At 33.2% G+C, this 144,179-nt stretch overlaps 1 pseudogene; it reads left to right on the plus strand.

Annotated features, from left to right (window-relative positions):
• Positions 1 to 46,990: 46,990 nt before the first annotated feature.
• Positions 46,991 to 116,243, plus strand: LOC149542544 (regulator of nonsense transcripts 1 homolog; annotated as a pseudogene).
• The last annotated feature ends 27,936 nt before the right edge of the window (positions 116,244 to 144,179 follow it).

The following is a 144,179-nucleotide window of genomic DNA, read 5'->3' on the forward strand; positions in this document are numbered from 1 at the left end:
GGCATCTTCTTCCCTTTTATTTGGCATCTTTTCCATCTATCACTTGGGGCATCTTGTTCCTTTTTATTTGGAATCTTTGCTATCTATCCTATCTTTTCATCAACTAATCAATCTTATAATAACTCTTCTCAGAGTTCGATGGACAGGCATTGGGATAGTCTAAACCCTAACTCCTGAGGATCAAGCCTTGTTCTGGGGATGATTTTATGACTTATGATTGGACCTTGTTATCTTTTATCAATCTCAGGTATCTAGGTGTTCTACCTAGATCCTTGAAGGTTAAGCTTCATGCTTGAGATAATCTTCTAAATGCTTTCAATTCTATGTATCTAGGTGTTTTATCTGGATCCTTGAAGATTAAGCTCTGTTGTGGAGATAATCTTCTAAATGCTTTATCACTCTCGTGTATCCAGGTGTTCTATCTGGATCCTTAAAGGTTAAACTTTTTTCTAAAGAAACCTTTTAAATGCTTATCAATTTTAGGTATGTAGACATTCTGTCTAGATCCTTAAAGATTATGTTTTGTTCTGGAGGTGGTCTTTTAAATGCTATCGATCTTAGGTATCTAAGTGCTCTGCTTGGACTCCTTAGGATTAAGATCTTTTCTAGAGATGGTCCTTAAAAAGCTTATGAATTGGTCTCTGTGTCATCACCTTCAAAACCAATCTCATGTTCGCATCATGCTTTCTAATTATCTTTGAATTGAATGTGTTGCTCGCACATTCATTCAAAGAGGGGCAAAATGTAATACCCCAAAATTGGCTCATTGCCATTATACCAATTCTGGTCTATTTTTGATAATTTCTAAGTCCTATTCTAATAGGCAATTCTTATTTTGCTATTCGCTACTTGACTTAATTGTCAGATGCAAAAAACCCTAATTTGCATTTATCATATTTCTTATTTAATTCCTATAATACGTACTTATATTAGTTACATTAAACCTACTTGATTTAATTATAATTTAATTATTAAGTATTTATACTTTAATTAAATTAAATTTTATCCTAAGGCTGATGTATTATGGAATTAAATTTATTTAATTTAATAAATACGCCTATCTTGATTAATTAAATTTAATTATTTAATTAAATGGGAAAGGTATTTGTAACTAATTAAACAAAATTAATTAATTAAATGGAGTACTTACTTCTAATTAATTAAACATTTAATTAAATAGGAAGCCATTCCTAATTAATTAAATGAAGTTATTTATTTAAATAAGAAAAGTGTCTCTAATTAATTAAATATTATTTAATTAAATAGAAAATGTAATTATGAGAGCATATGTCATTTTATTAAATTAAATATCTCAACAAAATCTCTCTTTAGTTCAAAAAGGGAAATTTCTAGTTCACTATTGATAAAAAATGAGTTAAATCAGTTAACTCCTTTTTCTACTCAAATTAAAATAGTTAACTCCTTATTTTACTCAAATTAAATCTATTAACTCCCTTTAATTTGGGAATCTCCCTTTATGACTGAACCTCATCTTCAATCCTAACCGTTGATCCAAATCGATCTCAACCGTTGATGGATTCCAGGAAAGTCTATTTAAGAGACCCTCATCTCTTCATTTTGGAGAGGATGAATTGATTTTCTATCGAATTGCTATTGAAATTCATGCTCACATTTACGTATATTTCTTGCATACATTCTCATTCTTAGTTTAATCTCATTTTAGTTTAATCATGCATATGCTTAATCTAGTTTGCTTTATTTGTTCTTAGATTACATTGCATCTTTCATTCTAGATTAATCTGCATACTCATTCTTAGATTAATTACATTGCCAAATCCTTCGTTCTTAGAGGGTCTGGTTGCTTAAACACCTCGAATCTGAGGATATCTAACAACCAATTCCCTTTAGATAGAAGGCAACAGGTCACTTTGTAGGCTGATTTTTGGACGAACAAACCAATGTTCATTCCGAGATGAATCTGCATACAATGACTGTGTTGAAGTGTGTGTATTAGCAGAGGCCACATATTCACGCATACAAATTGTAGGATGTTTTTAGACTTTAATAGGTTTGTTCTAGCCTATCTAACATGTTCCAAACATCATCTTCAAGTTTCAAAACCTCTGCAGGTATATTCAAAAAGTGTGCATGTGAAGCCATTAGGTGCCTTGAAGAAGCCTAGAAAACCTTGTGAAACTATTCAACTTTTTGAAGTTATTTTTGTTACCTCCTTGGCTCTGCATCAGACTCCTTGACCATGAATGATGCAAAGATAGCACAATGGAAGAAACGATCAAGCCAACTCCTACAAAACCTTCAAGGAGATAGGAGAACTAGATACCAAACTAGGGTACACACACACACCACACACAAAAGAAAAAAAGATACACACAAGAATATACACAAACCAAGAAATGCCATTTTCATTCCCAAGCCTCACAATGACCTACAATTGTCAATAATGGACTGATTCAACAAAACAACAATAAACACCATTTTATCAAGCTTGCACAATAGACCACTCTAAGGGCCCAATAAATAGAGTGAAGGTGTGCCAAACCCAAATGGAGAAGCCAAAAATCACCAAGTATCATGCCTTCACAAGGCTTCAAATTCCAAAAAAACAATGCCATGCCTTCACAAGGCTTCAAGATGCACATATAATTCTTTTCACAAATTCTCCCCTTATCACCCCAAGTGTAAAATAAGTTGTGGCACATGGAGACCATACTTTGTTCTTTTTCCCTCTTCCCTCCAAGGGAAGAGACTCTACACTTATGGGATGGCCTAGCTAGCCCCTTCATTCATAAGGCCACTACTTCCCTCCCAAGGGTGAGTGATTCCTTGAACACCCATAACAATCAGCAAGGAAAAAAAAAACCACAACAACACATAAGGAAAAATAATGACAAACAAATGTCATCCAAACTACCCATTATAGGAAAGCAACAACATTTACAATACCAATTTTGCAGTAAGAACATTAGTTACACAACATGAGAAGAGAAACAACCTTGGTCCAAGTTATGGAAAGATGGTTGATGAAGAGCTCCCTTGTAATTCTCCAAGATTATTTAACTCCTAAGCTTTTCTCCCAAAGTTGGAGAGTGGGCAATGATTTTTCCAACCATGGAGAAAACCCCTAAAAGAGATCCACACATTTCCTATAATCCTCTTGGTGAAAGTGTGTGATCTCATTGGTTACTCTTCCCAAACCCTTACAACTTCTAAGTTTAGAAACAATACAAATGGCTTTATAAAGGAAAGAAGTCTTTGCACAAAAATGAAATGTTGTCTAACCATGGTCATGCTTCCAAAAGTTTATTTTTTTCCATCTTGGAAAAACAACTTTATGGAGGCCTCTCAAGTCAACTAAGGGTTGTCTTGTTGTTAAAATTGACCCTTACCTTGCTCATACAAAAATGGGAGAGTCATGTGAATAAATAGATGACAATTTTAAGAACTCAAGGAGAGGATTTAGGGAGTGTGTGTAGCATGTAAAAAATTTCAAGGTTTCCCTATTTATGAAGGACATGAATATGGTTTTTGGGTGAGAATTTTGATAAGTTTTTTCTAGTAGGAGTGAAAATTTTGGTCACTCTTTCATCTGGGTTTTCTCTCCTTTTCTTTTTCTCCATCTAAATACCCTACTTTATTATTTCAAGATTGTTTATTCCTTTGAATTTTAGTATAGAATATGATATGCCTCTTTTTCGGTGCTAATCATGAGCCCAATGGATTTTAGTATCTAGTAACTATTTAGGTTGGATACAAAGTAAGGTGAGCATAAACTTGTAAAAGTCAATTATCTAGTAAAATCCTCATATCCTTTGCTATGCATCTCTGTCAAGATAGTCAAATTCATAAAATAGTAAAAAAATTTAATTTAACAATCAACAACTAATTTTATCATATCACGGCTAACATAATGGTTCGCTTGAAAAATTAGAAATCATACATAATTTCAACCATGGAACCACTTCTTGACTGAATACAATTTGCATCTACTATTTTATTAATGCTTCTTTCATGTACTAGAAACCATATGCATATAGCATGTATATATATGATGGTAAACATCAACTAGTAGACCTTAGCATTTTCTCACCACCTCTATTTTATCAATTCATAACTCATCCAATAGAACAAATTAACACCTTTCTAAGGAACTCCCACCTGAACTTACATGTACATGTAAGTGACTATTGAGTATCAATGTCTAATAACATTTTAGCATAAACATTTGGATTAAATACATTCACAAACTTTCATGTTTCATCAACACATGACCCATAGTTCATTTTCACAAAATAAATTCCACATAATTTACCTATAAGATGAGTATATAACACCCATCATAACATAATTTCCAATTTAAGATAGAGTCAAAGCTCAAATTGCATTCTCATAGGACCCAAAATAGTACAAAAGGTTTCTAGACTTACCTTCCACAAGTACGACCCAAAACCACATGCACCCAACTCAATGCAAATATGACAACCTCCCTCAAAATGGGCATAATGAGGAATTTTCTGTTAGGAGTTACAATTTTTATTGCAATTTTTTTTGTAAATGGATTCCACAAACACCTAGGGACCCTACTATTGTTATAAACACCTAGACTGCCTAAAAAATAGGCTTATAGTTGCACCATGGGGTCTTGTATCCATTACAAAAGTAAAAAGAATAAGTAAAATATACAATGGAAACCTCACACCATAAAAAATAATGAAATGCATTGATAAGACTTGTAGTAAAAGGCTTACATGTACTTGTAATCATAAAATCACTTTTTCTTTAAATGCCTCATTATGAATGAGTATTCAAACTTATTGACACATTCACCAAATTATTTTTTAAGAAATCAAGTATTCTAATTGTTCATCCATTTCCTAGATTTTTCTTATTTGATTAGTTTGATAAAAATAGTTTTAATAATCATAATGTCAGCTCTATGTCAAATAAGAAAAAAGACAAACTTGTAATAAGATATCCGCAAGAAATTATCTTTCATATAGTTATAAATGCTCTTAAAATTGTCCTTATAGACTTGTATCACATGCAAATATGATTTGCAAGAACTTGTTCAATATCTTCCTCTTATAATTCCTTACAAAGAACCTACCAAAATACAAATTACAATGTGCAACTAATTTAACCTAATATTTCCTATTGGAAAATATAGTAAGCTAAATATGTAGAAGTTTGGACCTTGTAATATTTTAAGGAAGTTTGATAGTTGTAATGCATATAAAATTGAGTTACTTGATGACATGGAAATATCTCTTATATTCAACTTTTCTAATTTGTATAAGTATCATGAGGTAGATGATGAATTTATTGTACTAGATGTTATCCTAAGAGGAAGATTTAATAGGTCAAATAGAGATATTAGATTAGAGAGTTGGTAAGAGGGCAAGGGGAGAAGATTAGTATGAATATTTGGCAATGTGGAAGAATAGACTAGTTGAAGAGGCTATATGGATTTCTCAATCTAAGTTGGATTCAACTCAATTTGTGGCATCTCAATGATTTAGGAGAATCATTTCTTTCAACCCTAGTTGTTTAATGCAAAAGCATCCTAGGTTGCCTTGTAATCGTATTCAATTTTGTCCATTTTGTCAATTGTTGCTGAGTTGTCTAGTGTTGGTTGAGTGTTCCTTCATGTGTCAAGTGAACTTGATATTTACTAATCACTACTTTAAATCCATAATATCCCTATTAGGCCTTATGTTATTCCTTGTATAATGATTGTTTATGTTCATACAATCTACTACTTGATATATCTCAAAATATTAATTTAGTTCCACTACTTTACTTATATATAATATGATGAGAAGAGACACGTCTTTACAATTAATTATATTATTAATATTAGTATAGGTTATTATTTATTAATATAATCTTCTTAATATTAATTAATTTGTATATTATTAATATCACTTCAACTATTTCATATTAAATAGAATATAATAACTCCTAACTTAAATGCCTATATATACATTCATTACTATTTATTATTGTCTAGCACAACATAATAATATATTTTTATATATATTTAGTATTATTATTTCAATATGTATATGACTATAGTCATATGAAAATATTATGACACATATAAAATGTATTATAATTTATATTTAAAATTAATATTATTGTATTATTTATTTTTTGGAAATATTATTTATTATAAAATTTATATAAAATAGCTATTTATTATTAAAGCCTTATCTCAAGGTGGAGATATCACAGAAGATGCACCTGACACATTATTCAAGTTAAAATAGAGAGATACCAAGTAACAACCTATTTTATCAAAGAAACATATAGTACAACCCAAGAAGGAAATTGAACCCTAGCTGAGTGACAATAATTTTGGGAATCAAAGACCTAAATCTATGTTAGACAAATATATGAGAAAGAATCACTAACCTAAACAATTCATTAGAGACAATAGTGTTGAGGTAGTGACAAGAAGTAAGTTGAAAGATAATACATGTTTAATTTCTAATTTTGATCCTAGCACAATTAAGGCTACACTTGATAATGCTGATTAAATTAATAGTATGATTAAAGAAATTGACTAGATAGAGAAAAAAATAGATGAAAATTAGTACCAAGACCTTAAAAAAAGAATGTGCTAGGAACAAAGCGGATTTTCAGAAATGAGATGAAAGAAAATGGAGAAGTGGTGAGAAATAGAGAAATACTACTTTGAAAAGGTTATACCCAAGAAGAAGGAATAGACTATGGTGAGACTTTTGTACCTATAGAAAGATAGGAGTAAGAATATTTTTCTCTTATACTACCTATAATAAATTTAGAGTTTATCAAATGGATTTCAAATCAATATTTTTGAATGAAATACTTGGAAAAGAAGTCTACATAAAACAACCAAAAGGACTTGTTGAACCTAATCAGAAGAACCTAGTTTTCACATTGAATTGGGCACTATATGGGCTGAAGAAAGAACCAAGAACATGGTATGAATGGTTACATTCTTATTTGATTAAAATTGGATTTTATAGAACAACTGAGAAGAATAATAAATATTTGAAAAGTGAATATGAGAATATGGTGTTGATTGCTATTTTTTTTTGTGGATGATTGGTGCAAGGGGTGAATGGAGAGTACCAAAGGCACACCTAATTGTCCAAATACCTTGCTGAGTAAACATAAAGGATGAAAAAAATAGAAAACATTGCCACAAAGAGGGAGAAATAAAAAATTTCCTATTGATTCATCAAATTATCAACAAACATGCCCAGTTGTGAGGCCTTTTGGGTTGCTATCAACAAGTTTTATGTAATGTCCCCATCTCTTTAGCCTCTGAATAGATTTCTTAGCCTTTCATCCTTTGAAGGCTAAGTGGAAATAATTGAATTGATTTCTTATAAATTCATTAAATAATTTAAAAATTAAAAGAGATGACTTTATATTTAATTTAATATTAGGGAATCGTTGAGTAGCATAGCTCATCTATTGTTGGAAAGGAGGAAGCTTCCAAAATAGTGTGATAAGATAACACTTATGATTCTTCTAGGTGGGGGGGCACAACAGGAATAATATAAATAGAGGAGAGAGCCTCATGGGAAGGCATTCAGATTTGTTATTGACATTTGCCTATGTATTTGTGGAGCCAAGGGCCTACAGATAATCAATTTCTCTTTTGGAATGAAAACTCCTAATGATAGCAATTTTGAGGGTTTGAAACATCACATGAATTATTATCGATTGGAGGTGGTATTATAGTCACTTCATTGTGCTAAATTGGTGGCCATGGGCCACATGTGAAGAGAAATAATAAGTAGCGCATTTGCTATAGGACTTTGTTGTAGGAATAGTGTATTATCTTGTCATTATGGCATAATACCATAATACCTAGAGATATTGATTGCATTGTCAATAGAGACTCAAAGTGACTTCAAAAACTAGGTTTCTCTTGTTTATTCATGCATATTATATGCTACTACTATAGGTGTCAATCTTTATTAGAATTAAGCATTTATTTTTATATATATGATACTAGAGTTTGGATTTGATATTAGTTTGTATTCAAATCTTGTAAAGATGTCTTGGTTGTAGATGCATCAATTTCTCTTTGTGCATTAACAGGTGAAAGGAAGGATTATATTCATTGTGTATCTTGTAACCATTTACTACCAGTAGAAAATTAGGGTAATTTGTGATCAATTTGAGCAAGGCTCATTATAGTGGTATCAGAGCCTTTCATCCTGCCATCTTGTGAATACTCAAACAGTTGATGAGTGAGAGAGAAATCAAATGTTATAATAGGGAACAATAGAAACAACAATATCATAATCCATAGGTTGAAGAGGATACATCCTCAAAATCTTTAAGAGAAAGAGATACTAGAAAAATAGTTCAAAATATGGAAGAAGAAGAAAATAGGGATGCAAGAGCTAAAAAGAAATTTGATACCATGCTTGATAAGTTGCCATGATTATTATCAAAAATTGATCAGCAAGTCACTCAAAAATCAGAAAACAACCACTCAAAATCAAAACACATCTCAACATAGTGGAAATAATGAGGGAAGGTCTATACATCATGCTAAAGAAACTACAGGACCAGCCTCTAGGCCTCTTTTTCCCACCTTTATACCAAGAGAAGAACAACCACATGCTACTTCACCTATTTCTTTTGGATATGAAGCTAGACAGGCTTACTTGGAGTATAGAAATCTCCCTCTTGATATGAGAGAAATATGGACATTTGATCAATTCATGAATCAAAGGAATAGGAGAGGAGGAAGGAATGATCACTATGGTCCAAGAAATGACTATCAACAAACACTTGGTAAGGTTTCCATGCATTACTATGATGGAAGTAACAAATGCACAGCTAGGTCTTGAGTTCAAAAGCTTGATAATTATCTTTCTTTGAGACCAATGCCTGAAGAGGATGCCATAAGATTTTCCAGACTACATCTTGAAGGAGCTACTCACGAGTGCTGGTATCATGGGTTAGTCACTCTTGGACATAACCTTATTACTACATATGAGGAGTTTACTAACAGGTTGATTGAAAGGTTTGATGTCAAAGATCCTGAGGTAACTTTCCATGAACTAGCAAAACTAAAACAACATTGTTCCCTTGATGCTTATGTGAATGACTTCCAATAGTTATCGGTCATGGTTCCTAACATCATTGAAAGAAGATTGGTGGTTTTATTCATGAAAGGATTGATGGAGCCATTGAAGGGTTGGTTGAAAGCTTTCGATCCTCCCTCACTATATGAAGCAATGAAGAAGGCACAAGGCATGGAGTTTTCTACCCCTACCAGAAAGTTTACATCAAAAGGAATATTTTCTAGTCATGACAACAAGAAGTTTCCTAAGAAGGAGGAAAAAGCTAAAGATAAGTCTACTTTTCTACTTGACCATGAGACTCTTAATGATTTGAGGAAGAAGAAACTATGCTTCTATTGTAAGGGACCATATGATATTAAGCATGACTACCTTATGAAACCTAAGGGGAAGTCAAATTGTGCAATGTGGGCACTAATTGAAGATTTTGATTCAGACCAGCAATCTGAAATTAATGATTTAGAATAAAAAAATTAGAACATGATGAAGAATTAGAGGAAGAAGTAAAGATTAAAAAGGCTCATCTCACAAGTATTCAGTAAGAAGGGTCTTTTATGATGCAAGGGGTTCTTGCTAGTCAAAAGATTATTACTCTTCTTGATACAGGTGTGACACACAATTTCATTGATATGAGGCTTGTTGAGAGACCTGGTATATAGATTGAGAAGTTTGAGGGGATTCAAGTTAAGGCTGTTGATGGTTTCAATGTTAGGTGTGAGAAAATTATTTCAAAATTTCCCATGCACTTGAATAACTATGAGTTCAAGGTAGACTTTTATGTGGTGAACATGGGAGACACAGATACGGTTTTTGAAATGACATGGTCACATAACATAGGAATATCCACCCTCAACTTCTGTGAGATGGAAATGAGATTTGAGATGGATGGAAAAACTCATGTGTTGAAAGCACTTAGAGACACCAGTTGCAAGACTATTTCTCTTAGGAAAATGAAACATCTCTTGCATCATGACATGATTGAGTGGGCAACAGGTTGTGTTTTGAAGCCAACATAGGAAGAGCAGCAAAAACCTATTTATCATCCTAATATACAAGAGTTGAGGATCAATCATGACAAGGTCTTTAGTGAGATTCCACCTAGTAGACCTCCAGATAGACGGATAGAACACATCATCAAATTGGAGGAGGGTGTTAAGCCTATTATAGTCACTCCTTACAAGCACCCTAAGTGGCTTAAAGATGAGATAGAGAAAACTATCAAGGAATTGCTAGCTATGGGGCATATTAGACTGAGTAAGTCACTATTTGCTTCATCAATAGTATTGGTTAAAAAGAAGGATGGTAATCTAAGGATGTGTATTGATTATAGAATGCTTAACAAGAGAAAAATCAACAACTGCTACCCCATTCCAAGGATTGATGAATTGGTTGATGAATTGCATGGTGCCAAGTACTTCTCCAAAATTGATCAGAGATTAGGTTATCACCAAATTCATGTGAGAGAAGAAGATATTGAGAAGATAGCTTTTCATTGCCATTGTGGACATTTTGAGTTTTTGGTTATGTTGTTTGTGCTAACCAATGCCCCTACTGCATTTTGGTCTACTATGAATAGGGTATTTCATTCATAGTTGAGGTGATTTGTGTTAGTCTTCTTTGATGATATCTTGGTTTATAGCCGAACATGGGAAGAGTATCTTGTACATCTTGACATAGTTTTGGCTATTCTTGGTAAGGAATCTCTATATGAAAAGGAATCTAAATGTGACTTGGGCATGATAGAATTATTGTATTTGGGTCACATCATTAGTGCATAAGGAGTTTGGATAGATCCAGATAAGGTCAAGGCAATTATTGAGTGGCCTACTCTGATGAATCTGACATAACTTAAAGGATTTTTGGGTTTATGTGGACTCTATCATTGATTTGTCAATCGATATTCTCACCATGTCACACCACTTACAGATTTGACTAAGAAAGGGGCTTTTTTTTAGACTCATGAGGCACATGAATGCTTTGAGATGTTCAAACAACTTACGACTACTTGCCTAGTTCTTACATTGCCTAATTTTACTAAACCCTTTGATTTGTAGTGTGACGATTCAGATGAGGGGATTGGAGCTATCCTTATGCAAGAAAAACATCCAATTGCATATGAAAGTAGGAAGTAGAGGAGCCCTGAGAGGAGCTATAGTATATATGACAAGGAAATGTTGGCCATTATGAACGCATTGGCCAAGTTTAGGCAATACTTAGTGGGCAGTAAGTTCATTGTTAAAATAGACCATAATAGCTTGAGACATTTTGTTTGACAGCAGGATCTTAATGACCATTAAAAAAAGTGGGTAAGCAAGTTGCAATCTTATTATTTTGACATTTCTTTTGTCAAAGTTTCATAGAATATAGTTGTTGATGCCCTATCTCACTAACCAAATTTGAGCTCTATGGATGAGGTTTCAGAGGATTGGAGCCATTTGATTGGGGTAGAATATGCTAAGGATTCTTGGGCTTCAAGTATTATTGATGGGTCACTACATGATAGTAGGTACACGATGGTGAATGATGTTATCATTTACAAGGGGAGGAATTTTTTGACTCCAAGATTGAAAGTGAGGAACATAGTATTGAGGTCCTTTCATGATTCACCATTGGCAGGCCATCCTGGGCATTTCAAAACCTATTGATAGATTCGGGAGAGGTTCACTTGGAAGGGTCTAAAATCTGATGTTCTACGATATGTTAGAGAATGTGTTGTTTGTTAGTAGAAAAAATAAAACCATACATATCCTATTGGTTTAATACAACCACTTCCAATTCCAAATAAGAAGTGGGAATGTATATCTATGGACTTCATCACAGGGTTGCCAAAACTGTAAGGCAAGGATTGTATTTATGTTGTGTTTGATCTCTTGACCAAGTTTGTACATTTTTTCCCAATCACTATTTCATTTTTAGCCACAAATGTTGCTGAACTATTTTTTTATGAGGTGTTTAGATTGCATGGATTACCATGAAACTTTGTTAGTGACCAAGACAGTTAGTTTATGATCAATTTATGGAAGGATGTTTTTAGATTGTGTGAGATTGAGCTTTCTCCGAGTACTAGTTACCACCCTCAAACAAATGGACAGATGGAGATAGTCAACAAATGGGTGGAAGGGTACCTCAAAAATTATATTACTAGGTAGAAAAAAGGATGGGTTAAGTGGATATACCTTTGTGAGTACTACTACAACACCACTTACCATATTTCAATTTAGATCACATGATTCATGGCCTTGTATGGTTATGAGGCTCCTAGCTTTCTTGATTTGTTGATAAATGATAGTAGAGTGCCTAGTGTTAGAGACATGTTATAGGAAAATTAGTATATCATGAGGGCTCTTTGTGGAAACATCCAGAAGGCACAAAACCAACAAAAATAATGTATAGATTAGAAAAGAGTGGAACACTCTTTTGAGGTTTGATACATGGTGTATTTGATGTTGTAGCCCTACATACAGTCTACTTTCAAGAAGGGTGGTGCAGAGAAGCTCAAGCCATGATACTATGGACCCTTCCAGGTCATTAGGCATGTGGTTGAAGTGGTTTACGAGCTAGAGTTGCTGACAGATAGAAAAGTGCCAATATTTTCCATGTATCATGCCTCAAGAAGGAATTAGGACATCATGTGGCCCCTTCTATAGTTCTACCACCCTTAGATGATGAGGGTAAGTTGATTTTGATACCAGGGGCTATACTAGAATTTAGAGAGAAGAGATTAAGAAGTCATGTCATTAGGGAATATTTTATTAAAAGGAAGAACCTACCCATTGAGGATGCTACATTGGAGAGTGAAGAGATTCTTCAACATATAGAGTTGAGATTTCTTGTGGACAAGCAATTTCCAGAGGGGCCGATTGTAATGTCCCCATCTCTTTAGCCTCTCAATAGATTTCTTAGCCTTTTGTCCTTTTAAGGCTAAGTGGAAATAATTAAATTGATTTCTTATAAAGTCATCAAATAATTTAAAAATTAAAAGAGATGACTTTATATTTAATTTAATATCAGGGAATCCTCGAGAAGCAGAGCTCATCTATTGTTGGAAATGAGGAAGCTTCTAGAATAGTGCGATAAGATAACAATTATGATTCTTCTAAAGGGGGGGTGTAAGTATAATATACATAGAGGAGAGAGGAGAGAGCCTCATGGGAAGGCATCTAGATTTGTTACTGACATTTGCCTATATATTTTTAGAGCTAAGGGCTTGCAAATAATCAAGTTGTCTTTGGGAATGAAAACTCTCAATGATAGCAATTTTGAGGGTGTGAAACATCACCTTAATTATTGTTGATTGGAGATGGTATTACGGTCACTTCATTGTGTTGAACTTGTGGCCATGGGCCAGGTGTGAAGAGAAAAAATAAATAGGGCATTTGCTACAGGAGCTTTTTGTAGGAACACTATATTATCTTATCATTAGGGCATAATACCATAATACCTAGAGATTTTGATTGCATTGTCAATAGAGACTCATAGTGACTTCAAAAACTAGATTTCTCTTGTTTATTCATGCATATTATATGCTACTACTATAGGTGTCAGTCTTTATCAGAACTAAGAAAGTATTTATATATATGATACTAGAGTTTGAATTTGATATTAGTTTATATTTAGATCTTGTAAAGATGTCTTGGTTGTAGATGCATCCTTTTCTCTTAGTGCATTAATAGGTGAAAGGAAGTATTATATTCTTTTTGCATCTTGTAACCATTTATTACCAGTAGAAAATTAGGGTAATTTGTGATCAATTTGAGCAAAGCTCATTACATTTTACAAATCATAGACTCAAAATTCAATCCTTAGATCCTTGATTCTTCCTTTTGAATTCCTAATAAATCCTCACAACTAAACCTAAACCTAGACACCTCTACTTATACTTGCCAAAATGAGTTATAGAAGATTCTAGATCTTTACAATAGAGAAGGATGATCTTTACATTATCGTTATAGATTGTAATAAGATTAACATAATATATTATTATATATTACTAGATTATATCTTATATCTTTACATTACGTTATTATATATATATATATAATATTAAAATATGTCTTTACATAGTAATATAAGTGAAATAATTTATAAATCATAAGTTATAATGTTTAAAGTTAATTTTTCCTCCAAAATGGGTTGGGATTTAAAATTTCCCATCCATAGCATATCAAATATTCGATTAGGCTTGGTATTTACCAAGCCTGCTTGGTCAACCAAAAAGACGTGTTTAAAGAGGGTTTTAGTGATACTTACACTTCGGGTAACCATCTTACAATGTTATTTTGATCGAAATTGAATGAAATGAAAAGGGTTTTTTAATATCATTCTCTAGATTCCATCAATATAATTTTTGTCAAATTATGAGTTCGATAAGTATTTATTAGTTGATTATCAATGAAGATTATTATAAAGTGCTGATTGACATACTAATTGAAAAATAGTTATAACTTTCAAATGGTATAACAATTTTTAAATCTAGAAGTTGTGTCACATTCTATACTTCGCCCAGTATAAGAAAAAAAAATTAAATTAAATTTGGTAAAATTTTCTATTAGTTAGGGTGGTCAGACACGAGACTCTTTTTTTTCGAAAAAGTTTTGGTGGAAAATTCATATTTAATTACTTATTTGGAATAAAAATACCAAAAAATATGCGTCACATCCGAGCACGAGTCTACTTTTCATATCTATAATTATATTAAAAAAATATTATGATTTGATTTTGATTAAGCTAGTCAGACGTACACCTACTTTTTATTTTTTCCCTGAAATTTTTTTAGTACTGCATTAAAATTCAAACTTTTGACTAATTAATTATTTTTTTCTCCTGATAAGGCCTAGTAGTTTAGAAACTACACTCAATTTCTTAGAGATTATTTTCTTACAACTTTTTGATATAAAATCTATAACCACTTCAAAATTATGTGTCAAGTTGACATAAACCTGATTTGCTGATTTTTTACTACCACTTAAGGCCATAGTTTAGTACACCATGATCCTACACATACCCTATGTTAGCCTCCAACTATGCTCCTTCTACATAGGCTCCAATCGGGCTTGTGTCAAACTCTCTTAAGCCAAATTAGTTGGGATTTAATTACTCTCCCTAGTCTGATGTGATGAACAACTACTTTTCCATTAAAAGCAATCTCTCTGCTATCATTAATGGTGTTTCTCTTTCTGCCTCTATTTTTTCTAAAGTGATTGTCATGCAAAAGACATTTTCAACTATCGTGGCTTCTCCTTTGAGACCCATTGTAGCTAGAGTGAGATTCAACATCCAAGATCAACATGGGGATAGCAAATTTGATAAGGATATTGACATGACTTTGATGCCTTTCTCCATTTCCCCTAATAGTGAAATCTCTAAGGGACAATTTAGATTGAAGGAAATCAATATTTTCTTTGTTGTTGTTGAGGTTGAAAAATGTTCGAATCAAAAATTTATGGATGACTAGTTTTATGATGTTTGGAATCTTAAAATGGGTTATCATATTTCATTCTGTTGACAAATATAAAGGGGTTTGTTTGTTTTATTCTTTATGAATCCTAACACACATGATAAATTCCTCAAAAGGAAATACTAGTCTATGGGTGCCACCTCTTTCCAAGCCCTAGCTTGGTCTCTAGAAGCCATTCATGAAGAAGTTTTGGCACTCTCTTATCCTTAATGGTTGTTAATTAAATGAGTTCCTCCCTTCTTATAGCATTTCCTCCCACAACTCTTAGAACCCCTAGGGAAGGTTGTTAGAATGGATGAATTGTCAAGGCTCATCCTGTACGTGGATGCTAGAGCTTTGATATCTTTAAAACCTAGAATAGACATTCCAACCTCTCTCAATCTACATATTGAAAATGAAAATTTATCATGTCCTTTAGAATTCCTTGGTGGCCTTAACATGTGCTTTCTATGTAAGTGGGAATGCCACTTAAAAAATAATTGTCCCATCTTAGCTAAAAAACAAGCTGCTATAAAAAAAAGTTGAACAATCGATTGAAACTATGAATAAGGGAGAAACCCAAGAGTTGAAAAAATCATAGCTAGTTAACCCTATTTCCTCACCCACCCAATCTGTTATTCCTAGCCAGAACCCTTAAATTACCCCCTCAACCACAAACAATTATGCTATTAATATTGATAATGAGGGATTTCATTCAATGATAATAAAAAATTACCAAGAGGAGGCGTAAGAATGCTTAGCAACCTATCATTGGTAGCTCCTCCATTTCTCCCACCAATGTGGATACCATGACCCTAGTCACTTGTGATATTCTGAGCAACTCTAACATTTCCATTAACATGCAAACACCCTTATCTAAAAACTTGGATCTAGATAGTGATAATACCTTTTCCATGATGAAAATGCAACACCCCACAAAAATGTTTAAGGAAATTGATGATGAATATATTTTGAAAATATCCTTGCAACGGGTGATATTGTTGCTAAAAGTGAACCTTTGAAAAAACCAACCAAGGTTTCCCCTGATGACTCTATTTTTTTTTAATATGGAGGTGGTAAGATCACTCCAGTCGAAGGATACAAAAACCAAGGGACTAAAAATATTAGAGAGAATTAGGATACTTTTTTGACACCATCTAACGGTGACCATACTTGTTCCCCTCTCAAATTATTTTCCCCATGAATTGTACTTCATGGAGTATAAGGGGTCTTCAGTCCCCTAATATAAAGTTAATGGTTAAATATTTTCATGATGCAAGAGCTTAAAGCTATTGGATTCATGTTAGATATAAATCTCAATTATATATGGAAGGATGCTATTAAATTTCACATGAATCACCCAAGAGGTAGGGGTGGTGTTGGTATTCTCATTAGCCCTAAATGGGCAAACCAAATTTCTGATTATAGGATATCTCTGTGCAACAGGGCAGTTTGGGTTAGTATTAGGTACCAGGATTTTATGATAGGCATTTTTTCTATATATGCTTCTAATGAATACAAAGAAATAATTGAGCTTTGGGATTGGATCTCAACTCTTCCTGACATTCTATGGGTCTTAGGAGGGGAATCTAACATGATTGAATCTCAAACTGATAAAAGCAGTTGTAATCCTTTCTCTTGGAAAGACCAAGAAAACTTAAGTGGAATAGATTTCTTCAAAAAAAAGTTATTTTTGACCCACTTAATCATGGGACACCCTCCAATAAGGGCCTTTGGTATACTTGGTGCAATTCACAAACTATTTTTTCTAGAATATATTCCAGGCTTGACAGATTTTATGCTAACAAAAACTATTTCTCTTTTGCCCTGAATTGTCAAGGTAACTTTGTCATGGTTTCCCCTACTACTTTATCTAACCATAGTCCCATCTCTGTTAGCATTATAATTAATAACATGACTCATAATAAACCTATGAATGCAAAATTCATCCTTAATACTAGTCTTTTGCAGGATGAAGACATCCTCTTGGGAGTCAACTTGATTGGTATCATTAATAAAAATAACCCTAGTTATTGCTACCATATTGATAGATGGAACAAAAATATTTATGCTTGGCACAATCTACTCCAAACTATTGGGTAGAAAAATGCTAAGGATTACATATTTCTAGAAAAAAAACTTATTGTTGATCTTCTCTTGGCAGAAAAGCATATATAGTCTAACCCCTTTGACACCAACTTAGCTATCTATGTCTCTAAAGCTAGAGATAGACTTTGAAAACATCAACATTTCAAAACCAAAGGTGACATCATCACATTGCGGGCCAATTGGTTCCAACATGGGCATAGAGGATCAAAAAAATTATTCAACCTTGTTAAACATAAGTAGATGAATGAGTCCATTGAAAGATTCATGGATAATGACACTTAGATCACTAGGCCTAAGGATATTATGAGGGCCTTCTCTACTTATTATCAAAATCTTCTTACATCTAAAAATTCCTCTGAGGCCAAAAATCTAAGGGCTAAGTGCAAGAACATTATTCCCAAAAAGAGCTCCAACTATAATTATGAGCTTCTTAGCAAAGAAATCTCTCATGAAGAAATCCATAACGGTATGTGCAAGATCATGGTCAACCAAACTATGGCCTTAAGTGGTAGTGAAAAACAAACAAATGAGGGTTATGTTAACTTGACACATAATTTTAAAGTGATTCTGCACTTTATATCAAAATTTTTTAAGAAAATAATCTGTAGGAAATTGAATGTAGTTTCTAAACCACTAGGCCTTATCTAAAGAAACAATTAATTGATTGGTCAAAGTTTTGATTTTAATGTAGTACTACCAAAATTTTAGGGCAAAAATAAAAATTAGGTGTAGGTTTGACCACCCTGATCAAAATTAAATGATAATATTTTTTAATGCAATTATAGATATAAAAAGTAGACTCATGCCCAGATGTGACGTATATTTTTTGAGTATTTTTATTACAAATAAATAATTAAATATGATTTTTCTACTATAACTTTTCCAGAATAAGAAAATCCTATGTATGACTACCTTAACTAATTGGAAACTTTACCAAATTAATTATTTTTTCCTTATACTAGGTGAAGCTTAGAATGTGACGCAACTTTTGGATTTGAAAAATATTATACCATTTGAAAGTTATAGCTATTTTTCAATCAGTATGTCAATCAACACTTTACAGTCATCTTCATTAAAAATTAACTAATAAATACTTGTCAAACTTAGAATTTGATAGCAATTATATCAATGGAATCTTGAGAGTGTTATAAAAAAAACCCTTTTCATTTCATTGAATTTTGATGAAAATAATATTGTCAAATGACTACTCGAAGTTTGAATGTTAGTGAAACCTTTCTCAAATTTTTTTTTTGAGTTGAGTAAATAGGTTTGGTAAATATCAAGCCTAATTAGGTACACTATTTCAAATCGAGTACATGATACTAGATTGGATAACCCGATATGAAATCGGGTACCCGAAAAGTGGTAGCCCAAATTTTTGAAAATTTGAAACTTTGGAGGCAAACCACCCAAATCTTGGAGGGAAACCAAAATTTAACAAATGTTGGCTTTATTATTATTACATATGATTATGATTATTATCATTAACTATTATTATTATATATGATTATGATTATGATTATTATTATTATGATATATAGTAATAATATATTATTATAATTATTATATATAGTAATATATATGATTATTATTATTATATATACTAATATATATGGTTATTATTGTTATTATTAAATATAATATTTTCATGAAATGTGTCAAAAGTGGTCATAGTTAACCAATGACCCCTTTTGATGCATTCTAACTAACCAAATGGGTCCCTAGGGCCCTAGGGACATATCTTGTGATGAAATGCATCGAAAGGGGAGTATAAGAGGAGTAATGACTAAAATGTTGGAAATATAAGAGGAGTAACTGAGAGGGGAGGGGTGAATCAGTTACCACTAAAATAAATCCTAGATCCCTTAGATGTCAATACAAAAATAAACTCTAAAAGCTGAATACTGCTAATTACAGATCTCTTTTTTGGCTTGTACTTCATCCTTCCTAATTGAATATATCTTTTTAGCTCCACAAGCATATTTTTCTTATCCTTCTCTCCACTACTCATTATCAAATCTTTAATTTATTCATAGACTCATTCATATTTTACATTCACAACTTAACCTTATATCATTCACATTGTCAAGTTGGCTCAAATACAACTTAGAATAACTTAAATTCATCTTCTCAATCAGCTATAACCAATAGATAAATCAATTAATCTTAATATGCCAAAACAAGAAAATCCTTTGTTAGCCGATCTAGCTCAGTAGATACTAACTCAAAAACAATTTCTTATGTTAACCAAATGAAACTTAGTTAACACTGCATGCTCACACAAATTCTTTGGTAACTGAGTGAGCTCGGTTAATATTGGTTCCATCCAACTTTTCTTTCATTAATTGAGTGAGCCCAATTAACACTCATCTTTAGCAGACTTTCCTTTGATGCCCAAGTGAACTCAATAGACACTGCCTTTTGAAGTAGCCAAACACATGAACACTCGGTAGACATAGAAAATTGTCTTCATTGCCCAATTGAGCTTAGCATGCACTGATTGAAATTGATATGAAATTTGTGTAATATCAAAGATAACACACAATTAATCAATTGTATCCAATAATCTCCCTCTTTGGCATTGATGGCAACACAACATTTCATAGCACAATGAATTTTTTAGAGCAAGAATAAAGTTAAGGAACATATCCTTAGTTTCATTCTAATTCTCATCCATGAGAACTCCCTCTATCAAGGTGAACTCTTTCCTACCTTCAAATTTCTCCCTCTATCAAAAAACTTCTCAAACTTCTCCTTCTTACTATAAAAATTCTCCTTCTTAGAGAAATTTTATATGAGCTAAGAAATTTTATATGAGCTATGACAACTACAAATTTCTCCCTCTTGGAAAAAACATGTCAAAGATAGTAAGACTATTAATATCAATGTACCTCAAGTACTGATTCAGTTGCAATGAGCCCTTGTCAATTTTGCATCAACTAATTGATCTTCAACATGCTCTAGTTAATGCATCGCTAAACTTTATTTAGTGAGCTTCAGATAGGGGAATGACCCCTAGCTTACATCTTAGATACAAAAATGCATCCTTAGGTAATGGCTTGGTGAATATGTCTATAATCTGTTCCTTTATGTTCACATATTCCAATCTAAATTATTTGTCTTGCACCAGTTCTCTTAAGTGATATTTTATAGCAATGTGCTTTGTTTTGGAATGCATCACTGGGTTCTTTGATATATTGATTGCACTCTTATCATAGTATATAAAAAATAGATCCTTGATCTCTATAACCATACCTACCAACAATTGTTTGAACCAAAAAATGTTTGAAAAATTAACTCTTGCTGCCACATATTCTACCTCTATTGTGGATTGAGATGTACAATTTTTCTTCTTACTTGTCCAAGACACTAGTCTTTTATCAAGAAAGAATGCTCCACCACTAGTGCTCTTTCTATCATCAATACTTCCTGCCCAATCAGCATCAATAAACACCTTTAAGTCCAAATTGCCTCCAAGTTTTTACCATAAGCCATACTCTATAGCACCTTTTAGATATCTCATGATTCTCTTGATTACCATAATGCGACTTTCTCTAGGATTTTTTGAGAATCTTGCCACCATACAAACTGCTAATGCAATATCAGCTTTTGTATGCATTATATACTACAACTTTCCAATCATTGATTTGTATGTGGTTTTATCTACTACCTTGGAATCATCATTTTTTGAATCATACCAAGCTCTAGGAGTTTTGTGAGACCATATAAGGCTTTATGTAGTTTGAAAACCATGTCTCTCCTGCTAGGATCTAGAAAACCTTCTGGTTGCTCAATGTAGACTTCTTCATCAAGAATGCAAATTTAATATCCATTTGATATACTTTAAATCTTCTATATGTTTCATATGCTAGTAAAGTTCTAACACCTTCTAATCTTGCAACATGAGAAAATGTTTCACCATAATCAATACCTTCTTCTTGAGAATAGTCTTTACATTCTAATCTTGCTTTGTTTCTTGAAACTTCTTCATCTCCATTCAACTTATTTCTAAACACCCATTTTGTGTCAATTACATTTTTATCCTTGGGTTTAGGAACAAAGGTCCAAGTTTTGTTCTTCTCAATTTATTCATTTCCTCAACTAAAGTTTCATTGTCTAATGCATCTTTAACATTTCTAGGTTCAAATTTAGTATGTAAACATGTACCTTTCAATTTGCTTCATGTCATTGTTCCATCAGATTTGTCTCCAATAATTTGATTAGGTGCATGATGCCTTTTGACATATCTTGCTAACATAGGCAGTTTGGATAACGAATGACTTTCATTGATTTCATCATGAACTTCAATGTCAGGCTCAAGTCCCACTATTTATGACTCAGATCCATTAGACTCGGTATGAACTAGCTCAGGAGCCTATGACTGTGACTCGGGTCCAATAAACTATGACTCAAGTTACACTGTATGCAACTCGGTAAATGTTGGGGATTTTGGGGACTCGAGAGGTGAAGCCTCATTTCCTTCAGATGTGATTGGCAAAGTATCAGGTTCATAATAAATGAATCTTCTATAATCCTTTGGTTCTTTGTTTCTTTATTCTTCACTCCTTTCTACATACTCATCAATTCTCAAATGTGCACTTTCTATGATTTTATGAGTAGATAGATTTAGTCATTTGTATGCTTTACTTCTGTAGGAGTATCCTAAAAATATGCCTTCATCACCTTTTACATCAAATTTTCCTTTTCTAGATTCTTTCAAGATATAACATTTGCTATAAAATACTTTAAAAGAAACTTACATTGGGTTTGTAGCCATACCATAGTTCATAAGGACTTTGTTTTGATTCTTTCTTCAACTATGCTCTATTCAAGGTATGTACTGTAGTGTTGATAGCTTCCTTCCAGTATTTGATAACAACATTCTTTTCAATCATCAATGTCTTTGCACAATCCATGATGGATCTATTCCTTCTTTTAGCTATACTATTCTACTGAGATGTACTGGGGGCTAATACCTATCTTTTGATTCCTTTCTCAATGCAGAAATTATGGAATTCATTGGAGATGAATTCACCATCTCTCTCTAATCTCAAAGATTTTAATTTCATTCCAATTTTTTTTTCTACTCTTACTAGATACCACTTGAATTTTTGAAAAGCTTCAAATTTTTCTTTTAAGTACATTATAGTCATCATTCTAGAATAATCATCAACAAAGAGAATCAAAAACTTTTCTCCATTATAACTCTCTATTCCAATAGGATCACATCAGTCAATATGCACAATCTCTAGGACTTCTTCAGATTGATAGTTTTTTCTTTTGAAACTAGTCTTTCCCATCTTACCAATTTGGAAATTCTTGCATGGACCTATGTTAGGTTTCTTCAAACTAGGAAAACCTCTTACTCTCTTATGTTTGCTAATCTTAACCAAATTATCAAATTTTACATGACATAGTCTTTTGTGCCATAACTACCTTTCTTCCACTTGAGTAATAAAACATGAACACTCACTGAGATCAAGATAAAATAGATTACCTTTTGTTTGCTTGCCAGATCCAACTAGATTTCCTTTTCCATCTAGTAGTTTGGCCTTGCCATTCATGAATTCTACCTTGAATCTAATGTTTTTCAACTGTAACACACTTAGTAGATTATGCTTTAATCCTTTAACCCAATAAGCATTATTACATACAAGTTCCTTGGTCAATGAGATATGCCTTTCTCCTTTTATGCAACAAGGTTCATTTTTTCCAAATCTCACACTACCTCCATCATAAGGTTCCATATCCTCAAATTTTGTTTTATCTCTAGTCATATGATTTGAGAAACCACTATTAATAATCCATGTATCATTTTTGCTAACATGAGAGATAAGTGTCATCTTATCTTCTTCATCATTAGATTCATCCTTTATAGCAATATATACCATTTCATCTTCACTATTATTAGAACCTTTAGCCATAAAACAATATTTCTTACCTTTTTCCTTCTGGTTCTTGTAGTTCTTGAAATTCTTCTTGCCTTTTAACTTATTACTTTTCTTTTCATCTTTGTTTTCTTTGTTTGGACAACTTGCAACAATGTGACCAATTTCTTCACAAGAAAAGTAGATAAGAGGAACTTTACCTTTGTACTTTCCTCTGCCTTTAGAATATTTTCTTGCAAGTAGGGCTTTAACAACTTCAAGATCACCATATGAACTTTCTTCTAATTCTTCTTGTTCACTTCCCGATTGGCTGGATTTTGTTTTCTTACCCTTTTTCCTAAGTGAGAGCTTCAAATGCAGACTCAATAACTTTTGAACTAGGAACATAGTTATCAAAATTATCTAACTCAAATTCTGTCAATCTTCCAACTAGAGCATCCAAAGACATTTTACAATTTGGATCACATTTCATCTCTTGAATAGCATATACTCTAATTGCATAAATAGGAAGAAGAGTTCTGAGTACCTTTCTTACAACTATTTTCTCTTCAATGTCTCCTCTAGATGCCTTAATAGCACTCACACTTGCTTCGATTCTTTCCACATATTTTGCAATGTTCTCATCTTCTATCATTCTCATATGATCAAAATGACCTCTAAGACTTTCACCCTTAGCTCTTCTTACATTTTCATCTCCTCCATAGATATCTTTCAGTTTGGTCCACATTTCATGAGCTATTTTGCAATCCTTTACTTCATCAAATTCAGCATAATGGAGAGTAGAAGCAATATCAATCATCATGGTTTTATGGTTCTTCTTTTCACCAATATCTTCAACTAATAATTTTCCAGTGGGAGTCTTGTATTTAGCATGAAGATATTTGCAACATGAATCACTGATACTACCTATATGTAGTCTCATTAGTCCTTGCCATGATGCACAATTGTCTCTGTTTAGCTTGGGAATCTCTCTTTTGTAAGACATCCTAATAGTTAGCTTAGGTCCTTGAAACCTTCTCTACAAGCACCGAAAGCTTTGATACCAATTGTTGGAAATATAAGAGGAGTAACTGAGAGGGGAGGGATGAATCAGTTAGCACTAAAATAAATCCTAAATTTCTTAGATGTTTGTACAAAAATAAACTCTAAAAACTGAATAATGTTGATTATAGATCTCTATTCTAGCTTGTACTTGATCCTTCTTGATTGAATATATCTTTTCATCTCCACAAGGGTATTCTACTTATCCTTCTCTGCCTCTACTCATTATCAAATCTTCAATATATTCACACACTCATTCATGTTTTACATTCATAACTTCACCTTATACTTATATCGTTCACATTGTCAGGTCAGCTCAAATACAACTTAGAATATCTTAAATTCATCTTCCCAATCAGCTAGAACCAATAGATAAATAAATTAAGCAAGAGATCCCTAAATTAACATGCACTAAGCTAGTGATTAGTATAATTTACCTATTATTATAAACTCACTATCTAACTTATTTCTCAACTATTCCTTGCAAAATAATTGTCTATATTATACTTTAACTTCATTCCTATGTCTTGTCAACTAGACCAATCACTATCAAACCTTGTAGAACAAGTCACAAACCTTAAATCTCACAATAAAACCTCAGCAATGAAGTTTTCTTCAACTTCACTCTACTCTGCTTGTCTTCACATTCCACTCTTCATGCCTAATATCACTAAGGTAGTGATTAGTATAATTTTCCTTCATGTGTCAAGTGAACTTGATATTTGTATTTTCATTGTGTCATGGCTAAACTGATATGATAGATCCCTATGGATCTAAATACATAGTTACCCAAACCTTACTACAAGCATCCAAATTTGCAGATCCAAATCTTAACCTATTTCTTCCATGAGACCACAATCACCTCAGGAATATCATTTGAACTATCCACGATGAAATTGGGAGGGAATTCAAAGGTACTCTTTGCTCTACTCGAATTCTCATAATTAAGGATGTAGAATTCTAGGGCATTAAGGTCATCAAGAACCACACCTGGTTTAACATAAGAATTGAACATTTGAAGGTAATTGACAATCCATTCCTTACTCTCATCCACTATGATCTTCCACCAACAGAGAAGGAAGTTGATACTTGCTTCCATATGAGGCCATTCCATGTAAAAGGCCAGACTTTCCCTAATGATGATAGATTACTGATGTGGTGCAATTTCTAGATCAACAACACCTAGAGGAAGGCTCATTTATTTCTCAGGAAGGGGAATCTAGAACTTCTTGTCGATATTATATACAGCCTTTTTTATCCTTTTACGCCATACTAGGCTGAATATATTATTATAGAGCTTAACAATGTCCTCTTTTCCAATCTTAGCCATTATTGCAATGCCTATGAACAAACCAATAATGGTACTATTTGCTCACCAAGTAGCCCTGTAATCAAAAGCACCTTCTCCTATGACTCTACTCACAGCAAAGCGGGTCATGTCATCTACCAGGTTAAGAAGGTGGCTCCATCTCTCAGGCTTAACTTTTCCCAAAAAGGCCATTGTTTGATTCTCAGTTATATGGAAGACATGAATGTTAGTCTCCATCAATAGTGAAGGAAAATGACACAATTTTGGGGAAGATCTGTAGAGTGCTATCTAGAAACCCTGTAAGAAATCTAGAAATGAACTGCCAGTTGTCTACATCATACTCTGACCCTGGTATGGGCTGAAATAAATATAAATGAATGCCATTAATTTGGAATTATCTAAATCAATCATGATAATTGATGGTAGCACAGTACGAGCTTATAAAAACCTACTTAAGATATAATATCTACAAAATTTGTATTAGATAATTATTATAATTAAAATAGTTATTTTATATCACTTAATAAATATATTAATAATTATTTGATATTACACAATAAATATATTATATTTTTCAAAAGTTTGAATTTGGTTTAATTAGGATTCACTTTAGATTCAAGGTTAGCCTAACATAGGAATTCAAATTTAAAATTGGGAATGGGAATGGGAATGAAAATTGGGACTAGGAATTGAAAATTACAATTCCAAACCCATTTGGTTCACCACAAATTTGAATAAGAATATATTGATCCCATGTTTGGTTGTAGAAAAGTAGAATTGGAATATGTTAGTTCAAATCAATCTCATTGTAGCCTTGAGAAAATAAATTTTCTAAGAAGTATCCACTTACCATGCATGCCCTTGTTCTATTGAAAGAAAGCACAGTTAGCAGATCTAAACTATCCTACATTAGAAAGAAATCGATGTAAAAAACTTCAAAAATCTACACAAATGTGAATGTTTTGATTCAATTTTTTTGAAAAAGACAAGTGTTGAACAAGATGACCCATGCATCAGTAAGAGGCATACATGCCTAGGCAATTCATATGATATCTCTATCATAACAGTGATTTTAATCTTTGCTACTCGAACACCAACTCTCAAAATAGAATAATCATGATAGTAAGAAAGAGACCTTACTTTTTGAAACAAAATGGGCATCTAAAAACCCTATCACAAGTAAGCATGGAGAAAAATAATAGGTACAATTAATTTTTGTAGAGATAACCCATTTGCAACCAAAACAAACTTATTATGCTGAAAAAAATGCAAAGATTTAGGGAGCAATATTGACTAAACAATTTGTCTACTAATCTTGTTAGTTCCTTCCTTATTTGATTCTACGTATCTCAAAAAAAAATGACTTTTGCACCATTAATAAATTATCTCCCTCTTGTTGGAGTCATTTTCTCCACTTCCCTCTTGATATCCTCCTTCAAATTGGCCATCAACGCATTTTGATTTTCTAGAGTGATGTTTTGAATACTCTGCCTCGACATATTGCCTCTATAATTATACAAAACATAAATAAATTCTTTAGATTTGACAAATTCATCACTAGTTACAAAAATGCTAGATTCAAGGATTCTTTCATCCTTTTTAGCATCTACTCTATAAAATATCTAAACATCATATTCCAATGCTTGATGTGTCGGCTTGTCTAAAGTTCTAGTCAATGGAACAGGGAATCTATAAAATTCTATATGTCATTTTTTAATTGCTCCAATTCTTGATGTCTCTTCTCTTCAAGCTCTCTATTCCATTCCTACAACTTCTATTAAACTTCCAACCATTCCATATTCTTCAAATTCTCTTCATCTTCAATGCTCTGATGGACATAGTCTTAAAAAAAAATTATCTATCTACAAGTATGGATATATCCTTTAGGATCATAATGGGTCCATGGATCCATAGTGTACATATGATATTCATTTTGTAGTTTTCCCCCAATTTTATCATATGACTTGGTGACACAAATTATAAAATCTCCAAAGAACAAATTTGTAGGGAGAAATTTTTGCTTCCTTTGCTTCCCTCCAAAATGTTGTTTGTTTGATTATGATATTTGCCTTACAATCTTCAAATAAAAATTCTATTAGGTACTAATACTAGTAGCCTGTATGGTTTACGCTCAAATCCAAAAACTCTAAAATACGTGAGATAATCTTATGCATACCAATCACCCCAATTATTCTTAATCTTTTCTCCTAAACCATTATCCTTAGATCTCAGAAACCTTTTTATGTCAGGGCTGATGGAAGGGAAAGCTTGATGTGCAAATAGAGTATACAGGGGCTGGAAAAAATGATCTTCAAAAGTAACATATCAAGATGCGTTGTATCTATAATCCCATATTGAAGTCCACATTTGAACTGGCCTCTCCTCACCTTTTGTTTTCCACACATTTAATTCCAAATTTTCATCCCTTAAACCTCTCAATTGACCATAATTCAAAACCAGATGCATGAGCAGAGAATAACATCTAAAAGTAGGGCATCCAACATCATTAACACTATAAAAAAAAGAATGAATATTATTGACAACATACTCAACATAATCATAGGGCCTAGGCTCTAGCATTTGAATATTAGATGCCAACACAATTGGGTCACTCTCTATTAGGTCTGGAACTCCCATTTCTGCTACCTACCTACATGATTGATATGTCATGATGAGGTATGTCTTGAACATGTTAATACTAAATGGAGGTCCATCTATTGTAGTCAACGGTTCCCTAACAACCTTTTGCAACATTAGCTTCCACTACATGCAAGATATATCTAACCTCTCATATTCATTTTTCAACTTAGTAAATGAAAATTTCTTTGTGAAACCATCTGTTAATCTAAAAACCTCATTTAAGGATTCAATTGAAATCTCCACAAATTTCAGCCATGTATTGTTATAGATACACTTATCATCAACATTATACTTACTGATAATAACCTTCAGCAATTAAACATTTACAAATACATTGGACACAATTAGTTTCCCTCAACTCATCTCCCATGGATGACAAATAGGTGCTTTGTGATTTCTCCTCACATAGCGGTATAGGAAGGCTTCATAACCCCTTTTTCTAGTCTCGACACTTCCTACCTCATTGTATTTCTCTTATAATTTGTCTAGAGAAGAAAACTTACTCCTTTTGGATTTGGTCCTGACAAAATTCATTTATTTTATCAAGTCCTAATTTAGCTTTCTTGGTAGAATTTCTTCTTCCATTCTCTATTTCTTCTCAGCTTTACCCTTCTTCACCTTCTCAAACTTCCTTTTCCATGCCAAACTAGAACTCTCTATATTTTTCTAATATTTTTTTTTGAATTAGATCACTACAAACTTAGTGTACCAATAGAAAACCTTATAGCTCTGTGAAATTCTTTGAATTCAAAATATGAAATGATTATTATTTTTGCATAATGTGTCTTATATGTTTGTGCATTTATTTCTTGACATGAATCAATGCCATAAATATTTTTATCATTGCAATACATCATAGAGTGTCAGTAGTCATTTCTTGTCATTACTTCTCTACTTTATAAAATATATTCAAATATCTGGTTGCTGGTTGAAGCCGAATGCTCCCAGATTTTGTAATGGTTTGATTAAGTTGAATAGTAAAGAATTCAGGCATACTTGAATCCATTACTCTACCCTTGAATGTTGCATTTGACAAGTTTGTTTTTTTGAAGCGTAAAGTTTTGGTTCTCTGGTTTAATGGTGAAAGCATTCACATTGAAATATTCTTTAATTTATATTTATTTAGTTTGAAATAGAACACTCAGCATCCTCTTTCTCAGTTGGAGTCGAGCCCACTCAACATCTATTGTTGCCAAGCTTTTACTTTAAGTGTTGAGCTTCTTGTCAGTCAGCACCTATTGCCTATCACTCGACACCTTCAAGTGTTGAGCAAATTGCCAATCCACACCATCATGTGCTGAGAAAAATTGGCACTCGGCAATAGTTTTCTCTAAACAAAATTTTAGGTTTAGGGTTGTGAGTTTTAAAGTTATTTTATATTTCTCACATGGTATCAGAGCTTTGAGGCCCCACATCCATAGTGAGTTAGGGCATTTGTTTCTTGGGATATTTGACATGGAAGGAGATGTAGGAAAGATATGGTAGTAGCCACCACCATTCAATGGAAAAAACTATGATACATGGGCAAAGAAGATGAAAACCATTATGGTTGCAAATAATTTGTGGGAGTTTGTAGTTAATGGGTTCAATGATGTGACGGAACCAACTCAGTATGCTTCTCTCACAAATGCATAAAAGACTCATTTGAAAGAGTCAAGGAGGAAAGATGCAAAGGCATTAAGTCTTATTGAAGCAGCAATGATAGAGACAATATTCCCAAAGTTTGCAACAACAAATTATGCAAAGGAAGCATGGGATATCCTTGAGACAAACTTCAAGGGGATTGATAAAGTTTGTACAATAAAGATACAAAATATGAGGGAGCTTGAGAACCTTCAGATGAAGGAAAATGAACCATTTGCAAACTTCAATTCAAGGACCTCCAATGTGACTAATCAATTGAAGTAAAACGAAGAAGACTATCAAGAGTAGAGGATAGTGGAGAATATATTGAGGAGTTTACCTCATAAATATGACAATTTGGTCATGACCATAGAAGAGGTAAAAGACCTCATTGTTTTCACAATGGATGAGTTGATGGGTACTCTTCAAACCCATGAGCATAAGATCAATAGATATACATCCTCTACTTCCCAAGAGCAAGCATTAAAGGCTTAGTCAAATCCAAGAGGAAGGGGGGAAGGAAGAAATAGCTCAGGCAGAAGCTCTAGAGGTAGAGGTTGAGCTAATGAAGGACAAAGAAATGCTGCAGCAAAAAGCTCAGGAAGAGCATATAGAGCAAGTAGCTCACAAAATACTTCAAGAGGAGGTAAGAAAAACTACAACTCAAATAAGAGTAATGTAGAATGCTACTACTATCATAAATATGGGCATTATGCAAGTGAATGGTGAAAGAAGAAAAATGATTAGTCACGACAAGCAAATGTGGCTGATGTGAATATGGGAAGTGGAAATAATGCCACTGCCTTCATCATGTGTAATGTTGGTGAAGAAGGAAGCCCTAAGGTTTGGTACATTGATAGTGGATGTATCAACCACATGAGTGGTAATGAAACCTTATTTTCATTCATTGACAAGAGTTTCAAATCTGAGATTAAAATGGGTAACAATGGAACCCTACCAATTGTTGGCAAAGGATCTATTATGGTCTGCACCAAGAAAGGTGAGAAGAAGGAAATACAAAATGTGTATTTTGCCCTAGGTATGAAGCACAATTTGATGAGTATTGGTCAGCTCATTCAAAATGGATACAAAGTGCTGATGGAGAATGACACATGTGTCATTCATGAAAAGGATGGGAGCAAGAATTTACTTGCAGTAGTTCAAATGACAAAGAATAGGATGTTTCCTTTGAGAATAGAGACATGTTTCTCATCTCAAGTTGGTGCTGCACCTCCCACACAATTATCTCAAAGGAGTGTGATTGAAGACCCCTCATGGCTATGGAACCTCAGGTATGGTCATCTAGGCTATGCTGGTTTAAATTTGTTGTCAAATAAAAAAATGGTAGAAGGCTTGCCACATATAGGAAATTCATGTGACAAGTGTGATGCTTGTATTTTGGGTAAGCAACATAGGCTTCCCTTTAATTTTGGAAATTCTAGAAGGGCTAGATATCCATTAAAGTTAGTGCATACTAACCTAGTCAGTCCTATACAAGTTACTTCTATTGGGGCGAGTACTTATTTTATGACATTTATAGATGATTTCAGTCATATGACATGGGTGTATTTCTTAAAGAACAAATCTGAAGCATTTGATAATTTTGTATAATTTAAAGCCCAGGCTGAAAGAGAATGTGGAAATTATATCAAGGTCCTAAGATCAGATAGAGGAGGGGAGTATACCTCCAATTCTTTTGTAAACTTTTGTAGGATACATGGCATAAAGAAAGAACTCATAGCCAGCTATACAACACAGCAGAATGGAGTGGCTAAAAGAAAGAATAGGACCATTATTGAAATGGAAGGAAGCATGATGAAAGAGAAAGGTCTCCCAAATAAATTTTGGGGAGAGGCTGTGGCAACAATAGTTTACCTAACTAATAGGTTTCCTACAAAGGCAGTTCATGAAAAAATTCTAATGGAAGCATGGTCACGAGGAAGATGGACAGTTGAACACCTAAGGGTGTTTGGATGTGTTGCATATGCACATGTGCCTAAAGAGAAAAGGAAGAAATTGGATGACAAAGGTGTGAAACGCATTTTCACAAGGTACAGGCCAGAATCAAAGGCATACAGATTGTATGACCCATTGAACAACAAGATGATTCTCTCAAGAGATGTGGAATTTCTTGAAAATCAATCTTGGTATGGTTCAATTTATGAGTCACCAAGCACTTCAAGTAAAGTGCCAATTATGAGTGAAGAAGATGTTGATGAACAAGAAGAAGAAGGAGTAAGTAGAAGAAAAGGCAAGTAGATTCAAACATTGTTGAGCTCCTCTAGGCATAATTGAGTGTCAGTGTCGAGTACGAGTGAAGACCGAGCTACTCAACAATGCAGTAACAGTGAAGATTCTGATCCCACACTCTCCTCCCTATTACCAAGAAAGACTAAGAGTCTTAGGGAGTTATACCAAGATGAAAGGTATGAAGATTATGATGAGAGTGTTAATTTTGCGTTATTTTCTCATAGTGATCCAATATATTTTGAAGAAGCTATTAAGGAGAAGAAATGGTGTAAGGCCATGTATGAGGAAATAGATGCTATAGAAAGAAATGAGACATGGGAGCTAACTGAATTGCCTCCCAAAAGACAAGTGATTGGAGTGAAATGGGTTTATAAGACCAAATGCAATGTTGAAGGCAAAATTAATAGGCATAAGGCAAGGCTGGTAGTGAAGGGCTACAAACAACAGTATGGAAGAGATTATGATGAGAACTATGCCCCTGTTGCAAGAATGGAAACCATGCATGCTATCATAGCAATTGTAGCCCAGTACAAGTGGAAGGTATATCAAATGGATGTGAAGTCTACCTTCCTAAATGGTGTATTGAAAGAAGAAGTGTATGTGGAGCAACCACCTGGTTATGAAGTTGCAAGTGAAGAGAACAAAGTATATAGATTGAAGAGAGCTCTTTATGGGCTCAAGAAAGCTCCAAGGGCATGGTATAGTAGGATTGACTCATATTTAATGAGCAATGGCTTTACCAAAAGCAATGGTGAGCCTACTCTCTACATCAAGGAAACAAATAGTAAGGTGTTGATTATTTTCTTGTATGTAGATGACTTAATTTTTTCTAGAAATGACAAGCCTCTAATTGGTGAGTTTAAAGAGGCCATGAAAAGTGAATTTGAAATGACAAACCTAGGTCTCTTGTAATATTTTCTAGGCATAGAAGTAAAACAAATGCATGATTTGGTTCACACAGATTTCAATGGGGAATACGTTTATTCCTTGTTTGGTTGTGTAAAACTAGAACTGGAATAAGATTATTTCTTATTTTTTATTTAAATTTAATATTTTTTCCCATATCATGACCCAATAAAAACTAGTTGATTGTAGCTTGCTCATAATTTCAATGGTTTGGTTGATCTGCCTAGCTTTAACCTGCTATTAAGGAAGTCATTATAGTTGGGAAAACTACCTTTGCTAAGAATTAGTGGGAAAAAGGTAATGAGGTTTCTTATAGATATTTTGATTATATTTGGATTTTTTTTTTATCAACATAAATTTTTTTTGAAGCTCGTATATTAAAAAAAGTGATTCTAGATTTTATTTTAGCTAGTTTTTTAATTTGCAAGTTAAATAGTTAAAAGTGTCAATCTAAGAAATTAGTTGAGAGAAGAATTAGGGGCTATAAAACATGCCTAGATATTTTGTAATACCCATAAGTAATGGAACATATTAGGCTTTCCAAAAACTTGAAGATTTAAGTGCTCTATATTAGCTAGAAGTACACACCTATATTATATATTAAATCTATTGGAAAACATTGTTCATGTTCTTCCTTGAGCAACTCGCAAATGAAAATGTGGTGCCCATCCTCTTAGAGAACACAAATATGATGACTGAGCCACTCTTCATTATGCAGTGCAAGTAGAAAAAGCTGACAATCAAAAATTTCTTGAAGTGCTTTTCAAGCAATGTGAATCAAAAAAAGAGAAAGTGCTCCTCTTATGGGCCTCCTTAGTAGGCTTAGGTACTATTGACCAAAATCTAAGAGAAAACGATCCACTTCACAAAGTTCTTCTACAGAAAAAGCATGAGTTGAAAGAAACTAATTTTTTGAGAATGAATACTTCTATGGGCATCTAATGCAAGTGATACAAGGACTCGTAAATCACATAATCACAAATCCATAACTTATCACAGCAATATTGCACATTTTGCAAACTTATAACTAAATCAACAAACTAGGACACAATTTTCCACTTGAGAAGAGATGATCATAACTTTCACAAATAAAGAGATAAACTAATTCCTTTTATGAGAGAGTATAAATATTAGTTAAATACACTTTTCCAAAGTTATAACTGAAAATGATAACTAGAATAAAATTTATTACTCTTCTCCTAAAATTACTCACATAAACATTAGGTTTAGACTAGTCTGCACTTAGATGCTCATAATTTCTTAAAATGAATTTGAAATTAGACCAAAGTAAAAAAAAAAGAAAGCTAACTCAATTAAGTTTTTGAAAATATGTTTTTTAGGTCTATATATATTCATATGAATTTATACTAGTGGAAAAAATAGTCAGCTTTCTAGAAAATTACATAGAAAATTCACATAAAACTTGCAAAAACAAAAGTCCTTTCATTTCTAGTCTTCTCAAAAATATTTCCAAACATTCCAATCTACAAATAACAAACATTAGATGATATTTTATTTTATTTTCAATTTCTCCAACTATTGGATACATCCTATGACTCTTGACCTTCCTCTTTACATCAACTTTTCATATTGTCAATTTTTTCTGACAATATTTTATTACATATTTGAAAACTTAAATTACATTTTCTCATAAATGAACTTTCACTTTATAAAATCCCTAATAACATATAAAAGTAGACTATATATGACATTTTATGACATTTTACCCTTCCATGGGTTTATCTACATAATTTGACCATAATAGACAACTTTGACAATCTATTACAAATTGATTCCAAGGCTTAACATAGCCTTACACATTGACTCAAATATATTGACAAACATTAACTTGAAATTTTAGAATAAACATTAATTAGATATGTAATCTTTATGTCCATTTTTCTTGGTGCTTCTACACCAACATCAAAAAAACTTGAGTGCCAATATTGACAAAAATGAGTGGTACAATTTTCACTGACCCAAAATTTTGTGTTTTCTAACAAAGTAAAAAATGGAATAGGAATAAGTATTACAATTCCACCTATTTAGGTGGAACTGAGATACTCATTTTTTGGGGCAAAAATGGAATATGTATTCATGTTGTATGCATATTCAAAATTGCTAAATAATGGACCCAAATGAAGGATTTAAACATTTTAAGAATAAACATAGGTCTATTCCAACACTATTCCCATTGCTAATCGAGCCCTTAGAGATTAATTTTCTCCCTCATTCTAGAAATTCTCTTAAGGTTTTAAAGGAGATATAATTAACATTATTGTTAAGATTTCATTATAGTTATAGTGACGTATAATTTTATTTTTTTGTTATCTATTTGCTTTACAATATTTTTTTTACCTTATTTGTCAGGATGTAAACACCAAAATGGGGGTTTAGGAATTCCTAGAAAAGAATCTAAACATAGTAACCTCCAACATTTTGTTTTGGCCTTCAATGTGCACTAATGATGAAGGACATTGGTTGTAATGGGGCATCATTTATTGTATCTTACAAATATTTTCTTGTTTCCTTTTACTTTGAGCCCTCAGCCTCCTTTTAGTTTTTATCTTTGGATTGTTAGTAGGGCCAATATTCATATGATGACCATGATATTGTATATTGTTAAATCTTTCAATATTTACAATAATATTTAATTTTGTTAAGGGTATGGGTAGCTTTTTGAAATTTTGAAAGAGGGTAGGATGATCTTCTGGTGGTTGAATCTAACTAATCTTTGGATAGTTGTTCCTTTCCAGTTTGGGTCAAACCCCATTTTTGGTTGCTTCTTAATTTAAAAAACATATAGTAGATTTCTCTTAAGTGATACAATTGTCAAACATATAATTAGATGACATTGAAATATTCCTCCATGCAATCAATTATGAGCTTGAATCTAAAGAAGCTAGAGATTGTGTGCATAGATTTAAAGGGTGGTTTTGTTTGGGGTATGGCTTGTATACTATGATCTGGATTCCAAAATTTAACCCAAAATCATTAGAGCTTCAATTCTATTCATTTTGGATTTCCTTTCCATGATTGCCTTTAGAATACAAGGATCCAAATATTATTGAAGTTCTTGCAAATAAAATTGGCATCTTCTTGAAGCATGATCTCATCCCATATGATTGACCATATCTATGTGTCAGAATCTGTGTGCTTCTAGATATGAGTAAAATCATCCCATCTAATATTCATATTAATTCTTCATGGGGGTTATGGAATCAACCTATTCTAGTTCAAGATGTAGACACAATGTCTAAATGGTGTTCAAGATTCAATAAAAGTGTGCTCTGAGCATACTACAGATCCAAAACTTTGCACATTTTAGAGATTAACAGAAGATCCTCAAATTTCAGCTAGAGAAGGTCATGTAGTAGAATATTTTCATACACCACATCATGATACCATTCTAGACACATCCACATCTTCTGTTCATTACAAATTTTCAGATGCAATGTTCTGCTATTTGTTATAAATACTTATGCCTTCAGTTCTTTGTCTGATGGAGCATTCTGATAGAACTACTATAGTTCCCTTCAAGAGACATTCTTTGATTACATATCATATGAATATTCCAAACACACTATCTTTATTGCCCATTCAACCATCAAATTCTGACATTTGTAAAGGATTGGCTAATTGGAAGACTTCTCAAATTGAAGAACAAATTATTTTAGAAATAGCCTCCAACATAATTTTTGATATTGCAGAAGAGGAAGGCTTCCTAGGTGTTAACCATAACAAGAAATAGTTGGGTGATTTATTTCAAAAATATTAGTTTTGGTTTCATAAGTCTTTTCATTGTTTATAGGCTAGTAAGAACTCATTTATTACAGGGAATATCTCAAATATTTTTTCTTCTTGGCCTAAGGAAGATATTATAATTGCTAAGGACCCATTTGGAATTGAAGAATCCATATATAACAACATACAAGATTGTGTAATTAATCAATCTTCTCTACATGATGATATTGATTTAGGACAGACTGAGAATAATAAGGATTCTTCGCAAGGTCAGATAGATGAAATTTCTTCAGAAATTCCTTTAGACCTTTTGATTATAATCAAACACTCTCAATTGCTCAATCTATTTCCTTGAAACAACAAGTTATTAAAACTCCAAAATCAAGAGGACGGCCTAAAGGATCCAAGACTAGAATTGAAATTGCCTTTGGTATTCAAACTACTTTAGATGACAAGTTTGTGGTTTCTAAGAGAGTGACAAGGAGAAAAAAATGTTCTCCTTGTCCACAATGAAGATAAATTCTTGGAATGTTAGAGGTATTAATGCCTCTGAGAAAAGAAAAAGGATCAAACGATTAATAGATGATATGAAATCAGATATTGTGTTGCTTCAAGAAACAAAACTTTCACAACAATCATATGAAAAGACATTATTCAAATGGTCAAAGTGGTCTTCCTTTCATTCACCAAGTATTGGAGCTTTGGGAGGACTTACAGTTTTGTGGAATCCTTTGTTAATTCAAGGCTAGCTCATTCATTAGCATCAGAATTGGCAAATGGTGCAAATCTCAAATTTTGAAATCTCATTTCTCATTATTAATGTTTATGGGCCAAATTCTACACAAGACAAGTTAAAAATTTGGGATACCTTGACTTAGAAAATACAATCACAGCAAACTCAATTAATCATTCTCGAGGGAGATTTTAATGCATTGTCTAGTCAAGATGAAAAATAGGTGGTATCTCTCCTCCTCTTCGAACAATTGAAGATTTCTCCAATTTTGTTCATAATAATGGGCTTATGGATATTGCTCCAACTCAAGAAAAGTATACTTGGTCAAATAGGAGAGATGGTTTTGCACAAATTGCTATTCGGCTTGATAGATTCTTGCTGTCTCAAGAATGGAAATTGTAGCAATTTCATCTTAGTTCAAATATTTTACCATATCCAGAATCAGACCACTACCCAATCACCTTATCACTTACTCGAGATGCAGCTATCAAGCATTATCAGGGTAAATCCTCATTCAAATTTGAACATATGTGGCTTCGTCATCCTCATTTTCTCCAACATCTTAAGCAGTGGTGGGTTAGTACACCTTTTTTTTTGGGTTCTAAGATGCATCAGTTTGTAATGAAGATGAAACATATTGAAAAAAACATTAAACAATGGAATTGGGATATCTTCAAAAATGTCTTCAATCAAAAACAGATTGTTAGGGTACAATTGGAGGATATTCACACTGATATCATTCAAAATGGGATGAAAAATGATACATATATTTTTAAAAAAAATCTTTAGAATGAGTGGGAAGAGTTGTGTGGAAGAGAAGAGAAATATTGGCATCAAAAGCCTAGGGAGTTATGGCTTCAACAAGGGGATAAGAATACGAAATATTTTCATGCTTCAACATAATAAAAAAGAGCAACCAAAATAATCTTTGATATTAAGGACTCAGTAACAGGTAATGTCTTAACAAATTCACAGCATATTAAAGATGAAGGTGTTAGGTTTTTTAAGAATCTTCTTGCACCAGCTGAATTTCCAACACCTTCCCCTTTACAAGTGGTAGATCTTCTTCAAGCCATTCCAAAATTAGTGTCTCTGGAAGATAATAATATGCTTATGAAATCGATCTCATTTCAAGAACTTCAAAAGGTTATCTTTTCATTCCCTCTGGACAAAGCTCTGGGTCCTGATGGATTCACAACACTATTTTTCCAATGTAGCTAGGATTTTATTTGTTTTGATCTTTTGGTTATAGTAGAAGAGTCTAGGAAGTGCAAATCAATGCTTAAGTATTTTAATACCACCAACATTGCAATTATTCCTAAGTTGAAAGAGCCCAAAACATTTGCTAATTTGAGGCCTATCTCTCTTTGTAATCTTACATATAAGATTATAACAAAGGTAATATACTCCCATCTTCAGTATCCTCTTCCAAAGCTAATTTCTTCAGAGCAGGGGGGTTTTGTTCCTGGTAGGGAAACTATGGAGGGAGCAATGGTTGCTCATGAAGTTCTTCATTCTATAAGTATGAATCAGTCTCCTTCTTTCGTAATCAAGCTAGATATGATGAAGGCCTATGATAGAGTTTTTTGGTCATTTCTTCATCAAGTCCTCTAGCAGATGGGATTTTCAAATCAATGGTGTAAATGGATAAGAGCATGTATCTTTGGGGCTTGGTTTTCAGTCATTGTTAATGGGACAGCTTCTGGTTTCTTCTCTTCTACTCAAGGAATTAGGCAAGGAGATCCTCTTTCTCCAGATTTGTTTATCATCATGGCTGAAGCCTTTAGTAGAACCATTAGGCAATATCATTTTTTAGGAAAACGAAAGGGAGCAAAAATTACTGGCACATCTATTTCCATTACACATTCTTTATTTGCAGATGATACACTCTTGTTTGGTATATCACAAGTGTCAGAAGCTAGACAAATAAAAAAGATTTTGGAGTTGTATTCAGATGTCTCAGGGTAGAAAATCAATTCAAATAAGTCAAAAATCTTTCTTTTCTACACCAACAAAGTGATATCGGACAAAATTGTTAAAATTTTGGGATTTTCAAAGGACTTTCTTCCATGAACATATCTTGGAATTCGATTTTTCATGGGATCAAATAAGACAAGCTACTAGAATTTGATTATTCAAAGAATTAAGTCTAGAGTGGTAGCTTGGAAAGCCAGATGGTTTTCTTTAGCAGGAAGAATTCTACTTATAAAATTAGTACTTTCAACAATCCCAAATTACTATATTGCAGTCCTTAAAGCGTCGGCATCAATCTTATTAAAAATCCAAAACTTGATTAGAGGTTTCCTTTGGGCAAGAAATATGAATGGGGATAAAAAGATTCTGCTTGTATTACTTCATGACATGGCTCATATTCCAGCCATTGGTGGAGCAGTTATTCACGATTTGACTAAGAGAAATGTAGCTTTTGGTGGGAAACTCATTTGGCATATGTACACTAAACCTCAATGAACATGGTGTCAGATAATGCAACAAAAATATTTAGATAATAATGACCCCACAAGAATTTTTTCAATTCTTAATCCCCCTAAAGGCTGTGTGATTTGGGATTTTATGATCTCTTCCAGAGATATTTTTCTTAAATATATTTCTTGGGAGTTGAATAATGGAGATAGAGTCAACTTTTGGAGGGACTCATGGAATGGATTTCCACCTCTTCATACTTTGCAATTTTCTTAGAACATAATGAACATTTCAAAATCAATTTGGGGTAATAGAGTCATTGATTTTATAGATAAAATTTGTCCCTATTCTAGGAAAGTCACTTGGAAAAATCTAGATCACTTGCTTTTGTCTATTCAAGAGAAACAAATGTTTAGGGACTATTTATACAAGAGACTTGTTTACATTTCAGATGGGGAAGATAGATTGTTTTGGGCTCCAGCTAAAGATGGTTTCTATTCAGTGAAAGAGGGGTATAAGTTGTTACAAAGAATAGCTGCATAAAAGAATCCATCTAGAGCTTATAAATTTTGTTGGAATCATGTTGTTCTTCCAAAAGCTAGATGTTTTGCATGGCTTGCACTTAAACACAAAATTCTTACAAGTGATAGATTGACTAAGTTCAATATTGCTCCTCCATTTAAATGTGTCTTGTGTAATGAAGAATATGAATCAGTGGATCACTTGTTTGTCACCTGCTCATTCATATATGATTGTTGGGTTTTTGTTCTTAGAAAACTTCATTATTATACTCCTCTTCAAAATAACTTTTGGGAAATTTTTCAATCTTGGTTGCTTCTTTTTTCGAAAAATGTTAGCATGAATGTTGATGATACTACTTTGGGGGAGTATCCTAAGCATTGGAGAGTATTGATATGTTGCATTCATGATTGTTCTTTTCATTGATGTCAACATATCATGGTTTCTATAAAGACTGGCTGAGTAGCAGACAAATATCTTAATGATACAGACAATGGCTTGAGTGTCTGGTAATGCATAGTCATAGACATGTTCTATATTGTATCCTAATCAGGTAGTCAAGTGTGCAGAGTCTAAGTCAAAGACATATGGAAGTTGTACTCGATTTATAGAGAGTAGTTCAAAGATAGAGTATTGGGAAAGTAGTTCCTGATGTTTGTTTACCATCTTACATCTAAGATGCAATGAGAAGATGCTCAGTCAGATAGTGGCAGAGGACAATCAGCTTGTCATGGCTACCCCTAGTTGACTTTTCACGTTGGATTGACAAATTCTTTTAGGCTTGTTTTATGATTATGTTTTATGATCATCGGTACTTGGTTACTAGATTTGATTAGATGTTATTTCATACTCAATTGATATATTTGATGAGTTACTTAGTTATTTCATGTGTTCATGATTATTTCAATGATGATATATGTACGTTCATTTAGTGATTTTAGTTAACTCATGATGATTAGTAGATGAATTATTTATATACAATTCTCTGGTTACTTACCCCATACTTGCATATGTATGGTGTACTTGTTAGAAACAATAGTCCACCAAGATAATTGAGAAAGCGGGGGTGGTGAATCAATTATCCAATAATTAAAACATTCATCAACCTTAAATAATATTAACCATTCAACCAAATTAAACATCAACCATAACAAAATGCACATACACAATACACCAGATATGTTAATTAGGGAAACCCTTGATCAAAGGGAAAACCCTAGTGAGAATGATGCCTACAAGATGATGTACTAATATAAATATTCCTTATTAGAGGTTCGACCCTGTTAGGAGTCTATTACAACATTTAGTATATATGAGTCCCTATTAGGAGACTTTAAATCTCAATTAGGAGATTCCAAACCTATTAGGAGTTGTGCCAACTATGTTAGGAGTTGCGGAAGATAGAAGGACCCATTTTCCAAATAGATTCTAGGGCAAGACCACTAAACTCACTGTCTAATTGATCTCTCAACTATTCCTTGCAAAATAATTGTCTATATTGTACTTTAACTTCATTCCTATGTCTTGTCAACTAGACCAATCACTATCAAACCTTGTAGACCAAGTCAAAAACCTTAAATCTCACAATAAAACCTCAGCAATGAAGTTTTCTTCAACTTCACTCTACTTTTCTTGTCTTTACGTTCCACTCTTCATGCCTAATATCACTAAGGTAGTGATTAGTATAATTTACCTAATCAATGTATGTTTGAAATCATTATAGTAACATGTCTAAGTCAAATATACTAAATTATAGTAATCACTAAGGTAAATTAAGGTAAATTGTTAGGGATATTATAATTTACTAGAGTTTTTCATACATTCTAATAATTTACCTTAGTGATTAGTATAATATCCCTAACAATGCCTTATGAAAATACAATGAGAGAGCCCGCTTATAAAGAGCTCATGGAAGCTTGTAGAACAAGCTGGAAGGTGTTAGAAGATAAGGATGACAACTCAACACATATCCACAAAAGGTGGAACATGATAGAAGGGAACAAACTCCCATGTTGTCAACAACTAAACACTACATGCATTAAATACAAAATATTAAATAACTACATTAACCTAAGTAAGCCTAAGTAATAGAATAAATAATTAATAAATAATTAATTATTTACTGTAACACCCCCCCGTTAAGTGCAACTTAGGGAAATACCTTAAGCTCACAAAACTAAGATGAATGCAAAATGGGTCCTAGCAATGAGGCCATGTTAGGTACCCAAGTACAATGCAAAGAAAATGCAACATCTGTAAAATGGGGAAAGAGAGAAAACCATGTGGGAAAAACCCTCCACCAAAAAGATGTAAGAACCTAGTGAAGAACTAAAGAAGCCTTCAACTAGGGAAATGTAAACCTAAAACAGGAACAAGGAGTGATCACGAAGAACATCACTGAAGCATGAAGAAGCCAAAAATCTACCAAACTAAAGAACTAAAGAACCTCCATGGAAGAAGAAGGCACGAACCAAGCATGCCTATATGGTAGATGATCCATCTCAGCGAAATGTATAGGTAGCCAACCACTGCAATCGCCTTGTACATAGGATCAACCACTGAATACATAGTTCACACTAATGAACAATCAAACCAAGGATGCATTAAAACAATAGCATAACCCCCCCTTAATGCAGACAGGGTGTGATGACAGGCAACTGAGAAGGTGGGCCAAAGTCTCCTGTAGACAAACCAAGAATGATGAGAGAGGCAAAGAGGTACAAACACCTATAAAGACATGGTCAAACTGATGCTACATGGGGCTAATGCCGTGGAAGGGACACTCACTTGAGAAAGGGAGGATGCCTAAAACAGCAAACAACTATCCCTCCCATGGTGCTTTATGAAAATAGTGCATGTACAACTGACTCAAAACAACGTTCATGATCCTCGGAATGAAAAAGTGGCACTTTATCTTAGTGTGATACATAAAAGTGCTTCAAAATGATAGTTACAATGATCAAAACTAAAAAACGGCTGCAATAAAACAAGGTACACCTAAAAAAAAGAGAAACCATGCCAGGAAAATGATCCTCGGGCCTAAAACACTCAAGACATCCACCATATAGAAAAAAGGCCAAAACTAGGATATAAAGAGCATGGGCCAAAAACTAAAGAAAAGGACTATATTTCTGAAGAGGTGATAGAACTAGCTTTCCACAAATATAAAGTTTTCAAAAAATAGGCATGAAATGCAAAACATATGCTTGTCGAAGTCAAAAATAGAACTTTGGACTTCAACTAAAAAATAGGCAATAAAAATGCATCAAAACCTAAAAATACCTACACCAATGTCTCCATCTTAGAACTAGCTTTCTGACACTTCTTTTGGATCAGAAAAATATGTCTGTATGGTCAAGTTATGGCCAAAAAATCGCAAGTAAGTCCAAAATGACCCTGGAGGAGATGTGCAAGCAAGGCTAATGACATCATGCTAATGTCGGTAGTATAATGCAAAAAAATTGATGGCCACATGGCCATCACTACAAAAAAAGAGGCCACATGGCAGTGCTACATGGATGCCATGTGGCAGGCGGCTGACATGGCAAGGGCCACATGGCAAAGTGCCACATGGCGCACCTACCATGTGTTACACGATGAGTGGTAGACTGTTCAAAAAATGATTTTCTACTACTGACGGAGCAGACACACAGGCAAAGCAGGGTTGCCGATAGGGAGGTGGCAGTGGAATGGCCACTGGTGCGGCACTAATGGAGGAGGTCGGCACCAGCGAAGGTGCTAGAAAGAAGTAGCGTCGGGGTGGCATGCCGGTGGTGGCCGGGCAACGGGGCTACTACTGTGGCGCTACTAGCTATAGCCGCTATGAGTAGCATAGTGGCAGCTACGTGGTGGTGCACAGGTGGCTGCCCTGTAGCGCATGAAAATTATATATTTTTAAAATAAAAAATCACCAAAAATGATCGTACAGTCCATACGACAGCCTATAGGGCTAAATATTTTTGCCTCCCGGAGCTCTGTCTCCAAAATTGAAAATTTTTAAATGAATCCTAACTACAAACAGCCTTTTAGATCTAATAGTGATGTCCATTTGGCCCCAATGTGCTCTGAAAAATTGTTGATCCCCTGATTTGAAGAAAAAAAGCACAAACAAACTAGGGTTTGCGACTCCAAATCATGGCTTCAAAAATCTTCAACCAAGCAGCAGCAGGAAGGCTCTGATACCATGTTGGAGTTGATGAAAGCCAACTTTGAAGATGCCCAAGATCACCTGCATGCGAAAATCTGTCAAAGAGAAGCCAAGAAAAGGAAGAGCATTGAGCAAAGGAAAAACCCTAAATAGACATGAGAGACAATATGTGCAAACACAAGAAGAAAATGTATTTACAATATGCACAGTGCCTTGTGAAAATACAATGAGAGAGGTTGCTTATAAAGAGCTCATGGAAGCTTGTAGAACAAGCTAGAAGGTGGTAGAAGATAAGGATGAAAACTCAACACATATCCACAAAAGGTGGAACATGCTAGAAGGGAACAAACTCCCATGTTGTCAACAACTAACCACTACATGCATTAAATACAAAATATTAAATAACTGCACTAACCTAAGTAAGCTTAAGTAATAGAATAAATAATTAATAATTAAATAATTATTTACTCTAACAATGCTTGCCCCTAGTTTACATTTTCCTAATTACATTGTCGCTATCATTGCCGAACTTTGTTAGGCTAGTTTTATGTTTGATGGTTAGTAGCATTGTTTTCAGATTATCAAATATTGTGTTTCAGATTCAATTGATATATGATAAGATTACTTGGACTCTACATTTCATGTATGCATGATGATTACTATAATGTTCTCAATTATTGATGATGTTTAGTTAGATGGATTATTACATGTGGTGTCTCATGGATACTTAGCCCATAGTGTATTTGTATGGTTTGTATTTTTTTTTCTTTATGTATGGTGTTTTTGATGTGGTTAAGGAAGGGATTCATGGTCACCTACTAGTTGGTATCTACGTGATGCACCACTTTCTATAATTGCCTATTTAGCTTAGTATTTATTATGTATGCACATGTGTGGATTTTATGTAGGTTGCAGGTATCAAGTATTGACTTTCCTGAATTTCCAGGATAAGTGTACCCTATCATATTATTTCAATGGTAAGAGAAGGGAGATAAATTCTTAAGTCCAAATCCTAAACCCTTAAACCATTTTTCCTACAAAAGTAGCACAAGTGTCTAAGTTGTGTACCTTCTAAATGCATTGGATGATGTAATTCGTGATTATAATCACTTAGATTGATTTTGTATGAATTTTTCTATGATGGGTTTTCATATTTTACCTTGGAAATCTTTGGTGAATTTTCTATTAATTACATCTAATTAAAAGATTTAATTTAATGGAAAATTAAAATGATATTTTAATATTTTATTTTATTTTATTAATTGGAAAATAAAATAAAATAAAAAGGAGTTAAAAATAAAAGTTATACGTCTACCTAGGAGTATGTGCACCTCTTTTATGCATACATTATTTACTACACAGGAGGAGCACACTAATTAAGCACATGGTGTCTACAACCTTATCATTCTTATCACTCATCTAGAAGGTTGAATAAGGCTTATGCTTAGTTGTCAATGATTATCTTATCTCCTGATTGCTTCTAGAGACATACTAGGTGCTCCCTGAGAGGTCCTTACCTACAAACACTCATAGTAGCATGGGTCTCATTTTGGTGGAACTGCAAATGTTGGAGAAGGAAGGGACTTTTCTTTATAGATTCTGACGAGTAGCAAATTAGCATCAATGTCCAAGTAGACACTCGTGATTTTCCCATATATTATTTTGCTCCTTTTTCCTTCCTATGTTCTTTGTCTCTATTGAATGCTTTTTGATGAATTCTTGCAAAGACTGTTTTCGGTTGTATGCATTCTTGTTATGAATAATTAATCTTTTTTTATGGAAAAAATTGCAAAATGAGTATAGCCCTCTTCAATAGATTTGAGAAATTTATTGGGATAGGGTTTGAATGTAATGGAAAAATCTTCTAGATAAAAAATGTATTAAGTGGGATATCACCATAAGTTTTCCATCAAATTAATTTTGAGAATTTTGATAACAAAAATATATATACATATTTATATTTTTTTTGTAAAAAAAAAATATTTTTTTATGGATCTGCATGAAAATTCCATAAATAAATTATTTATTAAAAAAATTGCAATGTGCAATAGAAAACATTTATTACAAAATATGTTTTAAAAAAAAATTAACATGTGGTGGGGCGAGGAGGGAATAACCCCATACCCAATCGTAGGCTTGCGTTAGCAGGGGCCATGACAATGCCATTAGAAAAAGCAACGCCTACATTAAAATATGTCCACTGCAGGTATGATTTAATTTTTCAAATTGATTTTTATTTTTATTTTTATTTTTTAAAAAGGTTATACCATATATAATATTTGTTATTTAACCTCAAACTATATAAAAATATGTATATATTATTATTAAATAAGGTTTTATTATACTTCTTTTACTTTTGAATAATTAATTATATTATAGTGAATTTAATTATGTAATTATTATTTAGTTCAACATAATATAAATTCAATTTAATTAAATCTAATTAAATTTAATTTGTTAAAATAAAGGATAGATAAAAATAAGGGGAAATTTATATTTGCTCATCTTAAATTTTCAATTGTTCTATTGAAACATGATGGGGGTTATTTTCAAAATAACATATATATATAATATATTCTTGGAACGCTTTAGAAAATTGTTTCAAAAGAGTTATGGGGGGGGGGAATCTTTGATCTATTGAAACAGATACATGTGTCAGTTATAAAAAATACAAGCAATATTCCTTCACTTGATATCTAACTCTGAAATAGAAACTGAAAACCCACAATTAACTCAACTATGTGATTTTAATGAACCAAAACATGTACTTGGATTTTGTGTTTTCTTTATGCTATCTATTTTGGGGTTTTTGGGTTGACTAGATTGTTGACTAGTTATAGGATGTCTACTAGAGGCTCAGGGGTTTTGTGAGTGTGATATCATGTTGACTCAATCTCGATCATTTTGTTCAACCATGTATGTGATTGTATGCTTATGATGAGTATGTTTATATTTTTGGTTATTATGTTTCATTATCCTTGTGGGATAGCGATATTTATGCTATGAGATACCTTATTTAACCATTTTGAGTCATCGATCAGTTATATTTGGATTACTTTCTAGTCACCTTGATGAGACTGAAGTGTTTATTTTGGTCTTGATGATGTCATGTTGTGACATGTTTGACTTGACCATTTTGGAGTTCTCGATTAATATTATTTTGGGATACTTTAAACTTGCTCGTTGAGAATCAATGGGTATTGTGATTTACTTTGAAATATTTTCTAGTTGCTTGTTAAGAACCAATGAATATTGTGATCTATCATTTGATGCTTTTTAGTTGCTATTGGAGAATTGATGTCATATTGTGGATTATCTTTATGATTCTTTCCAATGGCTTGTATAAGACTGAGGTGATCATGTGATTTGTGATTTCATGAGCTTAGGGTAGCTTATGTATATGTAGTGTAGTGGCTTGCAATGGGGGCCAGTACCCTAAGAGGCTACCAAATTAACTCATTGTAAGTTGTTTAAAAAGTGAAAACATTACACTAAATACTAACTTAAATGAACTTAATAAGATTTAATTGTATGTTCTCACCCATGTCTCGAGTGCTAGTACAGACTAGGATGGGAGTAGAGAGAATGCTTGGTTATGACCTTACATTTTGTAGTATGCTTTGTCAGTATGAGAGGATACTAATGGCCGCAGGGATCACTAGGGACCTGAGATTCCTAAGGGATTGCTCGGGTAACTCTAAGTGTGATTCATGCAATTACACTTTCCTTCTTACATAGTAGATTCCTACGTGTCTTTGTGTGCCTTTGGGTATATATGTTGGCCTATGTTGGAACCTTTGACTTAGTATAATTTTAGGATTCTTAGACTTAGAGAGTACTTGTGCTATGTGATTAGATATCATGTTTGGGACTTGAGACTATCTCCTCAAAGTGGTGGGAGTGGGCCATCTAGGTCCCACGTGGTTGGGTGGTAGTGCTCTTTCACTCTTACCTTTGAGATCCATCTAAGTCACCATGGCTCGAGCATTCTTTGTTGGCACTTATTTTCATTTTATTCATAGATCATTATCATGGATGGTTATATCTTCTATTGATGTATGTGATGTTATATCTTCTATGATGGATGTGATGTTATATCTTTTATGATGGATGGATGTATCATGTATGGTGGATGGTTTAATTTACTTTATTGTACTTGTATCATGGATCTGAAGAGGATGATGTATTCTATTTATACTTGTGTATATTATTTTAAGCCTTTCATACCTTATGACATTTATAGTGGATGATTGAGCATTCTGAATTTAATTTGCCAAGAGGCATTTGGAACAAATGTATATTATTTTAAGGACATTGGACTTTTCATTATTCTTTCATATGGATTTGGTATTTGATGGAATTAGTATTAGTTAAATTTAAATGTGATTCAACATCATGGGATCCTTAAGGAATGTAACCTGTTATGTATGGTTATGTATGCTTTTAATTGAATGTATGTTATTGCTTCCACCAATATGTGTTGGATGTGAACGGTTTATCTTTCATGTTTCAAAAAAAAAACTGCTACCAAACTTAGTGAAACTTTAGGTTAATTATTTTGGATCCCTTGGTAGGGTGTTACATTTGGTATCAGAGCCAAGTTTCTACAATGGGAGCTCTGGGTATATTGGAATGCCACTAGTTGTTAACTAGTTGAACAAAAATGAAAACTTTGAACTATCATGTGTATCGCTTTCAAACTGAAACTTGAACTAGATGAACTAAAACAAATAGAACTTAAACTATTACTTGAATATTTGTCATACTTCAACACTTAGATTTCAAAACTGGAAATCATACTTAAACCTAAACATAGGCAAAACTGAAATTGACCTTTTCTCTATTTTCAAAACATGTGTCTTATATATATATATATATATATATATATATATATATATATATATATATATATATATATATATATATATATATATATATATATATATATATATATATATATATATATATATATATATATATATATATATATATATATATATATATGCTTATAGTAACATGTATTATGGTTGTAATGGTATTTTTTATCTTGGATATTTTTGTAGGATGATATTTGGGATAAGGTCTTCCATTAGAGGCCATGGTAGAGGCCATGGACATAGTAGTGCTATTAGTGTTCATGAGTCTGTTCGCGAAGGGCCTGCTCAAGAAGAGAGTAGGTAAGAGTAGGTTAGTGAGTAGCAAGAAGAGAACCTTAGAGAGGGGGATGTTTAGTGTGAGGAGGTTGATCTAATATAGATGATGCAAACCATTCTTGATCACCTACCTCCTATTCATGATTAGGATAGAGAACATCATGCAGAACATGAGCATAGACCCAAGTCTAGGAGCCCTCAAACGAATCGACATAGATCCATTGTATCTACTCAGATGAAGGACCTTTCAAGGTCCAAGGTCAAGCCCTTTAATGGATATGGTTTAGGATATGTGGCTAAACAATGGCTTATTTCCCTTGATAGGATTTTTTCCATGCAAGACGTTGACAGTAATGTTAAAGCAAGATTTTCTATTACCAACCTAGAGAGCTTTGAGGCCACTTGGTGGACAATTGAGGAAATGAAGTCGGACATAGATATGAATAGTGTCACTGGGGAGCTATTCTTAGAGAGCTTCCATGAGCCATTTCTACCAAAGGAATGGAAGTAGCATAGAGCAGATGAGTTCCATAACTTCAAACAGTACACTATGACTGTGGTAGAATATGAGTGCAAATTCTATGAGCACATGACCTTTTCAAGATTCAATGATAACCCAACTCAATTGGCACAATATTTTATTAGAGCTTTGAAAAACCATATATTTGGGGGTGTTAAGGTATTTGAGCCTAAAACCCTCAAGGATGCAATATTTCAAGCCATCCTTGTAGAACAGAGTGTCAACCTTGTGTAGGGAGGTTTTGTGGGAGCACCTACAACATCAAGATCTAGGGGCAACCACAAATTCGATGGAAATCGAAAGCCTCCTTTTCCTAAGGGGAATTAGTATCAATAGTAGCCTCAGCAAGAATAGTAGTAGAAGGGATCATACCCTTAGGCAGAGGGTGGTGGCAGTGGTTCTAACTTCAAGAACAATTGCAATGCTTAGTGAAATAATCAAAATTAGTATACTTAGCCCACATGGAGCAACTAGTCTTTTTCTAGTAGGGATAGCCACCAATAGTCAAACGTACCACTTATAGGGAGAGGATGTGGCAGAGGTACAAGATATTTTATGTGTGGGTAGATTTGACACTTTGTAGCTCACTGTCTACAACGAGCACCTCAATAATCAAGTACTAGGCTAGCAACATCTGAGCCCATAGTTAGAGATGTAGGTAGAGCTCATAAAGTGTTTATAGTGGTAGATCACCATTAGGAAGACCATTAGAAGATAGTGGTTGAGACTATGAGGGCTATCTGAGGTACACCTCTCTATATTTTTTGATTCAGGTGCTATAGATTCTTTTATTTCACCACTCTAGTTGCTAAGTGTAAGCTACAAGCAATTAAGCAAGATCATGATTGGCAAGGGAAACTAGCCTCAGGCACTAAGGTTTCCACAAATTTTGTAGTTCATAAGTGTAGGCTTGGCATAGGAGGATTTGAGACTTTAGTTGACCTTTAGGTTATAACTCTTGGCTCCTATGATGTGGTTTTAGGTATGGATTGGCTTGGCTCTCATAGAGCTAGTATAGACTATAGGAAGAAGACTATTTGGTGTCCGGATGACCACGGGAAGGATGTGGAGATTGTTGGGATACCGAGACCTATATCTCTACAAATAATTTTTGCTATGCAATTGAAGTGGAGCTTTCACAAGGGATGTTAGATATTTGTTGTTATAGTAAATGAGCTAGATGAGGAAGATCCTATGAAAAAGACCTTATATCACCCTATTTTATAGGAGCTTGTAGATTATTTTCGAGTAAGATTCTGGGCAAGCCCCAAAAGAGAGATATTAATTTCAGAATTGACCTCACTCCAAGAGAAAAGCCTATCTCTAGAGCTCCTTATTGTATGACCACTTAGGAATTGAGTGAGTTACATCTTTAGCTAGAGGAACTTTTGGCCAAGGGTAGTATTTGACCTAGTGTATCACCATGTGGAGCTCCAATGCTCTTTGTGAAGAAGAAGGATTGATCTTTGCACCTTTGCATTGATTACAAACAACTAAACAAGGTGAAAATAAATAATAGGTATACTCTACCAAGGATTAATGATTTATTTGATCAAATCAAGGGAGCAATAATGTTTTCCAAGACCAACCTTAAGTCAGGATACCATCAGCTTCGCATAAAGGAAGCTGACATTCATAAGGCCACCTTCTAAACTCGGTATGGGCACTATGAGTTCACAATGGTACCTTTTGGGCTGACAAATGCTCCATCAATTTTCATGTGCTTGATGAATGGAGTGTTTTGTTCTTATCTTGATAGACTTGTACTTGTGTTCCTTGATGATATACTGATATATCCTAAGTCCTAGAAGGAGCATGAGGAACATCTATGTTTGGTTTTGCAGTGCTTGAGAGATAATTAGCTTTATGCCAATGTGGTGAACTGTGATTTCTTCCAATCATAGATATTGTAATTAGGGCACATCATATCGAGTGAGGGTATCTCTATAGACCTTGTGAAGATACAAGCAATAGTAGATTGGCCTACACCCACTACTATGCCAAAAGTTCACATTTTCATGGGTCAAGGTAGTTATTATCATAGATTCATCAAAAAATTCTCCAGAATAGCACACCCTATCACTTCCCTTCAAATAAAAGGAAAGGATTTTATATGGATAGAGAAATGCGAGGAAGCATTTCAAAAACTCAAGGAGATTTTGACTAGTGCACTGATCTTAGTAGTACTTGATTTAGCAAGTGATTTTATGGTGTGTACATATGCTTCCCTTAAGGGGATTGGAGCAATTTTGATGCAAAATGGACAAGTGATTGCATATGAATCATGCAAGCTCAAGGGTCATGAGCTAAATTATCCTACACATGATCTTGAGTTAGCAGTGGTAGTTCATGGTTTGACAAGATGGAGACATTTCTTATTGGGCCACATATTTGAACTATATAACGATCATCACAATCTTTAATACATTTTCACTTAGCCTAAACTGAATGCTTTCCAGAGGTGATGGATGGAATTCCTATGTGAGTATGACTTCAAGGTGAAGTACATTCAAGGGAAGGAGAATGTGGTGGGAGATGCATTGATTCATAGGAGACATGTGATATCATCTATGACTCTTAGTGTTGATTTGAGGAGTCAGATACTTTAGGCACTCCCTACTAATTCTTGGTATTAGAAGGTGTGCAAAGAGATAGATTTAGGAATACCTTTGAAGGGTAAGTTTTTAGACTATGTCCTAGAGTCAAATGGCCTTTTGAGACATTCAGGAAGGTTTTATGTGTCGCTACTAGATGAGCTTTGCACCTTGATTCTAGTAGAGGTCCATCATGCACCTTACTTAGTACATCTAGGTGTAAAGAAGATGCATGTAGATTTGTAATGACTATTCTATTGGTGTGGGATGAAGCATGGCATTGCTGATTTTGTGGCTAGGTGTCTTGAGTGTCAAAGAGTCAAGGAAGAACACCAACCTTTGGAAGGACTTTTGCAACCAAATCTAATTCCTTCATGGAAGTGGGACATCATCTCTATGGACTTCATAGTAGGATTACCTATGAATGCTCATCGTCATGATCTTATTATGGTCACAATTGATCGGTTGACTAAGGTGGCACATTTTTCACCAATAAGGTCTTCCTATATTATAGATTCTATAGCTAATGTCTTCATTTGAGACATCATGAGACTACATGGTATTCCCCAAAAGATCATTTTGAATAGGGATCATGTATTCACTTCTACATTTTTGACATCACTGTAGCATGTTCTTGGAACACAGTTGAATTTTAGTTCAGCATATTACCCAAAGATAGATGGTTAGAAAAAGAGAGTGAATTAGGTTCTAAAAGATATGTTAAAGATGTATGTGATGGATAGGTAGACACATTGGGAGGACTATCTCTACCTAGTGGAGTTTTCTTGCAATAATGTATATCACAGTTCTATTGGCATGACACCATTCTAGGATTTATATGGATGTCTTTTTTATACATCTTTGAGTTGGGATAGTCTTGAGGATCGCATCCTATTGGGTCCTAAGATGCTTTGTGATATAGAGCAATAGGTAGTGTGTATCTAGGAAGACTTGACTATGATACAAGATAGGCGAAAAAAGTATGTTGATGTGCATAGGATAGATAAGTAGTTTTTTGTAGGAGAGAAGGTCTTCTTAAGAGTGCATCCACAGAAGATTTAGATCCTTTATGAAAAGGGTTCAAAGCTAGGCTCTTACTTTGTGGGACCATTCAAGATTCTTGAGTGGATTGGCCTAGTTGCCTATTGCCTTTATTTACTGCCCAACCGAGCTCACATTCATGATGTTTTCCATTTTTCAGTACTTAGCCAGTATATCCCTAATGTGGTGCACGTTCTTGACTAGAATGCATTGTAGGTAGAGGATGGGAAGCTAGCTTTCAAGCTAGCTCATATTGTGGAGCAGTAGGAGTTGACCCTTAGGAGTCGAACCATAGAGCAGGTAAGGATCCAATGGGACCCTACTGATGACTCTTCAGCTACTTTGGAGGGTGCATCTAGATTACGAGATTCATATCCCAACTTGTTTATATGCTTCTAGGAGTAAGCATAATCCTAGGGGGGGTGGATGTAGTGCCTACCCCTAGTTTAGATTTTCCTAGTTACATTATTGCTATCACTACCAAACTTTGTAAGGCCATTTTTATGTTTGATGGTTAGTAGCATTATTTTGATATCATCAGATATTGTGATTCAGATTCAATTGATATATGATGAGATTAATTGAACTCTATATTTCATGTATTCATGATGATTATTATAATGTTTTTAGTTATTGATGATGTTTAGTTAGGTGGATTATTACATGTGTCGTCTTATGGATACTTACGCCATATTGCATGTGTATGGTGTGTGTGTTTGTTTTCTTTATGTATGGCAATTCTGGTGTGGTTAAGGAAGGGAGTCATAATCATCTGCTAGTCAAGATCTACATGATGCACCACTTCTTGCCATTTCTTGTTTAGCTTAGTATATATTGTGTATGTACATGCATGGATTTTATGTCGGTTGCAAGTATCGGGTATTGACTTCCCCGAATTGCGAGGATGAGCATACCCTATCGTATTATCTCAATGGTAAGAGATGTGAGGTGAATTCATAAGTCCAAATTCTAAACCCTTAAACAATTTGTCCGAGAAAAGTAGGTAAAATATTTGAGTTGTGTACCTTTTGAATGCATCAAATGATGTAATTCATGATTATAACCCCTTAGACTAATTTTGCATGAATTTTTTGATGATGGGTTTTCATATTTTACTTTGGAAGTCTTTAGTGAATTTTCTATTAATTAAGTCTAATTAAAATATTTAATTAATGATTTAATTTAATGGAAAATTAATATGATATTTAAAAAATTAATTTTATTTAATTAATTGGAAAATTAAATTAAATAAAAAAGAATTAAAAATAAAAGTTATACGTCTACCTAGGAGTATGTGCACCTCTTTTATGCATATGTTGTCAACAACACATGAGTTGGCACACTAATTAAGCCCATGGTGTCTACAACCTTATCACTATTATCACTCATCTAGAAGGTTGGATAAGGCTTGTGGTTAGTTGTCAACACTTATCTTATCTCCTATTTGCTTCTAGAGACATTCTAGGTGCTTCAAGAGAGGTCCTTATCTATAGACACTCCTAGTAGCTTAGGTTTCATTTTGGTGGAACTGCGAATGTTGGAGAAGGAAGGGACTTTTCTCTACAAATTCTGAGGTGTAGCGAATTAGCATCAGTGTTTAGGTAGACACCCATGATTTTTCCATCTATTATTTTTCTCCTTTTTCCTTCTTGTCTTCTTCATGCTTGTTGAATGCTTTCTGAGGAATTCTTTTGAAGAATGTTTTTAGTTGTATGCATTTTTTTTATGAATAAATAATTTTTTTTTATGGAAAAACCCACAAAATGAGTATAGCCATGTTCAGTAGATTTGAGAAATTTATTGGGATAGGGTTTGAATGTAATGGGAATATCTTCTAGAAAAAAAATATATTAATTGGGATATCGCCATAAGTTTTCCATCAAATTAATTTTGAGAATTTGAATTACATACATACATACATACATGCATACATACATACATACATACATACATACATATATATATATATATATATATATATATATATATATATATATATATATATATATGTATCTGTATATATATTTGTATATATGTATCTGTATACATATATATATGTATATATATATCTGTATATATATGTACATATATATGTACACATATATATATATATATATATGTACATATATATATATACATATATATATGTACATATATATGTACATATATATATATATGTACATATATATGTATATGTACATATATATCTATATATATATATATATTTATATGTACATATATGTACATATGTACATATATATATGTGTACATATATATATATATATGTGTACATATATATATATATATGTGTACATATATATATATATGTGTACATATATATATATATGTGTACATATGTACATATATATATATATATATATATATATATATATGTACATATATATATATGTACACATATATATATATATGTATATATATATATGTACATATATATATGTATATATGCATACATACATATATATATGTACATATATATATATACATATATATATATATATATGTATATATATATATGTACATATATATATGTATGTATGCATATATACATATATATATGTACATATATATATATGTACATATGTACATATATATATGTGTACATATATGTACATATATATATATATATATATATATATGTACATATATATATATATATATATATATATATATATATATATATATTATGGATCTACATGAGATTTCTATAAATAAATTATTTATTAAAAAATTATAATGTGCAATAGAAAATATTTATTACAAAATATGTTCCTTTTTTTTTTAATTATAAAAAAAACTAATGTGTGTTGGGGCGGGGAGGGAATAACCTCATACACCCACCCTATTTCTATTAGCATGAGTGCCAGCGACTCTGTTGCCATAGGCACTATGACAGTAGTGTTGTCACAGGCCTACATCAGCAGGGGCTACGACATTGCCATTAGTAAAAGTAGTGCCTACATTACAATATGTTTACCACAATACGATTTAATTTTTGAAATTGATTTTATTTTTTAAAGGTTATAACATATATAATATTTTTCATTTAACCTCAAAATTTCTATATATATATATATATATATATATATAATTAAATAAGGTTTTATTAATAGTAATTTTACTTTTTAATAATTAATTATACTATAGTGAATTTAATTGTGTAATTGTTATTTAGTTTAACATAACATAAATTCAATTTAATTAAATCTAATTAAATTTAATTTGTTAAAATAAATGATAGATAATAATTAGGGGAATTTTATATTTGCTCATGTTAAATTTTCAATTATTCTATTGAAACACAATGGGGATTATTTTCAAAATAACATATATATAATATATATCCTTGGAACACTTTAGAAAATTGTTTCAAAAGAGTTATGGGGGAAAAAATCTTTGATCTATTGAAACATATACATGCGTTAGTTATAAGGAAAATAGACAATATTCCTTCACTTGATATCTAACTCTGAAATGGAAAACTAAAACTCGACATTTAACTCAACTATGTGGTTTTAACGAACCAAAAAATGTACTTGCATTTAGTGTTTTCTTTATGCTATATATTTTAGGGTTTTTGGGTTGGCTAGATTATTGACCAGTTATAGGATGTCTACCAGAGGCTTGGGGGTTTTGTGAGTATGGTATCATGTTGACTCAATCCCGATCATTTTGCTCAACCATGTATGTGATGGTATGCTTATGATGAGTATGTTTATATTGTTCGTTATTATGCTTTAGTATCTTTGTGGGATAGGGATATTTATGCTGTGAGATACTTGATTTAAGGATTACTTTCTAGTTGCCTTGATGGGTGGGACTAAAGTTTTTATTTTGGTCTTGATGATGTCATGTTGTGACATGTTTGACTTGACCATTTTCATATCTTTGATTAGTATTATTTTGGGATACTTTTCGGTTGCTCATTGAGAATTGATGCGTATTGTGATTTACTTTGAGATATTTTATGGTTGCTTGTTAAGAACCGATAGATATTGTGATCTATCATTTGATGCTTTTTAGTTGCTCATGGAGAATTGATGTGATATTGTGGATTATCTTTATGATGCTTTATAGTTGCTTGTATAGGGTTGAGGTGATCATGTGATTTGTGATTTCATGAGCTTAGGGTAGGTTATCTATATGTAGTGTTAGAAAGTGGCTTGCAATGGGGGCCAAGGCCGTAAGAAGATACTAGGGTAACTCATTGTAAGTTGTTTAATAAGTAAAAAAATTACACTAAATACTAACTTAATTGAACTTAATAAGAGTTAATTGTATGTTCTTGCCCATGGCTCAAGTGTTAGTACAAACTAGGATGGGAGTAGGGAGAATGCTTGGTGATGACCTTGCATTCCATAGTATGTCTTGTCAGTATGAGAGGATACTAGTGGCTATAGGGATCACTAGGGACCTACGATTCCTAAGGGATTGCTCGGATAACTCTGAACATGATTTGTGCGATGACACTTTCCTGCTTCCATAGTAGATTCTTATGTGTCTTTGTGTGCCTCTGGGTATATATGTCAGTCTATGTTGGAAACTTTGAGTTAGTATACTTTTAGGATTCCTAGACTTAGAGAGTACTTGTGCTATGTGATTTGATATCTTGTTTGGGACTTGAGACTATCTTCTCAATGTGGTGGGAGTGGGCCATCGAGGTCCCATGTGGTTGGGTGGTAGTTCTTTTTCACTCTTACCATTGAGATCCATCTAAGTCACTATGGCTAGAGCATTCTTTGTTGGCACTTATTTTCATTCTATTCTTCAATCATTATTATCGATGGCTATATCTTCTATGATGGATTTTATATCTTCTATGATGGATGTGATGTTATATCTTCTATGATGGATGTGATATTATATGTTTTATGATGGATGGATGTATCATGTATGGTGGATGGTTGCATTTACTTTATTGCAGTTGTATCATGGATCTGAAGAGGATGATGTATTCTATTTATACTTATGTATATTATTTTAAGCATTTCATACCTTGTGACATGTACAGTGGATGATTGAACATTCCAAATTTAATTTGCCAAGAGGCATTTAGAACAAATGTATCTTATTTTAAGGACATTGGATTTTTTGTTATTCTTTCATATGGATGTGGTATTTGATGGACTTAGTATTAGTTAAATTTAAATGTGATTCAACATCATGGGATCCTTAATGAATGTAATTTGTTATGTATGCTTATGTATGATTTTAGTATAATGTATGTTATTTCTTCCACTACTATGTGTTGGATGTGAATGGTTTATCTTTCATGTTTCCAGAAAAATAAATGCTACCGAGCTTAGTGAAAATTTAGGTTAATTCTTTTGGATCCCTTGGTGGGGCGTTGGTAGATATGATGATGAAAGTGAAAAGTTTTTAAAAGAAATGAAGGAATTTGATATGAGTATTATAGGAGAGATGAAATACTTCCTAGGATTATAGATTGTACAGAATAAAGAAGGAATTCTTTATTTCTTAGACTAAGCATTTGAAAAATCTATTGAAAAGATTTGGTTTGTAAATATAGAAACTAGTTAGAACACCTATGATTATTGGACACAAGTTATCTAAAAAGGATGAGACACGTACTATTGAGCAGAAGAAGTATAGATCTATGATTAGAGGATTACAATATTCAAATCACATAAGGCTAGATATAAAAAATGCAGTTGGAATTGTTGCAAGATTTCAAGCTAATTGCAAAGAAGAAAATTATGTAGTAGCTAAAAGGATATATAGATATCTAAAGAGAACATCAGAGTTTAGATTTTGGTGTGATAGATCTAATGATTTCACTTTATATGCTTATACTAATGTTGATTGGGTAGGTAGTATGGATGTCAGAAAGAGCAGGAGTGGTGGAGCTTTCTTTTTTGGAGAAAGATTGGTTTCTTGATTAAGAAGCATGACTATACCTCATAGAGTACAATAGAGGAAAAATATGTTGCAATAGCAAACAATTGTAATCATGTTTTTTGGATGAAGTAGATGCTGAAGGATATAAGGATAGAATTTAGTGAACCTATTGTCATACATTGTGATAAGACAAGCACAATAAATATGTTTAAGAATCCAATTTTGTATTCTAAGACTAAACAAACTCCTATTAAATATCACATAATTAGAGAGAAAGTTGCAAAAAAGGAAATCAGATTAGAGTATTTAAGCACAAAGAGAAGATTCTAGACATTTACACCAAACCTCTTTCTAAAGAGACTTTTGAGTATTTGTGAGGTATGCTAGGGGTTATGCACCTACCTACATCAAAGTGGATGATGTAAGAGTGCATCAGTCAAGTGATACATAGCACTATTGTCTAGTTGGACTAAATGTTTTAATTAAAGATAGAGTAACTAAGAGGGGGGGTGAATTAGTTACTCACAAAAATTATCCATAGATCCCTTGATGACTTAAAGATCTAGTTACTGTTGATACTTGGTAAACATAACAAAAATGCTATAAATTGATAAATTAAACTATTACTTATCTACAAGCAAACATGCATGCAATTAAAATGAACACAAGAGACACTAGATTTAATGTGGAAACCCAATATGGGAAAAACCACGAAGTAACTAGTCACCAATTTTTCACTCTTCTAAAGTGAGCACTATTAGGAGCCAACCTTGTTAAAGTTTACAATACACACTATTAGGTGTCACCCTATAAGAGGATTTAACCACCCTATTAGGAGTGGCCTTACTAGCAGTCTTTAGAAAAATTCAATTGAACTGTCACCTTGTTAGAGGATTTACAAAATGGCTGTTAAAGAAACTCTATTAAGATATTTGAAATCACCGCTACAATTGTTAGAAAGCAACAATGAATTGACCTGAACAAAATGCAACTGAATTTGCTAACTACAAGTCTCTATTTAGCATCATTAGATCCTCCTTGATCAAGTATAGCTTTGCTTCTCCTCAATGATCTCTGATCATCCTTCAAATTCACTTCCACAATAATAAGTATTCATATTGCATTAATTCCACACACACTTTCATTTCACGCTTAGAATTCCCAACTTGACCTTTTAATTATACCATTCAGATTGTCAAGTTGGCCCATTTACATGTTACATTTACCAATAAACCATACATCAGTTGGATACAAATATTACTCTAAACAAATAAATGTTATTTCATAAAACAATGAAATCCTTTACTGGCTGACCCTGCTCGATAAATACTGCTTCTAAAAATTTCTTAAGTTAAGCTTTTTGACTCAATTAACATTGCAATATCCATAAAATCCTTTAGCTGTCACGTTGACTTGTTAAGAATTGAATTCCTTCATGAGAGCTTGGTAAGAACTACTTCTACCACATTTCCTTTGATGACCAAGTGAGCTTGGTAAGAACTGTTTCTGCCAAATTTCTTTTGATGACCGAGTGAGCTCGATAAGAACTGTTTACTCGGTAGATACTCTAAGTTTTCTTTACTAACCTCCTGGGCTTGGTAGATTTTGTCCTTTTGCCTTGCTAACTATATGAGTTTGGTAGACATTATCATTTGCCTTGCTAACCTTCTCAGCTTGGTAGGCACTATCCTTTGCCTTGCTAACCTTTTGAGCTTGGTAGACACTGTCCTTTGCCTTGCTGACCTTCTGAGCTTGGTAGACTCTATCTGATGACTAATATGACATTTGTGTGACATCAAAGACAACACACAATTAAATAATTAAATCCAACAATCTCCCTCTTTGGCATTGATGGAAACACAACATGTCATAGTAGAATGAAATTTGAAAACAAGTCTTTTATTGACATAATACTTCACTTTCTTCTTCAAATATAGAAAACACCCTCTTTCATAATAATCTCTCCCTCTTGAACAAACTTATTATTTTGCAAATTTTAGAAAGATATGACAGTATACTCTTCCTCTTTGACAACAAATGCCAAAGATAACTCAAAATAACTAAATACCATTGTACCTAATGTACTGATCCATATGCAATGTCTTCATTGGTTTGTTGCATCAACTGATAGATCTTGAATTCTATTTCTATTGATGCATGACTAAAATTGTATTTTAGTGAGCTTCAAATAGGGGAATGACCCCTAACTTACCTCTTAGATACGAGAATGCATCCTTAGGTAAAGGCTTTGTGAATATGTCAGCAATTTGTTCCTTTATATGGACATATTTCAATCTTATTTCATTTTCTTGCACCAATTCTCTAACAAAATGAAACTTTATGGCAATATGCTTGGTTTTTGAATGCATCACTAGATTCTTGGAGATGTAAATTGCACTTGTGTTATCACAAAACATAACAATAGGTTCTTTGATTTCTTGTTTGATACCTTCCAATAATTGTTTGAACCACACAATGTTTGAGCAATTTACTGTTGTTGCAATATATTCAGCCTCTGTTGTGGATTGAGATGTACAATTTTGCTTTTTGCTTGTCCAAGAAACCAACCTTTTTCTAGGAAAGAAAGCTCCTCCACTTGTGTTCTTTCTGTCATCAATATTTTTTTCCTAATCTGCATCACTAAACACCTTTAAATCTAGATTTCCTCCAAGTTTATACCATAATCCATATTCTTCAGTTCCTTTTAAGTATCTTATGATCCTTTTAATTTCCATCATGTGATTTGCTTTTGGTTTTGATGAGGATCTTGCTACAATTCTTACTACAAGGGCAATGTCTGGTCTTGTGTGCACTACATATTGCAACTTTCCAATCATAGATCTATACAATGTCTGATCCACTTCCTTTGATTCATCATCCTTGGTAAGTTTTAATCTAGTACACATAGGAGTCCCAACCGGCTTGCAGTCTTCCATACCAAACTTTTTCAGTATCTCCTTGAGGTATTTAGATTGAGTGATGTAGATGCCATTCTTATTCTATTGAATTTGAAGACCAACAAAGATTTTGATTTTACCAAAAATTGACATTTCAAATTCCTTGTTCATTTGTTCTAAAAATTCTTTGCAAAGATCATCATTTCCTGTGAACAAAGTATCATCTACAAATATTTCTGTCAAAACAATCTTATTATCTGTTCCTTTCTTTATGTACAAACTACTATTGTCATTAGTTCTTTGAAAACCAATATGAATAAGATAGTTATGCAATATTTCATTCCATGCTCTAGGGGCTTGTTTCAGACCATATAGTGCTTTATGCAATTTGCAGACCATGTCCTTCTTGTCTAGATCAACAAAACCTTCAAGCTATTCAATGTAAACCTCTTCATCCAATATGCCATTGAGAAATGCTGACTTGACATCCATTTGATAAACTTTGAATCCTTTGAATGTAGCATATGCAAGTACGGTTTTGACACCTTCCAATCTTGCAACAGGAGAAAAACTTTCTCCATAGTCTACACCTCCTTCTTGAGAGTATCCTTTGCATACCAGTCTAGGTTTGTTCCTTGATACCTTACCATCTTCATTTAGTTTGTTTCTAAAAACCCACCTTGTTCCAATCACATTTTTTTCTTTGGGTCTAGGTACAAGAGTCCATGTTTTTTTTTCTATCTATTCTATCTCTTCATTCATAGCTTTAATGCAACTTTCATTGTCTAGTGCATCTTTGACATTTCTAGATTCAAAATCAACAAGTAAACAAGTGACTTTCAACTTACTTCTTGTCATTGATCCTTTTGATTTATCTCCAATGATCTTATCTAGTGCATGATGCTTTCTGACATACTTGGCTAACACGAGCTCCTTGCCTTTGGAATGACTTTTTGGTTTTGATTTTGGTTGCTCGAGCTCGATATATACTAACTCAGTAGCTTCTATTTGCAACTCAAATTCTTGCAACTCGATAGATACTAACTTGGTTTGAAATTCTTGTGACTTGGTTAATGAAGAATCTAGAGTTTAAGATTCCTAATTAATAGGTATACTTGGCTTTGTATTAGGTTCCATGTAAACAAATCTTCTGTAGTCTTTTGGCTCTTTTTTGTTTTCTTCTTCTGTTGTTTCTGCAAACTCATCAACTTTCACATGTGCACTTTCTATGACTTTGTGAGTAGATAAGTTCAAACATCTATATTCCCAAAAATATTCCTTCGTCACTTTTTACATCAAATTTACCTTTTCTAGATTCTTTCAAAATGTAACATTTTCTTCCAAATACTTTTAGATAACTTACATTGGGTTTGTAGCCATACCACAACTCATATAGTGTTTTGAATGAGTCCTTTTTCAGTTGTACTTGGTTCAAGGTATGAACTACAGTGTTGATAGCTTCCTTCCAATATTTGATAGCGATGCCTTTCTCAATCATTAAGGTTTTTGCACAATCCATGATAGATCTGTTCCTTCTTTATACTATTCCATTTTGTTCAGGAGTTCCAGGTGCCAAAACCTATCTTTTGATTCCCCTTTCAATGCAAAATTTATTGAACTCATGTGAAATGAATTCACCACCTCTGTTAGACCTTAAATATTTTAGTCTTTTTCATGTTTCCTTTTCTACTCTGGCCAAATACCATTTGAACTTTTTAAATGCTTCTGATTTCTCTCTTAGGTACATGATAGTCATCATTCTTGAATAATCATCAGCAAACAGAATGAAGAATTTTTCACCAGTATAACTTTCAATGCCAATAGGACAACACAAATCAGTATGCCAAATTTCTAGAACTTCTTAAGTCTGACAGTTCTTGCTTTTAAAACTAGTCTTTCCCATTTTACCAATTTGACAATTGTTGCATAGACCAACCTAAGGTTTCTTTATGTTAGGAATACCTCTTACTTTCCTGAATTTACTTATCTTTATGAAGTTGTCAAAGTTTACATGACATAACCTCTTATGCCATAACCCACTTTCTTCAATTTGAGCAATGAAACATGAACATTCACCAAGTTCAACATAAAATAAGTTACGTTTTGTTTGAGTGCCTGATCCAATCAGCTTTCCTTTGCCATCTAGCAATCTTTCTTTTCCATGCATAAATTCTACTTTGAATCCATTATTGAGCAGCTATGCCACACTCAAAACATTCTGCTTTAGTCCTTCTACCTAATATGTATTATCACATACAAGTTCCTTGGTTAGTGATATTCTTCCTTTTTCCTTTTATACAACAAGGTTCATTGTTACCAAATCTTACACTGCCACCATCATAGTATTCAAATTATTCAAACTTAGTTTTATCACTAGTCATGTGATGAGAACAACCACTATCTATGATCCATGTATCATTTCTGCTCATATAAGAAATGAGTGCCATTTCTTAATCATTATCAGATTCATCTTTCACAGCAATGTAGACAATTTCATCTTCCTCTTCATCATCAAAATCATTAGAAACTTTAGCCATGAAACATTTTTTCTCACTTGTATCCTTGAATGATTTGAAGTCTTTCATGCCATGGTACTTGTGACCTTTCTTCTCATCTTTTTTCTGCTTATTTGGGCACCTAGCTTCAATATGTCCAATTTCTTCACAAGAAAAGGAGATTAGATGAACCTTACCTTTTTATTTCCTTTTGCCTCTTGAATATTTTATTTCTAGTAGAGCTTCAACCACCTTAAGATCACTATCTAAACTTTGTTCTAATTCTTCATCACTATTTGATTGCAGATCCTTCATCTTTTTCCCTTTTTCTTTGAGTGAAAGCTTGGCTTCAAATGTTGATTCAATGTTCTTGATAGCTAGAACATAATTGTCATAGTTATCTAGCTCAAATGCAGTCAATCTTCCAACTATGGCCTCTAAATTTATTTTATGATTTGCCTCACATCATCTTTCTTGAATTGCAGAGGCTCTGATTGCATAAATGCAAAGTAGAGTTCTAAGAACTTTACTTATAATTGTCTCATCATTGATATCTCCTCTAGATACTTTGATTACACTAACACATGCTTTAACTTTTTCAACATACTTTGGAATGTTTTCATCCTCTCTCATCCTCATTTGATCAAATTGTCCTCTCAAACTTTTTGCTTTGGTTCTTCTCACATTATCATCTCCTCCATAGATCTCCTTCTGCTTGTTCCACATTTCAAAGGTAGTTTTGTAATTCTTGATGTCATCAAATTCTTCATAACTCAGAGCAGATGCTATATCTATCATAATGTTGTTGTGTGTCTTCTTTTTAGCAAATCATTGATAGATAATGTACCAGAAGGTTCTTCAAATATTTTTATCAAGGCACTTTAGCCCTGTATCACCAATAGAAGCCAGATGAAGCCTCATCAATCCTTGCCATGCTGAGAAGTTGTCCCTGTTAAGTCTTGGAATTTCCCTTTTGTAAGGCATCCTGATCTTTAGCTTAGATCCTTGAAATATTTTCCTGTAAGCACCAAAAGCTCTAATACCAATTTTTGGAATTAAAGGTAGAGTAACTGAGAGGGGGGTGAATTAGTTACTCACAAAAATTAATCCATGAATCCCTTGATGACTTAAAGATCTAGTTACTATTGATACTCGGTAAACATAACAAAGATATTGTAACTCGATAAATTAAACTGTTACTTATCTTCAAGAAAAAATGCATGCAATTAAAATGAACACAAGAAAAACCAGATTTAATGTGGAAACCCAATATGGGAAAAACTACCAAGTAACTAGTCACCAATTTTTCACTCTTCTGAAGTGAGCCCTATTAGGAGCCAACCTTGTTAAAGGTTACAATACACACTATTAGGTGTGACCCTATTAGAGGATTTAATTACCCTATTAGGAGTAGCCTTGCTAGAGGTCTTTAGAATAATTGAACTAAACTATCACATTGTTAGAGAATTTACAAAATGGCTATTAAACTAACTCTATTAAGAGATTTGAAATCACTGCTACAATGCTTAGAAAGCAACAATGAATTGACCTAAACAAGATGCAATTGAATTTGCTAACTACAGGTCTCTTTTTAGCATCATTAGATCCTCCTTGATCAAGTATAGCTTTGATACTCCTCAATGATCTTTGATCATCCTTCAAATTTGCTTCTACAATAATAAGTCTTCATATCACATTAATTTCACACACACTTTTACTTCACACTTAGAATTCACAACTTCACCTTTTAATTATACCATTCAGATTGTCAAGTTGACCCATTTACATGTTACATTTGCCAATAAACCATACATCACTTAGCTAAAAATATTAATCTAAACAAATAAATGATATTTCATAAAATAATGAAATTTTTTACTGGCCAACCCTGCTCAGTAAATATTGCTTCTAAAAATTTCCTAAGTTAACCTTCTTGACTCAGCTAACATTGCAATATTCATAAAATCCTTTGGCTATCAAGTTTACTCGATAAGAACTAAGTTCCTTAATGAGAGCTCAGTAAGAACTGCTTCTACCACATTTCCTTTGATGATTGAGTGAGCTCGGCAAGAACTGTTTCTGCCAAATTTCCTTTGATGACCGAGTGAGCTCGGTAAGAACTATTTACTCAGTAGATACTCCAAGTTTTCTTTACTAACCTCCTGGGCTCGGTAGATTTTGTCCTTTTGCCTTGCTGACCATCTGAGCTTGGTAGACACTATCATTTACCTTTCTAACCTTCTAAGCTCGGTAGACACTATCCTTTTCCTTGCTAACCTTCTGAGCTTAGTAGACATTGTCCTTTGCCTTGCTGACCTTCTGAGCTTGGTAGAAATTGTCCTTTGCCTTGCTGATCTTTTGATCTTTGTAGACTTTATCTGATGACTGATAAGACATTTATGTGACATCAAAGACAACACACAATTGAACAATTGTATCCAACACTAAATTTTAATGCATCCTATATGGGGAGTATCTATGATGGAAAGATTCATCTAGGATTCTTGATGGATGTTGTTTTGAATAGTTTCTTTGGACACTTGAGCAAGTTAGAGGTAGTTATAGAGATAGATGGTTGCTAAAACCTTTGACATTGATGTCAATGGGGGAGAAATTACACCATGAAAAATAGTTTTATATAGATTACATTGAGGTATATTAATGGGGCAAAAGGATTGATGAAGAAGATTTGAAAAGAAAGGATAAAAATGTTTAACATGTTGGTATTCTTGGAACTATATTAGATAATTCTATGGGGGAGCATTGTAGGAACATGATTAGATAATTATCATGATGATATGTTACATTCATGAGTAGGTTTGTCATTGATGTCAACATAGCAATTTTCTATGGTATCTAATTGAAGAACAACGATAAAGATCAAGTTGGTATAGATAAATCATTGAGTATTTTCACTAAGTGAGGTTAAAGGGAGATACTACTGAGTGTCTAGTATATGCAGCTAACCTTAGAACCATAAGATATTAAGTCTAAAATAAGTTATGAAAGTTTTGTTGAAGGCTATTTTGAGATAGAGTTTATAGAAGCATGTTTTGGTAAACGTTTTAAATCTCTTAGCAGAGCTTATATTCTTAGAAGAAAGGTTAAAGGCATGTAGGGGACATGTTGGAGATGACATGGCTAACATTGATCATCATAATATTACACATATAGAAAGTTATTCAAGTTACAAGGTTCAAATTAAAGTTATTGCTAAGTATAATGTGTTTTTAATGAGGTCCTATAATAATTAATTGAGAAGGTGCAATAGTCAACTACGGGAATTGTTTTATGGATTTGGTATAAAGGAAGGGAATTTTCCTTTATTATTATACAAATTATTGTAAGAATAATGAAGAGTGGAATAGAAGAGAAACAAGTTGATATGCAAGGATAAGTAGAGCAGAGAAAAGTTGGAGAGAACTTCATTGGTAATGTTTTATTTTGAAATTCAAGGTTTGATATTTGGATCCAAGGTTTGGGATCTGGTCTAAAAGGTATAATAGTGATTGATATGGTTGAGAGGATAAAGGAATGAGGTAAAATAAAATTACAAACAAGTATTCTATAAGGAATAGTTGAGAGATCAATTAGATAGCAAAGCTCAATGCTCTTGCCTTAGAAGTTGTTTGAATAGTGGGTCCTTCAACCTTCTACAACTCCTAATAGGGTTGGAATCTCCTAACAAGGATTTAAAGTCACCTAATAGGAACTCTTATGTATTGAATGTGATTTTAGACTCCTAACCAAGTCCATCCTTTAGCATTAAATAATATATATCAGTATATCTTTGTGGGCATCATTCCCACCAGGGTTTTCCCTCTGATCAAGGGTTTTCCTAGTTAATGAATCTAGTGTAATTGTGTATGTGCATCTTGTTATGGTTGATGTTTATTTTGATTGGATGGTTGAGATTAATAAAGGATGATAAATGTTTTAATTGGATTACTAATGCACAAATTCCCCCCCCCCCCCTCTTAGTTATCTTGGTAGACTATTATTTCTTACAATATCTTCAATATCATAAATGATGTTTGAAAAGAAAGATAGAGATCCCATTGGCAGAAAATGTAATCTAAAAATGAATTAAATTTACTATTGTTTTTGTATTTTCAAAATGCATATAGATATGAAAAAATGCAAAAGGAGATCTAAATACATCCAATGCAAAGAATAACATATAAAGAATATCTAGATACACCCATAAAGCATTTAATTTAAAGAATAAAACAAGGGAGATCAAAGAGATCTAACTCAAAAATCCACAAGATTAGGGAAAAGATGTTAGGTTTACCAAAAGAAGGCAAACACCAAATACAAATAAGTGAGACCTAACTTTGAAGATCAAAAATAAGGGGGAAAGAAAGATCACCAAAAAAATAAGTGGTAAAATGGAAGCACTTTCAATAAGATGTAGGTATCTGCTTTATAGGGTCACTAAGGCATTCAAATATGTGTGTGAGGGAAAGAAGAGAATTTCCAAATATGATTTCACTTATGATCCAAATTAGATTATCTAGGACCCAAAGGAAGAAGGGAGCTAATACTAAATCCAAATTATAAAGAGGAATGTACTACAAGGAAATGTACTCTCTTTGGCCCTTAATAAGATAATGTAAATATGGAATTGAACTAATTGAGTAAACAATCGAAATTGAGATGCTATGTAAAGTAAGTTAGCCCAATTTAAATTTAAATCTAAAGTAAAGATATGAAAGGAAATAAAATATAAAAGACTCACCTTGAAATGTGTAGAGAAAAATGTATTTTCTGTCCAAAACTCATGGATCTAAATTGTATATGAATATCCTCCCACAGATATTGGAATGAAATGATGAAAGAAAAGAAACCTAGAAATCTCCCTAGAATCTAATGTAAGGTCCCTCCTTGTATGTAATTATCAATACGAATGCTTTGTTAAAGCTGCTATAGGAGATTGGAATGGATAAGATGTAATGTTTTATGTTGTGAATGCCCTAATAAAATTGTGATCAGTTAATTCTTCCCTGTCTAAAAGGCTCAGTGATTTGAGAACTACTACTTTATCTCGACTGTGTAAATATTAAAATTCTACTAACGACAGTTTAAGGCATTTTTCACCCAGTGATAAGGATGTTGATTTTGGTACCTCAATGATTAAGTTTTATGCTTTTAGATAGTTTAGTATTCTTAAATTAGTGATGTTATGATGTTAGGTAGATGCACACCTAACAATGATTATTCTAGTATGTTAATTTGAATTAATTAATAAGTTATGTTATATTGATTTGTGGTTATTGATGATTAAATGTGAGAAGAAAGGAATTAAATAGTTAACTATATGAAGGATTCATGTTTTGATTTATGTAAGTATACAAATAAGTTTTGAATACATGTATATGATTTTATTCAACTACTAATGTGTGCAATTAGTGTGTAGGATACTTAACTGATAAATCAAATGGAAAGACAAGACTGAACCCTTTGCTATTTGTGCTAGATTGCATTTTCATTCTTTGAAGGTTGTTATATAGTCTTTAAATTCTCCTAGCTTTGGTTGGGTTCTATTAAGTCTTTAAGGCCTAAAAACATTAAATTTAAGCACCCTAGGGTTAAGGGTATGGGTTTAAAGTACTTTCCACCCCCTTAGCCTCTTTGGTTGACTTTTAGGGTCACTCAAAAACCCTACTTTTGGTTGATTGCAAAAATTGATTGTCTCCTTTATGAGTTGGTGACTTAAACTCAATCTTGAGGTTTTCTTGAAGTCTAGTTGAGTTAGGGATCATACTTAGAGGCATTTTGGAGTAGTTTTGAGGTTGTTACCCAATCTCTAGTTTTTAGAGAGAGGCTTTTGAAGATTGAAGAAAAAAAAGGAAAAGTTTTTCTCAACCCACCATTTTTGCCATAACTTTTTGTGAAGGTAGGAGTTCTTCACTCTTTTGAATTGTTTCTTCATGTTGTTCATGCTTGAATCATGCATAAGGTATTGTGTTGTTCTTTGTATTGCTTGCTTGTGTGTTGGGGTTGATTTGGAGGATCTTAACTTGTTTTTCTTTTGATGTTATTCTTATGCTTACCTTGATGTTTTGTTTTTTTGTGGAGATTTCATGGGGAATGTTTTGTCATCACTCACCCTTGGATAGGGAAGAAGTGGCCATGTATGGGGCAAGGGACTTAGTTGGACCTCAATAGTGTAGAGTCTCCTCTCATGGTGAGAGGAAGGGAAAAGGGTAGGGTGTATGGGTCCCTACTTGTCATTCCATACCTTGTATGAAAATTCGAATTCTTGAAGAAGGGAAGGAATGAACACCCTTGTTATATTGGCCTTGAAAGGGCATTTGTAGAAGAATGGAAGTTCTTGAATTTTAGCCCCGAAAGGGCTATGTTATGGTATGATGATTGAAATCTCCTATTGAGAAAATCTACCTCCCCCGTATTTTGGTTCAATGTTGAACCTATTGTGCAAAACTGGGTTGGGAATGCATGCTTGAATTGTTCATCATATTATGTTGTTTTACCTCTGTGTTGATTCTTGTCTCTTCCATGGTTCCCTTGGTGCATTGAAGATATTGAAAAAGACCTCTTGTGAAAGACCTAGAAGATAATTCAATTGAATTGTAATATTATGTAAAAATGTATTTAAATTTTGATGTATTTGGCAAAGATGTTGGGTTTTCTTACTGGTTCTTTCCTGATGGAGCCTTGAACCAGGTTGATTAATAGGAGAGAAAAGATTGAACAACCTCCCTGCATTGTTTACTTATGTTATTTAAGTTTATGGATGTGTGTAACATGAGATGGATAATGTGGGATGTGTTTGATTATACAATGTTCAAGTATAATTATGTTAAGGAATAAATTCATTATGTTGTATTATCAATCCAATTTCATATATATTAGGAGATACAATGAATCTCTCATTATTGATAAAATGAACTATTGATCCTGATGCAGGATCATCCAGAGGTATAAGGGCAATCTTGTGTCACCCAAAAAAATCTACTTAGACTTAGTTTCTGTTTCATGTGTTTTCATTTCTGGATACCCATTTGGGTCAAATAAAGGTTCCAACTCTGACAGTTCCACTATCAGTGTTCTAGGATAGAGTATTCAAACACCTTAGGATATGTGTAGATGCCAAAAAAATAGGAGTATGTAATTGAGCCATCATTTTGGTGAACTAGGAGGTGTAAATTAGCCAGATGAATGTAATTATAATTTAGAGCATTCCAGAAAAATAATCAGGTCAAAAGGTCCCACGGTTTGAAGTTATCGCAGTTTTTCGAGTTTTGGAGACCTCCTAAGAATGCTTCAAAGTTAGGTTAGGGGCATTCAATGACCTCAAAAAGGGCCAAAAAATGTGGGATGAGAAAATTCGGTCCATAGGGCTATAGAGCACTTTGAGAGCTTTTCAAAAATGTAAACGGTTCATCAATCAGAGCTACGGTTCAAAAGTTATGCCTCTAGGAAGTTCGGTTACCATTTTTGGATCCTTCTAGATTTGCACCAACTCCTAACATGGCTTCTGGAGCCTTCTACTTGGTCAGTGGATGCCTACTAGCACTTTCTAGAATCTATTCCTAGTCCTCAACCCTCTGAGGTCTATTTAAGGATATTTTCGGCATTGTAAAAGGTAGTTCGGAGTGGAGTTTGATAGGAGGTACTGAAAGGAGAAATTATCTCCAAATTTATGTTATTGTAAGCCCTTAGGGCATGTTTTGAAGTCTATTTTCTCTATAGTGAACGTACTAGCTTATTTTCACAGTTAATACAATTTCCCTTTTCCTATTGTGTCCATTCTGTGTGTGGGTTGTGTCCCCATCACATCCACCTTGTAAACTATGCGAATGGTAAATTCTATTAGAAGATATATGTATTCACACCCCTTGTTGAAATTTTAAACTTTAAAAAAAAAAAAGAGGGAGACAAAAGAAAAATAATGGCTTGGAAGAAAGGAATGTGCACATCTAGGAGCTAAAAAGCTCTCTGGATTTTGTATGGGAAAAAGAATTTCCATCCATGTTGTGACAGAGAATATTCTCTATGAATTTTTATTATAGATTTTAAAATTCCAACAAAAAGGTATATATATGCATATATATTTATATATACAAATATCTTAAAATACCAACTACTTTACTTTATATCATAACTCCCAATGTATCTTCCTAAATCCCAAGGCTAACCACTTGCTTAAAATCATTACTACCTAAAGAGAAGGCGTTGGAAACTTGGAGGAGGTTTGAGTATGTTTTAACAACAAAAGAGAACAAAGTATATTCTAAGGTCAACACACTTATTACCAATATCAATTTTCCATCCCTTGATTTTGACAAGTTCTTAAACCTTCTTTCAAGCTCCCTTTTTTTGAGGTGAATTGATGGCTTTGTGGGCTGACTTAAGGTACTTCACATGCACCAAGGAAAGGACTATTATGTCATTGGTAATAGGAGGCAGATTTTTCTTTGAGCAAGTTAGTTTAAAGTTTTAACCTTTTTCTCCTCCCCCTATTAAGGTGGAAGCTTGTGGTGAAGATGAAGATGGTTGTATATCTTTCTTTTGGCGTTAAAGTGTGGGACACACTTTTCTATCTACCAAGGGAGTCTGATGCAGGAGCATCTTACATGGGAAAATTAAATTATTAGAAAAAAAAAAAAAAAGAGGAAAAAAAAAAAAGAAATAAAAAAAAATTTAAAAAAATAAAAAATTGTGGAGGAGAGAGAAAGTGACAAAAATTAGAGGAGAAATAATAAAAAAATAAAAAGGAGAAAAGAAAGGAAAAGGAGATTTCTATTTTCGAGGCGCATAGGTGGCGTAAAAAGAAAAATAATAAAAATAGTTGTCATTCCATTAATCGAGGTGTGTAGGTGGCATCTTAGAAGTTTGTGGAAAGTTCCTTAAATCATGCATTTAATATTTTTTGGGTGCTTAGTTGTATTTGGGTGGGAATTTAATATTTATTTAAAGGTAGTTGTATTTACCTTTTATCCCACATTGGTTGTGTTTGTAATGTCTTGGGTTAGAAGTGCCTATTTAAGAAAGGCCTATTATCATTTGTAATCAAGTTGGAGAAATGGAAGCTCTTCTAATGGAAGTTGGAGAAATAGAAGCTCTTCAAGTGTAAGCTCTAGTAGTAAAGCTCTTTGTATGTAATCTCTTCTAATAAATTTCAAGTATTAATGGAATTTTTATGAAGCATTTTGGCATCTCTCTTGTCTACATATTATTGCATTTTTGGTTGTGAGTTGGTACGGGTGGTGTAGCCCTTCATCAGTGGTATCAGAGCAGGAGTTCCTAAGTGTGCGGACAGATCGCCGAAAGTGAGGCAGTTTGCACCAGGACCTTGAGTTGGGTGAAGTTTGTGAAGAAGTTCTTGATTGTGTAGATAGAGCGCCGACTATGAGGCAGTTTGCATGAGGTTCTTGTGTTGCACTAGATTTGTCTTCTAAAGACTTGATTATGGAGAAGAGACAGACGAAGATGACTTTTGTGATTGGATGGATTCTGAGGATTCCTCGACTTGAGAAATTTAGAGCAAGAAATCAACAATCATTGCTAGTTGATTTGCAAAAGCAAGTGAATGAATTAGAAGTTGAGTTGCGGAAACGAAGAGGATGTCACCAAAAAAGAGATGTTGATAATTCCTTGGATGTGGAAAAGAAAGATGATCCAGTGGAAGAGCAAGAGGATGCAAAGGAAATTATTTGTGAACCTAAAGTTGAAGAAGATGAACGAGAAGAGGAAGAGCATGAAGATGGCAAAATTTATGAACCTGAAGTAGATCAAGAAGATTTGAAGATTGCAGCAATGGAGGAAACATATAGTGCCTTCGTTGGAGATCAAGCAAGTGGAGTAGGTACATGTATTTTTGACAACATGAAAGAAGCAAGCAAAGATGAATATGTTAAAGAGGTAAATTCTTATGCATTATATGATGCTGAATTTGAGATGAGTTTAAAAGATATTGATGACGGTTTGCATGAGGATCTTGTTAGTGATGTGTGGTATGCAAAGGAAGATTGGTTTGGTGTTGTTGGGTTTATTACAGGTGTGATTAATTCAATAAGATTATATGAGGATGAGAGTTATACTTGGATAGAGTTCATTGCGAAGGAGTATTTTCAGCAGCAAACACTTGTTCCAGCCAGGTGTTGGAAAAGAAGAAAGAAGGAAATATATCGGCATTGGATACTTGTTCCAGCTATTTGTTGGAGGAAAAGAAAAAAAACTTTCAATAGTGGCTACTTCATTTTGTGAATCCATATTCACAAAATTTTTCCTACCATGGGAGTCGGATGCAGGAGCATCATGCATCAGCAAAAAAAAATGTGGAAGATTTGCATGTTGGTTTTCTTGTCCTGTTAAGGTGGAAGCTTGTGGTGAAGATGAAGATGGTTGTATATCTTTCTTTTGGCGTTAAAGTGTGGGACACACTTTTCTATCTACCAAGGGAGTCTGATGCAGGAGCATCTTACATGGAAAAATTAAATTATTAGAAAAAAAAAAAAAGAGAGGAAAAAAAAAAAGGAAAAAATAAATAAATAACTAAATAAATAAATAAATTAAAAAAAATTGTGGAGGAGAGAGAAAGTGACGAAAATTAGAGAGAAATAATAAAAAAATAAAAAGGAGAAAAGAAAGGAAAAGGAGATTTCTATTTTCGAGGCGCATAGGTGGCGTAAAAAGAAAAATAATAAAAATAGTTGTCATTCCATTAATCGAGGTGTGTAGGTGGCATCTTAGAAGTTTGTGGAAAGTTCCTTAAATCATACATTTAATATTTTTTGGATGCTTAGTTGTATTTGGGTGGGAATTTAATATTTATTTAAAGGTAGTTGTATTTACCTTTTATCCCACATTGGTTGTGTTTGTAATGTCTTGGGTTAGAAGTGCCTATTTAAGAAAGGCCTATTATCATTTGTAATCAAGTTGGAGAAATGGAAGCTCTTCTAATGGAAGTTGGAGAAATAGAAGCTCTTCAAGTGTAAGCTCTTGTAATAAAGCTCTCCGTATGTAATCTCTTCTAATAAATTTCAAGTATTAATGGAATTTTTATGAAGCATTTTGGCATCTCTCTTGTCTCCATATTATTGCATTTTCGGTTGTGAGTTGGTACGGGTGGTGTGGCCCTTCATCGCATCTCTCTTAAGCTACATTCAACTTTGTCTTGCATGTGTAGACATGGGAGGGCCATGTTAGTCTTGACTTGACATGGAAATTATGCTTTGTGGAGCTGCCCCTTAGTTTTGTTTGAAATTTTATTAAGGAATTTGAATCATTCCCTTCCTATCCTTCACTGCAGCCAGCGTACCTTTTGACCTTGGAAAGAGTGGGGGTAACTTGGGAAACACATGGCCTAGGGAGTAGGGGTTGCCATATGTCAAGTGGCCAAGGGTTGGGCTAGGGAAGTATAGGGTTAGAGGGTTGTAGCTAAAGTTTTATTAGTGGAATTCAATGATTAATAAAGTGTTTTGATATAGATTGAAATGTTATAGATGCAATTGTATAGTATTAAATTATTGATAACTTTTAAATTAAGGTTTTATGTGTGGGTAGTATTAAATTAGAATGTTAGAGTGGTCAAGTTAGTAATGGGGCAGGGTTAGTTTTAAACATAGTAAAGTTATGTGTTAGTAATGTATAGTTCATGTTGTTTGAATACTAGCTATTTAGTATTCTAATGATTAGAAATTTTAATTGGCTATTTAGATTTTAGTTGTTTTATATTGTTACAGTCTTAAAGTTAATTAGCCTGTGATTATATGTTTAATATTCTAAATATTAGTAAATATAGATAGATAAATTTAGATAAGTTAAAATACCTTGTTAAGTTATTTTATTAATAGAAATATTCTATTATTAGTTTTAATCAAATTTAGTTGTAAGTGTAGTGTTAGCTTTTAATTAAGTGGTAGGTAGTATAAATTGTTTTTGGAAATTATTTTAGAATATTAGTTAGGATAGTATTTGTCTTATAATTGTTACTTTAATGATTGATAAAATTAGTGTTAGAAATGATTTAATATTAGATCGTAATTAGAAAAGTTAGTAGTCTATTGTTGGTATAACATGTTGCTTAAGTTAAGTTGGTGGGTTTATTTAATTTGTTTAAGAAATACTTTAGATATATTATGTTAGCAATTGGTATTGGCAAGTTGAATTTTAATATTAATTAAAGTTAATTGGTTGAAAAGTGTTAAGATAGTATTATATTTCTCTTTTTGATTTAGTTTGTATTAAAGTTGTTAGTAGGTTTAAAGTATTACGATTATAATTTGTGAGGATTGGGAGTAGTTGTAGATTGAAGAAAATTATTTTAGAATAAAGTTTATTTATTTGTATGTAAGACATTATTTTAGTTAGAGGGTGCTTTAATTAAACTCTCGAAATAATTAGAGTAATAACGAAACAAATGGCCCATTCAATGTAATAACTTATGCTTAGTTTTAGCAACCTTTTTCTTCCCTTTGATCATAAACTTAAATAGATAAGATAGGGCATCGATAGGAGGTCACTTACCTAGTTCTCTTATGCCTATACATTAACATGTTCATATAAACATATTGAACTTAGTAGTGTGATTAACTTTTAAAAGTGGATTTAATTTTAATTGTTTAAAAAAAATAAAAATAAAAAGATTGGTGTGTTTTTGCTGTGATATTTTGGGCATGACATCTAAGACAAATTGATTAGGTCAAATTAGAAAGACTTCTTACAACTAGGTTGACGTAGTCCCAATTATCCATGAGTGACAACTCTAGAAAGATCATGAATAGTAGGTTCTAGATCTATAATCCTTTTCACTCCCAACTTGCAAATCAAGACAAAAAAGAAAGGTTTGGGGTTGGGGTCTGATTAAGGATTTCCTTGGTCAAGCCCTAGGTTAAGGAATTAACTGTAATTAAAAAATGTAAATTTTAATGAAATTCTTACATGAAGTAGTTCTAAATAATATCAAGTTAAATATACAATTACCTCTAAAGATGTAATCACCTTTGATATGTGATCAAGTTTGTAAGTGTAATAGCCTTGACACAAAGAAACCATAAGGAAAGCAAAGAAGCTAAAACCCCTTGTATGGAAATGAATGAGACATGCCATAGATGAATAATAGAATAATTTAAATGTATTGGAATGGTGGATATTCACCTTATAGCCAAAATCCACTACCTCCTTGAAGGAATAAGCTTGATGCAAGAAGGAGATGCTTGCTTGAAGAAGAATGCCTTGAATATTTACTTATAGAGATGAGATAACTTGAGAATTAGATCACTTAAGAACATGAGATATGAAAATTAAGCCCCCAAGCCTTTATTTATACTAGTTTTTGGGTAGGAAAACAACTCAGTCTGACTAGGTAATGGTCACAAACTAGTTAAACCCCCAAGGCCTTTCAGGCCTTGAGATCTAGAATTGGAGGGGACTAAGTCAACCTAGGTCAACCTAGTCAAGGTATAGGTTAACCTAAGAGGACTAGGTCAACTTGGGTCAACCTAGTCCAGACTACGTTGACTTGGTCCTAGAGGTCTAGTCCCAAATGCCATAGAATGTGCTAGGAGCTAGCGTAGGTAAAACTTGAAGATGCTCAACTAAACATGACATATGGTCAAAAGGGTGTCAAAATTACACCTAAGAGACCATGTCATAAATAAAGATACACTGAAGAAGCATTAAATGGAAGAAGAGAGGAGAAAAAGAGATCAAAATCATGCTAAGGACAAAAAAATGTTCTCAAAATGAAGTGTGTCCATTTTAACATGGTATAGTATGGTTACGGCATAATAAGTTGTGTCATGTAAATTTTGAGAGTGGTAAAGGTTATTAGAAAGAAAAGAGTTAGAGGCATAATGAATCTACATAATCTTGAGAATTCTATGTGCAAAGAATGTCAACTCAATAAGATGAAAATGTCAAGTTTCTCAAGCAAGTCAGACACTGATAATGATATATTGGAAATAGTACATATTGATTTATGTGGACCTATGACAATGACAAGTCACTATAGTGATAGATGCTTCATATTATTTATTGATTATTACACTAGAATGACGATTGTCATGTTCATGAACACAAAATCACATATTTTTTATATTTTCAAATGGTATAAGGCTAGAGTTGAGAAAGAAACTAGTAATCAATTGAAATTTTGAAATGTCCCTTTTTTGATTTTACATGATATTTCAAGCCTCAAACCAGATCTTTAAAATCAAACAACTAATATCCCAAAGATCCACCAAATTTCTCAAGAAACTCCAAATCGGGTATGTTTAAAATAGTGCCAAAAGCTTCACAACTTCACAAATTATTAATAAATCTGAAAATGGACATTTTTACAGAAATTTAAGCAGCATAACAGCCTAAAAATTGACATTTCCAGATCCGTATAGCCTTTACACAACAGCTGAAAAATGTAGGACAAAAACTATGCTCATCGGGCTACCGAAATAGCACAAAATATGCCCGAAAACACCACAAAAACACTAATAATCTATCTCAGAAGTTTAATCACATCCCAATACATATATTCAGCTCTATTTTAACATTTTAAAGTCTTATATACAGGAGCAACCCAAAATTATATGAAATACTCAACTGAAAACACCAAACTCATACAAAAAACACACCCAGAAACCCACAAATCTGCACTGTTCAGCACAAAGGCAAACTCTGTATGAGCATGAACATGGAATGGCTTCAAAATCCCATCCTTAGCCTTCTTGGAAACCTGCAAACTCCCATTCTTGGGTCTCCCTAGAAACCTACAAACTCCCATTCTTGGGTCTCCTTCTCCACAGGTTTGGCAGCCTCTGAAGAATAACAAAGAATGAGCAAAAATCAAGTTCTGGAATCTGCCCAAAATGCCTCCAAACCCCTTAAAAGAGGGCATAACCATAACTCACGTCCAAGAGAGGTTAATGAAACATATTTTAATAATAATTTTCATTTATTAGTCCAACGGTTTCCAAAGATTAACCCCCTTTTTCCGAAACTTCACTTTCTTGGGCCTGCCTGCCTTAGCAAAGATTATTATTTTTTAATTATTTGAAAAGGGGACATGACAAGTCCTCCCCTCCCAAACATTTCTTGTCCTCAAGCAATGGCTGAACAATAAACCAATCAATCCACCTAGATCCCAAATGTAGTCATGAACTATACTACTACCAATTAACACAGGCTCCTGCAATATCCTCTGCAATATGACCAAGAGGAATCCATAATCAAACTAACAATTATAGCTCAACTAAACTCCAAAATCACCACTACCACAGTCAAAAACCCATGAGACACAAACTCTTAGAACATCAGAACCCAAGTAAAGTGGACAAATCAAACTACCAACATAGTAAATACCATCAATGCATCCCACTGGCCTATACGAAATGTACAATCCAACTCTGCAACAATGGTGAACGCTCTCAAATGAAACTATACCAAGAATGGAGAATCCACACACTGTACAACTCCTACAGTCAACACAACTCTACAAATCACTAGCCACTATCTCATAACCATAACTCCCATGCACTGCTGATGGTGAAAAGGCATTACAAGATAAAGAGTAAGAAATGGAATCCAAACCAAATTTTCCTACCATCAACTCCTCAAAAAAAGGATCAAATGCTAACTGATGTACATACCCTGCAATATAATGTTGATTAAAAAATCCAATCTCAGTCAACAGCTCACCATGAACAAGTGATACAACCCATTGTGACTGATCACTAGCTAAGTCAGGAGATGTCATAGCCAAAGGAGTAGAATCAATAACAACACCCACTGAAGCATCACTCCCAAACTCCTACTCTAAGTCACATATTATCAAGTTGTCAACTGCAGAACCTATCACCATGTCATGCCCATCACAACTCTCATCTTGAGGCATCAAACTGCCCCATAATTGATGATAAGCACTAGGAACCAAAGTACATCTCTGTATCATCATCTCATCAACATGGTCATCAAAGGTAAATTGATGAGCGTACCTCACAATGTAATGTCGATAGAATTTTCCAATCTCAGTCAGTGGCTCAGACTGTAATCTAGATGAAACTAACTACAATTGGTCATTAACCATGTTGGAACTGACTACTACCTCTGAAGGTATCACCAAGGGATTAGTATTACTAGTAGGAACCATGCCAATTGTCGACTCACCAACATCACACATGATCTTTGATACATCTCTAGTCTCTGTGCCATTAGTACTAGAGGCCACCACCATGTTAGGCATACAACAATCTGCTACAACACCTAACTCAACTAAACCTGACTCTAGTGGGAATGAACCTGATATGCCAAAGTTAGTATCAAGGATGGATGCATCCCCATCTCCATTATGTCTGACAATCTCAGCCATGGACATCCTCAGATCACCAAACACCATAGCTTGTGACTGTATAGAATCAGGTAAAGACTGTAGTCACTCTAACTCCATGGTCACCTTAGCCAAATAAAACTGTGACTCCTTGAAATCCAACAGTGTACTCTCAATAATCTCAGAAGTCACCTCAAGCTACTGAGTAAGCTCACTCACCTCATCTTCCTTGGCCAACAATGCTAATCCAAATAAAAAGACCTAAAGACATGTGCCTATGAATGAATGGGTGCTATATTTAAAATTCATATATATTTTCAAATGAGTTTTAAATAAAATATAATTCTATGATAAGAATGGAGTAAAGTATATAACTAATCTATAAATAAATACAATAAGTTTTAAATTATATATATAGATTGATATAGATATTATTTTTTATCTTAATAATAGAGAAACTAAAAAAAGAGAAATAAACCATAGAAAGAAACTTCAGGAGGTGAGGCATCACACAAAGTGTATCAACATACCACTAAAGTTCACATAATATCAGCTGCTATAGAGTTATAAATACATTGCAAGAACAAAAGATACAATAAAGAACAATAGAAGAAGGCGAGTATGATTGAGCCCATGTGGTCCATCCTTTCAGGCCTTCCATCTAAACAATACTCATTGTGTCTTGAATCTAATCAAGCACAAGGATCTTATTAGAAGATTTTTTATATATTTTAATCTCCTAGTTAAGCTTCTTGACCACAACTTCAAAGTTATCAAGGTTGTCAATTGTCTTGCACCACTCATATCTATTGTTTATCTTGAATATGGACATTTTCGAATGACCAAATTTAAGGAATCTTTTGAGTTTTGTATGATCTATCATCAAGGTGACTATAACCTACTAAGAGATTTTAAAATATGCGAGTCTTCAAAAATACTCAGTAAGGGTTATCGCATTATTTTGATACCTATCTTCATTTCTAATTTTTGAAATCTGCCTCCTTATTTAAACCATAAATATAACCAATGATAATTTCTAGTATAGAAACATCATTTGGATAAGATATTCCAAAAAGTGTCCAAATTTCTTTAGCAATACTACCATTAAAGATAATATGTCTACTAGTATCTAACATCCTCTCTCTCTCTCTCTCTCTCTCTCTCTCTCTCTCTCTCTCTCTCTACCTCTCCCCCATCCCCTACTCTTTGTCCCTCTCTCTCTTTATGGATCCCCTCCAATGTACTCTTTGAACCCCCATCCCCTACTCCCTATCACTCCCTATCAATCTCTCCTATCCCCTTCTCACTCTCTCCCTCTCCATCCCTCGCACTCTCTCTCTTCCTCCCTCCTCTATTTCTCTATCTCCCTCCATCTCTCCCTACCCCATCCTCTCTCTCTCTCTCTCTCTCTCTCTCTCTCTCTCTCTCTCTCTCTCTCTCTCTCTCTGTGTCTCTATCTATCTCTCACGCACGTGCACACACATGCTTGCCCATCCCCTACTTTATTTTCCTCTCTCTCTTTCTATGCATCATATCCCATGTACTCTTTGAAACCCCATCCTATACTCCCCCCTCTCTCTCTCCCTCCCTCCCTCTCTCCCTACCCCATCTTCTCTCTCTCTCTCTCTCTCTCTCTCTCTCTCTCTCTTTCTTTTCCTCATATCATGTACTCTTTATCTCATCTCTCTGTGGATACCATCCAATGTACTCTTTGAACTCCCATCCTCACTCCCTATCAATCTCTCCCTCTGTCTCTCTCCTATCCCCTTCTCCCTCTATCCCCCTCTCCATCCCTCTCTCTCTCTCTCTCTCTCTCTCTCTCTCTCTCTCTCTCTCTCTCTCACACACACACACACACACACACACACACACACAACAAACACACACACACACACACACACACACACACACACACACATGCCCATCCCCTACTTTATTTTTCTCTCCCTCTTTCTATGCATTATATCCCATGTACTCTTTGAACCCCCATCTTGTACTCCCCCCTCCCTCTCTCTACCTCTCTCCCTACCCCATCCTCTCTCTCTTTCTTTTCCTTGTATCCTATATTCTTTACCTCATCTCTCTCTCTCTCTGGATCACATCCAATGTACTCTTTGAACTCCCATCCCCACTCCCTATCAATATATGCCTCTCTCTCTCCTATCACCTTCTCCCTCTCCCCCCCCCCACTCTCTCTCTCTCTACATATTATCACATACTCTTTCCCCCATCCCCTAGTCTCTCTCTCTCTCCCTCTCCCTCTCCCTCTCCCATCCCCGTCTCTCTCTCTCTCTCTCTCTCTCTCTCTCTCTCTCTCTCTCTCTCTCTCTCTCCCACTCTCTCTTTATATATCTATTTATATCACTCTGCTCCCTTTCTCCCTCTCCGTTCCCTACTCTTGTACTCTCTCACTCAACCTTTAATCATCTCTCTCTATGCATCCTATCCCAAGCTCTTTCTCCATTCCCTTCTCTCTCGATCCTCTTTCACACTCTACATCCTATCCCCATCCTCTAGTCTCTCTCACTCTCTACCCTATCTCCCTATCTACCTCTCTCCTTCCATCTCTCCCTATCCATCCTCTCTTTGAAATACAATACTTACAAGGTGTGTGCACTCTATTTAAGCCTTGAATTTAAAAATGCTTTAAATAGAGTGCACACACTATAGCATGTATGCGCTATTATGCACACACACTATATAAAGAATTGGATGCCACCAAGCCTAAGGCTTGGATTTTCCTTGGGGATCCAACCCAAAGGTTTGGAGGCTCTAAACTATTTTGAGACATGTTTTTCTGCAAGCATACAAAAAATGGTTGATTTTTCTTCCGTGCTCTCCTTCAAGTTTCCTTGTGCTCGAGCATCAATAAAATTAGGTTACATGACAATGTAGGTCTCTGTGTTAGCTATATAGCCATATAATTTATTTTTTATTTGAACAATTTCAAGCCTTCCAAATATAATTTCTTTTGAATGTATGTCCATTTTTTGTCAAAACCCAATATGTACTAATTGGGCTGTAGATTTTAGCTAGTTCATCGAATTTCGCAACAACTTAGTGTTTTAGAAACTAGACTCCATTCTACACACTTTGAAAAAAAGAAGTTTTGATTTAGTTTTCAATCATTTCTAGGGGGAGGAATAGATATTTCACATTTTTGTGATGTGTCCATTTAAAAAATTCATTAAAAAAATACACATTATAAAATTACCCCAAAAATATGAGATAAACTACACAGTGTTAGGTAACTTTTGACCAGAGCAATTAAAGAATTTAAAAAAAAAATTAAAATTCAAGGGGGGCCACACTTTGTACTATGTTGTATTTTTTTTCTAAATAAACAGTACCATTTTCTGTGGCCCCCTTTTTTGAGGACATAAAACTAAACCATTTTAAAAAAAAATTAGTAGTTTAGAAACTAGATTCAAAAGAATACTAGTTTTTTTTTGTCATGTCTTAAAATTTTGAGTGTTGCTATCTTCAAATTCTTGTTGGAGTTTAGAAATTACTGATTTTAGAGAAAAAGTGTCCACTTATGTGCCCCTTTTGGCGTCACAACTTGGTGCACTTACCCTATTCTTGAATACCCATTTTATCCTATCACATTCTTGTTTGCTAGATTGGGGATCAATTCCCATGTCTCATTCTTCATTATCTGATCCAATTCTTCTTTCATAGCTTGCTTCCAATAGTCATATTTATATGCTTCATCTATATTAGTTGGTTCAAATTGAGGTATCAAACATAGTTCTTCATTGATTTACCTTCTTGTCATCGCACCTTTGTCTCTACTTTTGATGATATGTTCAAGGAGATGATTCTTTATCATATTCTTACAAGGAGTAGGAGTTGTTATCTTGACTCTTAGCTTTGTTGAAGGTTTTGAGATTTGTTCCTACCTTAAATCTCCTTCATTCTACAAGTCATTGTTAGTCTCAAATAATACTTTGTCATTCCTTGGTTTAGTGACAACATTCTCATCAACTAAATTGTAGTCAACTATTCTTTGTTGTATCCTGAATTTCTCATCAACTCTTACATTTGCACTTTCAACAATAGTCTCTAAGACTATCTCTTCTACTATTTTTCCTTCATTAATCAATTTAGGTTCAATATTTTCAACATCACAGTCATTTAAGAATCTTTCTACACTTGCTTCATCTTCATCAGAAGGTGAACTTTTTCTACTTTCAATTATTCTAAAGCAATTCTAACAAGTACAAGCCCAGAGGAAAAGTTTTACATTATAGTAACCATGTTATAGCAACAAAGTTACAATTTGAAGCAATACAATTAAGAGGACATTGTGGAAATCAAAAGTGGAAATTGTTTATTGAAGAACATGAAAAACTTCTAGATATAATAAAAACTACAGAGGATCCCAACAATACAATGTTTGTGGAGCTATAGCTTACTGTACTTATTCTGGAGCTCTAGTTCAACTATGTCTATATAGCTAGATTATATTTTCACATTTAATGTTGATAGGATATTTGTTTTATAAATTTGTATACATTGGATCATTTATCAAGTGGATATGCAAAATTAGACATGTTTTGTTGTTTCTATTTAAATTAGACATGGATATCTCATTTAAGACAACCTCTTAGGACCTCCCCTAAAGAAAACCTCTTAAGACCTCCCCTTAGTACCATCTTTTAGGACCTCTCCTTAAGACAACCCCTTTAGTAAATTTGTATGTATTTATACACATTGTTTATGTTTTCTTATTGATTGTTAATGCTCTTATGTATTTATGTATATAATCTTTCCGTTCTTATATGATACATGTTCTTTATGTTTGTATATAATCTTTATATTCTTAAATGTATTAACTTTTATTGATTAAATGTTGTAATATGCATTATTTAGGTCATACTCTTTATATGTTCTTATGTATATGTATATATTATATTCTTACCTATGCATTAATCTACATTCTTATTACATGTTTAATTTGGGATCTCCCGTTAAGACATGCCATTAAATATAGTTAATTATACTTAGATTAAGGCTCTAAAAACAATAACATATACATAAACATGAATATTGAAAACATGCCTATGTACATTTAACATGAACATATTTACATACATCTATGAAATAAACTATAAATTCTTTATGTTTGTATATAATCTAAGTTATGTTCTTATATGTACTAACTTTTATTAATCAAATGTTGTAACATGCATTCTTTAGGTCATATGCTTTATATGCTCTTATGTACATGTACATGTTATATTCTTACCTGTGCATTAATCTACATTCTTATAACATTAAATTTAGGATCTCCCCTTTAGATATGTCATTACATATAGTTAATTATACTTAGATTAAGATATTAAAAACAATAACATATACACAAACATGAATATTGAAAACATACATGCCTATATTCAACATGAAAATATTTACATATATCTATGAAATAAAATATACATTAATCTACATTCTTATGTATAATTCAGGATCCCCCCTTAAGACATGTCATTAAATATAGTCAATTACACTTAGATAAAGACATTAAAATCAATAACATATACATAAAACATACAAATATTGAAAACTTACATGTGTACTTTTAACATGAATATACATACATGGTATTGGAATTATAGATGGAGTGACTGAGAGGAGGGAGTGAATTAGCTATCCAAAAACAATTCACAAATCCCTTAGATGTCTATAATGCTTACTTACTACCGATACTCAGTAAACAATGCAAGAATATTGTAACTTAGTAGATTAACTAGTTACTAATTATCTAGCATTTATAGTTATTAATATGCATGCAAAGGTTAAATAAATGAACACAATAGACACCAGATTTAACATGAAAACCTAATATGAGCAAAACCACCAAGTAACTAGTCACCAATTTTTCACTCTTCTGAAGTGAGCCCTATTAGGAGCCAACCCTATTAAAGGTTACAATACACACTGTTAGGTGTGACCTTGTTAGAGGATTTAATCACCTTGTTAGGAGTGGCCTTGCTAGAGGTCTTTAGAACAATTCAACTAAATTGTCACCTTGTTAGAGGATTTACAAAATGGCTGTTAAACGAACTCTGTTAAGAGATTGTGAATCACTACTACAATGGTTAGAAAGAAACAATGAATTGACCTAAACAAGATACAACTAAATTTTTTGGCTACAAGTCTCTGTTCAACTTCATTAGATCCTCCCTCATCAAATATGACTTTTTCGCTCTTTAATGATCTCTAATCATCCTTCAAATTCACTTCCACAATAATCAATCCTCATATCTCATTAATTCCACACTTTTTCATATGTACTTATACCATTCAGATGGTCAAGTCGGCCCATTTACATGTTACACTTATCAATAAACCATTCATTAGTTGGCTACAAATATTATTCTTAAACAAATAAATGTCCTTTACTAGCTGACCTTGCTTGATAAATATTTCTTCTAAGAATTTCCAGAGTTAACCTTCTTGACTTGGTTAACATTACAATATTCTTGAAATCCTTTGGCTGTCGAGTTTTCTTGGTAAGAACCGAATCTTCCAAATTTCCTTTGATGACTAAGTGAGCTCGGTAGGAACTATTTCTGTCATATTTTCTTCGATTACCAAGTTAACTCAGTAAGAATTGAAATTATTTGATTACCTTGAAAGCTCAATAATCAACTGTCTACTCAGTAGACAGTATTTATCGCCTTGCTAACCTTCTAAGCTTGGTAGACACTGTTTATTGCCTTACTGACCTTCTGAGCTCAGTAGACACTGTCTGATGACTGATATGACATTTGTGTGACATCAAAGACAACACACAATTGAACAATTGTATCCAACACATACATCTATGAAATAAACAATACATTAAATTAATCTACATTCTTATGTATAATTTAGGATCGCCCCTTAAGACATGTCATTAAATATAGTTAATTACACTTAGATTAAGATATTAAAAACAATAACCTATACATAAACATGAATAAAACACACATAAACATAAAAGATTAAGACATTAAAAGATCAATAACATGTACATAAACATTAATAAAAATATGAATATTGAAAACATGCATGAACATATTTACATATACATCTATGAAATAACATCTAAGACATGTACATATATATAATAAAATATATCTAGAGAATAATGTACCCATATCAAATGTATAAAAATATCATGTATCAAATGTCTCCAAATAACATATATAAAATATCAAAGTCTCCATATAAACATGTATATGGAAATAACATATAAAACATGTATATGGAAATAACATATAAAACATCAAATTCTCCATATAAAAATGTTTATGGAAATAACATTTAAAACATCAAAGTGTCCATATAAACATGTATCTGGAAATAACATATAAAACATCAAAGTGTCCATATAAACATGTAAATCCAAAATACTATATCAAATGTCTCCAAAATAACATGTATAAAATAAAAGGCCATGATCTAATCAGCTACATCCCCCTCCTGATCTTGGATGTCCCCAAAAGGGTCTATCAGTTGTGTCTGAACCATATGTCAAGTGATAGTGTCAAATTATGTACAGACAAATTATATCATACATATAAATCAAATATATCTTTAAATTGTAACATACATGAGACTTAGGATGTGTAGGATTTGTCAGTGTCTATAGATCACCAAAACATAACATACTATCACTCAGACCCTATAACACATATACAAACACACACACAAACACATAAATTTAAACATATAGAAATACTTATCGTAGCATCATGTAATGCTCTGCTAATCTGACTGGTATCTAAATCATGCAATGATAAAAAATTATTGGCGTCCAAGTTGATAGTGCCATATGAAAGCATAGAGGTAAAAAGACCAAGCTATCTAGCAGTGAAATCCTAAGTGGGGGGTGTTGTAGGGTCTTGAGTAGCTAGGGCTAGTGTTGTAGGGGCTTGTATAGCAGTAGGAGCAATAGAAGGTGTAGGAATGTCCTCCTACCTCTGTGAACCCTTTGATCTTGCTATACATGATAGAATATGACTAATCTAAGAGCTGATTCCATGAAGTAGAATCCCTATGACTATAGATAATGCTCAATATGAATCCAAAAGATCAGATGCTAAATAGGATCCCAAATGATGCAATGCATCCACATTTGAGACTATAGAAACCTCTAGTGGAGAAGGTATGTATGCTACCCCGTATCTGTCATCAACACCTGCACTAGATGATGTAGCTATGGGAATGGTACCTCAAAACCATAACATATATCTACCACACTAATTAGAAGAAATGGCCTGCAACTGTGTGGCAACGGTGGCAATGCTCGAATAAATATGTGTCTTGATTGTGTCATCAGGAACACTCTGGCCTATAGCAACCATCTATGGACCTCTCGGCATAGCCAAAAGGTTTGGACCCACCATTGCCAACTTGTTAATGAGCATAGGAGTGTCTGCGGATATGAATCTATCTAAAAGTCTCCCCAGACCCTGCCCAACATGACCTGGATAATCTATGTAATCAACATCATGGTGTAAATGAAATTCTAAAAACAATTGTTTGCAAAAATATAGAGGGAACTCATCCTTTTGTGGCCATCTATGATGAGTAGCCAATCAGTGAGGATATATGAATGGTGTGATGAGCTCATCAATACACTTTATTGCAAAGTAGCCTCTAACTCTAGCTCTATCTGTATAAAATGGAAACATGGTCTTCACCATGCTAGTGGAGACCTCAGTGTCAACCTGTCTATACTTCATAGTGCCAGTGATACTTTGAGATAGAGAAGAATAAAATGTCTCAATACTAATATCATCAAAAGGGTTGTATGATTCAATGGTCTAAATCATATGAAACAACTCCTTTCACATCACTATGATCTTCTCCCTATTAGGGAGGGTGGTCCAAAACCCCTATAGCATGAGATATTCTAGCAAGTGTATCTCTAAATAACTAATGTCTATCCTTAGTGGAGGATTTTAATCTTCATGTTGTACCAAACTCAACACTCGGACCCCCTCTATGGACAATAGCATCCCCTAAGGATGCAGGACCACAATCCCCATAACCAAATGTCATAATGTATATATGTATATAATGTATGAGGATATGAGTGTAAAGCTACAAGATTGATAAATATCTAGAGATCTACACATGCACACACACACACACACACACACACACACACACACACACACACACACACACACACACATATAAACATACAAGTCTATAAATTAAAATAATTAAAAGTTAAATTTAATTTGAAACACATGTACACATAAATACACAACATTTAAATGTATGGTGCTATTCAATAATGTAATGTATGTATTTTAAAATAAATTATGTTACAGACCATATCTAATGTATTTTAACGTGCTCATGCAAATTGGAAAAATAAATATTCATACATGTACCTATATATGCAATACAAAACATAAAATTCTTGACTAAATTAGATTGTGATTTAGCTACAGGGTTAAACAATTTTTCTAAATTTCATATAAATTCATATAAAGGAACATTTTACCTAATTTTTTTCTACATTTTTACCTAATATTTTTCTGCATTTTTTAACTAATGTTTTTTTTTACATTTTTACCTAATGTTTTTCTACATTTTTTAACTAATGTTTTTTTACATTTTTACCTAATGTTTTTCTACATTTTTTAGCTAATGTTTTTTTACATCTTTGCCTAATATTTTTGTACATTTTTAAATAATGTTTTTCTACAGTTTTACCTAATGTTTGACTACAATCTTGTTTATGTTTTAAATCATTTACTAACAAATCTAAAAAACAATTTAAAAATATTAAAAATTAACAAATCTAAATAATTCACTCATAAAACACGTAAAAAAAAATTAATTTGACTAGCATTAACATTTACTAACAAAAAACACTTAAATTTTTTTTTTAAATGGGAAAAAAAAAGTCACTAACTTGTTACGGTCGAAACACCTAGACCACACTCCAAGAAATTCAAAACCACTATAGTGAAAATGGTAGTCACAAAGTGTTTTTTGGCGGTTTTATAAAATTGGGGTGTTTCGACAGAAAGCATTTTGGTCGAAAGTGTTTCGACTGAAATGGTACAAGCCACATTGGCACACGTAACTGCCACGCATGTACAACTGAAATTGGTATAGCCAAATTTGGTACAGTCATAAGTGTTTCGGCCATAACCCTCTTCAATATCACAAAGGGTGACATAGCTTTTTACTTTCACCCATGGTTATCTTTAGAAACCTCTTGAAAATGTGTTTTTGGCTTGTTTATGTGTATTTTTTACTTCAAACATGTAGCTGACAACTTTTTTCCTACCAAAATTTGATGAAATAAAAAGGTTTTCTTGAGAATATTGTTAGCTTTCCATACATATAAGGTTTTTCAAATTACAATTTTAGTAAGTAATTATTACTTATTTTCTAATAGAGTTATGTATACAGTGTTGATTGCTACATTGCTTGAAACACAACTCTAACTTTCAAATGGTACAACATTTTTGAAATAAAAAAGATGCATCACATTCTACGTGTCTTCTTCTATAAGGAAAAAATAATAAAAATTAAATTTTTCAAAGTTTTGAATTAGTTAAGGTGGTCAAACATGAGATTAAATGTGCAGTTCACAGATGAAGATAGAAAAATTGCCTTGAAGGAAGGCTATAAAGTCATGGCTACACGCCTACGCAAAGAATATGAAACCCTTGCCCAGAATCTAGTACACCAAATGATATCTCACATGTAAATTGGTCAAAAGAAAAGTAAATAAAATTGAATAGTTAAGAAGATTATTTTTTAGTGTTAGTTTTGAACGTGAATTAACTGCATAACAATGTGCATAACATTTTACTCTAGCCTTCGCATCCTATCATAGAACCTACTCATGAAAAAGGCCATGATGTGCATTATAGTGGTGGAGGTATTAATTTTCTATTGGAAATTAATTATGCAATTATTAATACAATTTAACATCTTCAATTGCAATTTGACATGTATTCTTTTTTTGAATGTTTTAGAGCATGTTGAACATCATGGTGAAGGAGTGGAGCATGTTCCAAGTGTTCAAAATGTTGATGTGGTGGTAGATAAAAATGTTAATGTACATGATGTGGCATTGTTAGGTATAAAAAATGCATGTTAGGTTGTGCTAGTACTTAATTATAGACTTGTAATAGTTTGAAAAAGAAAAAGAGTATGCCAATTTATCCTATTTAATTGTTCTTGCAACAAAGTCCCATTTTGTGCAGTAGCCTTCTACTCCTCCAAAGAGAAGGAGGCATCATAATTTCACATTACACGTGCTAGAAGAGGAGGACAATGAGGAAGATATTGATGCTCCTATGAGCATTTTTCTTAAGAGAGCTAAGAAAAACAAAAAGAAGAAATGATGTTTTAAAAATGCTCTTTGATACACCTTGTTGGATAATGAAAGAACTTTTTTCTAAGTAATTATCTATGAATAATGTGTATTAATATTGATTTTTATTGTATGTTAATTAATATTGTTATGTGTTAATGAAGTCTTGATTAGTATTGTGTATTAATGAATTTTATATCATATTGATGAATGTTATGTGGTTGTATTGATTGAATGTTATAGTTTATAAATGGATGAATGAATGAATGAAGTATGTAATTATATGATAATGGGTAATTTAGATTGATGTTAGGGGGAGGGGGGTGAGGCCAGATGAGCTTCCACCTTCACGTGTTTAGCCTTGTTAAGTAGAGAATATTATAGTATTCTTGAAACCAAGTGAAGCTCAAACTAACATACCAAAGAATCACAAAACCCAAATCCATCTACTTCTTATCTTCTCATCCCAATAAGTCATCTTTTTTGCCACTTTTATTTGGAAGGGTCTAAGTTCATTTTTGTGTATATAGGTTGGAATGGAGCATTGAGCTCACTCGGTTCACCAAAAATTCTAGCATGGTGCTCTCTGAAATATCCATGAGGTATAAAATTAATGCTATTGTAGTTTCAGCTAAACTGGATGAAAAAATGATCTTCAACCCTAAAATTCCACTAAAACAAAAAAAAGGTTTACTTACTCTATTCTAATCAAACATTCACTTGCTTTTGTAGTCTCATCGCAGGCCTAGAGGTGGACCTTTTGAAATGAATGATATATTTACCATACTCAATTCCATCAATGCCAATGTCTTACTAAAATACATAATCTACTACAAAGGCCTTGTGCCAATTCTTTGTTTTGGTGCTGTATGGGCTGCCCCTTACCTTATCTTCTATATTTTTATGAATTGAATCTTGGAAAATGGTGCAATAATAATTTGGGTCATTTTATATTCCATCATCTAGATAAATGGTGAACAAGACATTGTTGAAAATTTACTTAATTCTTATGTTTACAGCTAAAGGGGTTTAATGGGTCTATAAACTTTTTCTAGGGCATAGGAATCACCATTGGTGGGGTTGTGTATATACTAGTCCACAACAGCCTTATTTATAGACATTTTCCTCTTGGGCCACCTGGTGATATTTCATACCTTCAAAAAGTAGCAGTAGCACATCAAGTTTGTGTTATAAACCCTCTTCTCATAACTGGTTTAGTTTTGTGCATGTCATTTTAAAATCTTTAGCTCATTCATAAGTTAAAATGTATATATTTGGAAAAAAAGAAATATAGCAAATTTTTGTTGATATCACTATAAATTCATCATGCATATAAGTGTAGTGATATACCATTTGTTATACCTATGAGTTTAATTCAAGGCCCCCCTAAAATAGGAAAAACGGTTGCATCTATAGCTATTGTATATCATTTAGCAAAGTAAGCAAAACAACATAAAGTAAAGAGGAAGTATCACATAATATCAAGAAGTAAATGGAAAAATGATGGTCTACTAAATATAGTTCATGAATATATTGGTCGACGATAAGATTTAATGTTTTCTTAGACATTTTGATATTTTTGAAATATCATTTGGAATTCATTTTTTATGAATAAATCTAATAATAATAAAACAATTCTGACTAACTTCTTTCATATTTTATCCCTATTGAAAATGAAAGTGAACACAAACCTTTTGACATGTATCATAAGATCCTTGTTCACTTTTTATAAAGCATTAAAATATCCTTTTTATACACTTATGTCTATTTTAACAAATGATTCATTTCTTAACCATGGCATAAAAATTGAAAAATATAACTCAAACCTAAATTTGGTAAGGCAAAAAAATACTTTGTTCCCAACCATGGTCCATTATGCCTATATGGCTTGGTTGGGACTCAATATGTTTCTACTAAAGTTCATGTTAATTTTGAAACATATAATAGATTTTGTGGTATATAATTGATGAATAGTGTTAAAAACATTTCTTGTGGTTATGGGTGTAGTCTAATACCTCTTTTTAACATGAATCATTTTTTAAACATATACCTCTATACATTGTTTCTTAAGGTTGAATAATACCTTTGTTCTAACTATTGTAATAGGGGAACTATCAAGTGTTGATGAGAAGAAGTATAAGGCACTTAAAATAGCAATAGAGAGAGATATAGCTCAAACTATTGATGTCATTTTCTCTACCTGCATTGGTGTTGGTGATCCTCGAATATCAAACTTTAGGTTTTTTCAGGTTGGTACCCACCATTGACTTCCATTCATTAAATGACAAATTTTGTGTGTACTTATAGTAGACTTCACATTCTCACAATGGAAATTCTAACATATAGTTTTCTAATTCTACAGGACCTCATTGACGAGTCCACACAAGCCACTGAACCTGAGTGCTTAATTCCATTAATTCTTGGAACAAAGTAGGTAATAAGCCTAGAGTTACAAGTGCATATGGTGGTACTAGTTGGAGATCACTTCCAACTTGGTCCTGTGATAATGTGTAAGAAGGCAGCTCATGCTGGTCTTGCACAATCTTTGTTCGAGTGACTTGTACTCTTGGGTGTTAAGCCTTTCAGATTAGAGGTTAGATTATTGTTTGTGTTCTAGTATGCTCAAAATGAAGATCACATTAACTAGCACTTATTATATATTCCAATGAAGTTTTGGTAGATGAATTATTTCTTGTATGGTATAATACACAAGAGATGTATAGTCTAGTGTAATGTTCAAAGTATTATTGCATCTCTTGTATTATAAATTGCATGCAGATTATTTCTTAGTTGTTATGTCTCAATTTCATCATTTATTCTAAAATTATATAGGTTGCAAGAAAAGTTCATTTTACTTAGCATGATTTTTTTTTTTTTTCTAGCATCCATAGAAATTTAATGCATGTATGTTGAGTATGTGCACGATTATGGTCAACCAAACTATGGCCTTAACTGGCAGACAAAAACTAGAAAATCAAGGTTATGTCAACTTAACACATAATTTTAAAGTGGTTATGGACTTTATATCAAAAAGTTGTAAGAAAATAATCTATAGAAAATTGAATGTAATTTCTGAACTACTAGACCTTATCTGGAGAAAAAAATAATTCATTGGTCAAAAGTTTGGATTTTAATGCAGTATTATAAAAATTTTAGGGCAAAAAAAGAAGTAGGTGTATGTCTAACCACCCTAATAAAAATCAAATGATAATTTTTTTAAATATAATTATAGATATAAAAGTTAGACTCATGTCTAGATGTGACGCATATTTTTGGGTATTTTTATTTCAAATAAATAATTAAATATGAATTTTCTACTAAAAACTTTTTAGAAAAATAAATTTCATGTCTAACCACTTTAACTAATAAATTTTTTTACCAAATTTAATTTTTTTATAAAAAATTTCTTATACTAGGCAAAGCATAGAATGTGATGCAACTTTTGGATTTAAAAAAGTGTTATACCATTTGAAAGTTATAGCTATTTTTCAATTAGTATGTCAATTAGCACTTTACAATCATCTTCATTGAAAATTAAGTAATAAATACTTATCAAACTCAGAATTTGACAGCAATTATATCGATGGAATCTTGAGAGTGTTATAAAAATGCCCTTTTCGTTTCATTCAATTTTGATGAAAATAACATTGTCAAATGGCTACCCAAATTTTGAGTGTTAGTGAAACCCTTCTCAAACATGTTTTTTGGGTTGACAAAATAGGCTTGGTAAATTTGAAATTGGATATCCAATCACTAGCAAGAATTTTCAATAGCAATTTGGAGGGAAATTTGAGAGGAGAGATTTTTTTCAATTTTAAATTTGGAGGGAGTGAAATTTGAGAGAAAATAAATTTAAGAGGGAAACTTTAGACTGTTTTAGAGGGAAATTTATTTGGGGAAAGTATGGACATTGATATTATAAGTATTAACTATTATTATTATTATTATAATAATTATTATATTATAGTAATATGTATGATTATTATTATTCAATATAATATATTGATAAATATAATTATTAAATATATATAGTAATATTATATGACTAAATTATTATATATGGTTATTATTATTAAATCTATAATCTAGTAACATATATGATTATTATTGTTATATAATCTAATAATATATTATTATTATATTAAAATATACAATATTATATAATTATTAAATATAATATTATCATAAAATGCATCATTTCGATGCATTTCATGACAACATATGTCCCTAGGGCTTGTAGTGACCCCCTTTGACGCATTCCCAATGGATTCCTAGGGGTCTTAGGGATCTTAGGGATATACATTGTCATGAAATGTATCGAAAGGGGTCATAGGTCATCCTATGGCCCCTTTCAAACCACATAAAGGATTCTAATATGTCCCTAAGGGTCCTAGGACCACTAGAAACATATGTCATCATGGAATGTGTTGAAAGGGGTCATAGGTCATCCTATGGCCCCTTTCAAAAAATATAAATGATTATAATATATCCCTAGGGGTCCTTGGACCCTTATAGACATATGTTGTCATGGAATGTGTCGAAAGGATTCATAGGTCATCCTATAGCCCCTTTCGACCCATATAAATGATTATAATATGTACATAGGTGTACTAAGACCCCTAGAGACATGTCGTCATGGAATGTGTCGAAAGACTTATGACCCCCTTCGAACCATATTAACAATTCTAATATGTCCCTATGGGTTCTAGGACCCCTAGTGACATATGTTGTCATGGAATTTCTTGAAAGGGGTCATAGGTCATCTTGTCACCCCCTTTGACCCATATAAATGATTCTAATATGTCCCTAGGGCTCCTAGGACCCTTAGAGATATATGTCATCATGGAATGTGTTGAAAGGGGTCATAGGTCATCCTGTGACCCCCTTCAAACCATATAAATTATTTTAATATGTCCCTAGGGGTTTTACAACCCTTTAGGACATATGTTGTCATGGAATGTGTCAAAAGGGGTCATAGGTCATCCTATGACACCCTTCAACTCTTATACACATTTTTAACATATCCCTAGGGTTCTTAGGACCCCTTGAGACATATGTTGTCATGGAATGTGTCGAAAGGGGTCATAGGTGATCCTATGACCCCTTTCGACCCCTATAAATGATTATAATATGTCCCTAGGGGTCTTAGGACCCCAAGATACATATGTCATCATCAACTATGTTGAAAGGGGTCATAGGTCATCTTATGACCTTGTTCAACCAATATAAACCATTCTAATATGTCCCTAGGTATCTTAGGACCCCTAGAGACATATGTCATCATGACATGTGTCGAAAGGGGTCAGAGGTCATCTTATGACCCCTTTCGACTCATTTAAATGATTGTAATACATCCCAGGGTCCTAGGACCCCTAGAGACATATGTCATCATGGAATATGTCAAAAGTGGTCATAGGTCATCCTATGAATCCCTTCAACCCATTAAAATAATTCTAATATGTTCCTCAGGGTCCTAAGACCCCTAGAGACATATGTCATCATGGAATGAGTCAAAAATAGTCATAGGTTATCCTGTGACACCCTTTGACCAATATAAATGATTCTAATATGTCCCTAGGGGTCTTACAACCCCTTGGGACATATGTTTTGATGGAATGTGTTGAAAGGGATCATAGATCATCATATGACCTCCTTCAACCCATATAAATGATTCTAATATGTCCCTAGGAGTCCTAAGACCCCTAGAGACATATGTCATCATGGAATGCATCGAAAGACCTATGACCCCTTTCAATCCATATAAATAACCTAAATATGTCCTGAAGGGTCCTAGAACCCCTAGAGACATATGTCGTTCTGGAATGTGTCGAAGGGTCATAGGTCATCCTGTGTCTTTTTTTGACCCATATAAATTATTATAATGTCCCCAAGGGTCCTAAGAACCTTAGAGATATATGTCATCAAGGAATGTTTCAAATGGGGTCATAGGTCATCCTATGACCTCATTCGACCCATATAAACAATTTTAATATGTCCCTAGGGGTCATAAGATCCCTAGAGACATATGTAGTCATGGAATGTGTTGAAAGGGGTCACAGGTCATCTTGTGAGCCCCTTCAACCTATATAAATGATTCTAATATGTCATTAGGGGTCCTAGGACCCCTCAAGAAATATGTCATAGAATGTGACAAAATGGGTCATAGGTCATCCTTTGACCCCCTTCGACCCATATAAATGATTCTAATATGTTCCTAGGGGTCCTAAGACTGCTAGCGACATATGTCATCATTGAATGTGTCGAAAGGGGTCAGAGGTAATCCTGTGAACCCCTTCAAGCCATATAAATGATTCTAATATGTTCCTAGGGGTCGTAGGACCCCTACAAACATATATCATCATGGATTGTGTTGAAAGGGGTCATAGGTCCTCCTATGACCCTCTTCAGCTAATATAAATTATTATAATATGTCCCTAGGGGTCCTAGGACACCTTAAGACATATGTCATGATGGAATGTGTCAAAAGGGGTCATAGGTCATCCTATGACCCCCTTCAACCCATATAAATGATTATAATATATCTCTAGGGGTTCTAAGACCCTTAGAGACATATGTGATCATAAAATGTGTCGGAAGGGGTCATAGGTCATCCTATAACATCATTTGACCCATATCAATGATTCTAATATGTCCCTAGGGGTTCTAGGACCCCTACAAGCATATGTCATGATAAAATGTGTTGAAAGGGGTCATAGGTCATCTTGTGACCCTTTTCGACCCATATAATCAATTCTAATATGTCCCTAGGGCTTGTAGGACCCCTAGAGACATATGTCATCATGGAATGTGTCAAAAGAGGTCATAGGTCATCATGTGACCCCCTTTAGCCCATATAAATGATTATAATATGTTCCTAGGGGTCCTAAGACCCCTAAAGTCATATGTCATCATGGAATGTGTCGAGAGGGGTCATAAGTCATCCCGTGACCCCCTTTGAGCTATATAAACAATTCAAATATGTCCTTGAGGTTATAGGAACCCTAGGGACATATGTCATTATGAGAAGTTTTGAATGGCCTATGACCTCCATCGACCCATATAAATAATTCTAATATGTCCCTAGGGGTTCTAGAGACATATGTCATTATGAAATGTGTTGAAAGGGACATAGGTCATCTTGTGGCCACTTTTGACCCATACAAATGATTATAATATGTCTCTAGGTGTCTTAGGACCCCTAGAGACATATGTCATCAAGGAATATGTCGAAAGGAGTGATAGGTAATCCTATGACCCCTTTTGACCCATATAAATGATTCTAATATGTCCCTAGGGGTGATAGAACCTCTAGAGACATATGTCATCATGGAATGTGTTGAAAGGTTGTGACGGTCATCTTGTGACCCCCTTCAACCTATATAAATGATTCCAATATGTTGCCAGGGGCCCTAGGAGCTCTAGAGACATATGTCACCATGGAATGTGTCAAAAGGGGTTAGAAGTCATCCTGTGACCCCCTCTGACCCATATAAATGATTCCAATATGTCCCTAGGGGTAGTAGGACTGCAAGAGATATATCATCATGGAATGTGTAGCAAGGGGTCATAGGTTATCCTGTGACCCCCTTCGACCCATATAAATGATTCTAATATGTCACTAGGGGTTGAAGGACTCCTAAAAATATATGTCATCATAGAATGTGTCAAAATTGCTCATAGGTCATCCTATGACCCGCTTTGACCCATATAAATGATTCTAATATGTCCCTAGGAGTCCTAGGACCCCTGTAGACATATGTTGTAATTGAATGTGTCAAAAGGGGCCATAGGTCATCCTATGCCCCTCTTCAACAAATGTAAACAGTTATAAGATGTCCCCAGGGGTCCTAAGATCCCTAGACACATATGTCATCATAAAATGTGTCGAAAGGTGTCATAGGTCATCTTATTACCCTAGTCGACCCATATAAACGATTCTAATATGTCTTTAAAAGGCCTAGGGCCCCTAGAGACATATGTCATCATAAAATATGTTGAAAGGGGTCATAGGTTGTCTTGTGACCCCTTTTGACCCATATAAATGATTCTAATATGTCCTTAAGGGTCATAGGAGCCCTAGAGACATATGTCATCATGGAATGCATCAAAAGGAGTCATAGGTCATCATGTGACCCCCTTCAACCCATATAAATTATTCTAATATGTCTATAGGGGTCCTAGGGCCCCTTGTGACATATGTCATCATGGAATGTGTTGAAAGGGGTCATAGGTCTCCTTGTGACCCCCTTTGACCCATATAAATGATTCTTATATGTTCTTAGGAGTCGTAGGACCCCTACAGATATATGTCATCATGTAATGTGTTAATAGGGGTCATTAATCATCATATGACTGCATTCAACATATGTCATCATTCAATTTTTTGAAAGGGGTCATAGGTCATCCTATGACCCCCTTCAACCCATATAAATGATTCTTATATGTTCCTAGGGGTCATATGACCGCTAGGGACATATCTCATCATGAAATGTGTTGAAAGGTGTCATAGGTCATCTTTTGATTTTTTTTGACCCATATAAATGATTTTAATATGTCCTTAGGGATCATGGGACCCCTAGGGACATATGTCATCATGGAATGTGTCCAAAGGGGTCATAGGTCACCCTGTGACCTCCTTTGAACCATATAAATGATTCTTATATGTTCTTAGGGGTCCTAGGACCCCTAGAGACATATGTCATCATGGAATGAGTTGAAAGGGGTCATAGGTCATCCTATGACCCCCTTCTACCCATATAAATGAGTATAATATGTTCCTAGGGTTCCTAGGACCCCTAGAGACATATGTCATCATGGAATGTGTCGAAAGGGCCCCTTCAACTCATATAAATGATTGTAATAGAAATAATATAGTAAAAAATATAATAATATAGTAAAAATAATAATAATATAGTATAATAATCATATATATATTATATTTATAGATAATAATAATAATAACATATTATACGTTATAATTTATAGATGATAATAATAATATATGTTAATAATGTATATATAATATATTACATTATTAATTACATAATAACATTATTATTACATTATAATGTTATTATTATTATTATCATTATGTTATAATATAATAATAATAATAATAATAACATAATATATTATTAGATATTGATAGTTACATTATTATATTAAATAATAATAATAATAATATAATATAATTTATTTTCATATATATATATATATATATATATATATATATTTATAGATTAGTCATAACTCAAATTAGTCATATAACTCACAAATTTATTTTTCCCTCCAATATTTTTATGCTACCAGTATCGGATATCTAATTTTACTGTCATGATTTTTCCAAAATATTCCTTATCACTGCAAATCCAACAATATCACTTTTTGTGGGTCTTTTTCATAGGTTTTAGAAAAGGTCACATTTTGGGGCCCAACCAATTAAAAAAGTTTGATAATATAAACCTAGGAGTCTGATATTGTCATCTAGATGTGTAGTAGTAGTCATCGAAAGGCTAAACACAAAAGGAAGGTATCCAATGAAGAAATTGTAGCATATAGGGAAAGGGATAAAATAGAATGCCAAAGGAAAAGACAAGGTATGTTATATGTCAGTCAAGTTGATGATGAATTAGTCGAAGGTGAAATCACAGAGTCAGATAATGAATATGTGCAGTTGGGGAATGAAAATGTACCAATTGAAAATGATAATGCTGGGATTGAAAATTTAGAGAATGAAAATTTCAAGGACGAAATGCTATCAGTTCATAATGTAAATTGCATAATTAACCATGTTGAACATGACAATGCATAGGAACCTAATGCACAAGAACCTTCATATCTCCTAATTATAATCAACATGAAGGTTCTAGAACACCAAAATGGATAATTGAAATTGATGAAATGATTATTACCTATTTGAAAGGGAAAAAATTAGAAAGAACCATTTGGTTATGGGCTTCAAGACTATATGAGATGTTTTTCGGCAACAAGACAGTGGTGGAACAATGTTAGCTTTTTATGGACTTATTTAAGATGCAAAAGATGAGACCTATGCTTTCCAAATTGAAGGTTTGTGTCAATAAAAATTTGGAAAGAAATGCCATTATTTTGAAGAATCTTTTCAGTTCTCACAATAGCATTGGGAAATATAGTTGGGAGAAGGATAACAGAGCTGCTTGAAGTGTTATTACAACCTCTTTGGTAAGTCATCATTTGAGAAAGGGTAGATATATGAGACAAACTTGTATTGATTTGAACCTAAATCATACTACTTTGAGAAGAGCACGTAGTCGATGAAAGAGAATTGATGATCCTCTTCAAAATGAAACATGAGCATTTGGTGGGAGACTTCCACATTTTGATAAGAAGCTATCCAATGATGTAAAGGAAGAAATTACACAATTTTGGCACTCTAGCTCACAAGTATTACCCAATGCTAAAGACATGTTAAAGTTGAGAATTGGCTTCAGAGACTGCATGCCACATCCTATACACTATTTGGAGGTATGTCAAACTATGTTGTTCAAACAATTTAGAGAGTCATCCAAGTCTTCATATATCACAAAAGGGCTTTTGAATATTTAAAGCCATTTTATTGTGTGCCACTTAAAATTCAAAATACATGTTGTTGCAAATATCATGTTGATTTTTCTATGCACCATGAACTATTACGCTCCATCTGTTCTACTTTGCAAAGTAAAGAAATGTTGCAGAATTGTGGTGCTAGTGGGCTTCCAAAATCATCAAGAGACTTGCTAGATCATTTTTTATGTTGTAGAGTTGATGGTTGTTTCTTTTATTTAAATGCTTTCTCAAATGAGAAGTGTTCAGAATGTGGTGGCTTATCCAAGTTTGACACATGTTTCCATGAGGGGTGTGAACAAGATCTTGGAAAGACAAAAATAAAATAAAAAAGTTATATGAAATGGTGGAATACACATTAAAGAGTGGGGGTGAGGGCTCTAGATGCGAATTGGATGGAAAATAAATCAATGTGGCTAGTTTTATTTCAGATTTCAAGGAAAATCTTTTCTACAAGTATGCAAGACATAGTCATAGGTCTTAGTGTTTGGATCAACAATTTAGAATGTGTAAGGAGACTTTTCCCACTGGTACTATTATATCAGTTGTCAATTTTGTTAAGAACTACACATTTCAACCTCAAAAGAAGACACAATCTCAGTATTACAATTCCATTCATATTGCTATTTTTGTCCACATAACATATAGGCATGCCCCTGATAGTGCAAAAGATAATTAGAAGATTATTAGAGAGTATCACTTTTATATGAGTGACGATAGATCTTGCTCTCATGAGTTTGTGCAACATTGTTTCAAGAATTATTTTGATTTCTTACATGAGCATGCAATTGCTATGGATAGACATATCATTTGGTTAGATAACTATATAGGTCAATTCAAGAATGCTCGCATGTTTTATTGGTCGTGTAGTATGCACATAGAGAGAGGGTTTACCTCATATTTGGCAATTTTTTTTAGTCTAGCCATGGGAAAGGGGAACATGATGGAGCAGGGGCATGTGTGAAGAGAGCTCTAGTTAAGGAGAAACTGAAGATTTTAGTAGCAGAGCTTCTTGATGCTCGTAGCATTGTTGATTGGTGTAGTTTAGCATTATCATAGGAGGGGACTCTTGATTTAGTGGTACACAGGTTCTTTTGGTTGGTTGAGGAAGGGTCCATAGCTAATAGATCAGATTGTGCTACAGTGAGAGACTCATAAAAAAGGAATTCACTCTAGAGCTTTGATTCTAGTACATGGACCATTTGGACATGACAACTAGCTTTCTTTTTTCCTAGTTTCTTTTAGTGTGATTAGGATCATTGTGTGTTGAGTGAGTGGGTGGATACATGGGCTTCATATTATCTTACTCCATTGTCTATCATACCCTCTATCAGAAATGGTGACATGGAATGTTTACTTCAGCATAACCATATATTAGATCTACTTCAGCCAAGACATATCTTTGCATTGGTTGAACAAAATTCCTACATTCGAAGACTATTGGAAGCACAAAATAACTCTCATATATTTGCATCTTACTATAGAAACAAATGTAAATTTGTTGAAGCACCAAGGAGACCAAAAGTAAAAGAACTTTTTACTATTACTAATTCTAATCACGAAGCCCTATTAGATACCCTAAAATTGAGAGAGGACCCTACTAGAACACTCAACTAGGTATATTTACTTCTGATGTTATTTTCTTCATAATGTTTTAGTGAACCACTAATTATCTTGTTTAATAAAATAAGTTACTAATTGTTTTATGATATTGGTGTGTAGGTACATCATGAAGAGTGTCGGGGGGTGTTGTGGAGAATTCCTAAGATTTATGATGTATGATGATGTAAAATGTGAGGATTTTTTTTATATGGTTTTTGTAATAATGAAAAAGACAAGCTATTCAAAATAACACATACACAACCAAATACATGCAAAATATTTGAATTATTCTATTTTTATTTATGATGAGTGGTCTAAATTACATGATATAATTTAGTACTTGAAAAGAAAAGATCAATTTAATTTTCTCCATGATTGTCTCTTTTACATCATTGTGATATATTAATTTCATAGAGAGGTGGATTTTCAATTTTTATAAACTTTCTATAATATTTTTACTCTTTAGTTATATTTCAGATTTTACTTTTTATATATGAAAATTGAAGCTAGACTATCTCTACTAAAATCTCTTTCAAAAATAATAATATAATTGATAGCCTCATGATACCAAACTAATGCTTTTAATTAATAAGGAAGGGGTTAGTAGGCCCTTGAAACCATTTATAGTGAGAAGATCATTATGCCTCCAAAGACAAGTCCAATGGATTTTTGAAAGGAACCTAAAACCTTGTAGGGTTTTGAAAAGTACCCCAAAAATTCAATGATTTTTCTAAGGATCCTAAACATTCCAAGTCTACCAAAATTTCCATGTCTTCCCAACCAAAGAAAACATATATCTAGAAGATGATCCACCAAAAATAACCATAAAAATTTTAATCTTCTAAGAAGGATGAGAAATAGAGACACTATAGAAGAAATGAAGAGTCCTCATAGAGAATCCCCAAAAAATTCTCAACATCTGCATGGATAAAAATCAAAATGGAGGAGAAAGACACATACTACTAGGCCATACTTACTATTAAATTTGCATCCCAACTACCATGAACATAGATTTTAAAAAAGAAAAAACCTTGAAGCACAAAGGTTATTCAAATATCATCACCAAGATAAAGAGAGAGGGGGCCAAAGAAATTGCATAGAATCTTGATCTCTCAAAAATTTCCTAACTTTACTCTCACATATCAACATAGCCATTCACCATAGGTAAGAAAAGAGAATAATAAAGAGTAAGAGAGAATAAAGTCACCACTAAGAGAAGAAGCAAGAGATTGAACATATAGCTAGGTTATATTGGTAAACACAAAACCTATCTCAAGCACTCCAACATGAAGACACCCTCCAAGCTAGAAACCTAAACCCTATACAAAAAATTGTGTGGCTTACATAAGCCAAGACCACAACATTGTGAACATCAATGTAATTGAACCTAGCCAAGACCTTGGCCATGTTTGGGAGAAAATCCACAATCTAGCTCTACATGCCCAAGAATCTTAGTGGGGAGGAGAAGTTAGGAGTTACACTAGCATAAAAAAAAGGGGATAGAGAGGAGAGAACCATAATGCAAAAAATATTTAATAAAATTAAAGTTTTCCAACCCAACCAGTGTTGGGACCCCAAGTTCTTTTAAAAGGTATTCCAACTATTTCTCAAAATAAGTAGAAAGGAGAGAAAAACAAAAAACAAAATAAAGAAAAACTTAACATACTAAACATAGTATCTAAAACTATCATATGAACTAAATGAATAGAGCCAGACCAATTAGGCTTTTTTTATGTTTTCTCATTCATTAACTAGGATTCATAGGTTCTCTAGCCAGTTGGTGACATCCTTAGTACTCTTTATTTCATCATGCTTTCCATACACAATCTAACAATCCTTCATCAGTTTTCTCCTTCTAATGATGGTTCTAAAGAAGGCTTGATCACAAAGCTTGGATTGATGTTAATATAAATTAAATGTATGAAATATTCTTTTTTTTCTTCTTACAACTCCATGCCTTTTTAGCCACATATTATACATCTTTCTCTCTAAATGATTAATGTATGCGATTATTTGTTATAGAATACGTTTATTGCAAGTAACAATCTCAAGATTTTTTTCTAGTAAATTATAGAATCTTTCTTGTATTATACAAGAGATTGATGCAATGCATACATTTTTTTTGTAAAGAATTTACAATAAAACATAGTGTGCACAAGCTTCATTAAATAAGATCCTCCATTTTTACTCAAAAATTTTGGCTTTGAATGTTCTTTAATAATAAAAGGGGCATTCATCAAAAGAAACATCTAGAATTCACAAAACATTTGTAGTTCTCCAATAATATCAAAAAAGATAGAAGAAAATTACACTTTTTAATATTAAACATTAGATAATATTAATAATATTAAATCTTTAATTAAAGAGTTGAATCGTTGTCATTAAATAACACTTCTAATGTTTTCTTCATTTTGTAAGTAGTTCAAGAAATGGGCATTTGGGAAATGTTTATTCTCTTCATGAAGAAAACTAAGCATAGTAAATTCCCCTTGGTAAGTTATTATAGCTACTATCTTTATTGATACACCCACCTAAAGATATCTATACACCCATCTAAAGAGATCTATAATATAATATTGAACTGACTAGACTACTGAAGGATTAGATTCATACTTATTAGTCTTTGTCTTTTAGACATGAGACATTAGTTTCCATTATTCTAAATTATTCAATTTTTAAATACACATCCATAAAATTGCATAAAAATAACATTCTAACATTAAAGGACCACTAGAGCGTAACTTTGAAACCATTAATCTCGGCATCAAATCGTCAACACCATTAGCTCTGGATGGTTGGGTGAACCCTAGTGAAACCCTTGTTCCATCCATGGAGCATCCATCGTCCAAGACCACCCCATATTAAGGAGTCTCTAAAGTGCTCTAAGTGCATTTTGAGGTCAATCTTCCGAGGGTTGTAACTCAGAGCTCATGAGGGCTATCGATGGAACATAAAATTCTATACAATGATGATGCCAAGGCCTAAAATAACCTATCTCATTTTTAATATATCACATTCTATTTGGATTTGGCACAATGATCTCACACAATGCCAAAACTCATAGTGTGCCTTAGTTCATAGGTGCACCAGAGCATAACTTTGAAACCACTAATCTTGGCATCAAATCATCTGTTCCATTAGCTCCAAGTAGGCAAGTGAACCCTAATGACATCCTTTTTCTAGCCATAGAGACCATCCATCATCCACGGCCACCCTATATCGAGGAGTCTCCAAGGTGCTCTAAGTGCATTTCGATGTCAATCTTCCAAGGGTCATAATTTAGAGCTCATGAGGGCTATCGATGAAACATCAAATTCTATAGGATGGTGATGCCAAGGCCTAAAATAACCTATCTCATTTTCAAGATATCACATTTTCTTTGGATTCAGCATAATGATCTCGCTTAATGCCAAAACTTGCAGTATGCCTTAGTTCACAGGTGCACCACAACGTAACTTTGAAACCACTAATCTTGGCATCGAATCATAAGTGCCATTACCTTCAAGTGGGTAGGTGAACCCTAATGAAAACCTTGTTCTAGCCACAGAGACCATCCATTGTCAGCGACCACCCCATACCAAGGAGTCTCCAAGGTGCTCTAAGTGCATTTTGAGGTTGATCTTCTAAGGGTCATAACTTAGAGCTCATGAGGGCTATCAATGAACCATTAAAAGCTATCTAGGATGGTGATGCTAAGGCCTAAAATAACCTATCTCATTTTCAAGAGATCACCTTTCATTTGGATTTAGCACAATGATCTCACTCAATGCCAAAACTTGTAGTATACCTCAGCTCATAGGTGCACCACAGCATAACTTTGAAACTGCTAATCTTGGCATCGAATCGTTAGTGCCATTAGTTCTCGATGGGTGGGTGAACCCTAGTGACACCCTTTTTTTGACCACAGAGATCATCCATCATCTGTGGCCACCTCATAATGAGGAGTCTCTAAGGTGTTATAAGTGTGTTTCAAGGTCGATCTTCCAAGGGTCATAACTTAGAGTTTGCGAGGGCTATTGATTAACTATAAAATGCTATAAGATAGTGGTGCTAAGGCCTATAATAACCTATCTCATTTTTGAGAGATCACCTTCTATTTGGATTTAGCACAATGATCTCATTCGATGCCAAAACTCATAGTGTGCTTTAGTTCATAGGTGCACCACGGTGTAACTTTAAAACCATTGATCTTGGCATCGAATTATCAGTGCCATTAGCTCCAAGTGGGTGGGTGAATCCTAGTAACACCCTTTTGCTAGCCATGGAGACCATCTATTGTCCGTGGCCACCCCATATCAAGGAGTCTCCAAGGTGCTCTAAGTGCATTTTGAGGTCGATCTTCTGAGGGTCGTAACTCAGAGCTCGTGAGGGCTATAGATAAAATGTCAAATTTTATAGGATGGTGATGCCAAGGCCTAAAATAACCTATCTTATTTTCAAGAGATCAAATTTTTTTTAGATTTGGCACAATTATCTCGCTCGATGCTAAAACTCATAGTGTGCCTTAATTCATAGGTGCACCATAGCATAACTTTGAAACAGATGATCTTGGCATCGAATATTCAGTGCCATTAGCTTTAGGTGTGTGGGTGAACCTTAGTGACACCCTCATTTTGGCCACAAAGACCATCCATCATTCACAACCACCCCATACAAAGGAGTCTCCAAGGTGCTCTAAGTGTATTTCAAAGTCGATCTTCTGAGGGTCATAACTCAAAGCTCATGAGGGCTATTGATGAACCATCGAATGCTATAGGATAGTGATATTGAGGCCTAAAATAACCTATCTCATTTTTAAGAGATAGTAACAAGGTGAAAATCATTTGATCCAATCAAGTCTCTTAAGTTGGGATATTTTGAGGTTATGTTGAAATTGAAAAGTTGTAGTATGAGGATAGTAACAAAGTGAAGTGCTAGTTATCAAAGATTATGAGTTTAGGAATGAGTTTGTGGTTGGGAATAGAATCCATGGTTGAGGAATAAAGTCCTTAACTATGTTGAGATTATATTTGAAGCCAAGAGTTAGTTTCAAGGTTGAAGGTGGAGTTTAAAATCATATTTCGAGTTATTTGAACCTTGTGTAGGAGGTTAACAAGTGTGTTTATGTCATGATAGCACTTTAAATTAAACATTGCATCCAAATTTGATAATAAAGGTTGTTAAAATTTTATTCTCAAATTATTTCATTTGAATCAAATATAACAAACATAATCAAAATTAATGATATTCCATAAACACGAACAATACACATGATCCACGATAAATTGAACTACACTAGATACTAAATTAATATGTATATCATTGTGCACATAAATGACAAAAATATATATCAAAATACATGTATCCATAGACAAAATTTTACACAAATATATATCAAAGATCATATATCCATAGACAAAGTACTCAAATATATATCAAAAGACATAGATCCATATACAAAATGTGGTTGATCATGCCATCAGAATGTGTATAATATTAATGTTTTTGTAAACAATGTGGCATATATCATCTCAAAATGTCTCATGATGTATCCTACGACAACTATACTATCCTAGGGTGCTAGTGGATGATCAAAATGTAGCCTCTTTGCTGCACTAGGTGGATTGAATGCCTCCTACATAAACAAAAAAGGAAAACCCAAAGTTAGACTACTAAATTTATATGATTCTTTGCATCTAACATTGAATTACTCAAATTCATAATGATCCTTTTTATAATGAAGATTTATACTATTAAAATCTCATAATAAATACCTCCCTTGTCATCCTCCTATGCTAATTAGGAGTCCTCTCGTATGCCCTTGAAAATGCTTGTACCTCACTAATTATGGGTTGTGTATGTTCAAATATGTTTGTTAGATGAATCTGTAACTTAAACTATAACATTATAATTCATAGCATGCTAAATTTATAACATATTTAATCATGAATTCAAACTATAACTTACTATTGTAGGCTCCTCCTCAGGATAGAGTGCCTACATCATCAAATCTACATAACTCTCTCATTGAACCTCATGTGCACTAGAAGTCTCCTATGAGATACAAAATAGTAGTTTTTAATATCACAAAAATCAATTTTGAATTTATTTATGAAGACAAGGAAAATTTTTTAAAATGATACTTATACATATAATGGGGCTCTCAGTGCAAATGGAAATGTCTGAGCATCTACAACCCGAAATCAGTACAAGCTCATCGCCGATAGCTATGCCCTATATACAATAAAGAATGTAATTAAATTTCATTACCACAAATATTTTACAAGAATGCATCAATATTTAACAAATAGAAAGCACCTAATTAACTTTCTTTTGTCAATGCATGCTAGCTCATCCCCTGCACTTTGTCCCCCCAAGATAGGTGTTACCTGCAAGAGAAAAGAAAGATTAGCAACCATATATGCTACAATATTAAATATAAAAAACAATGCAAACACAACATAATGTATAGTAGATGTCTCAAGGCCAAATGAAATGGTTGAGAGCATGGCATCGTCAATCGGTCTGAGCTCCTTCTTGGTCATCAACTAAACATGAATGAAGATCACATACATGTATAAGTTAGTATGGCTTAAAAATTAAAATCAGTCTATTATAAAAATTAAATTTAAATTTCATATGTCATAACAAAAAAATGTATACACATGCTGACACCGAAGGAGTCCATCCCTTTACATTCTCTTCCTCTCTCGCATCAGGGTCTATAGCCTCTACACTTGTGTCTGGTGTATCCTTGTCTAATACAAAATCATACTTAGGAAGATCACCTATGAGACCTAGGAAAATAATCTTTCATGTAATTCAAGTGTGAGGCACACAAATGTGTGGTGAGCTAGCTGATGATGAACTGGCACCAACATCATCAACATGGGGAGGCAAGACTGACCTAGCATGAGATATCAATAGGCTACTCAACCTATGAATGGCTCTGATGGTCTAAGAGCTAGCCTCTACCATAATATTAGGATGCTGCATTCAAGGAGGGGGGGAGATATCAGTAGGGGGGATGAAAGTGCCAGCTTTCTTCCATTGGGAAGAGGGTCTATCCTGAGGAGATCCTACTCCTAAACCCATGTTGGGCTTCAAGCTCCAATAGTTCACTTTGAGTTTCAACACAAATTCCGCATATAATTTTCTAAGGAAATAAAATGGCACCTCTAAATTTCTATGTGGAGGGATATCAAAAACCATCCACCAACAATCCCAAAAGTTTGCACATATGGCATCATTTGTGCACCATTTAATCGATAGTTTGGGTTTTTTTTTGTTGATTGGTATACCCATTTTTGGGTTTGCAAAAAGGCTAGCCAAATCCTCTTTGGTTATATTGAGGGCCACAACCTCATCATAGTCCAAGCCATCATCAAACATCTCATGCATTTTGTCACACCAATGAAGAGTGGCATTTTTTTGGTTGGTAAGGGTTTCAATGTTATCCACTATGGTGTTTAACATGGATAACATAGGAGCCAATGCAGGTACATTATTATATGTTCTTCGCAAACCCCTCAATTTGATGAGATTTTCATTTATCAAATCCTCAATTCAAGGAGGGTTTTTACGGGGTAGTGGATTATTTGGTGGATGGTTTTATGGTGGGGGGTTACGAGGAATATTATTCCTTGCCTCGGTGTCATCATTTTGATCAACCATTCCTATTAATTTACAAAACATAATATATATTTAAAAAAACCTTAATCTTAACAATTTCTGTCAAAAAACCCTATATTTAACTAAAAATAATAAATTCATGATAAAATCTATTGAATTTATATTTAAAAAACCTAATATCATATATCTAATGTCGTATCTGATATCCGAGCACAAACACAATAAAACACTATGACAATGAGCCCGCAGGCTCTATGTTTTTTTTTATAACAACTGGCAGATTTCAGATATCTGATATTATATTGGATATCTGATACAATATTGGATATCCAATATTGCCATGTCACCCCATGGTTTAGAACACCTGTGGGTCAAGTATATTACAATATATTACTATATATTATATTTTATATTATAATATATTACTATTACATTATTATATTATATTATATTATATTATATTACATTAATATATATTATATTTAATATTATAATACTATATATTAGGTAATGTATTATATTATATTATACTATTATATTATATTTTACTCGTATTAATATTTGTGAATGATTTTCCAAATATAGAAATATTAATATTCATAAATAATATAAGATATATTTATTACTTTATAATTATTTAATGTAATAACTAATTAACTATTTCATATATACTTCTATATATTTTTTCATGTTATCAGGTATTTGATCTTATATTAGATATCCGATAATATTCGGTATTTGATATTGAATCAAATATTTGATAAGGGTCAGGACTTACTTTCCAAGTTTGGTACCTAGATAGGAAAAAAAATATTAGAGTGGATTTTGAAGCAATTTTAGATGTCCTCAAACACTAATTTTTTCACATCGCCACTTTTTGGCACACCATGATCCTACACATACCCTGTTGCAGTAGCTTCATAGAATTGAAGCTATTATTTGGGAATGATCTTGCACTCTGTGATCATTTGAATTTTTCCTTCTAATGATATTTGAATAATCTAAATTTTTTAATAAGTTGAGATGCATTGAAAAACACTTATAGATTGAGTTTGCATCCTTTGCAGGTTCAATATCATATGCATCCATCTTTATTTGAATTTCCTTCAAACAACTTCTATTAAGGCACACTTTAGAATGGTGTAACTGTAATTGAGAGACAGTTAATTAGAATTGATTTTCTATGGCTAGTGCCAAATTGGCCCATGTTATTTTATGTGTAGGTGGGCAACCAAATCTATGTATTATTATTATATCTTATGTTTGTCCCTTGTGAATTCAACGGATTACAATTGCTACTATTATCAGTAATATTTTCTGTTCAAAATTCAAAGTTTATTGAAAATTTCTTGTTTCAAATGGGGCAAGAAGAGATAATTGCAAGTGGCACATCTTATCTAAATAGAACTAAATCTACAAATGTGGAGAAGATCATAACAACTTTTTTGAGAAGTGGTGTAATTCTTTGCTAGGTATTATTTGATTTTTCAAAGAATGTTTTTGGTTTATAAAGCTCTTTTCTATATTTTATACTCACTGTGTTACTTTTCATAGACTGGGGTAATCACACCATATGAAGGACACCAAGCCTACATTGTTAATCACATGGCTAGGCATGGTGCATTGCATCAAAAATGTGCTTTAGGGTAATGGATTTTTGAATGACCCCCAGAGGCTGAATGTTGCACTTACACGAGGTCACTATGGTATTGTTGTTTTGGGGAATCCAAAGGTTTTAAGAAAACAACCACTTTGGAATGGTTTACTCTCTTATTATAAGGTAATGCTTATTCTCTATGATCTAAAATCATGGTCTATTATGCATGTTTATGTGATGTATATACAAGTTACTAAAGCTCTATGATATCATTTATGTTTCTTTATAGGAATACAAATGCTTAGTAGAAGGGCCACTAAAAAATTTGAATTAGAGTATGGTACGGTTTTAGAAATCAAAGAAGGTAAAAGATGTTTCCATTGATTAAATCACTCTAGTTTTGATGGTGATTAAAAGATGATTGTGAAAAAATTTCCTTAGATGTTGGGTCCAATGTTGCTTATGTTTGTTTTAGGTAGGGATTCCATTGCTTAAAATTTGTATGATAAATAGAAACACTTCTCATTCTAGTAAAGATGTTTTCTTTTTTACTATTTGATTACAATGAAAGTGCATATCAGTCTTTTGGAATTTGACTATATGAATTTTTAACATCCATGTTTTAGATCTCACACAGTAATTATTCATCAGGATAAAGGAGAGTGCAAGAGAAGAGAAAAATGACTATAGGAATTTTTAACATTAGAGTTTCATATCACACACGGTGATCCATCTTTGGGATGAAGGAGAGTGCAAGAGAATATTAAAAAATCATATTTTTCAATTCTCTTGCACTCTCCTTCATCATGATGGATCACATACTTTATTTTTCTATTCTCTTGCACTCTCCTTCATTGTAATGGATCATCATGTGTGATCCAACACATGATGTTATAAAATCTTAAAGAATCAAATTCTAGAAGACTAATATGCATTTTTAATGTATTGTGGAAATCTAATTACTTTACACTAAAAGTATCTTTCATTACTATAATGTTAGGTATATTTAGATTTGGGCCCCACTCATATATATGTGGTTTGATTGCATAGTATGCTAATATGATAGTTCAACTTAAAAGCACCATTATCTATTATAATACATTAATCTTTCTTTTGATCTCCTTATCATGAACAACAGGTTTATAATGACCAAATAATTTTCCCTGGGGGTGGGCCAACTAATGTTGCTGACAACTTCAATGCTGGGGTAGTGAATGATAAAAGGAATGCTCATGCAAGAGGTAACATTTTATAGATAGATGTAGGTTGTTAGATAAGTGATTTCTAGTATTTTCTAAGGATCTAATCATTTTATCCATTCTTGTTAACTACATAAATTTATAAATGTTTCAATCTTTATATCCAACTATGTGCATATGCTATCTAGACAATTCATTCATGCTATTTGGATAGTTACCTAATGGAAATAAAAAATTTGGGGTGCACCCAGCTGGCTTTCCTTTTCCATGGGTTCCTATTCCACCATACCTTGGAATACCATTTGGTAAACCTTATGCAATTCCTTCATGAGGTGGTGTTCATGGAGCAATAGGTGCTCCTCAAGGGCCACAAATGGGTAACAGAGGATTTGGTGCAGGATATGGAAGTGTTGGTGGTCCCATTGGGGGGCATTTACCACATCAAGGTTCATGTCAACCAATTAGAGGTATGGGATCTAGTTTCAACTTTGCTAGTCTTGAAAATCTATCAATCCAAGCTTTAGTTGGAGGTCCACTATCTCAAACTAGTTTATTGACCCAAGCAATCATGTATATTTGTTGGCTTTTGTTTGATAGGTAGGAAATATTAATAGTTGTAGAAAGCTATGGGAAATGTCTCAGGTACTCGTTGAGCATATATGTCATGCCTTAAATCAATGATGTCAAAAAGTGATTGGTAATGAAACAAGTAGATAGATTTTTTGTGTTGTATATTGTCAAATTGAAAATTATAAATTTGAAGTAAACCCCTTCTGTCTAGGATTTTCTTGGGGAATATTTTAGAGTCAAGGCTCTCACATGGCTTACAATGTAGCTGAATTCAATACTTAGGTGATGGTTCTTAGATTTTAGTTGAAAATTATTGTGTGAACTTATAGACTTTAATTGAATATTCATTTTGAATTACAATCTTACTATATAAGTTTTTACATAGGCATCTCAATGTGGATATGGTGTTGAGTATGTCACCCAAAAAATGAAAGGTGCCCTCCCTAGAGACTTTTTGAATCAGAATTCCCAAAGTGGCTACTTAGTAGCAAATACTAGAAATGACCATTTATTAGGCAAGTCATTAAATTGATATGTAGATTTGGATTTTTTTGGATTTACATCTTTGATTTTTTGTTATGTGCAGACTATATTGATCTGTAGATATAGATTTTGATAGGATATATGATTTTGATTGGATATACATCTCTGACTTTTTTGTATCTACGGACTACCTTTTGTAGCTTTTTTCAATAGGATGCCCTAAGGAGAATATTCACTCATTTTTTGCTTAAGAATGTTCACTTGTTTGCTTATATAATAGCTATAATATGTTTCGATATATTTTTGGCAGTCTTTTTTCATATATCGGGGGAGTCAAGCAAGACATTATTTTGAAGCTAGTACATATTGTTTGTGTTTTGCCTGTCTATTACTTTTTTCAAAATTAAATCATAGTATCGGATGTGGATGTTAGTATCAAGGAAGATATTCTTTGGTTGTACGCAACTAATGTTTTATGGCAATGAAATTGGAAATTCTATAGGCAGTTGCATGCTAGGCTTCCAATCTTTTGCATGATTGCTCTATTTTGTTATCCCCACTTTCTTCAGGTTGAAATGCCTATTTAATAGGTAATTGAATTATGGTATATGTCCTACTAAAAAGTGTGTTTTATTCATTTTTTCTTTGATTTGGATTGACTTTTCATGCCAAAGTGTTAGATGGTGGACTTTTATATGTAGTTACCAAATCTGGTTAGTTTCAAATCAAATTCAACTTGATCTAGATTTTTGTACCAGGAAAATTTGAGCAATTCATCCTTGGCTTTTCAATTCATATACAAATTTTAGTGAATTCTTTCTTGTGTTTTTTATTTCCAATTTTTAGGGATCTCCTAAACAAATCAATTTTTTGGACCAGATAATTCTAGTTTTTGAACATTGAATTGATCAAACCTCATGGTTTTGAACCTTTAATTTTTTAAATTTGGTACCTATCTTTTGTGAATTTTGATCTAAGTAATGTGGTATAGCTATGTACCTAACCTAGCTTTTACACTTTCAAGAAAGAACTCAATGGTTTACTTATCAGTGATTTATGCCTTGGGTACCCAGAGGTTCTTGTAGCATGTCTAATTTTTTCATGCTTATGATGTTGCCTAATATATATCATGATTATTCATTTCTCCATTGTTAGTTCCTTTATGTACTTTGATATTTGTGGCTCTTTGATTAGGCTTTAGGTTATTCCTTGTATAATGATTGTTTATGTTCATACAATCTACTACTTGCTATATCTCAAAATATTAATTTAGTTTGTATGCATTTCTTGCTTTAAGTAGCTCAATGATTTCAAACATACATTGATTAGTAGAATGTAGTTCAAATAAACTTGATATTTACCTAATAATGATTTACCATTATTAGTATAATTTACCTAATATCACTAAGGTAGTGATTAGTATAATATCACTATTATGATTAGTATAATATCACTATTATGAATAGGGGTGTTACTATTGTTACTCAGCAATGAAGTTTTCTTCAACTTCACTCTACTCTGCTTGTCTTCACATTCCACTCTTCATGCCTAATATCACTAAGGTAGTGATTAGTATAATTTACCTAATCAATTTATGTTTGAAATAATGTAGTTCCTTCATGTGTCAAGTGAACTTGATATTTAGTAACATGCACTAAGGTAGTGATTAGTATAATTTACCTATTTTCTCTCTAAAATGTTATTGAGTATGGAGTCTTTCATTATGTTTTCCTAAAAGGATGTTGAAAAAAGTTTCAAATTTGGCTAAGGAGCCATATTAGATGATGGTCAATTTTCTTGTTAATAAACATTTCTTTTTCCTACTTGTTTTTCCATAGCTGCTCATTCCCCCACATCTGCTAGTTTTCTTTTTGTTTTCTGATTTCTTTCTTTCTAATTATTTTGGGTGCCTTTTAAGTTGTTTCTTGAATCCCCTTTGATGGTGATTTTTGGAAATGCAATCAATCTAATTAGAGCCACCGAGGGAGAATCCACAGAAATGATGTGGTGAATATGGACACAATTGTGCTAGGAATGAGAAGAAGTGAGTATTCAACACCATGGAAGAGAGCCACATTGTACCTAGGTGGATTGGGAAATTTTTTAAGAATAGGGGTGTTTAAGATCTAGGATATTATAATGTCATGATTAGAGAGAATAAACTAAGTTGTTTGACACATAAGTTGGAGAGATTGGAGGAAATATGGGGATAAATGGAAAGAGATCACACCCCTTTTGGATGCCCCTAGCATTGTTGTTGAACAAAGCACACTAATTCATGAAAAAGGTAGGGAAATATTTTGGGGAGGTAGTTCACAACATTGGAGAAGGAGGATGCAGTTTCTACATAGAGCTAGGAAAGGCACAAGTAGAATAGAAGGAAGTGAGACATTTTCTTCTCCTTCATAAAGTTAAGTTTAGTCATGATTGTAGAGTGATGGGTTTGGTTATGAAAAGAAATTCAATGGCTTTTGTCCCACATATACATCGCAAGGTCTTTTTCTTAATAGACCACACTCATTAGTTTTCTTAAAAGACAATGACTTTTGAAGAAAAGAGCAACTCACATGGGTCCCAAGCTAGCTAGATGGTGGATATAATAGCATTTTGAGCCAAGATGCTGACATGAATATTGACTGGATTTGTTAGACCAACAGGAAATTGACAAACAGCATTAAGGGCACAAACCAAATGATGAAAACTGGCAGTACATGGACTAAGTTGGGTGACTCTGATAATGACATTTGGCAGGGTGACCCAAACCTAGCATGCTTCGCAAGGTAGTGACATGGCAAAAAGTGACACATGTCACATTATCGCTATGTCGCGGTGATGTGGCACCATGTTGGTTAGGATGGCGACATAGAGATCAGTGATGTGGTTGCCACATGGTAGAATAAAGAGCAATAGGATAGTGACATGTAGTGCCAAGTGCCAGATGACTGAGTAGGAAATGGATGAATCAAAATGTGACACATGTCATAGAAAGTCAAACCTAGTTTGACCTAGATTGAAAGTGGAAGGAAGATTTTAAAATGAAATTTTTTAAATTTTTATTTGTCTTCACAAAAGGGATGTATAGGAATTTTAAATATAAGGAAATTTATAACATAAAGTTTTAACTTTAGAAACATGATAAGAATTAAAATGCAAATGAAAACTAGAAGGCTAGTCCTAGAGCCTGATCTTCAAAATAAGATTTTGGGCATTTTTGATAAGAGGATATGGCACTATTATACATCACTAGAATTGGGAGAAAATGAACTTTCTAGTTTTGGAGTTTCTTTTCACACACGAAGTCACTAGTTCGAGTTATGTAAGGATTTGTCTTAGGTATCCATTTTCCAATTTCATTCAGTTGGGGCAATTTAAATTTAATTTCCAATGAAATCGTGAACTAAATGAACATAAGAGGCAATAAAAATTGTAGTTAGAAATGAATTTTTTAATCTCCAAGTTAGTTCACTAGATGGATTATTAGCATTTCAGATATTTTGGAAACACAAGGGTTTTCATCATTGAAAGAGAGATATTCCCAACTTTGTTACAGAATAACGATGAAATTCATATCGAATTTCAGTTTTAGAAAGAGGAGAGACATTTCACAATAGCAAGGAATGAAGATTCAAGTGGACACATGTAACTTCCAAATTAGATCTAGGATTTCTTTCCTTTCCTATATCTTTCTCTTTTTGATTCACTGTAAGGGTTGGTTCTAGTTTGTCGATGAGACCACATTGTTTGATCCAGAGTTATGATTCCAAAACATTCTTCAATGTATTTCTCTTGTATGAACAGTAATAGTTAAGATAATATAGCTAGTTCTAATCTATTTAGTGGTTTTATAAATTGTTTTACATACATTTGAATATATAGTTTCAAAGAAATGAATACAATGAGAGAGAATCTCCTTAGTTTCATTCTAATTCCTGTCTCCTATCTCTGTAATATGCAAATTTATGTGGTTTAGGGATAAATAACTAAGATACATTTGCATCCCTTAAGATTATATGTCTAATATATTTTTTTGTTGAAACAAAGGGCCAAGTAAATGCTTGATGTATTTGGCAGGGTTGCAGGCTATTGCAGAAGGATATTTCATGAGAATGAGGTCTTTATGAACACTAATGTCTAATTCACAAAGTAATAAGATAGATATGATATCTTGATGTATGGAATATATCACTAATAATATAGATGTATTGATATAATTAATGGATTTTCTCAATAGATAAGGCACCAATCAGCTACAAGATCAACTTGTTCTTACTGCTGCATATTTTGGGGATTTGCTGAAATCAAAATTATAATCATCCATTTCCCTTTCTGTTTAAGAGTTGAAAGGATGCCCTTACTTAGCTTACCAAATTCTTAGGTCATGTCATTGGCCATTTCATGTTTGGGATCTTTGCATAAGTGTTAGAAGATTAAGGGTTTTATTTGCTTTGTTAGATTCAAGTGTATGTTTTAGCACTGGTACCATCTAAGTGAAGCTAAGGTCCACCCACCTAGGTTTTACAGAGCCTAAAGTAGAAGAAGGGTCTATCCTTATAGTTGGCCCACTATTTGAAAGGATATGTTGAGGATGGAAAGTAGCTACCTGTAGATGTATTTTGTTCTCATCAGGGTAATTTGAAACTAGGATGTTTCAAAACACTAACAGACCTGATGCTCTAATACCAATTGTTAGAAAGTAAAGTCCACCAATATAACTAGGGGAGGGGGTGAATCAATTATCCAACTATTAAAATACTTATTAGCCTTATTAATCTTTAAGAAATTATATAATATAATGAGAAACCATAAGAAGATACTCATACATAATAACACCTAATATGTTAACTAGTGAAACCATTGATTAGAAGGAAAACTCTGGTGAGGATGGTACCCACAAAATTTTATACTAATATAAATGTTCCTTATTAGAGGATGGACCCTGTTAGGAGTCAATGAAATAAATTTAGTACATGTTAGTCCCTATTAGGAGACTTTGAATCCCTTTTAGGAGATTCCAACACTATTATAATTGTGCCAACCCTATTAGGATTTGTAGAAGGTAGATGGATAGTGTCCAAATAGTGTAGTGCTCGCCCATAGTTTGCCTTTTTGTTCTATGTCCTGAAATATTTTAGGCATATTTTCATACATGTGATACTTTTAGATATATATGAGTTACATTTATTTGACATTATTCCATGACTTGATTTATGGCTAGATTGAATACTTTCATAATGATGATGCTTTAAGGACTTCTAGTTAGTAATTGCAATTCTTCTCATGATGATGTCTTACAATGTGTCTTTAAACAATTTTGACTAATTAATATTCCTAATGATGCATTGTTATGTCTGAGCATTTGATATTTGACTTGTGATTATATTGATACTTACCCCATACTTGCATGTATATGGTTTATGTGTGTATATTTTATCTTCTGTCTGACATGTTTGATGTGGTTAAGGGAGGGAATTGTAGTCACCTATTAGTTGGGATCTACACAATGTACCACTCCCTACCATTGCATGTTTAGTTTAGATATATTTATGTACATGTAAATGCTTGTCCTTTATACAAGACATAGGTACCAAGGTCGAATTCCCTGAATTGCCAAGATGAGCATGCCCTATTAAAACTACTCAAATGGTGAGAATGGGAAGATAATGATCAGGTCCAATATCCTGGACATATCTTAAATACTTGTCCTACAAGGAGGACTCATAACAGACCATCTACCCTTTTTAAAGTTTGTGAGTTTTTTGTGTGTTTGTGGTGTGATTCTTGCTTTGGTTGGTTTTCCTTATGCATTTCTTAAGGTTTGACTTGGTGATTTACCCAATAGTCTAGTTATTTACGATTCTTGGATTAATCATTGATATTGATTTATTGGATCTTATTTAATTTAAAAGTGAAAAAAAATTAAAATAGGATGGTCTTGCATTTTTGGAATTAAAAGAATTTTTAGCTAAATTAAAGATTTAATTTAAAAGTCCCAATTTTAGAAAACTATGTTAAAAAGATTTGAAAATTAAGTATTAAATTTTAATTATGGTGTAGCATTATTATTCAATTAATAAAGATATAAATTTGTGGCATTTAAATAATGCACTTAAGTTATCTTTATTAATTAAATAATACATAAATATATTTTTATAAAATTACTTTAAATTTAATGTGGAGAAAAAATAATAATAATAATAAGAGAATATGTTTTTTAATTTAGAAATAAGTAATTGTGCATGAAAGAGATAATTAAATAAAACAATTACAATTTTAGGGCTTGTGGAGACAAAACCATAAAAGGGAATTAAAATTCTATATTAGAGGGTTTTCAGGTCATTATTGGACATATAGGTTTTTTTGATAGAGCAACTCTGGGATTTGGAAAAGAAGAGAGTTTTTGTGGCTTGAAGGATTTTTGTTGCAATAGGATTTCAATAGCTATCATATTTTAGCATCAATGTGAGGTAGGGTTCGAAATCCCATAAATATATTTTCAATTCAAAAAAAGATATGTTTGGATTTTGTTTATTATTTTGATTGTTTCTCCACATTTGATTGAATGAAAGTAGATTCTCATCTATTGACAAAACAAAATTTGGATACAAAACATAATATTGAGGCTATGATTTGATGAAATTGTATGTGTGATTGAATTTTTTGATTCATTTTTTAAAGAAAACAAAATTAAAAGTAAATTTCTAGAATTTCTCCATTGAATTTTGGTATGAAATACTTATATTTTTTATCTCCTTCCTATTGAAAGAAAAAGAAAAAGAAAAAGAAAAAGAGAAAATTGATCAAAGATTAGAATTGTATATGTCAATATAATGTCTATATTGCTAAAAAAAATAATTTATATATTTTATTTAATGATTTGGGAAAGAAAAAAATAACTTGGTGAAAAAAAGAACACGATAAAAAAATAAAAAATAGATTAGCAAATGAAATAAACCAATTATATATAAAACATGAGATAAATAAATAAATCAATTTATAAAAGAAAAATATATATTAAAAACTATAATTAGTTACAAAAAGTTGAAATTGCAAGAAGTGCACATTATGAATTAAATTTATAAAGTCAAAAAGGAAGTGGCTAGTGGTCAAGTGGCTTTTCTTCCCGGTGACATTTATCTAGCCAATGTTTTGCACTTGATGAGACATTTTCATTGATTTATTAATTAATTTAGAAATCACAAAAGTATGGTTTTGGGAGTTTTAAATTAATTAATAAATTAAACAAATAGTCACATCAGGTGCATTTCTTTGACTATTTAGCCACGTGCTTTCTTCCCCACCAAACACAATATTTTATGTTAAAAGATTATCTTCTATATATGTTTGATTTGGTGGGAAACTAAAAGTTCAATGTATTTCGTTTAGTTTTCTTTTTTTAAAGATAAATGCTAAATCACTTAAAGTAGTAAACTGTTTAAGTTATTTTATTTTATTGTAATTCATAAATGATATTGAATTTTATTATTATAGTTTAGTTTATTAGAAGTTAGGATTATTAGTTCTCATTCTAGGTAGGAAACTATAGCATTCAATGCACTTTTACTTTTTAATTTGTTTGTTCAATGAGAACACTTTATTTTTCAATTAATTTTTGAACTATAAAGTTCTCATATTTATTGTATTTAAAATAATTCAACACAATATATTTATTGATAGTTTGAGTGGTTGTTTTGTGCTACAGTAGGGAGGAGAGCAACTTATTCCTTTATTTCTTTGTCCAATCAAAACAATTTATTATTCAATTACTTTTTGCAACTATAAAGTTTTCATCTATATTATATTTGAAATCATTTATAAAAATATATTTATTGATTGTTGTTTTGTAGCACATTTAACTTTTAATACATAAAATGCAACAAATTATATTAGAGTTAGTATTGTATAAAATTCATATTATTTTCAAATTATTTTAGAGATTTTATACATTTTACTATTGCATAAAATTCATATTATTTTCTTCCATGGTTATTGATTTTTGTTTCTAGGGCTTCTAATTTTTTATACACAAAATGCAACAAATTATTTTAGAGACTTTATACATTTTACATTGCATAACGTTCATATTATTTTATTCTATCGGCAGGAACTATATGCTTTGTGCCCTTGTTTATTATTCGATTGTATGTATGTATATTTAATTGTCTTCGACAAATAAAAATAAAATTGTATACAATATTTATTAATTTTAGTTTAGAAAAATATGTTTGAAAGAAGAGTGTACATATTTATGTATTTGAGATTTGAGTAATTATTTATTTGTTTGTGTTAAATGAGTAGGGAAAATTTAATCAATATATTTATTGTCAAATTAGACTTCAATTATCAAATTGATTATTTTAATCAACTAGATTTAGATTTGTTATAGGTTATTTTGGTATACCTTATTGCATATATATATGTATATGTATATGTATGTATGTATGTATTTAAGTATACACACACATACATATGTGTGTGTGTGTGTGTACACACACACACACACACATGGTTGACTTGAAATTTTGTTGTGATTTTTTGTGTGTGAGTTGTGTAATGTGTATTTCACGAACTAGGCATACAACAAAGGCTTTTTTGATTCTTGTATTATGTTTATTTATTCTAGATGTTGTAATGGGCTTATGTTTTAAACTAGAAATTGCATTTATGAGTTTTTCTATGTGGTGCATTTATGTTTATTTGGGTTGGGAGAACCAACTTTTTGTCAAGTTTCTTGGTAAGGAACCAAGTTTGATCTTTATGAGATTTTTGGTATGGACACAACTTTATTTTATGTGTTAGAAGAGGTTGTCTAGGTACATGTCCTTGGGAGTGGCTTATAGTATGGGTCTAGGACCTAAAGTGGGTAGTGCTAGGATAACCTATTGTAAGTAATGTAATAAGTGATAATCTAGTAATTAATATTTTGGGAAAACACACTAAAAAGATAAGTTAGAGATACTTGCCCCACCCATGCCTTGAGTGCTTCTAAAGACTAAGGATGGAAATGCGATGATACCTAGTGAGAGGTATGACTAGATTGCCTCATGTTCTTGAGAGGGTATTTTGGTTTCACATGTGTCATGTTGAGAGTTTGGGTTCATATTAAACAGTCTAGGGTAACTCAATTCTTGAGGGTCTAGGGTCTATTAAGAGATTATTCTAAGGTAACTCAAGTAGTTTGACCATGTGCTGACACTCCCTATTATGTAGATTGAGCCTCCTCAATAGATTGTGTTTGTACCTCTAGTGGTGTACTTATTATTGGATGTTCTTATTGAGGTTATTTACTTTCATTTATGGTGATTGCTAATTCATAGATGGTGTACTTTTGACATGGTGTTCTTGACTTGAGGTGGATATCTTTTGTTGACTTTATCTTATGATTTTGGTGATTTGAACTATTCTTCGTATATGTATGATGTTTGAAATGGATTGAGTGTTCTTCCTTTTTGAGTATCTTATCTTCTTGAGTAGTATATGTTATCTTTGAGGTAGTTTCGGTTAGTATGTATTCCTTGCCTAGGAAAGTTTCATGATTGAATAGTCATATGTGGATTGTTCATTATATTCCCTACATGGTGGTAGTGGAAGCCTGACTAGGTAACCACATGGTCAGGAGGTAGTATCTTCTTACCATTTGGGTCAGCCTTATATTGCTCATTGTTGGATGGTTTGTGATGTGTAGTTTTACCTTTATCATTATTATTCTTACCTTAGAGACTGCTATTTGGTTGATGTATATATGCTTTCATATATTCTGATGTACTGAATCTATTCTAACATACCCTGAGACATGTACAATAGATGTTATTTATTGGACACACTTTCATTATGTTAGTTGCATTTAAATATATTTTTTTATGAGATGATGTATATGTTATTCCTTGTGATTCTAACATTCCATTTTAGACTTAAACTAATTAATTTAAACTTCTTAAACATGACTAAACATGAAGGAACACCTAAGGAATTGAAACTATATTTTTAATTAGTTATGTGTATTTGATGTGTATATTCATATTGCTTCCATAGTAATGTTATCTTGATGTTTTTTAAACTTGAAAAAAAATAGTTCAATAAACATATTAGGTTTGTTTCTCTTGAGTTCTTGAGTGGGGTTTTACATCAGCTTCAAGGGTAAGATCAGTGAACTCACTATCCAACTAATCTTTGTATTAATCTTTCATGAATAATAGAAATGTATAGCTTCTTATCTATCCTTTGACTAGATTTCTCTTTTGATCTTGATACCATATCACCAAATTTTCACCCAATAACCCCTTGGATCACTTACTCACATTTACCAAATACTTCGCATGTCACTTGTCAAATTCACACTTTATCAAAAGTAAAATGACCTTCTTTTATACTATATCCTCAAAATATTGTTGAGATAATGGGTGTTGCACACACTGCATAATATTGTTATATTATATTATGTAATGTTGCATCTAGATGGACATGCAACATGTAAAGATTATCATGGGATATACTTGATGAGTTGTATTGTAACATTGTTATAATATTTTATGTAATTATTAAATATTGAGAAAAGAATAAATTTCCAATATAAATGTGGGGTTAGTGGGTTAGGTAGCACATGATTTTAACACATTGTTTATGTAATACCACTTGGTGGTTTTGTGGTACTTGCTACTATATAAGAAGCCACAAGGGTAGTTGTTAGAGCAAAAAGTGAGAGTTGAGTGGCAGAAGGGTTGATAGGGTAGCCAAGGGAGCATGTGTGAAAGTTTGAAGCATGATATGGGATGTGTGGATTCATGCTTGTTCACATGGATTTCTTGGAGGTGGACATGGATTTGAGGCCTTCCATGGTTGTATTACAATGGTGATTTTGTTGAATAATACATGGTGATGGGTACTTTTAGAGGCTTGGTTTTTCTCTCAATGAGGGTTTCCTAGGCTATATCTTCTGTCACATTTTTGTGGGTATGTTGTTTATTCTCTTGCATGTGGATTTCAATTGCATATTTATTTTAGATCTATTATGGGTTATGTGGAAAAATGTATATTCTTCCTTGCAAGTTTCCTTACAAGTGGTATTAGAGCTATGGTTTTAATATTGTAACCCTAGATTGAATCCATGGGAATGCATGAGAGGATAAAAGAAAGAGCAAGATATAGGAGAGGTTTATTGCATATTTGAAGGATTTAGGCTTGTTTTATGATGGGATGTTGGTAGATTTTGGGCATGTGAAATTGTTGGACAAAAGGGTTATTTAGATGTTTCATTTAAATGAGGTTTTTAGGGGGGAGCTTGTAGATATGACCTCCTAGGTAAAAAAAAAAACCTCACCACTAGATTTGGGTCTACATTTTCATAAATTTTGATATATAATATGCCCTAGTTTGGCCATGTTCAGAGGAGATGAAAGAGTTTTTTAGTTTCAGCCCATGATAGCCATCAAATTTAATTCCATCAAAATTTTTGTCACAAAAAAAAATCACAATGAAAATGGTAAAATATTGCCTTAGTAAAATGGCCATAACTTTCACACAGGATATTAGATTCCAAACTTCTTATAGGTGTTTGAAAGCTAATTTAGAGCACTACTTGTTGGTATAGGTTTGATTATGTGATTTTGATATTTTGTCAGATTTCAAGAGCCCAAAATTTAGGTGTTGTTTCTTTTGAGCACAGATTAGGGCATAACTTGGGCATATAGAGTTAGCTTTTGAACTTCAAGTAGTTAGCAAAAAGCTCTTAGAGAGCTCTACACATTGGTTTAGATTTGGTGCAGGTTTGACATGATTTATTTGGTGATATATTGATCTGAATAGTTTATTATATATATTAACTATGGTAATATTGTGAGTTTATGGCATTGTGTATTTTGAAGATTTAGAGTTGATGTCATTGTATACTCGGTTCATATTTCAGATTGGTCTCATGATGATATGGTTATCAATATTTGATTTAGATATGTATGATGACTTGTTGACTCTACAAATTGTGTAGTGCTATAAGTGATCTATACTTACAAGTTGCATTTAAAGCTTAGTTATGAGTTGTCTTTGCCCATTGATCTTTTATTATTGATGCATATTCAGATTGGTGGCTTGGATTTTGGTTTTCTATACCCTAAGTCACATGATTTTCTCATTTTTTTCTTAATGTAGAAGGGATGAGATGTTACTGGGTATATTCATGACAAAGGATTGTGGTTAACTATTTTATGATAATAGGTTAGATATATTGAGAGATAGTTACTCAATTCAAGGATGTGATCATGGTGCCATGGATTTTGGTATGACAAGATTGGATATATAGGTACATCCTTAATGTTCGGTTGTTTAGATTCTTGATTTGGTTATGGTGGTATATCTTCTTGGTTGAGGATCATGGTTATTTTGTTTCTTTTGAGGAGCTCATGATGTGCACTTTGAGTTCTTTGATGGTTTGATGCCTTGGTTGATTCTCATGGTGAGAGGGTGGTTTTTCATTATGATGTCATGGATAGCTTGGATACATAGTTTAGAGGGAGCTTGTGTCAAAGATGGGGTGACAATGCGGGATTAATTCTTGTTTTTGGTTTGTATCTTGTTGGTTTGGAGATCTTGGTTCACTTAGTGCTAACACTTTTCTTGTGTTAAGTGTAGACCTAGTGGATATTCATGTAGGAGATGGATTTTTTTTTATCCCATGGGTTACTTGATACCATGGTTGAGTGAGAGTTGTTGGAATTGATATAGTTATTGAGTGTTTGCAAATGTTGGAGGTTTGTCTTAGATCTTGCTATTGTAGATGCATATTTGACATTTGCATGGTGCACCTATTATCTTCATGGTGTGTGAAGATGGTTAGATCTTGAGGACTCATAGAGTTCTTGGTTATCTTCATGGTGTGTGGAGATGGTTCTTCATGGTATGTGGAGATGTTTTTTCTTGATGGTGTGTGGAGATGGTTGCATTTTGAGGAATAATGGGGTTCTCGGTAAAGATGTGGTTTATGGATGGTTTCAATATTATGTCACGAAATACTCTTGATACATGTTTAGAGTTTTGGGATGTTATATTATTTTCATATGGAGCATGTTATCTCTTTAGTTGAGATGGTTTAGATCATGTTGTCATGTTTAGGTTCCTGAGGCCATGGTTGGAACTTTGACATTGATCTTAGTTTAGTTTCTTGGCACTGAGTACATTGATCATAAGATAGATACTTCATGATATTTCTATGTTGCATTTAGAGTTGTCATGGATTGATTGTTTGTAGGTGCTCATGTATACTTAGAAAAAATGGTGATGTTGATTTCTCTTCGATTAGAGAAGTATTCATTGGGACGGTTGATGGTTTCAGTAGGAAGTATGAGGCGTAGTCACCTGATATGGACTTGAGAGGATATTTTTCTTAGATGAGTCTTGGTTAGAGACTTAGATATCTTAATGAGAATTCTCATTCTCCACTCTTGGTCTACTCGATTGGTTTTATACTTGAGAGGTATAGCCCATAATTTTTAAAAAATGCATTATGTTTATGTTTATCTTTTATGGATATGGATCTTGAGCTACAGTACATGAGTTAGTGTTGGAGGGTTCATTTGAGAGATGGTTTAGCATTGGCTATCTCCATTTTCATATATTGTTATGCTAGTTGAGTTTGGGAGATGGTTTTATATTGGGTTTATTCCTTGGTTTAGGAATGGTTTTATGAGTTTTAGGAATGGTTTTATGAGTTTGATCTTCTTGTGAGAGGCTTACAACCATGAATAGTTATATGGTATGGTTTGGGTGTTGTTGAGGCTTCTTGTTCTAGTTTTATAGAGGAGATCATACTTGCACAATTTACATCTAGAGGTGTGTGTAGAAGGACATGCTACATGTTATGATTTGCATGGTTTCTCTAGTCTTGGTTATCTTCCTGGATGTTTGGTTTTTCTTGCATTATTTTTCACATTGGTTGGAAGGTTGTAGAGAACTTGGGAAAGTGTTGGAGAATTTTTATGAGATTTCTTCTTACATGTTGTTGGTTAATGTATTGTGGATGTCCTTGAGACTACATGGTTTCATTTCTTTGAGATATTGTGAGTGAATTGGTTATAGATTTGACATTATCTTTTGCAGTGGGAGCTTCTTGGTATATATGTGGTAGGTACTTCTCTTGAGGCTTGTAGTTGCAAGATATAGATTCGATATGTTGATGATGTGAGATTCACTTGATATACCTTTAGAGGTATGGATAGTTGGATAGGTTTGGCACTTCTTGTGGGTGCTATTTCAGCTATGGATATATTTCTCAACTACAGATACATATGATTACCTTTGGATTAAATTTTTTGTGCTTGGCATTTCAGTTGGTACAAGATTTAATGATCTTCTAATATGACAGGTTGGGTGGCTTTCTCTTTAAATGACTTCTATGTATGTCCAGTGGTAGTCGCATAATAAGAGGTGACATCATTCATGTTTGAGATGCTAGATACTTTGATTTTTTTTTAGGTAATACTATGGAGCAGCTTGTGTACTTTGATCCATGATGGTGGATGTGCTGGGAGGGATTGAACATTCCCTTATTCATTTATGTGGCTACAAATCGACCCTATGCAATGTATACAACAAGTGGAAGATTTTTGAGATAATGGGTGTTGCACACATTGCATAATATTGTTATATTATATTATTTTATTATGTAATGTTGCATCTAGATGGATGTGCAACATGTAAAGATTCCCTTAATGAGTTCTATTGTAAAATTATGATAATATTTCATGTAATTATTTAATATTGAGAAAAGAATTAAATTTCCAATAATAATTATGGGGTTAGTGGGATAGGTAGCACATGGTTTATGTAATATCATTTGGTGGTTTTGTGGGACTTGCTCCTATATAAGTAGCCACGAGGGTAGTTGTTGGAGAAAGAAGTGAGAACACAAAAGGGCAAAAAACAAGAGTCGAGCAGGACAAGGCTTGATAGGTTAGCCAAGGGAGCATGTGTGAAGGTTGGAAGTATGGCATGGAATGTGTAGATTCATGCTTATTCACATGGATTTCTTGGTGGTGGCTATGTATTTGAAGGCTTCCATTGTTCTATTGCAATGGTGATTTTTTTGAATAATACAGGGTGATGGATGTTTTTTGAGGTTGGATTTTTCCCAAGGTATATCTTGCGTCACATTTTTGTGGGTATGTTGTCTATTCTCTTCCATGTGGATTGCAATTGCATATTTATTTCAGATCTATTATGGGTTATGTGGAAATTTTTATATTATTTCTTGCAAATTTCCTTACAAATAATTCCTTGATTTGGCCTTGAGGCTTTTCCAAATAATTTTAATAGGACCTCTTTAAGATAATTAATTATTTTATAATTACACAACATTATTGGCTCACAATCTTTACAACTTCTCACATGTGGAACCTTAGACCTTACACACTTTTTGATGTCATCATGATGGTATCTACTGTCAGTTTCTAACTTCACGTATAATAATTCTATCACCATTAGGAGATACAATCCAAACATTAGAAACTACTCTCAAGTAGTATGTCTATAAATTGTCCTCTATAAATTAAACATATCTTTAGTATGTCTTTGGATTTTTATATGTGCACTTAACCATGTCATCAAGATGCAATGTAAAACATATTATTAATTACACTTCACCTAATCATCAATTAATAATGTTTATGCTGACATCAATGATAGACACAATCATGAATGCAACACGTGAATGATATGCATTCATGCTAACAGGTGGGATAGAATCATGAGGGATGAATTCCTTTGTGATGCTCTTTCTTTTCCTATATGGTCTCTTATGTTTTGTAATATCCTTTTGAATATGATATTAGTGAGTGAGACATTATCCTAGCTAAGGTCTCTTTTACTAGTTGATTTAGGCTTTAGTACTGACCCCTTTTTAGTCTTTTTGTATTTTTTTCCTTTTTTTTTCTTTGGCTTTTTTTTCTCTTTTTTTTGTGCTCTTGTACATGGAAATTTAGTTAGGCTCCTACTTTTGGGGCTTATATCCTTAAACTTGGTGATGTTACCTCTTGATGTAGCATTGTCTCTATTCTCTCCTTCCTTTATTGAGAGTATGTCCTACCTCATACTCCTGCTAAAGTGGGGGCCAAATGTACCATCTAAAAATGGATGCACTTCATTTTGAGACCTTTTATCCCTCCTTTGTGTGGTTTTAGTTTTTTTTCTCCTCTCTTATTCCATTTCATGCTTCTTCATCATCTCTTTCTTTCTATCATGGTCTTCTAGGTATCATTTTGATAACCTTTTGAGCATATCTCATATACAGTTCACCATCTTCAAGTTTCACCTACTCTAGCTCCTAGCACTTTTTGTGGCACCCAAGAATTGACCTCTAGAACCAAGTCAACTTAGGTTGACCTATTCTAGTCATCCCATGTGAACCTTATCCTAGACCTAGTTGACTCAAGTTGACTAAGTCCTTGACATCTTGAGAGATCACTACCCAAAAACCTTGAGGTTTTAACTAATTTGTGACCACTACCCAATTGGCCTAAATTATTTTCTCACCCAAAAGCTCGTACAAATACAAGCTTGGGGACTTCATTTTCATATCTCATGTTCTCAAGTGGTCTCATTCTCAAGTTATCTTATCTCCTCAAGAAAGTTCTTAAGGTGTTTGGTGTAGGAGCACCCTGACCATCTCTAATGGAATTTTGAGTAATAATTAGTATGCTTGTGATTCATATTAGATTAGAAGATTAGTTATTTCAATTTGTGTTGTTAAGTGTTAAATTAAGGTCATGTTAACCAATTTCTTGTTTTAAGAAATGTGGGTCAAAGTGAGTCAAAAGTAGAAAAATGCCATACAAGGCCATAAAGTGAGTATAATGCAGTATTAAAATGTAATGATAAACCTTTGGACCTATTTAGGGTACATAGAAAGGATCAAAAAACATAAAATGTAAATATGTGCAAAAAATGTAAAATTGTCAAAAAGTTGTTGTCAATAATTTTTTGCAAAAATAACAAAGTGTGGAAGATGGATAGTCATCCATCTTGGATGAACTCTTAGAGGAGGTGAAATGTCATCTTAGTATTAAAACAATACATTACCATGTAGAAGATATAAAGAAGAGATGTGGAGAATAAAAGTGCAGAGTATGGTGTACAATGTTGTATAATAATAAAAATTTCTTTATTTTGTGAAAATCTACACATACATTAGTATTTGAATGTTTTCCTAACATCTTCTCCTTGAATTTGAGGTTGTGATGATTTTTAAGATTCCTTATATATGATATTGAAGCTTAGTATAATTACTAATGTTGCATGTATGCCTAACATCACTAGATATGGGAATAAGTCTTTGTATGCATAGTTTGAATAGTAGACTACGTGCATCCTTAGGTTAACTAATCATAGTAACTACATATTTTCATTGTATAAATATTGGGGAAGACTTAAAGGTTCTCATGGTTGGTTTAGGTTGTCATCTTAGAAATTTGACACCATATATTTGTTTCTTCTAATGGAGCTACCCGAGAATCAACAATTACCTACTATTGCAAGGGAAATATAGAGAATCTATAATAAAGGACATGCTAGAGGTGTGTGTATGATTTGCATGTATGTTGGATGGTTTTTGTCAGTTTTAGGATGCTAAGGTACATTTGGGAAGAGTATAGAAAGTAAAGTATTGGATTTTGAAGGCTAGTTACAGTTTTTACCAATGAAACCATCATTATATCAAGGGTTTGAAGGATTAGGTATCTCCTCAATAGTTAGGACTTTGAAAGTTAGAATTTTGTAAGATCTTGATAATGAAAAACTATAAACAAGTTCATTAGTTATTATTGTTTGATGGTTTTAGTGAGTTATAGCTTGAGTATGTGTTTTAGGCCTATTAGCCTAGATTAGGGCCTATGGGTTATATGCCTTATTGAATAGTTGGGAATCTATGATTTTGGAATTTAGTCAAGCTCAATAATGTAGTTCTAGTATATGGTTGAAGTATTTTAGTTTTTTTCTTTAAATCCCAACTAAGGGCTACAAGGAAGAGCCCTCATTAATTCAATTTGTTAGAAATGGTGTTTGGAGCCCACTAAAGTGTTTAGAACCTTGTGATAGTTGGAAACCACTTTATTTGTGATGAATTAAGTCTTTGGCATTAGTTTGGTGTATAGTGTTGTGAAAGATCCTAGAGGGTGTAAGGTAGTGGAGGTGTTGGGTGTTGCATGAGATAATTGGTTGAGCTAGTTAAGGTTTAGGTAGAGATATTTGGAATAGGTGACTATGGCATGAAGAATAGGCCAACCACCTAGTCTCTAGCCTTGGAAGAGTCTTGAGGGACTAATGAGAATATGTTTGGTAGGCTTGAATGAAGCCTAGTGAAGATTTTGGTAATAAGAACAAGGATTTCCACCTCCTCCTTGCATCATATTTGTATCAGAGAAAGATTACACCATATTAGAGAGTAATATTGTGTTGATTGCAAAAGTTTGATTGTTTTGGGTAAGATTTTGAGTAGAGCAAGAGAAAATATAGTTTGTGTTTCTTTGATTGCTTTGGTAATTCATGAAAACTTGTGATGGTTTTGTAGTTTCTTTTGATAAGGATGAAACCACTGGAAGAAGTATGGAAGGCATGTATATGTTACAAAGATACCTTGAGAAGACAAAGGGAAGATGAAAAGAGAAAGAGAAGTTAGAGAGAAGAGGAGAAAATTATGTTAGAGGAGATTAGACATTTGAGGGAGGCACTAGCAAAGAATGAAGAAAGAGGAAGGAGACTAGAGGTATTAATAATGTAGGAGGTATAAGTTGAGAAGAAAGTTGATAGTCAAGAGGATAAATAGATTGAGGAACATGTTATGACAAAGGATCAGGTAGATGGAAAAGAAATGGTAACTAGATTAGATCAAATCATAGAGCTAAGGAAGAACAAGTGTCCAACATAGAGAAAGGAAAGGGTGAAGTGAAAATACAAGAAGAGTGGGAACATGATGTGGAAATGAATCCCTTGTGGCATGAAGGAAAAATGGGGCAAATAGTCAACACTATGACTAAAAAGATTGATGACAATAGTAAAGAGGAAGATCATTTGAAGATTAGACCAATAAAAGAGGTAGAAAAGATATCAATTTATGAAGAAGATGGGGACATAGTCCTTGGAGAGGCTAATATTTTTTGGCTATTGGCTAGCACGATTGGAATCAGATAAGAGGAAATCAGCATAATGAAGTTACTAAAATTGTAGAGTTATTGGAGAAACCATCATTTTTGGCAAATAGTATGATGAGTAATCAATATATTGTATGTGTATCACCAAGGCAAGGAAAACCCTGGGTAAAGATGAAAATGTTTGGTTCATGTGGATTCAAGCTACCTTAGATAAAGAAGCTATCAGAGATCGGCACAATTTTGATCAATCTTTTAGTCCAAGGAAAAATTAAAGAAATAAAGATTATAGTTTGGCATCCAAGAAATATAGTAGACTTTGCTATCATTTGGAAGAATGTAAGGATACAGAAGAGTATGTGCATGAGTACCTTGACCATCTCCCATGGGAATTTGAGTCATAATTAGTATTCTTGTGATTCATGTTATATTAGAGGATTAGTTATTTCATTTCATGTTGTTAAGTGTTCAATTAAGGTCATGTTGACCAATTTCATGTTTTAAGCAATGTGGGTCAAAGTGAGTCAAAAGTGGAAAAATGCCATACAAGGCCATAAAGGGAGTATAATGTAGTAATAATATGTCATGATAAACCTTTTAAACCTATTTAGGGTGCCGAAAAAGAATGTGAAAACATAAAATGCAAATATATGCAAAAAATGAGAAATTATCAAAAAGTTGTTATCAACAATTTTTTCAAAAATGACTAAGTGTGGCAAATGGAAAGTTGTCCATATTGAATAACCTCTTAGAGGAGGTGAAAGTTCATGTTAGTATTTTAAAACAAAAGTCATGTAGAAGAGAGAGAGAAGAGATGTGAAGGAAATTGTAGAGTATGTGTACAATATTGTATAGTAAAAAACATTACATTGTTTTGTAAAAATTTACACACACATTAGTATTTGAATGTTGTCCTGACATATTCTCCTTGATTTCATGGTTGTAATTCTTTTTAAGCTTCCTTACATATGATAGTGAAGTTGAGTATCGATACTATTTTTTCATGTATGCCTAACATCACTAGTTATGGGAATAAATCTCTATATTCATAGTTTAAATACTAAGCTACATTCGTCCTCAGATTAACTAATCACAATAACTTCATATTATCATTATATAAAGATTGGGGAAGACTTAAAGGTTCATGTGGTTAGTTTAGATTATCATCTTATAAAGTTGACATCATATATTTGTTTCTTGTAATGGAATTGCCTGATAATCAGTAATTACTTGTTGTTGCAAGGGAAATATAGAGAATCTGCAATTAAGGATATGGATGAGGTGTGTGTATGATCTTCATGTATGTTAGAAATTTGTTGTCAACCCTTAGATTCTGAGGAAAATTTGGGAAGGGTAGAGCAAGTGAATTATTGGAGTTTGAAGGCCAATTACAATATTTAGCAATGAAGCCCTCATTATATCAAGGGTTTGAAGGTTTGGGTACCTCCTCAATAGCTAGGACTTTGAAAGTCAAAAATTTGTAAGATTTTGATAAGATAAAACCATAAACAAGTTCATTTCTTTATTGTTATTTGATGGTTTTAGTGAGTTATACCTTGAGTATGTGTTTTAGGCCTATTTGCCTAGATTAGAGCCTATGGGTTATATACCTTATTGAATAGTTGGGAATCTATAATTTTGGAATTTAGTCAAGCTCAATAATGGGTATTTTCTTGCTTTAAATCTAAAGAATGAGCTACAAGGAGGAGCTCTCATTAAGTCAATTTGTTAGAAATGGTGTTTGGAGTTCACTAAAGTATTTAGAACCTTATGATAGTTCAAAACCACTCTATTTATGATGAATTAAGTCTTTGGAATTAGTTTGGGGTATGGTGTTGTGAAATATTTGTGAAAGTGCAAGGTAGTGGAGGTGTTCGGCATTGTGTGAGATAGTTTGTTGAGTTAGTGAAGGTTTAGTTAGAGATATTTGGAATAGGTGAGTGTGGCATGAAGAATAGGCCAACCTGTTGGTTTAAATAAGTATTTACTATTTACACTTACTTAAGTTTACTTAGGTTAATGCATTATTTTATTATTTATTTATTAGCCACCTAGGAGTTTGTGCACTCTTGTGAGTTGTCTTGTTGACAACATAGTAGTTTGCACCTCTTTTATGCACATGTTGTCTACAACATAGGAGTTAGCACACTAATTAAGCACATGGTGTCTACAACCATCTATTCGTATCCACTCATCTAGAATGATAGATAAGGCATGTGCTTAGTTGTCAATGCTTATCTTATCTCCTGGTTGTTTCTAGAGACATTCTAGGTGCTTCCTAAGAGACCTTTATATACCAACACTCCTAGTGTGTTTGAATATCATATCACATACTCAACAGAGAAATATATGAGGAAATAATCTATTTAATTGATCATATCCATTTTTGGTCTACAATTGTGCTTGTGTTGAGTTCTACAATCTCGGTTGAATCTTTCCTTAAGGAAAATTCTTACATGGTATTAGAGCTCTTGGAGAATTCCTCTTCACAAAGTTGTTTGAGACCAACATCTTGCTCCATCACCATAGCTCGACTCTAGAGTATTGTGAAAATTGGGAGTGTCCAGTGCTAGATTTGACCTCACCATTATGTTCGGAATGTTGATTCGATGAAAATTGACTATAAATATAGCTATCTTCAGCCATAGTTGACCGTGAGGCAATTTGTTTTTGCAAACCAGAACCTAGATTACCCAATTTGCAACATGAGTATGATATTAAGATCTCCAATTTAATTATTTAAATCTGGTATTTTTTTTTTTTTTTTGGAACATATTTTTGAGATTTTTTAGGCCAAACATCCTTGTAGAGAAAATTTCTTTTTTGCAAGTATTGAGCTATTAGATCCTAGCCCTATAGTTTCTCACAAGTAATTTTTGGTAATGTTTTATTATTTTTGGGCAATGCACTATAAAGCTAATGACTACCCCCTTTCTACTGGCATATGTCATTATATTTTTAGTGCTCAAGTCCACCAGACTGACCAGGCCAAGCCTTCCCTCCTCGGGGACATCACACAGTTCACCGACAATTTCCATTGGCCACTTCCAACAACAGGAGGGCTTTGTCTATACAATGTTTGTGACACTACACATTTAAATACCTATTGTTGTTGACCCATGATGCATGTGGGATAATACATGCCTTTTATGGCATCAACATTTTTCATTTGTGGTAGTAAAGATTCCTCATAGCATAGAATATTCTTTGGTGCATGTAGTTAAAATTCTAGCATCTGTGTAAAACAAACCCAATGTTGACAACACCAGTCATTTGTTAGAGTAAATAATTTATTATTTATTATTTTTTCTGTTTACTTAAGCTTACTTAGGTAAATGCATTTCATTTATTATTTGTAGTCTAGGAGTTTGTTATAAGTTGTTGACAATATGGGAGTTTGTTCTCTCTTAAGTCATACTTATCCTCTCACCTTGTTTGAGGACTTTCCACCTCATGTGAATGTATGCTTCATTGTCACACTTATCTCCTAGCATCTTCTAGCTTCTTCTACAAGATTCTTGGAGCTCTTTATATTTGGGCTCCCTCATTGTATTTTCAACACATCACTTCTTGCATATTGTAAATGCATATTTTCTTGTGTTTGCATATTCTCTCTCTCATGTCCATTTAGGGTTATTTCCTAGCTCCACGCTTTTCCTTCCTTGGCTTCCTTTTGATAGGTTTTTGCATGCAGGTGATCTTGGGTGTCTTAGGAGTTGGATTTTATCAACTCCAACATGGTATCAGAGCCTTCCTACTGGTGCTTCATTCAAGGATTTTTGAAGCTGTGATTTGAAGTCACAAACCCTAGTTTGTTTGTGCATTTTTCTTCAAAGCAGGGGAAAAAAAAATTTTTTAAGCACTTTCAGCCCAAACAAATGTTGCCATTGGATCTAGAAGGTTGTTTTCAGTCAAGATTCATATAAAAATTTACATTTTTGGAGACAGAGCTTCGGGAGGCAAATTTTTTTTGCTTGCAGGGCTTTTTGTAATATTTTTGAAAATGTTATATTCTTGGAAAGTTGGTTTTGTCATTTTTTTATAAATATAGTCCTTTTCTTTATATTCTAGCCCATGCTTTCTCTATCATGTTTTTGGCATTTTTTCTATATAGTGGATATCTTGGGTGTTTTAGGTCCGAGGATCATTTTCCTGGCATGGTTTCTTTATTTTTAGTTTGTCCTATCTTTTGTGTCAACTTTTTTTCTATTTTTATCATTGTAGCTATCATTTTGAAGAACTTTTATGTATCACACTAAGATAAAGTGCCACTCTTGCATTTTGAGGGTCATGAATGTTGTTTTTGAGACAGTTGTACCTGGACTATTTTTATAAAGTAGCATGGGGAAGATAGTTGTCTTTTGTTTTAGGCCTTCTCCCTTTTTCAAGTGAGTATCCCTTCCATGACATTAGCCCCATGAAGCTTTAGTGTGACCATGTCTTTATAAGTGTTTGTACCTCTTCCTTTCTCATCATTCTTGGTTCGTCTGCAGGAGACTTTGGCCCACCTTATCAATTGCTTGCCATCTCACCCCATCTGCATTAAGGTGGGGTTATGTTGTTGTTCTAATGCATCCTTTGTTTGATGGTTTGATAGTGTGAACCATGTATTCAGTGGTTGATCCTATATACATGGAGATTGTAGTGGCTAGCTCCCTATGCATTTCGGTGAGATGGATCATCTGCAATATAGACAAGCTCAGTTTGTGCCTTCTTCTTCCATTGAGGTTCTTCAAATCAAAAATTTTCTTTTTGGTGGTAGATTTGCGGCTTCTACATGCTTCTGTGATGCTCTTCATGATCACTCCTTGTTCCTCTTTTAGGGGACATTACCCTAGTTGGAGGCTTCTTCAGTTCTTCACTAGGTTCTTACCTCTTTTTGGGGGAGTGTTTTTCCCATGTGGTTTTCTCTCTTTCTCTATTTTCAAAGGTTGCATCTTTTGCATTGTTCATGGGTACCTAACATGGCCTTGTTGCCAGGACCCATTCTGCATTTCTTAGTTTTGTGAGCTCAACGCATTTCCCTAAGTTGCACTTAAGGGGGGGTGTTAGAGTAAATAATTAATTAATTATTATTTATTCTATTTACTTAAGCTTACTTAGGTAAATGCATTTCATTTATTAGTTGTAGTCTAGGAGTTTGTTATAAGTTGTTGACAGAACAAGAGTTTGTTCTCTCCTAAGTCATACTTATTCTCTCACTTTGTTCGAGGACATTCCACCTCATGTTGATGTATGCTTAGTTTTCACACTTATCTCCTAGCATCTTCTAGCTTCTTCTAGGAGATTCTTGTAGCTCTTTATATTTGGGCTCCCTCATTATATTTTCAACACATCACTTCTTGCATATTGTAAATATATATTTTCTTGTGTTTTCATATTCTCTCTCTCTCTCTCTCTCTCTCATGTCCATTTAGGGTTTTTCCCTAGCTCCACACTCTTCCTTCCTATGCTTCCATTTTGCAGGTTTTCGCATGCAGGTGATCTTGGGAGTCTTCAGAGCTAGATTTCATCAACTCCAACAATATTCTGTGCTTTCTGGTAATCCCCTACATGTTAAAAATTTGACACTATTTTTTGGGTTTTTCGGCATGTTGCTTTTGTTACTAACAGAAAACCCTTTTTTGGCATTGAAGATCTAGCAACACTGCACACCTTGCGAAGTTGGCGGTCACTGATTCAAGACTTTTTAACACATGATAATTGTGTTGGCTCTTGATTTAACAGTTTTGAAAATGACCAAGAAACTAGATGAATGCATCTAAGGCTAGCAACTTCCTATGACTTATACACCTAACTACAGTCTTGGGCCAACTATAAGGCATAACTCTTTCTTCACTTTAGGCTCTGCAAAACCTAGGCGGGTGAATCTCAGATCCAATTAATATGATACAAGTGCAAAACATATTATTGAATCTATTCAAAGCAGATAAAAGCCCTTATTTCTCCTAATAACTCATGTAATAACATAGATCTATAGTAGAAATTTGCAAATCTAATGAAATTCATAAGTTAAGTGAGGGCATCACAATTAGGTCCTTCAACATGGTAGGGTAAAATGCTTTTGATTAATAATGTTGAATTCAACAAAATATACAGCAGTAAGACCTAATGATCATTTAAACTGATCAGTGCCTTAACCATTGGGAAAATCTATGAATCAAAAACAGACATATGGATATCTAATACTAATTTGTATCTTCAAATATCTAATCTATCTATTTAACTTGTAAATAGACACCTATTCTTAATCTGAACCTCATTCTTGCATGATATCCCCATTAGTAAACGTACAACCCTATTGATTTCCCTAAAGCATTTACATAACCCTTTAAGTTATAGGAAACAATGAAATAACATACAACCTTAAGGGATTGCAACTACAAGAAAAGCTCTATGTCAAAGATTATAAAACATTGAAGATTACTAATAAAGGAGACAAGATTCAACTCAAACTCAATCATCTGCTACTCTTTGCATTATTTCCTTCAAATTATACACTCATATGCATGAAATGAAAACACAAAAAAAAACTTAACAAATCTAAACTATCTGTATTAACCTTCTTAATGCTATTCGTACAAGAGAGAATATTCTAAAGAAAATGGTTTCACAATAAAACACTGGAACCGTGCTAGTATTACCCAAAGAAAACTGCCAACCTTGACAATGAAAGAGAGAAAGAAAGATATAGAAGAATATGAATTCCCAGATCTGATATGCAACTGACATCTGTCCACTTGAAATTCCATCTCTTGCAACTAAATCACCTCTCTCTTCTCTCTACTATTGATCTAATTTTTTTTTTATCATTTCACTGTAACTGATTTGCAAATATCTCTTGTTGAATGATGAAATCCCGTTTGTTTGCCAAAATATCTAATAATAGTATGAAATGCTATTGAAATCCTAATTCAGCTAACTCGAAAGTAGTTAAATTCTTAACCCAACTACATTTTCACTATATATTACTGATCCTGCAACTACATTTTCAATTTTAGCTCTTTTAAAAGAGAAGGCCCCAAGTTTCACATTTTTGGCTATAACTTGAACCCATGAATTCTTGTGTAGAAACAAACTCCAAGATTGAGAATTTTGTCTTCTCATGATTTTGGTGATATATAATATCGCTATGTTAGCCTCTCAGAAACTCCTTGAAAATTAGTTTGAAAATGTCCCCCTCTGACATAAATATCAGGTTTGCAACATTGATATTCAAAAATTCAATTTTTTTCTAAAGTTTATACTTTAGTGTAGGTGCCTATTTTGATTTTATAATCGCGTACATGTACTTTGGAGAAAAAAATTTTTTAGTCATTTTCTACTTTTTCCCTACCCTTTAAATCTAGGGTCAACCCTATTGACCAACCCCATGACACATGTCATCTTTTGATTGGTTCATTCCTATCTTGGTCATCTGTCTTTGCCACCTAGGTGCCACATCATCACCATCTGATTGTGACACGTCAGCGTCACCATGTTGCTATGCTATCTTCCCTGCAACTTTCCTATAGCGAGTTAATGATAGCCATTGGATTTGCAATGTGGCACAATCTGGTGATCTCTGAGATTTTCCTACCACATCATTGCTTGGTTATTCTATCCACTGCCACTCTGTATTGCTTGATTCATTTTCAGATTGGAAGTGGGACCCACACTACTTTATTTACCCCTCACTAGATTTTGAAGTTTTTTGGCTAGTCGCTATGTCACTAGCCAAAATTTCTTGGATTTTCTAGCTAGCAACATAGCCACTAGCCGGATGTTTTAATTTTTTTGGTGCCTTTAACATTACTGATGTCATCTTACTTATGCGAATATCCCTTCAAAATTTTATTTCTTTCATCCAACTGGATGGATGAGTGGGTCCCCACCTGTGCCTACCTTTGCCTTTACAAAAGGCTTCTTTCTTGTGGACACATTAAATATTGTGTATAATTGCATTTAAAGTTTTTAAAAGGCACCTATATAACCAATATGGGATAAAAGTTTGAACTGCTTCTCTGCCCTACAACTTCATGCAAGATCTTACCCTTCACTTGAAAATGTGTAAGGCTATTTTGTGTGAGAATGGGTGTGGGTTCTTTATGCTACTTGAATTCCTCCAAATTTCATACCCTGGCTTCACGTGAATGGCCTCTTTGTTGTTGCTGCAACCTGAGGAGATCCCTGCTACAAAATGACTTGTTCCTGCTCTCTCCAGGCTGGATGTGGGTCTCCTCCCATTGCATTAGGCTTCTATCTTTTATGCATCCAACACTTTGACTTTGCCTTTTGATGCCATGATTATGGGCCTTATCTCTATCCTTGTGTTTCCTTGTTCATGTGTTGGACTATCACATCCCCTGCCTCCAAACTGCATG

This window comes from Cupressus sempervirens, chromosome 8 (assembly GCF_028749045.1).
Source record: "Cupressus sempervirens isolate cs-2001-9-10 chromosome 8, ASM2874904v1, whole genome shotgun sequence".
In the NCBI taxonomy this organism is placed as follows: Eukaryota; Viridiplantae; Streptophyta; class Pinopsida; order Cupressales; family Cupressaceae; genus Cupressus; species Cupressus sempervirens.